The sequence below is a fragment of the Sus scrofa genome, chromosome 1 (genome assembly GCF_000003025.6).
Source record: "Sus scrofa isolate TJ Tabasco breed Duroc chromosome 1, Sscrofa11.1, whole genome shotgun sequence".
In the NCBI taxonomy this organism is placed as follows: domain Eukaryota; kingdom Metazoa; phylum Chordata; class Mammalia; order Artiodactyla; family Suidae; genus Sus; species Sus scrofa.
In genome coordinates, this window is record NC_010443.5 from 107094167 (window position 1) to 107214719 (window position 120553).

General features: G+C 49.0%; 3 protein-coding genes across 4 annotated transcripts; 1 reads left to right on the plus strand and 2 right to left on the minus strand.

The window, feature by feature from the left end:
* Window positions 1306–91318, minus strand: ANKDD1A (ankyrin repeat and death domain containing 1A). Of its 2 annotated transcripts, XM_013992888.2 has the most exons (21): window positions 90346–91318; window positions 74267–74355; window positions 59762–60429; window positions 56106–56203; window positions 47374–47673; window positions 46780–46844; window positions 44707–44804; window positions 41248–41351; window positions 38817–38915; window positions 33870–33968; window positions 28380–28484; window positions 27572–27670; window positions 20098–20196; window positions 19486–19584; window positions 16637–16735; window positions 10875–10973; window positions 9924–10022; window positions 8622–8717; window positions 5971–6175; window positions 3392–3523; window positions 1306–2106 (listed from the first exon to the last, which is right to left on the minus strand). In XM_013992888.2, exons 7-21 carry the CDS (start codon window positions 44738–44740, stop codon window positions 2045–2047), a joined length of 1530 nt encoding a protein of 509 aa, XP_013848342.1. In that variant the 5' UTR covers window positions 44741–44804; window positions 46780–46844; window positions 47374–47673; window positions 56106–56203; window positions 59762–60429; window positions 74267–74355; window positions 90346–91318; the 3' UTR covers window positions 1306–2044. The 2 variants fall into 2 exon arrangements, with proteins under 2 accessions (XP_013848342.1, XP_020949381.1); XM_021093722.1 differs by lacking the exons at window positions 1306–2106; window positions 3392–3523; window positions 46780–46844; ... (3 more) ...; window positions 74267–74355; window positions 90346–91318 and having other exon boundaries at window positions 5432–6175; window positions 44707–45346.
* Window positions 14361–15350, plus strand: LOC100737265 (small ubiquitin-related modifier 1-like). Its single transcript, XM_005659490.2, has 2 exons — window positions 14361–14624; window positions 14734–15350. The coding sequence occupies exons 1-2, from the start codon at window positions 14388–14390 to the stop codon at window positions 14800–14802; spliced, it is 306 nt and encodes a 101-aa protein (XP_005659547.1). The 5' UTR covers window positions 14361–14387; the 3' UTR covers window positions 14803–15350.
* PLEKHO2 (pleckstrin homology domain containing O2) lies at window positions 92118–115060 on the minus strand. The gene is made up of 6 exons (XM_013992891.2): window positions 114660–115060; window positions 108288–108437; window positions 103646–103762; window positions 99106–99210; window positions 97531–97629; window positions 92118–95090 (listed from the first exon to the last, which is right to left on the minus strand). The coding sequence occupies exons 1-6, from the start codon at window positions 114669–114671 to the stop codon at window positions 94074–94076; spliced, it is 1500 nt and encodes a 499-aa protein (XP_013848345.1). The 5' UTR covers window positions 114672–115060; the 3' UTR covers window positions 92118–94073.

Genomic DNA, 120553 nt, shown 5'->3' on the forward strand with positions numbered 1-120553 from the left:
CGGTATGAAATACCTTTCTCAGAAGCCACAGATGGAAGGGGAGGGTTCTCTGTCTCTACACAGCGCAGCAGAGGATGGGTGCCTCAGGGCAGGAGGCTGTGCTGTGGGCAGAATCCCACAAACTGTGAGGCCTCAGGCAAGACATACATACCTCTCAGATCATCAACCCAATGGGGCTGGTTTCAAAGCCTCTTTTTCTTTCTTTTCATAAGTTTTAGTTACAGTTTTTTTACGTATACTTTTTAAAAACAGTTTGAAAAAACCGAGCAGATAGTACAGCTTTCATAAACCCTTCTCACAGCATCATTTCCCTTATGCTCATGTGCGCCCATGTTAGTATAATGTTTGAGGGTTTATCTGGAGGATAAATTCCTAGATGGGGTAGCTAATGCCAAATTGCCTTTCAGAGAATCGTACTGTTATGAACTCTCACCAGCTGCGTGTGATAGCTGGAGCTTCTTTCAGCTCTAACAGTTTTTGTTCCATCTCCTTCCCAGAACTCAGGTCCAGTGAGTAACTTTGCGGGAAGTTTTCCTAAGACATGGGTTCCTAAACTGACTACATCCAACTGTGCCACATGCAGGAGAGCTCACGTTAGACAGAAACAGCTTTCAAGCAGAACTTCCAAGCTGTCCTGCTCAGATTTTCTTCACATGTGAACCTGTAAAGCTTCCAGAGTCACATTTCCCTAGAAGGACACTCTCCTCCTAGTGTGGCTGAGCCATGCAATCGCTTGTGCTTTCTGGGCACCTAATAGGCTATTTAAATTTCAAATTACAAACTCAGTTCTTCATTCCACTAGCCACATGTTAAATGTCCAGTAGCCACAGATGGCTAGCAGCAACCATCCTCGGTAACCACAGATCCACGGATCTGCAACACTCCCTTCATGTCACAGAAAGGTGGTCCAGACAGGTTATCCTTTGTGTGGGGCTAAAAATGGGAAGCATGACGACCAAATGCAAGGTGTGTTCCTGGACCAGATATTGGTCCAGAAAAAGGACATGAAAGGCTCAAATGACAAAATTTGAATAAGGTATGAAAATGAGTTAATAGTATCCTATCAGTGTTAATTTCCTGGTTATGCAAGTTTTGTTAATACATGGGGAAGCTGAGGGAAGAATATTCAGAAATTCTCTGTACTATTTCTTTTATTTATTTATTTTGTCTTTTTGCTATTTCTTTGGGCCGCACCCACAGCATATGGAGGTTGCCAGGCTAGGGGTTGAATCGAAGCTGTAGCCCCCGGCCTATGCCAGAGCCACAGCAACGCGGGATCCCAGCTGCATCTTTGACCTACCCACCACAGCTCACAGCAACGCCGGATCGTTAACCCACTGAGCAAGGGCAGGGACCGAACCCGAAACCTCATGGTTCCTAGTCGGATTCGTTAACCGCTGCGCCATGACGGGAACTCCTCTCTGTACTATTTCTGCAACTTTTTTGTTAAGTCTGAAATGATCTCAAAATTAAAAGTTTTAATCTTAAAAAAATATGTTTTTTAAAAAAGGGAAAAAATGAGAGTGCTTGCCTCTTGGAACCGTTGAAGCGCACCAACAAGCTGTGAATAGAAACAGCTATGGAGTAAGGACAGCATTCATAAGAGCCAGGGACTAAATTAAGGGTGGTCCCTTCTGTAAATGACGGATGGAGCCCTTCATCAGATTGGGAAGATAGGAATACTGAGTTTGACCCCTGACCTCACCACCTGATTAGCTGCTTATCCACGCTGAGCCCAGCTCCTCAGGGGACTGCCGTGAGGCTCCAATGAGATGCTGGAGATGAAAGTGTGCTGACAGCTGCAAAGGATCATACCTGGGAAGAAATTACCAGCCAAACCTGAGACAGACCGCTGAGCCAATCCTTGTGAAAAAGATTTCAAAGATTCACCTGATGGTCCTGCATGACTCTTAACTTCAGTGGAGGCAGATGGAGGTCTGTTTGCAGTGATTTTTTTTTTAAAGCCCTTAAATGGTGATCCTCCTTTGTTCAGTGGCCCCTACTCTGAGGTCCCATGTGGCTCCCGAAGATCCAGCCCCTCCAGTTACATGGCTGTGCACCTCCTTGGGGCGCTCAGGTCATCGCTGGCTTTCTTCCTGATGCTTTCTGCAAGAGAGAAGCATCCTATTGCCCCAGGTCACCTCAGAGCTACCTCACAGTGCTGGTTTGATGCTTTAATGGCCTGCCAACCTTTGCTTTAAAAGATACAACACCAATATTTAAGAACATGTTGGAAAGAGAACAAAGTCATCTCTAATCCCTCCCCTCTGAAATGCCCATTTTCCCACCTTGTGTGTGGCAGCTGGAGGAGACCCAACACACAGAGGACTTTCCTTTTGCCCCTCCCCTCAATAGCATGCTATCAACATTTTTCCTTGTTGCCAAGTGATGGATGTACCTTCATTACCATGGATGGCCTAGAATCCTGTCCTGTGGTTGTCCTGTAATGCACCTTGCTGATGTACGTTGCAGAGTTTAAAGCCCTTTTCATCACGAGCTAATTTTGTTTTTAATGCGGGATCAGTACTAAAATCTGTTATTCCACTTGCTGGGTGTTTCCACATGGTGCCCTGAATCCCAAATTTCCCCCCAAAATTTTGGGGATTGACAGACTCAAATAGGCTGTGACAGCCTCAGAAATTTTTTGTCTTTTTGTCTTTTTTTTTTTTTTTTTTTTTCGGTCTTTTTAGGGCGGCACCCACGGCACATGGAAGTTCCCAGGCTAGGGGTTGAATCAGAGCTGTAGCTGCCAGCCTACACCACAGCCACAGCAACGTCAGATCCAAATTGCATCTGTGACTTACATCATGGCTCACGGCAACACCAGATCCTTAACCCACTGAGCAAGGCCAGGGATTGAGCCCACAACTTCATGATTTCTAGTTGGATTCGTTTTTCCGCTGCGCCACAATGGGAACTCCAGCCTCAGAAATTTTATGTGACCAGATGTGACTGGTACAACTCATCTTATGCCAGTTCTGGCCCATAAGTCTTAATATTTGTGGGGGTGGGGGGGACCTCAGCAGGCTATTCCCATCTTATTCCAAACTGGAGAAAAACAAACAAAAACTCAGAGCAGTACAGAAAGCTGAAGAGAAAGAGATTGCAGCTTCAGTGGTTGGGGACTGTGAAGGTCATTGGCATCACCTTGGCCACCCTCATTGCACAGATGGGGAGACTGGGGCCAGGATACACTGGGTTGCTCAAGGCTCTGCCTGGGTTCCAGGAAAAGGCAGGGCTAGGACCAGCAATCTGGAAGTTTCAGAGCCAGCGCCATAGCACTGTGGTGAGCAGCCTTGGAGGGCCCTGCAACCTTCCAGCCGGGCCATGCAGCTCTAACCCTGGGGCGCTGCACTGCTGTCAGCAGGCCCCGGGCAGGGGATACTCTTACCAGCCAGGTCCCTCCTGCCAATGGCCACGAGGCCCTCGAATAGTGCTTTGCTGGAGTTTTCACCAGCCATGATCACGCCATGCAGCCAGATAAGCAGCATCCGGTGGCCGTGTTCCTGGTAGCTCTTGGTACCTGAGGACCATGAGGGGAGAAAGAGAGAGGAAGACGCCAACTTCTCCCACCTGCCTTACCAGAACCAGCTCTGTGCATGCCCCATACTGCCTCCTGAACACAGGCCCTTCTCAGAGCTCAGCCTGGAGACGGGGCAGGGCAGCAGGGGGAAGAAAGAAGGGGAGGAGAGAGAGGAGAAGCCTCAGATGCAGGGGGGTGGGGTTTTGTATCAGGGACACCTGGACTTCTCCAGCCCCAGGCTTTCTCTTGAGCATCCATGATGCATCCTGTTGGTGTCACTGGGAAGAGAGAAAGAACTGGCATTCACCATGGTGCCACGATGCATACAACTATACAGTCATCTCTCCTGCTGCTCATGCACGCTAGTGGTTCTGTCTCCAGCTTAGTGAGAGACAGAGCTGACCACGTTCTTTCCCCTTCACCAGTGGTCCTCAGCCAGAAGTGCTCCTTGGAAACACCTGGGAAGTTTTAGAAGACACTGACATCTGGATCCCTTCTCCCTCAAATTCCTAAATACTTGAGTCTGGGTGCAGTTTAGGCACCGAGCGGTGTTAAGGCTTCCCAGGTGATTGCAATGTTTGGAAAATAAATGCCCACACTCTTCAGTACCATCGGTGGAGGTAATTTGTTATTAAACTCTGTGACCAGGTTTTCTCTCCCAGCAGGGTACAGCCATCAGGTCCAGGTCCGTTGCCTACTATGTCCTCTAATGTTCTGGCCTCTATGGGCCCCTGGCAGGCACTTCCTCCCAGTGTTGCCCTTGAGATAGCACTTGATCCACTTGTTCACCAGCCCTTGTCCCCAGCCCATAACTTATCAGTGCTCCTTTATGTATATGAAATCCTCATCTGTAATAGAGTTTAATTTTGGTCTCCCCACTCTATTCCAATACCTGATTTGCTTGTGTCTATGTCAGGTGTCTCTCTGTGTTAATTATTTTAGTTTTCTTAGATTAAGTCTGTTTGAGTTATACCCACTTCATTTTTACCCCCCTAGTATTCATTTATCTATTTCCCTGTTTATTCTTTCAGGTGCACTGTAGAATCCTTGAGTCATGTTTCAAAACCTCCTATTTCTATCTGATTAAAATGGGATCAGGAGTTTCTGTTGTGGCTCAGCAGTAACAAATCTGACTAGTATCCATGAGGGTGTGGGTTCAATACCTGGCCTTGCTCAGTGGGTTAAGGATCTGGCATTGCTGTGAGCTGTGGTGTAGATTGCAGATGCACCTCAGATCCCAAGTTGCTATGGCTATGGCGTAGGCCAGCAGCTAGAGCTCCAATTCAAACCCTAGCCTGGGAACTTCCATATGCTGTACATGTGTGACCCTAAAAAGCAAAAATGAATTATTTATTTTAAAAATGGAATCAAAGTTTTAACATAATTTGGAGAACATCAATACCTACATGATACTTTTTCTAGCTGGAGATACAGAATGTCATTCCACCTACCAAGTCACCTTTTCCTACTTCAGCTACTTTTTATTGCCTTATTCATATCATTCACATTTCTTTTTAGAAACACATGCTATTGTAAATTTTAAAAATACCTCCATATATTCTGCCCACTTATGATGGTAGAGTGGAATACCATGTCATTTGAATACTTAATCATATTTAGCTGTTTCATTGAATTATTTTATTCTAAGACTCTTTCCATTGATTTTTCTGGACTTCTTATATATATAATTACAGCATCTGAAATTAATAAACCTCTCCTCTTGGAGTTCCCGCCGTGGCTCAGTGGTTAGCAAACCTGACTAGCATCCATGAGGACGTGGGTTCCATCCTGGTCTCACTCAGTGGGTTAAGGATCCATTGCTGCCGTAAGCTGTGGTGTAGGTCACAGATGTGGCTCGGATCCTGTGTTGCTGTGGCTCTGGTGTAGGCCAGCGGCTACAGCTCCAATTAGAGCCGTAGCCTGGGAACCTCCATACACCATGGTTATGGCCCTAAAAGACAAAAAAACAAACAAACAAACAAAAAAAAAAACCTTTTCTTTTCCAATATTTACGTTCTTAATTTCTAATACCAGGGTCAAAATTTCCAAGTAGACGTTAAATAATAGTGGCAATAGCAGCTCCTTGACCCACACGACAACAGTGACAATGCCGGATCCTTAAACTGATGAGCTACCAGGGAACTCTGCTCCTCCCCTTTTTATAGGGAGCAACATTAGTTTAGTGTATGAAGGATGGGTATCAGCTCAAGCTGATTCATGAAGAATGTGAAGGTCACAGGGCAGTGAGGAGGGAGGGGCAGGGAGCCCAGCCAGAGCAAAGACCCAGAGAGAGGAAGAGCGTGTGGTGTGTTGGAAATGGTGTGTGGCTGGATAAGGCTGGGCTGTGGGTGCACAGGCTTTTCCCCTGGAAGCACAGAAAACTGAACACACCCCACATGCCCCCACCCCTCCACTGATTGCTCTGGGACACCAAAGCAAGGTGGTACCTGTCCACTGTTGCTCCATGGCATAGACATGGGCCTCGGTGAACTCCCAGTGATACGCCAGCTTCTTCCACTCATGAGGCCGCAGGTACCTGGAGGCCAGCCGCCATAGCACAGAGCGGAGCTGCTGCATTTCCTGTCGATGGTCCTGCTTAAAGGTCAAGCTCTTCCCAGAGGGGTCACAGGGGTCCCTGTACGAGAGATGGTCCTGTGGGCAGATCCCAGAAGTGCAGCAGCCATGTGGGGGAAACCCCTGCCAGGCTCTCCCTCATAAGCCTCAACCTTGAACTGGCCTCATCAGAGGCCTGGGGCTTGGTGTCCACTACTCTGGTTTCTGACCCTATGTCTTGCTTTGAGTGCTGGAGCCTGAGCTGCTTACACTGTTTTTCCATCCAGAACTTTTCTCACCTTCCTGCCTCTTAACTCCATGGCCACAGTCAAAAGACCATCTTTGTGCCACCTCTTCCAGGAAGCTTTCCTAATTCCTTTCTTTGTGTTCTTGTAGCACAAAGAGTGGCATGATTCAAAGGCTGTGGCTGTGGCGAAAGCCAGGCAATCCAAGAATCAGGCCCTAACTAGACTTGCGGAATCCCAACAAGCAGAGAAGGGCAGGGTTAAAGAATTCTGTCTATGCAAAGCAGGTATAAAATGAGGTGACCAAAAAATCATGGAATAGCATAAGTTAAACCCACAAAAGCCTAAGTATGCCCCTCAAAAGGATGTGGATGTAGAATTCCAGTTATTAAAAAGCTCAGGTGAGTTCTGGCATCTGCAGTGCCTGAATCTTACATCCTGATGAAGAGTCTCTAGACAGTCACCTGGGAGGTGATGACCTGGCTCTCACCTGGAGTGGTAAAAACCATTTCCTTAAAGCCATAGTCTCAGCTGCATCTGTACATTAGATCATCTAGGAGCTTTAAGAACTACAGAAGCTTGGCCCTCACCCCTGAGACTCTGAGTAAACTGGTTTAGAGGTAAGAATGGGGATTTGTGATTCTAGCTGCACCACTGCCTTGGTGTTGAGAACTTTTAAGTCTGAGGTGGTTAATGGAGTCCCTGCTGTAGTGCAGTGGGTTAAGGATACAGTGTTGTCTCTGTTGCAGCATGGGTTTAATCCCCAGCCCAGAGCAAATGGGTTAAGGATCCTGTGTTGCCACAGCGGTAGTGTAGGTCATAACCGTGGCTTGAATTTGATCCCTGGCCTGGGAGCTTCCATTTGCCACAGGTGCAGCCAAAAAAAGAAAAAAAAATCAGATGTTTTTTAAAAAAATAAAAATAAAAGCCTGAGATGGTTTAAAATTAAGCATAAACATGAATAAATTCATCAAACCACTGTTATTAATATTTCAGAGTAATCTGTTGTATGTAACAGGGTTGTAAAGTTTACCAGAATCTAGCACATCAGTGAAAGAGAAACTCATAGGATTCCTATGGAAATTTATTATTGATTGATTGATTTTGGGGACAGCAATTTTTTTGAGAAGGATAAGAGAAGTTTACTCTTTGTAAGAAATATTGGAATGTTTATATTATTTGAGATTCATTTTAAAGGTTTAATTTACTGGATTTAATGGGATAACTTAAGAATTTAGGAAGCATTTAAAGTGCTTTAAGGAGCTCCCATCACAGCTCAGGGGAAATGAATCCGATACCTGGCCTCACTCAGCAGGTTAAGGATATGGCGTGGCTGTGAGCTGTGGTGTAAGTTGCAGACTCGGCTCAGATCTGGCATTGCTGTGGCTGTGATGTAAGTCGGCAGCTGCAGCTCCAGTTCAACCCCTGGCTGGGAACCTCCATATGCTGTGGGTACAGCCCTAAAAAAAATAATAATAATAAATAAATAAATAAATAAACTTTCTTGAAAGTGACTGTTAAAAATATACTAGTTGTATACATACAATAAAATTGTAAAAATAAATTTAAAAGTTTAAGGAAAACTAGGATTTAAAATTTGTAAAAAATTTAGTATTAATTTCTAAAACTGAAATAAATGCAAACATTTATTTTCTGTGTATGAAAACAACCTTTAGGAATTCCCTGGTGGTATAGTTGGTTAAGGATTCAGTATTGTCATTGCTGTGGCACAGGTTCAATTCCTGGTCCAGGAACTTCCACGTGCCATGGGCATGAAAAAACACACACACATACAAACAAAAACAACCCTTAAAGATCAAAAAACTCTCCACCCTTTTGCTGATACTGGGACTGCAAATGCATGACTTTACACATGCCACTCCTTTTTCCCAACTCCACAGCAGACATCACCAATCAATCCCAGCACACTTTCCTTCTGGGCTCAGAAAGTTGCCTGAATAGAATACCCTCAGCCACAATTCTAATCACCTAAAGATGACAACGAGCTGGAAGCAAGTTGCCACTTCTTTATTTGTACATGTATGCATCAAGTCATCAATAGTAGTGTCTACTAGGATCTCCACAATGGCATGGATCTCAGCCTTATTTCAGTGCGATTTGGGTGCTCAACCATCTCTGGATGCCCTCAAAGTACCCTAGTGTTAGCTAAGGCAGAGATTATCACACCCTTGGAAACTGAGGGGCCCCTGAATTGGTCAGGGCTGGGGTTCAAAACCAGCTCTACCTGGAGCCACCACTCCCTTTCCGACATGGAGAGACCAAGTGCAGGGTCTCAGTACCTTCTCCCATCTGTAGAAGCGATCAGCTTTTATGATCATGTCCACCAGGTTGATGTGGTTGCTGCGGGCAGCCACTGCTAGGGCGGTTTTTCCTTGCTGCAGGTAAGAAGGGAGAAGGGAAGCCAGAGTGTCTGTAAGAGGGGTGTAAGGTACTCTCTAGCACGGCCTCCAAACCCTCCTACCCAAAGAAAATGGCTTTCAACAGTCTACACTGGAGAGCAGGAAGGTTTTCTGGGCATAACTCCAGGTGCAGAAAAGTCACAGGTAGGAGTTCCCACCATGGCTCAGTGGTTAACAAACCCTACTGGCACCCATGAGGATGTGGGTTCAATCCCTGGTCTTGCTCAGTGGATTTAGGATCCAGTGTTGCCGTGGCTGTGATGTAGACCGGCAGCTACAGCTCTGATTCAACTCCTAGCCCGGGAACTTCCACATGCTGTGGATGTGGCCCTAAAAAACTAATTAATTAATTAAATAAATTAAAAAAGAAAAGTCACAGGTAGAATAAGGCAGCAATAATAATTCCAGCAACCACCTCTTGTTTTCCTTTAAAATAGGAAGGCTTAGAGCTTATGAAACTCAGCCTGCATAACTCAGCATCTGTGAGATAGATGTTACCAGTCCCATTTCTCAAATGAAACCAGAACCCAGAGAAGGGGCTTGGGCTCCTGTATCCTGTTTGCCGCCTCCCCTCAGGCTTTCAGTGCTTTGTTCCAGGCCTCCCACACAGTGCTGGCCTCAGCCACTCCAGGTGCCCTGGGGCCCAGCTCAAAGCAGAGAGCCCTTCCCGGGTCCAGCCTCAGAGCCTGTTCCCTGTCCCCACCTCTTTCCTACGCCATCCCAAGGCCTGGACCACGTGTGCAAGCATCCTTCCCCTCATGAGCCTGTGACCTCCTCAGCCTCACACCAAGTCTTCAGCTCTCCTCAAACCTCCAGCCACTTAAGGAGTGGGCTGCCCCAGAGACACCATGACCCTGGGAGGCTTCCCCCTCAGCCCTGTTTCCCACCTAGGGAGTTGTGGGTAGTGATGTGTTGTTCCTTTAGCTGCCCCCCTCCCCGCTCCCCAGCAGATGACTAAAGGAGCTCAAAGTCTGATGGCAGCCATGAAACAGAAGACAATGGTATCTCAGAGGAGGCCGGGGAAGGTGATGGAGGGGCAGGAAAGCTTCTTGGAAGAGGGTGCACTTGAGCTGACATGTAACAGATGGGAGGCCTTGAACACTCTGGAAGCAGGAGGCGTTTGCAGCAGGGTCTCTGGCAGAGAGGGAGCTTGAAAGGGAGGCTGGTTGTGAGCAGAGGTACCTTATCTCTCAGGTTTAAGTCAACCCCAGCGACGAGAAGCATCTCCGCTATGTCCTGCCTGGCGTGCTCGGCCGCAAGATGAAGGGGCGTCTGCTGCCTCTGGGGAAGAAGCCAAGGGGACAGGGGGAGGCGGGCAGAAAAGCATGTACAGAAGGCCTGTGGCTTAAAGCCAGGACAGGACCTGGGTGGGTACACTCTCCACTGGGCCTTAAGTATTTCTCTAAGAAGTTCTGAGGGAGAGTAAACTGGGGTCATCCTGCATATACATTTTGCACATGTATAACTTTCCATATATTATAAACTCCATAAACACCATTTTTAATTGCTCCATAAGAGGCTAGCTATGTCTATACCATAATTAGCCTAACTACTTCTTCTCTCTTAATAAGTATTTGGGCCATTTTTCAAATGAAAACTGACAGAGTGCATGAATATCTTAGTGCATGAGCTCTTAATATATTTCTTGAGGTTCAATTCTCAGATGTACAAATACTGATTGTTTTAAAGACACATGTTCTATTCTGTCAGGTTGCTGTTCACTGCTAATGGTTGTATGTAGGGACCCTGAGGACTGCATGATTGGAGGTAGACTGTAGGGACAGAGATTTAAAAGCCCTCCTGATTGATCACTACTTTAGAACTCAAAGGTCTCTTGTTACACAAGACTGTCCCAGTCACCCATGCCCTGGGAATTTTCCCTAAGGGAAAAAAAAATCAATGAAAGGAAAAGGTTGAATGTAGGAAGACATTTACTGCAGTATTCTATATTATCATGACAAAAACTTGGACAGACTCAAATATTCAAAATAGAGAACTAGTTGATAAAGTGATGCTACTTTCAACAAAGATTCAAATAGCTTTTCATAAGATGAAAAAGCAGTCCCTCAGCTATGGCCACACTAAGCCCTGCCAACCTGGGAGGGGGCCCAGATGGCCCCTGCAGTCACTTACATTGTCGGTGGCATCCAGGTCACTGCCAGCATCAATGAGGAGCTGCACCAGGATGGGGAAGTTGTGCCTCACAGCGAGGTGCACAGGAGAGGCGCCCTGCTGCATAGGGGAGATGCAGAGATCAGTGATGGCTTCCTCCCAGGACTGTCCTGCTGCAGGTTGGTGCTACAAGATGGGAGCTGGGAGGAGTATAGGTGGTACTTCTAAATTTAGACCTTCTCACTTCTCGGGTGGTATGAGTTGCCTGAGGCATTTACAGCCCAAAGCCTGAATCCCTGGGGCCCACAAAGATCCTCATAGTAGGAGGCGGCCTGAAACTCCAAAGTTGAGTTTGGGCATGTCAGGAATCCACTACATGACTTTGGGCACGTCATTGCCCTTCTCTGCTACTCTTCATTTCACAAGTGATTCTCGCTGAGGTCCCTTCTAGCAAGACCTTGAGATTCTCTGATATCTCATTTACTCCACACATGAACCTAGTATATAGAAATGGTATTCCTTTTTTCCCTCTTTTTCTTTTTAGGGCTGCACTTGTAGCATATGGAGTTTCCCAGGCTATGAGTTGAATCAGAGCTACAGCTGCCAGCCTATGCCAGAGCCACAGCAACGCCAGATATGAGCCACATCTTTGACCTACACCACAGCTCATCCTTAACCCACTGAGCGAGGCCAGGGATCGAACCCACAACCTCATGGTTCCTAGTTGGATTTGTTTCCGCTGCACCATGATGGGAACTCCAGAAATAGTATTCTTATTAGTACTTACATCTTACAAATGAGAATACCTAGTGATTTCATAAAACTTACACAACTCACCCTAGGGACACATTAACTTAATAGAGACCTTCCATTATTGAACTTTCTACTGCTAGTACTTAGGCAGGCGCCTGAGAACTATTTATGTATGAAATGAATGAGTGAGAGAGCCAGTCAGGATCAGAACAGAGGTCTCACTCCAAGCCCAACAGTCAGTCACCCAAGGCTGGAGGACTATATCCCCAGTGGTCCCCTGTGAGCCCTGACTATGTGACAAAGTAGAGACACTGCTGCACAGTATCCTTTTATCTAGGTGCTATGGTGACACACATAGAGTGGACAGTACAAGACCAGAAACATCAATGGCATAGATCTATACTTAATTGTGGAAAAACATCCTCATGTATTGAGTACTAAAAGGTTATAGAACAGAACACAAACACAAACAAACAAACAAACTAACAAACAAAAACCAACATTATTGCCATTACTAGCTTAGGCCAGAAAAAAAAAGTGTATGGATATTGGAAAAGAAGATTTAAATTATATAGGCAATGTGATTGTATATCTAGACATGTTAAAATAGCTATTCTACACCAACCAAAAAAGAACTCTAGCAAAATTAATGAACGGTCATATAAAAGAAAAAACTCCAAAGTCAACAGCACTCCTGTATTGAATGCCTATAAGAAATGACATATTTTAAAAAGAAATTCTATTCACAATGGTGGTCAAAATATATATAAAGTATCTGCAAATAGTGTAAGTGGAAATGGCTATTACAAAGGCAACTAAAAACCATAGACTATCACAGAGGGATATAAAATAAGATATAAAAAGTGGCAAGATATGTTCTTATTGAAAAAAATATTATAAGGCATTCCTGCCATGGCTCAGCAGAAACGAATCTGCCTAGTATCCATGAGCACGGAGGTTTGATTCCTGGCCTCACTTGGTGAATTAAACGATTCTGTGTTGAGATGAGCTGTGGTGTAGGTCACAGACTGGCTTGGATCTGGCGTTGCTATGGTTGTGGCGTAGGCCAGTGGCTACAGCTCTGATTCAACCCCTAGCCTGGGAACCTCCATATGCTGCAGGTACAGCCCTAAAAAGATAAAAAAGAAAAAGTATTACAAAGATGACCATTTTCTCTTAAAAATTATTTACAGGCTTAATGTAATCCCAATCCCAAATTGCAATATATGCCAAAATGTATTCTGAAACACACTTAGAAAAAAATTTAAAACCCAAGTAAAACTACCACAGAATTTCAAGTGTCTTCAGATCATTGCTATATAACTGTGAAATGAAAATCAGGCCAAAACAATAGAAATAAAAACAAATGGGACCTAATCAAACTTGCAAGCTTTTGCATAGCAAAGAAAACCATAATAAAGCTGAAAAGAGGAGTTCCCATCTCAGGGGTAATTAACCAGACTAGTATTCATGAGGATGCAAGTTTGATGCCTGGCCTTGCTCAGTTTGTTAACAATCTGGCATTGTTGTGAGCTGTGGTGTAGGTCACAGACACAGCTTGGATCCTGCATTGCTGTGGCGTAGGCTGGCAGCTGTAGCTCTGATTCAACCCCTAGCCAGAAATTTCCACAGGTGCAGCCCTAAAAAGCAAAAGAAAACAAAACACAAAAAGACAACCTACAGAATGAGAGAAAATAGTTGCAAATGATGCAACCAACAAGGGCTTAATCTCCAAAATATACAAACAACTCATATACAACTCAATAACAAACAAACAACCCAATTGAGAGTTAGGCAGAAGACCTAAATAGACATTTCTCCAACAAAGACATAGGGATGGCCAGCAGGCACATGAAAAGATGTTCAACATAATTCTCTAATTAATTATTAGAGAAATACAAATCAAAACTACAATGAGGGACCACCTCACACCAGTCAGAATGGCCATCATTAACAAGTCTACAAATAATAAATAATAAATGCTGGAGAAGGTGTGGAGAAAAGGGAACCCTCCTACACTGTTGGTGGGAATATAAGTTGGTACAACCACTATGGAAAATAGTTTGAAGATTCCTCAGAAAACTCAATATAGAACTATCATATGTTCTAGCAATCCCACTTCTGGGCATTTATTCAGACAAAACTATAATTCAAAAATATACATGCATCCCTATGTTCATTGCAGCACTATTCACAATAGCCAAGCCATAGAAGCAACCTAATGTCTACTGACAGATGAATAGATTAAGAAGATGTGGTACATATACACAATGGAATACTACTCAGCTGTAAAAAAGAATGAAATAATGCCATTTGCAGCACCATGGATGCAACTGGAGATTATCACAGTGAAGTAAGTCAGAAAGAGAAAGACAAATACTATATATCACTTATATGTGGAATCTAAAATAGGGCACAAACAAACCTATCTATAAAATTGAAAGAGACTCACAGACATAAGGAACAGATTTGTGGTTGCCAAGGGGGTGGAAGGAGGAAGTGAGATGGACTGGAAGTTTGGGGTAATCAGATGCAAACTATTACATTTAGAGTGGATAAACAATAAGGTCACAGGGAACTATATCCAATCTCCTGGGATGGACCATATGCATATATATGACGGAGCCACTTTTCTGCACAGCAAAAATTGGCACAACATTGTAAATCAACTATACTTTAATTCAAAAAAGAGATGTAGGGGGATTTGTAAACCCTGGAGCGAGGTTCTGCCTATCCAAGGCCGCTGCTGTGTGGAGACCCCGGGGTGAAGTCACCATCACCATGTCTGACCAGGAAGCAAAACCTTCAACTGAGGACTTGGGGGATAAGAGGAAAGGAGAGTACATTAAACTCAAAGTCATTGGACAGGATAGCAGTGAGATTCATTTCAAAGTGAAAATGACGACACATCTCAAGAAACTCAAAGAATCATACTGTCAAAGACAGGGCATTCCAATGAACTCACTCAGGTTTCTCTTTGAAGGTCAGAGAATTGCTGATAATCACACTCCAAAAGAAGTTGGCATAATCTCTGCAACACAGGCGATACTGAATATGTTTTAGTGACACCTCCTTCACTATCAATAAGAGATCATCTTTTTAGAAGAATAATAGGGCAGTGGGACAGCTGGGAATGGAGGAAGAAGATGTGACTGAAGTTTATCAGGAACAAACAGGGGGTCACTCAACGGTTTAGACATTCTTTTCATTTTTTTCTTTTCCCTTAATTCTTTTTTATTTTTAAAAAATAGTTCTTTTGTAATGTGGTGTTCAAAACAGAATTGAAAATTGGCACCCCACCTCTTTAAGACATCTGGTAATTTGAATTCTAGTGCCCATTATTCACTATTGTTTGTTTTCACTGAGCTGATTTTTGGTGATCAAACCTCAGCCCCCTTCATAGTGCCCTCTCCTTTTTAAAAATTACATGTGTGCACAGAGAGGCCACCTTTTCCAGGAATGCATTTGCAGGCTTGTGATAAATGGGATCAACTGATTTGAGTGTTCAACTGACTTTCCAACTGGCCCTGAAGTTCTAGCATGTGATTGCTTCACTCCTGGACCATGACTTTCAGTGGGAGATGGAAGTTTTTCAGAGAACTGAACTGTGGAAAAATGACCTTTCCTTAACTTGAAGCTACTTTTAATATTCGAGGGTCTGGACCAAAAGAAGAAGAGTATCAAGTTGGAGTCAAAAATGACAGAGATCGTGAGAATAATGACTAACTCCAAAGATGGCTTCACTGAAGAGAAAGCATTTTAAGGTGAAAGAGAAACCTTGTCAGAAGATCCCAGAAAAGTTCTAACTTTCATTAGCAGTTAAAAGTTATTCATGGAGTTCCCGTCGTGGCGCAGTGGTTAACGAATCCGACTAGGAACCATGAGGTTGTGGGTTCGGTCCCTGCCCTTGCTCAGTGGGTTAACGATCCGGCGTTGCCGTGAGCTGTGGTGTAGGTCGCAGACGCTGCTCGGATCCCGCGTTGCTGTGGCTCTGGCGTAGGCCGGTGGCTATAACTCTGATTCAACCCCTAGCCTGGGAACCTCCATATGCCGCGGGAGCGGCCCAAGAAATAGCAACAACAACAACAAAAGACAAAAAAAAAAAAAAAAAAAAAAAAAAAAAGTTATTCATGCAGAAGTGTATACAACAGAACACTGCTCTTTTTTATTTTATTTGTACTTTTTGGCCTGGGATATGGGTTTTAAATGGATGTTGTCTGTACCAGCTTCATTAAAATAAACAAAATATTTGTAAAAATAAAAATAAAAAGAGATGTAGGGAAAAAAATCAGGCCAAAAGAAGATCTGCCATGAGAGTGAGTGGGCAGACACTGGAAGCAGCCTCAAAAGCATGACTCAGATGAGCCTAGAAATACATCAGAGCTATAATGGTGGCTTTCCAGGAAGAGGCAGGCCATGGAGATAAAATAACCAAGGATGCTGAATGTGGCCTCTGTCGTCCTGGAAAGAGGTCTGGGGGAATGTGGTGGGAAAGGCGAGTGGCAAGAGAGTGAGTACTGCTTGTCATGGTTTTATATGTTATTTATAGAAACCAAAAGAACCAAGAAGAACAAAAGCTACCTGGTAAAAAGCCTTCCCACACTCCTCACCCATCTGCTCAGTTCTCCCCACTCCAATGGTAACATCTTAAAAAGCCATGGTACCATATCCCAATCAGAATCTTGACATTGATAATACCTACCATCTTACACACATCTGGACAGTTTCACTTGTAGTCACTTGTTTACATGTGTGTTCTGTGTAATGTTATCACACATGCAGGTTTGTGTATCCATGACATAGTCTTTACATAGTGACATAGTCATAGTTTGTGTATCCACTGCATACACACACAGTTCCATCTTCACAAGCATCCCTGGTGTGATCCTTTTATAACCACACTTTCCTCCCTCATCTGCTTTACCCCTCCATCACAAGTCCCCAGGAACCACTAATCTGTTCTCCATTTCTTTTTTGAGCAGTGAAGTCATGGGGACCCTGCTTAATCTCCCCCACTTCCAGCCACTTACATGATCAGCTACGCTGGTGCTGGCTCCTGCATGGATGAGGGCCCGGACCATGTCCTCGGAGCCACCTAGGACTGCGTAGTGGAGGCAGCTCTGCTTTTTCTAGAGGGAAACAGGCAAACAGGCAGCATCCTAAGGGGGGTTACAAAGCACTTTGGGATTCATTACTCCATTTGCCGCTCACAACCCCCCTGGGACTATTATCCCCATTAAACTCTGAGGAAGGAAAAATCAATGACTTGCCCAGGCCTGGTGACTAGCTCACTATGGCCTCAGGCTTTTTCTCACCTCCCATCAGACTCCAGAACATAGGCCAAAGACTGCACAGTTCCTTAGCCAGTAAAGATATACAGAGTATAGATTTTGGGGAGATGGTTTTCAAAGACAGGGTCCCTAAGATTTGCCTGTACAGAGCACATCCCACCCAGCATACACCGCCCAGCTGGAGTTGGTCTCAGTGTGTTCGCAGAGGAGGGCTTCATCCCAGATGGGCCTTCCTCTCAAGCAGGGCCCATAAGGTGATGAACAATCCCAGACTGCCTAGGACTGAAGGTTCCCTAGGGTGCAGAACTTTCCATTTTTGTTTTTGTTTTGGCCATGCATGAAGTTCCCAGTCCAGGGACTGAACTCAAGTTACAGCAGTAACCTGAGCCAGAGCCGTGAACACCAAGTCCTTACCACTAAGCCACCAGGGAACTCCTAGACTTTCCCTTTTAAAACCAGGACAATACGAGGCAGACCAGGATGTGCTGGTTACCCTCCCAAAGTCACAGCTGGGCAACCCATCCATACCCCAGTGAAATGCAACCACTTTGGTATGCCCCCTCTCATAGACCCTGCTGGTGACATTGCAAGGGGTGGGACTATTGTAATGGATCTGCCAGAAACCTCAAGACAAGGCTGGAGCACAAGGCCCAGTGAGGTGGTCAGCTCCAACCCACCAACAACCACCAGCTGGACTCGATCCCCCAAGTCTCTAAACTCCTGTGTTATGTGACGGCCATGTAGATGGCCATGGCATAACATGTCTTTGCCTTCTCCCAGTGCCTAGTGCTGGGCACAGAGGAAGGGGCTTGCTGACCAAGGAGCAACACCCTGCAGATGGAAGGACATAGCTGGGTGCCTGGGGCAACTACTTTCCCTCTCAGGTCATGGTGTCCCCCACCATGCCCCAGGAGAGTAGTTCCCACACCTTCCGGGGGAGTTCTATAAATTAAATGTTTTGTGGCTTATAACACATTATTCACATTTCAGAATTGATATTATTATTAAGATTGATTGAATTTCAGATTGATATTATTATTAAGTTTACATTTGCCATTTTGCTATTTATTTTCTGAATGTCTCCTGTCTTTTTGTTCTGTTTCCTCTTGACTGCCTTCTTTTTGCTAAATATTGTTTAGTATGCCATTTTATTTATTTATTTATTTTGCTCTTTAGGGCCACACCCATGATATATGGAGGTTCCCAGGCTAGGGGTCTAATCAGAGCTGTAGCTGCTGGCCTACGCCACAGCCACAGCAACGCAGGATCCGAGCCACATCTATGACCTACACCACAGCTCACGGCAACGCCGGATCCTTAACCCACTGAGCAAGGCCAGGGATCAAACCGACATCCTCGTGGATGCCAGTTGGATTCGTTAACCACTGAGCCATGATGGGAACTCCAGTTTCATGCCCTTTTTTTTTTTTTTTTTAACTATGCCATTTAAAAAAAACTTTTTGCTGGTACTTATATTATTCATTATTAATATTACTTTTGCTACATTATTGAAATTTAGAATAGAGAATTCCAGACCCTGAAGCCATTCAACCAGCCAAGAAAGAATATTTATCACTGATCTAAAAATAAAAATCTAAAAATTCTGCAGGTGCGGTCAAAAAAAATTTTTTTTAATGTAAAATAAATAAAAATAAAAAGCAAAACAAAAAGAAAGTCCACACCCCCTCTTTTCAAGAACACAGAGAATTTCTCATAGCTAACATACACAGTGAAGTGGTGGGGAAGAAAAGAGGCCTGTCCCAGAGTCACACCCAGGCTCTGATTGCTGGTGTGGTCATGCACAGGTGGGCCTTATGCTAGGACTCCCTCCCCACCGCCAACCCAGCAAGGAAGACATTTCAGGCCATGAGCTCTGGAGTCAAGGGAATAGGCTTCTCAGACTCAGCTTTGCCTCTTACCAGCTTGTGACCTGAGAAAGTCACCAAACCTCTCTCTTGTCTGTAAAATGGGGGAAATTTTCCTGAGGTAATAGTTATAAAAGGGCTTTGTAAACTGTCAAGTGCCCAACAGTAAGACACTAGTGGGTACTGAGCTTCTATTATGTCCTGGGCACTGTGCTAGGTATTTAGCCCTAAAACAGTATAAAAAAGTAACTATAGGGAATTCCCTTTGTGGCTCAGCAGTTAATGAACCCGAGTAGGATCCATGAGCATTCGGGTTCAATCCCTGGCCTCACTCACTGGGTTAAGGATCCGGCGTTGCCATGAGCTATGGTGCAGGTCGCAGACGCAGCTCAGATCCTGAGTTGCTGTTGCTATGGCTGTGGCAGGTAGCTATAGCTCCGATTCAACCCTTAGCCTGGGAACCTCTACATGCCACAGATGCGGCCCTAAATTAGCCAAAAAAAGTATACATCATCCCCAAAGTACAGTTGGGAAACAAGGCTCAGAGAGGTTAAGTAACTTGCCCCAGGACACAGAGCTCAGCATTAGAAAAGACACATCCAGATACTGTGCCTACCACCTCAGAGCCTCTGTTCACACACATTCAAGAATCACTGTGGCTGCTACTGCTGACAGGGTCACAGCAGCCCAGGGCACACGCCAGTCATGAGGAGGCCTGGTTACCTGGGTGAGGGCGTTCACGCTGCTCCCAGCCCCCAGGAGGAGCTGCACACAGTCGGGGTGGATCCCTTCAGCAGCTGCATGCAGAGCAGTCAGACCTTCCTGAAACAGAGCAGAGGTGTGAGGACGACAGGAGGCTGCGGCCAGAGCCCAGGGCAGGAGGACTCCACTCTCCCCCTTGCTAGGGCTCCAGGGCTCTCTGAGCTCTCCCCTGCCCTGGCCCTCAGGACAAGGATCTGGCTGTCTGTGTGCTCTGCACCTGATTCTCACTTCAAGGGGCAGATGATGCCTTCACTCCCTCCCCCACAGCTCTGCACGTGTTCTCCTCACCTTCAAAGCCACCTCACCCCTATTTTGCCTATACCTCCTACTCCAGGAAGCCATCCCTGGCCATCCTGGCCACAGTGACCTCTCCCTTCTTTGAACTCACACCGTGTGTACGACTTCTCAGAAATCCCTCTTGCTCATCTTTTCCTGGTGGACTGTGAGTCTGAGACCATGTGCTCGCTCCTGGTGTCAGGTCGCCTACCAGGGAAATATGACTGCACCAGGGCCCGCGGGCTCCTTGAAGGCAGGGAGCAAGCAGGTGTCATGCATCTCCAGGCAGAGACTCACCACGTTCTGCTCCTCCAGGTCCAGCCCTATGTCCACGAGTCGCTGCAGCACAGCCAGGTGGCCCCGGCCGGCAGCCAGGTGAAGGGCCGTGTTCCCCTCCTAAAGAGAGAATGGCTCTTGAGGGGTCGATGGGATCACAGACCCGAACAGGCCCTGGGGACCCACCGGTGCTGAGGTCCAGAAAGGGAAGAATGTCCAGGGTCACAGAGCAAGAATGTGATGAGCTACAGACCTACATACTGGTCCAATGCCACCCTGCTCTGAGAACTGTGCCCCAAACCATCAAAAACCCCGGGGCACTTTCAAGGGCCAAATTCAGGTCTCTCTTTTCTTACACTTGAAACAGACATACCACTTAAAACAAACAAACAAAAAACCCCTCCATTTTCCATGCTCCCATTCCAACCCAGGGACCTTGGATCCATCTCCTCCCCTGGCTCAGGCCACGGCCCCAGAGACTCTCCTTGCACTCAAGGTGTGCCCATCAGCTGCACACATGGCCCAGTCGCTCACCTCCTTTGTCTTTGCTCAAGATGTTAGCTTCTCATTGAATAGTACAGCTCACCCAGACCAAACTATTTAAAAACGTGAATCTGGAGTTCCCATTGTGGTGCAGGAGAAATGAATCCAATTAGCATCCACGTGGATGCGGGTTCAGTCCCTGGCCTCACTTAGTGGGTTAAGGATCTGGCATTGCTGTAAGCTGTGGTGTAGGTTGCAGACCCAGCTCGGATCTGGTGTTGCTGTGGCTGTGGCTGGCAGCTATAGCTCCAATTAGACCTCTAGCCTGGGAACTTCCATATCCATGAATGCAGCCCTAAAAAGCAAAAAAAAAAAAAAAAAAAAAGGCAAGAAAGAAGAAAAAAAAAATGTATCTGGGTTGCCAGGGGCTGGATGGAGGCACCACAGCACCATGGGGCACCAGTATTTAGGAGATTAATTTAAGAGATTAATTCTGAAACCCACAAATTTAAAAATTGCAACTTCTGTAATAGGGAGGATCATGTCCTTATTTCACTAATAAGAACATGAAGGAGGGAGTCCCCGTCGTGGCACAGTGGTTGACAAATCTGACTAGGAACCATGAGGTTGCAGGTTCGGTCCCTGCCCTTGCTCAGTGGGTTAACAATCTGGTATTGCCGTGAGCTGTGGTGTAGGTCGCAGACGCGGCTCGGATCCCGAGTTGCTGTGGCTGTGGCATAGGCCAGTGGATATAGCTCTGATTGGACCCCTAGCCTGGGAACCTCCATATGCCGCGGGAGCGGCCCAAGAAATAGCAAAAAGACAAAAAAAAAAAAAAAAAAAAAAAAGAACATGAAGGAGGTTAAGAAATCTCCTTAACAGTTGGCTGCTTGGCTGCTTAGGTAACTTATGTAACTATAACAGCTGGACAAGCTGTGAAAAGCCCAGATAAACCACCTAAGATTTCTCAGGACCAGGAAACAATGGCACAAGTTTCGTTCAGCAGGAATTTGAGATTGGATGTAGCTTTAACTTTCTGGAGGAAGAGAAGTATCAGTGAACTTGTAGCTTATTTGTTGTTTTGTTTTTGTTCTTGTTTTTTTGCCTTTTCTAGGGCTGCTTCCCTCGGCATATGGATGTTCCCAGGCTAAGGGTCAAATCGGAGCTGTAGCCAAGGGGCAACGCCACGGCCACAGCAACACCAGATCCAAGCCACGTCTGCGACCTACACCACAGCTCATGGCAACACCAGATCCTTAACCCATTAAGCAAGGCCAGGGACCGAACCCGAAACCTTATGTTTCCTAGTCAGATTCGTTAACCACTGCGCCACGATGTGAACTCCACTTGGAGCTTATTTGGTGAGCACGGAAGACCTTGGAGTTGCAGTAGATTGCCTTCCTGTGCTCACCAAGAGTTTACAGGAAGAAAAATATGTCTCACTTGGCTGCTGTGTAGACTTGCTGCCTCTAGTAAAGTCACTACTTAAAAGCAAATTAGAAGAATACATAATAGTTGGTTTAAAGTGGCTTCCAGCAGTCAGTAAAAGGTGGTGGTCAGAACTGTCATCTAAAACAGAAATTATAAAGGACAGAAATATTCAGATTTTAAAATAAGTAAGTGGGTTGTGGGAACAGGAAAAACATCTTACTTTGGTTCCAGGATATACTGGTAATGCAGCCAAGGATGTAAATGCTTATTTATTACAGCTGCATTGAGAACCTTCAGCTACTAAATAGCCTTTGGTCATTCAAAACATCCTTGGACATGCCCCAAAAATGTTTCATCTGAGAACAGTAAACTTTGGAAGGAATCAAAACCATTTTTTCCTTTAAAAAGCCACACAATGAAACCACTAATGAAATGCTAACAATCTACTTCACATTAAAGTGAAAAAATATCCAAAAGGAACAGCTTCAACTTCAATGAGGTGAAAGTACACTAAGAAGATTGTTCACCTTTGCTGCATTTGGGATTTATATGATTATTTGGTAACACTGTTTAAGAACTACTGGGCCTTTGTGTGTCTTTTTAGGGCCACACCTGCAGCATATGGAAATTCCCAGGCTTGGGGTCTAATCCAAGCTACAGCTGCCGGCCTACACCATGGCCACAGCAACACTGGATCCTCAATCCACTGAGCGAGGCCAGGGATTGAACCCACATCCTCATGGATACTAGTCAGGTTTGTTACTGCTAAGACACAAAGGAAAGTCCAACTATTGGATCTTAATGCAATCCTGCAAAAGAATATAATTTATACTAAAAAAAAATGTAAGATAGGACTTACTACCAGGAATCACAGACCAATCATCATTTTACTTTAAGATTGTGTTTTATAAGAAAATACTTGATGTGTGCAGCTACTATTTTCTTATGTTGAAAAGACTTTGGTGAAAGTTTAAACCATCAGAGCAAATAATCAATACTAAAAGTTTTTTGTTCATACTGAGATACTGTATATGCAAAATGCCTTAATTATTAATAAGCCAATGTGTATGATACTGATAACTGTTTTATAAAACTAAAAAAACCAGAGTCTCTGTCATGGCACAGCGAAAATGAATCCGACTAGGAACCATGAGGTTGCAGATTCGATCCTTGCTCAGTGGGTTAAGGATCCGGCACTGCTGAGAGCTGTGGTGTAGGTCACAGACGTGGCTCAGATCCTGCATTGCTGTGAGTGTGGCATAGGCTGGAAGCTGTAGCTGTGATTTGACCCCTAGCCTGGGAACCTCCATATGCCATGGGTGCAGCCCTAAAAAGCCAAAAAAAAACACAAAAAACAAAAAACAAAAAAACAAACCTAAAACCAACCATGCTTCTGGCATGATAAAATCATAGAATTAAATCAGGGGTTTCCATTAATGTAGAATGTTGTTAAAACTTTTTCCACACCATTCTTAAAACTTGAGAACATTTTTAGTAGCTCTGATTTTTTTTTCTAAAATCATTATGTGATGTATGTATGTGTTATTCCCATATGTAAGAAAAAGATGAACATGTATTTGTATGAATGCTTAACTGGAAGAGTCCATGGAATTGGCTAATTTATATTCACTTTTTACTGTATACAGATTTCTAGTATTTTCAGTTCTGTATCATTTAAGTTTTCTTTGAGTAAATTTACTAAATATTAAAAACATAAAAATATATAAATAACACAATTCTCACCTCCTGACCCCCTTATCCGGCTCTACGTTTCCTTTTTTCCCAAAGCACCGACTACCCAACACACTCTATAATCTGCTTGTGTACTATGCTTACTGTTTATTGTATGACTCTGTTTGCTGGAACAGAAGCACCTCCAGGGCAAGGAATTCTGTCCATCTTGTTCTCGGAAGATTCCCCAGGTGCCCAGAATAGAGCCTGGGGCACATGGCAGACATGCAATAGATATTTGTTCAATGAATAAATAATGTGCTGGAGAATCTAATATGTGTCTCCTGGAACTTGAGGGCCAGAGGACCGGGAGCGGCCTCACCCTTGAGAAGTCTAAAGGTGACGGTGACAGAGCCAAGAACAGTGGTTGCACTGGGGGACAAAGGGCACAGTGTTCTTAGTGTCAGAAGTAGCCCCGCCAACAGCAGCCTGCTGGGGCTTGTCCTTAAAGGACATGCTGCAGAGACAAAGGGAGGGTGAGGGGCCCCATTAAAGAGGAGGCGGCTGGATGGGTCCCCAGAAAAGGTATTTCCTTACAGAGGACACAGATGCAGGACTAGGATAAGGACCCTGGAAGAACCCACAAAAGCATCTAGAAGGGACGACTCAGCTTTGGCGATTTATCATGCCCAGAAGGCCACAGGAATATATCAAACTAAACCGGTCATGGAGGCCTCCTGGCTCAAGCACTTTCCTCCATGCTGCCTTGTCTCAGTACCTTCCCCAGGAAGGAATCAAGGCGCTCAACTTGGGCACAGATCTTTAAAGGGTGCAATGAGGATGTGAACATGTACCAAAGCCAAAGCAGTACTTAAAATAATTTAAAAACATACTCTGCCCCCCATGATACATCCACACACATAAACAACTATAAGTATCTTATGGGATCAAAGATGAAACATTTCCATTTCCATTATGATCACTGTCATATTATATTAATAAATAAAATCAGGTTTAAAAAAAAAACCCTCAACAGCTTTGTTCTACTCCTCTCCCATTCGCTCTGTGGTCAGCTCGCTGCTGTAAGGAGGGATCAGGCTGTGGGTGGTGCAGCCACAGCATGAAGTCTGTCTTCAAAGAGACAGGAAGGAAGTGGGTGAATTGTTGGGGAACTAGCATGTGCCCCCAGTCAGCAGGGCTATGGAGACAGGGCAGGGCTTTCCTCTCCCTCCTGGATTATAAGTATCAACATCTTGCCCTTTGAATTTGCAAGTGGCAGGAACCCCCTAACAGGGCCCTCACACTCTGCCTGGGCAGGGCAGGGGTCTGGGTGGAAGGAGGCCTTGGGCCTGGCCTCTTCCCACCACCTGTAGGGACATCCTCACCGCTGTGAGACTCTGTTGGCATCTCCTTGACATTTCCAGAGGAGCTAATCACTCTCTCTGGGCTCTCAAAGCCTCCCTACCATAGCACCTGCAATTGTCACCCATTCTAACAGGTCTGTCCTCCAAGGCAGGCTGGAGGGAGTCCTGGCAGGAGTCAGACCTTCAGCGGCCCAAAGCCTTGAAAAGCTTACTGGTCACTCGCCCCAAACAAAACTCAAAATGAAAATACTTAATGGGGCATGCAATTTTAAAAGCTTCTTTCTAAAATCTCTGATTGCTAGATTCTGGATAAGTTCACCAAAGCTGGACCTTTCTTGCTTTCTAGTTTTGGTGCTCCTGCTCTCCTGGGGACCTGAATATAACCATTTTTTTTTTTCTTTTGTCTTTTTAGGGCTGCAACCATGGCATATGGAAGTTCCCAGGCTAGGTGCCGAATTGGAGCTATAGCCACCAGCCTACACCACAGCCACAGCAATGCTGGATCCAAGCCATGTCTGTGACCTACAACTCAGTTCACAGCAACACCGGATCCTTAACCCACTGAGTGGGGTCAGGGATCGAACCCCCATCCTCATGGATACTAGTCAGGTTTGTTAACCCCTGAGCTACAATGGGAACTCCCTAATCTTTTTCCCCCCCGGATAGATGTGTCCTGTTTCTGCACCCAGCTCGACCTTTGTCTTATTATGTGACCTTAACTAAAATATCCCCCTCTCTGGGCCTCAGTTTCCACATCTGCAAAATGAGAAGGCTGAACTGGCCCATGATGAAGACATCTTCCAGCTCTAAGGTCCTGTGGTCCATCTGTCTGTGAGCCCTGTCACTAGCTCATAACAGAATTCCTTTTATCGTGGCCAAGCATTTTAATCAGAAAATTAACAATGGACCTCCTCCCTTGTTGGGAACACTGCTTAGAATTTGCTGTAACATATTTACCTAATGATTAACAATTAATGTAAGTCATTGGGAAGGTGGTCTCCTTGGGTCCCCATCCCTCACCCCTTCTCAGATTGGTGAAATCCTGCTTATAAATTCACCACCCTGAATGAACTGCTCTGTCCAAAGCACTCTCATCCTACTTTTGCCATACTCACAGTAGATTACTAAAACACAAAGAAAGCAAATAACCAACAGTGTGTGGCTACCATCCTTCTAACAGATATCCCTAATGGAATCACAGCCCCGCTCAAATCCACTGTAGACACCCAGTCAGATTTGCCATCCTGCCATCATTAATAAGTCTACGAATAACAAATTTTGTAGAGGGTGCAGAGAAAAGGGAACCCTCCTATACTGTTGGTGGGAATGTAAATTGGTACAACCACTATGGAAAACCACTATGGAGGTACCTCAGAAAATTCAATATAGAACTACCATATGACCCAGCAATCCCACTCCTGGGCATATACTGGGACAAAACTATAATTCAAAAAGATACATGCACCCATGTTCACAACAGCACTATTCACAATAGCCAGTCATGGAAACAACCTATATGTCTATTGATAAATGAATGGATTAAGAAAATGTGGTACATATATACAATGGAATACTACCCAGCCATAAGAAAGAACAAAATCATGCCATTTGCAGCAACATGGATGCAACTAGAGATTCTCATACTAAGTGAAGTCAGAAAGAGACAAATACTATATGATATCAATTATATGTGATCAAATATGGCGCAACTGAACCTACCTACAAAACAGAAACAGACTCAAAGACAAAAAGAGCCGACCTGTGGTTGCCAAGGAGCTGAGGGGGAGGGAGCAGGGTGGACTGGGAGTTTGGACTGTGGACTGCAATGTTGATGGCCACCACCCTCATGACATCATAGGTGACATCAATAATGGCACAGCAGAACACCCAGTTAATTAAGAACTGCAGAGAAAAATAATAAAAGGTTATTTGACAATCAATGGGGGAAAAAAAAAGATTTGATATCCTGGCTCCCCACATTGGATCACAGCTCTTTTTTTTTTTTCACCTTTTTAGGGCTGCACCCCACGGCATACAGAAGTTCCAGGCTAGGGGTCAAGTCAGAGCTGCAGCTGCCAGCCTATGCCACAGCCACAGCAATGTGGGATCCAAGCCCCATCTGTGACCTACACCTCAGCTCACGGCAATGTCAGATCCTTAACCAACTGAGCAAGGCCAGGGATGGATCAAACGTGCATTCTCAGGGATTCTAGTTGGGTTCGTTACCACTGAGTCACGACGGGAACTCCTGGATAACAGCTCTTTACTAGGATTGTGGCGTTGAATTTCTTGAATATCTTCAGTAAAAAAAAAAAAAAACCTGTGTCTTGGGCATCTTTGTGCTCTTCACCCATAGCATAGGGCTGGCCCACAGTGTGTGCTTGCAAAATGCCAGTTGCATAAACATCGGACACACGCTGGTCTTTGGGCCACCAGCCCTCTAGCATGCTAGAGTGGGAAGTAGGTACAGGAGAGCTGCCTGTGACTACCCTGGGGGTCAGGAACCCAGATCCTGGTCCCTCCCTTGGGACCTATGGTCACAGTACCTTGTCTTTGACACTGTGGTCACAGCCAGAGCCCACGAGGAAATCCAGAGCACCCAGCTGCCCATGCTCCACAGCCCGGTGAAACGCTGTCCTTCCCAGCTGGCCGGGGAGAAGAAAAGAGTGACTCTTCCTTGCCCTGCCCACCGGGCCCCAGTTTCTCCAATCACTCTGGGCTTGCTGTGCCCCAGACACTCTCCACTCCCCTTGGTCTATACACCCTGCCTGGAGAGCTCTGACCAACATCCTAACAAGACCCCACTTGGGAGGGGCCCTCCCCTACTGAAATCCTCAGGGGCGGTGGTGGTGGTGGGGGGCTCCCTGCAGGCCTGCTGAATAAAGGACCCATTCCTGAGGCTGGGGCTTGAGACCTCCACGAGGGCCCCCAACAACCTCTCCAGCCTTCACCTCCAAGATTCCAATCCATCCAAACTCACACTCAAAGAGGCCTTTTCCACCTCTAAAGCTCTAGCAACACTCTCTCCTCCAGTTGGAATGCCCCCGGCTTTCTAATCTTACCAACAAAATTTAGTTCCTTCACCAAATGTCACCTCCTCCAGGGAGCAGAAAGCAAGAGCTCCCCTCTCCAAACTGTCTAGTCTTATCAGAGTCTCTCTGAGGGAACTGATCACGGGCTGCCAGTGTCCTGTTCATTTGTGCCCCAAGGCCCCTTCTAGACCAGCAGCTTCTGAAGATGGGGTCCAGTCTATACCACCCATGGCTCAAAGGATGCACTCAAGGAGCATGCAGCAGAGGCTGCAGGAATCCCAAGCTCAACGAGAAGGACACACAGACTTGAAGCCACACTCACCTTATCAGCATGGTCCAGGGCCACGTCCTCCAGGTCCTCCATTATGAATGCCAGCACAGGCACGTGGCCTTTCAGAGCTGCACAGTGCAGTAAGGTCAGGCCATCCTGGAAACAAGCCCAGAGGGCTCCCTGCAGTCTGCGAAGGGAGGCCCTGCTCACATGCTGGCTAGCTCCCAAACGATGAGTGTTTAGGATCAGAGCAGCTTTCCAATTAAAACCACACTGAAAGCCCCTGGGACAACCGAAGCACCTACTTAGCCTCACAGGTGCTGGTGGGAGTCAGGATGCCAGAGTTCAAATCCTAGCTGTAGCATTTATCAGCTCTGTGGTCTTGGGCAAGTTACCTGTACTTCTCTGAGCCCCCATTTTCTCATAGGTCAAATTAGGATAACACAAGCATGCCTCATGTTATTTCGATTCGCTTTATTGAAGGTCTCTTGGCCCTGGAAGCTATACTTAAGCGAGGGAGGTTTGCAAATCCTATGTTTATAGCCCAGAGCTTTGATCTTGGCCTTGCATTATAGAGAGATGGTTTAGAGCACATTTTTCAAATAGATTGCAGTCATTAATGAGTCATAAAAATCAATAGAACAGTGTTCTACCTCTTGACAGTGGTTTGGGTTACAGAGGAGTAGCATTTGTCAAATCTCATTTGAGATTTGACAAATTTGAGATTTGTGAATTTCAGATTCACAAATTTAAGATTTGTGAATTTCCTTATATGTAAAGAATTTGAACTCTAGTTAATAACATGCCTATTGAAGGTTTGAGAGGGAAGCACACTGATGCCTGCAATTTATTCTGAAATGCATCCAAAATTTATAAAGAAGTCTTAAAAAACTCATCAGTAAGGGAGTTCCCGTCGTGGCGCAGTGGTTAACGAATCCGACTAGGAACGATGAGGTTGCGGGTTCGGTCCCTGCCCTTGCTCAGTGGGTTAACGACCCGATTCAACCTCTAGCCTGGGAACCTCCATATGCCGCGGGAGCGGCCCAAGAAATAGCAAAAAGACAAAAAAAACAAAAAAACAAAAAAACTCATCAATAAGAAAGTACCCCAATTAGGAGTTCCCATCCTGGCTCAGCGGAAGCGAATCTGACTAGCATCCATAAGAACACAGGTTCAAGCCTTGGCCTCGCTCAGTGGGTGAAGGATCTGGCATTGCCATGAGCTGTGGTGTAGGTCGCAGACGTGGCTTGGATCTGGCATTGCTGTGGCTGTGGCGTAGGCCAGGAGCTACAGCTCCAATCTGACCCCTTAGCCTGGGAACCTCCAAATGTCACAAGTGCAGCCCTTAAAAAAAAAAAAAATGACGCCAATTAAAAAGTCATTTGGACACCAAAGAAGATATACACATGCCAAATAAGCTCATGAAAAAAAAAAATATATATCTGACATCATTAGTCGTTATTGAAATGCAAATTAAAACCACAAAGAGTTTCTAACAATAGGGTATGGAAAAGGAAACCTGGCTGACACAACCTTAACCAAATGATCAAGGGTGATACTGTGATTTATAATAAGAAATATTTATTTGGGAGTTCCCATCATGGCTCAGGGGTTAACGAATGTGACCGCCTCCATGAGGACGCAGGTTCGATCCCTGGCCTTGCTCAGTGAACTGTGGTATAGATCACAGACTCGGATCGGATCTGGCGTTGCTGTGGCTGTGGTATAGGCCAGCAGTTAGAGCTCCGATTTGACCTCTAGCCTGGAACCTCCACAGGTGCGGCTCTAAAAAGTGAAACAAAAAAAAAAAGGAAAAAAAAAAGAAATATTTATTTGGTCTTTGTCCTGGTTCCTGGCACAGAGCTCCTAAAACTCTAGGAATCTTCAAAATGGTAAGAGTGACAAAGGTGTCTTTTATGAAGTTAATGAGGTGACAGGAAGCCCCTAGGTAACTAAGGATCCTGGCTGGTTGCCTGTGGAAACTACAGTGAGATCAGAGGGTTGGAACTTCCAGTCCCACCTCCCTATCTCTAGAGGAGAGGGGAGGAGCTGGAGGCTGAATCAATGACCAATGGCTGGGAGTTCCCATTACAGTTCAACAGGTTAAGAACCCGAGCAGTATCCATGAGGATGCAGGTTTGATCTCTGGCCTTGCTCAGTGGGTTAAGGATCTGGCATTGCCGAAAGCTGCGGTGTAGATCCCAGATATGTTGCTTCCATATGCTGCAAGTGTGGCTGTGAAAAATAATAATAATAATAATAATAATAATAAGACCAATGGCTAGGATTTAATCTACCAAGTCTATGTAATGAAGCCTCCATAAAAACCCAAAAGGCCAGGGCTCAGAGAACTTCCAAGTTGATGAATCTGAACATATCCATCTGCCAGACCCCAAAGCCCACAGGGACAGAAGCACCTGCATTCAGGACCTTGCCCTATGCTTCTCTTCATCCAGCCACTGCTGACTCACTAGGGCTTTGGGATTGGCATCTGAAGTGAAATGAAAAAAAAAAAAATTTTTTTTTTTTTTTTTTTTGTAATCTACAAATAGCAAATGCTGGAGAGGTTATGGAGAAAAAGGAATCCTCCTACACTGTTGGTAAGACTGTAACTGGTGCAGTCACTATGGAAAAGAGTATGGACATTCCTCAAAAAACTGAAGATAGATGATCCAGAAATCACACCTCTACATACACGTCCCTACAAAACTATAATTCAGCACTATTCACAAAAATCAAGACATAGAAACAATCTAAATGTCCATTTACAGGTGAATGGATAAAGAAGATACACACACAAACACACACACGAAGGAATATTACTTAGATGTTAAAAAGAATAAAATAGCATTTCCAACCCACACATGCTATAAAATTTGGTTGTGATGATTGTTGTAAAACAATAAAGGTAATTGAATAATTTTAAAATGCTATAGAAATAAATATATTGCATAAAAAAGAAATATACAACTAAAAAATAATAATAAAAAAATAAAAAGAATGAAATAATGCCATTTGCAGCAACATGGATGGACCTAAAGATTATCATACTAAGCAAAGTACATCAGACAGAGAAAAAAAAAATCATATGATATCATTTATATGTGGAATCTAAAAGATGACACAAATCAACCTATCTATGAAACAAAAACAAACTCACAGATATAGAGAACAGATTTGTGATTGCCAAGGGGGCTGGGAGTGGGGAAGAGAAGGACTGGAAATTTGGGATTAGCAGATTCTAACCATTGTATACAGGATGGATAAACCACAAGGTCCTACTGTAATAGCACAGGGAACTATATTCAACATCCTATGATAAGCCATAATGGAAAAGAACAAGAAAAGGAATATGTATGTATAACAGAGTCACTTTTCCGTACAACAGAAATTAACACAACATTGTAAATAAACTATACGTCAATAAAAGTAAAAGAAAAAGAAAAAACACACACATGGGAATTGGTGTTAGAATTGGATCACGACAATGTTACCAGTGACAAATCACAACGGTATCATATGCCCCTGATAAGAGGTGATGAGAAGAGCACTTGACCTCTGTGATCTTCTTTCCCAAATTCCATAACCCTAGTCTAATCATGAGAAAAACATCAGATAAACACAAACCGAAGGACATTCTACAAAACACTTGACCTGTCCTCTTCAAAAGGGGCGAGGTCACGAAAAACAGGACTGAGAAACTGTCACGAGATCACGCAACAGGCCCGCGCTACTCTTCACATTGAAAGAAGGAATCTGAGGAGTTCCCTGGTGGCTCAGTAGGTTAAGGAGCCAGCATGGTCACTGACATGGTACGGGTTTGACCTCTGGCCAGGGGAACTTCATTTTCATTCCCCCTGAAATGAAGCTAACCCTGTGATGGGCTCTGACCAGTAGAATGAGGTAGAAGTAATAGCTCATGAACCTTGCCTCTTCCTTCCTTCCTCCCTTCCTTTTTAGGGTACGCATGAGGCATATGAAGGTTCCCAGCCTAGGGGTTGAATAGGAGCTGCAGCTGCCGGCCGGCACCACAGCTACAACTATGGAGGATTCAAGCTGCATCTGCAACCTACTACGACCTATCAGATCCTTTACCCACTGAGCAAGGCCAGGGATCAAACCTGCATTCTCATGGTCACTATGCCGGGTTCTTATCCCACTGAGCCACAATGGGAACTCCACCTTGCACTTTCACTCTTGCTCTTTGGAAGTCCTGGGGCAGTCACATGAGGAAGTCTCCATGAATATCAGCCACCACTTGGATGAGCCGGCCACACCATCCCTGACATTCCCCCAGCCTGCAGAGGCCCCAGACATGCGCTGACTGTGTTCTCATAAGTGAACCCAGGCAAGGCCCCAGGAACTGACCAGCCACTGACATTATGAAAAAATAACATATCATTGTTACTTTAAGCCACTACATTTCAGGGTGGTTTGTTAGCAAAAAGAGAAAACTAACGCAGAGTGGATCTGCTTAACTAGGAGAGTCCACTACCCAGAGCCCTGCCTTCCGCACACACCGAAGACCTCATCTTCCTCATTCTAGAGCATTGAGGTTCATTCTGTCTTGACAGCAAATCTCACTGCAACAGCTATTAGATTCCCCAAGGCCACTGAGCCTCTGCAAGGCCAAGCCAGGTTCCCTAACATGCCAAGCCCCGAGCCAGGGACTTTACACGCAGTGCTGTATTTGTTTCTGCCACAGTTCGGAGCTGGGTACTAGCAGCCCATTTCCAAATGGGAAAACTGAGGCTCAGGGTGGTAAAGCTCACCCAAGGTCCCAGAGTTTGGTAAACGGTGCTTTGTTCCTTCCACCAGGCCACACTGACTCCAGGGAGACTGAAACCTGCGGAAGGGAGGAGCCCTCACCTCCTTCTCCTTTAATCCTCTGAGGGCTCGTTACTTGATTATTATTATTTATTTTGCTCTTTTAGGGCCGCACCTGCGGCATATGGAGGTTCCCTGGCTAAGGGTCCGATCAGAGCCACAGCTGCTGGCCTACACCACAGCCACAGCTACACAGGATCCGAGCCTCATATGCGACCCACACCACAGCTCACGGCAATGCAGCAGGATCCTCAACCCACTGATCAAGGCCAGGGATCAAACCTGCAACCTCATGCTTCCTAGTTGAATTCATCTCTGCTGCCCCACAACAGGAACTCCTGAGGGCACATTACTTTAACTCCTGTTTGTGACTAGAAGGCTGACCAGAGGGCTGGGGGCCATCCCAGCATCACAGAGTGGTAAAGGGTGAGGGGATCAGAAGAAAGGGGCTTTCAGTGTTGATGGAAGCGGCACCCTCAGGCCCTTCTCCCAGCCTCAGTGAAGCAGTGAGGGTCCCAGCTTCCCAGGGCTGATCTCAGGGGGTTCAGGACAAATCTCAGAGGGTCATGTCAATCTGGGGCAGGCAGAGACACATGTGGGGGGGAGGGGGACAGAGGGGGAAGCAATGGGGACAAGCAGCAGGGGTGGGCAGAGGGGGGCAGCCCTGTGCAGCTGGGGGCAGGGGGGAAAGTGGGCTGCCAGTTGAGGTCTTACCTTGTTCTCACAGTGGATCTTGGCCCCAGAGTTGACCAGGATCTGGAGGATCTGCAAGTGGCCGAACCAGGCAGACAGGAGAAGCGCGTTCATCCCAAACTGGGGGAGAGGACACAGGGCAGGAAGTGAGAGTAGGTGTGGCTGTGCCACCTGGGCCTGAGTCTGCACTGCAAAATCATGCAACCATAAAGGATCTTAAGTGCCACCTAGGCCAGAGAGCTCTGGGCTTTAGGAATTTAAAGTCCAGGAAATTACATTAAATAGAGGCTGATATACGGTTGGAAACTTTTTTTATCCAGTTTTATTGAAAAGTAATTTTTTTCTTTTTAGGGCCGCACCTGTGGCATATGGAAGTTCCTAGGCTAGGGGTCGAATCATAGCTGTAGCTGCTGGCCTACACCACAGCCACAGCAATGCAGGATCCAGGCTGCATCTGTGACCTACACCACAGCCCACAGCAACACTGGATCCTTAACCCACTGAGCAAGGCCAGGGATTGAGCCCTCATGGATACTAGTCAGGTTTGTAACCCCCTGAGCCACAACAGGAACCCTTACTGAGAAATAATTGATATACATCACTGTTTAAGTTTAAGGCATACAGCATAATGGTTTGATTTACGTATATTTTGAAATGATGAGAATAGGTTCAACTAGTATCCATCTTCTCACATAGCTACAATAAAAAGAAAAGAAAAAAGGAAAAAAAGATTTTCCCTCTGTGATGAGAACTCCAAGGATTTACTCTTGCAAAAACTGCAAACTTTTGTGAGGTTGCTTAACTTAAAACAGCTGCCAGGAGTTCGCTCTCTGGCATAATGGGATGGGCAGCATCTCCACAGCACCAGACGTGGGTTCGATCCCCAGCCAGGTACAGTGGGTTAAAGGATCCAGCACTGTTGCAGCTGTGCCATAGATTGCCTCTGTAGCTCAGATCTGATCCCTGGCCCCAGAACTCCAAACGGCCAAAAAACAAACTGACAAACAAAAACCAGCTGCCATCTGCTCTCACCACCAGTTCATAAAGTCGGACCACTTTAACACAAACAACTTGAAAGGAACCAATCTCTGAACATACTCTCCAAATATAGCTACATGAAACACACACTGCATTGTTCTTATTTTCTGATTTGCTAGGACTGGTGAAGACCTCATTTTGGACTAGTATTTGAGAATCAACTGAATCTCCTGAAGAACATGCTCCAGGAAGATGGCTTAAATCTGCACACACGCAGGGATGGCACCTCGCCAGGGCACAAGACAACCACCACACTGTCAAGCACTTCTCCCCACTGGAAATCCTTCCTCATGCTGTGATGAAATCTGCATCCCAGTGTTTTCCACCGTGCTTGCTCTTTGGAGCAACTGAAAGTACATCTAGGTCTTCTTGCGATGGCCGCCCAGCCCCTCTTTGCGGATCCTCTTTCTCAATACCTGCAAAGTGCTTCCGGGTCACCAGAGCCCCTTCACTGACCCCCACCTTGATGGGGTTCTGCATCTGAAGGCAGCCCTCGTCCCCATCCCTACCGAGTCTTTCCTTCTCTGTGAGGAGCACCCCCAGGCCTCCAAACTCACCTCCCAGGATGCACTGACAGCCAGCCACCCTCCGGAAATGGGTTTTGGCTATCGTTCCTTGGCTGTGGTGAGATCACCAGGGTCTGAGCAGAGCAGAGGCCTGGGAGATCATCACCACCTTTGGCCTAAAGGCTACACTGCCCTCCCTTGGTTTCAGGCATCCCTGAAGTGTATAAGATGGGTGTTCATAAACCAGAACAGATTTTCCCACAAAAACAGAGTGGGGCCCACAGTATGGCCTCGTACTGATGAGCCAGACAATCTCCCCATAAGCATAAGCAGCGGGGCTGCCGTGGGAGGAGAAACACAGAGCCCACTTCAGGAAGAGCCAAGGGATTAGTGTCCTCTGATCTGTCCCCATCCCCAGCGCGCTCCAAGCTGTCTACGGTCAGGGGCAGGGGCCAGAAGGACAGGGCTGGCCTCGTCCTGAATCAGCCTTAATCTCATAGTCTGGACCTCTGGGGAAAGAGTGCCCCACCCGAGCATCTGCACAGAACCCTAATCATAACTGCTTCCCCATTAGCTCTATGAAGAGCTCTTGTGCAGGTGCCAGGAAAAGGGGTCTTGGAGGTTGGCACCAGAATCCCTCTTAGGGACAGAACTGTGTTTGGGTAAAAGCTGCGACAAGTGGTTGGAATGAAAGGCGAAACCCAGAAAGAACCGACTAAGCATCATGGCGGGATTTGGCAGCAGGGAGGAGGGTGGTGCAAATTAAGAACAGCATTGAGGAGTTTCTGTCGTGGCTCAATGCAAACAAATCTGACTAGAATCCATGAGGATGCAGGTTTGATCCCTGGCCTAACTCAGTGGATTGAGGATCCAGCATTGCCATGAACTGTGGTGTAGGTCACAGATGCAGCTCAGATCTGGCATTGTTGTGGCTGTGGCACAGGCCAGTGGCTACAGCTCCCATTCAACCCCTAACCTGGGGAAAAACAAAAACAAAAACAAAAACAAACAGCACTGGAGTTTCCATCATGGTGAAGCAGAAACAAATCCGACCAGGAACCATGAGGTTGTGGGTTCGATCCCTGGCCTTGCTCAGTGGGTTAAGAACCCCTTGCTGCCATGAGCTGTGGTGTAGGTCACAGATGCAGCTCAGATCTGGTATTGCTGTGGCTGTGGCATAGGCCGGCAGCTGTAGCTCTAATTTGATCCCTAGCCTGGGAACCTCCATATACTGTGGGTGTGGCCCTAGAAAAGACAAAAAAAAAAAAAAAAGAGGGGAAAAAAAAAGGGACTACTTGCCAATTTCAAGAGGACAGTGAAAACTGATAGGGAACTAGATGTAAGAGCCAGGAGTAACCATATGAATTTAAGCCATTCTTCCTGAAACCATGGGGAAGGTGCTGGATCCACCAAAGCACTTCAAATGGGGATTGGAGTTGGCCCCAGCTAGAGCCAAAGAGGCCAAGTGACCTAGCACTGGCTCAAAGCTCAGCTTCTGGTAGAATATCAGTAAGCTGGCTGGACAAGGAAGGGAAAGAATAAACACAGGGGAGTTCCCTGGTGGTCTGGTGGTTAGGACTCAGCACTTTCACCAGTGCAGCTTGGGATCAATCCCTGGCCTGGGAACTCAGATCCCACATCAAGCTGCTGCGGCCAAAACAAAAACAAAAACAGACTTGTGGTTGCCTGATGGGAGGGGGAGGGAGTGGGAGGGATCGGAAGCTTGGGCTTATCAGACACAACCTAGAATAGATTTACAAGGAGATCCTGCTGAATAGCATTGAGAACTATGTCTAGATACTCATGTTGCAACAGAAGAAAGGGTGGGGGAAAAAACTGTAATTGCAATGTATACATCTAAGGATAACCTGACCCCTTGCTGTACAGTGGGAAAAATAAAATAAAATAAAATAAAATAAAATAAAATAAAAAACACAGGACAGAGTCCAGGGTAAGAAGTACACAGGAGCCTGGGAATGAAAAGAGTCAGTGCTCAGTGCTCATAGGAACAAGAGCCTCATGCCAGGGATAGGCCCTAGTTCCATGGTCTATTCAGGAGAGAGCCCTGTGGCTCCCCCAACAACAGGATTTGATTTCCCTTCTTCAATGTCTCCTCCTGCCAGCCTTTTTTTTTTTTTTTTTTTTTTTCCAGCTTTTTAGGGCCACAATGGCGGCATATGGAGGTTCTCAGGCTAGGGGTCCAATCGGGGCTGTAGCTGCCAGCCTACGCCACAGCCACAGCAACGCAGGATCCGAGCCACATCTATGACCTACACCACAGCTCACGGCAATGCCGGACCCTTAACCCACTGAGCAAGGCATGATTGAACTCACGTCCTCATGGATCCTAGTTGGGTTTGTTAACCACTGAGCCACAGGGGAACTCCCAGCCTTCTTATGTTTCAAAATGTCTTTATTGCTGTTTGCGAAGGAAACACCCTCCTTTGTGCTCCTAAAAGCACCCTCTCTTACTCTTGTCCCTCGCATCTTCTCTTCTCACTTAGCCCCTCAAGGGAGAAATAACAGGGCACAGTGGTGACAGTGGGGGTCTTTGTGGGCAAAGGGCTGATACAAGAAGTTCCAGTGGTTTCCTGGGGAATTCAGACTAAGGATCCCACAGGTTCTCCTTCCAGGGTCATCTCTAAATGAGGCCTAAGCAGGCGAAGGGAGGAGATGGGGTGAGGAAGTGGGCAGGGAGGTATGGCTGCTGCACTTACAGCCCTGACTTGCAATCAAGCCTCACTTTGTGGTGGGGCCTCAGAGCAAAAAGTCAGAACAAAGGAAAGTATTTCCATGGAAGCCAAGTCTCTGCAGGGAAGTTTTTAATTTTTAAAAAATAAAAAAATGTATCCCCGTCAAGTGTCATCAGATTCAAGCCATTGCCTAAGCCCACAGAGATAATTTTGTGGACCTTGTTTTTCCATGTTCTCTACTCAGTAATGTGCTGCCTGCCCATTTGTTAAGTAAGACTATGAGTTTTTATCCAAGCTGTTGGTTAGTGTATGCCGGGGCAGAGCCCTGTGGCATATCATGAGAGACCTCCCTCCTGAAGACTTTAATAGTGAGGCCTGTATCATCAATTCACCCAATGACAGGTTCTACAGCCTATCTCTCTCCCTGTTCACACAGCATCGCAAGGGACTGAAAAGGCTGAGAACTGAAAGGCCCTTGAAAATGAAGCTATCTCTATGACTGTGCAAGGAGAAAACGGGATCAGTGCAGTGTCTCTGACCCCTGAAGGCTGACTCTCTTCCCAACCTGCACCAGTGCGTCTGTGTATTAGCAACAACCTTGGCAATGACACCTGGCTCAGAGACCCAGAACGAGCTCCTGGATGGTCTGCCCCACCCTGAGACAGACAGGTAGACAGACATGCATGCACAGACATGCACAAACAGACATGCCTCCGTGAGGGAGCCCATACCGCATCCTCATCATCTACAGCAGCCTCGTGTTCCAGGAGTAGCCGCACAGCCTGCTCGTGCCCTGCGCCCGCAGCCCAGTGCAAGGCCACCCTGCCCACCTGCCAGGAGGAGGAGGAAACTTGTGAGGCACTGGCTGGCTGCCTGGCCTGCCTCCCACGCCCTTCCTACATCCTGGCCAGGAAAGCTGGTCTGCTGGGTGGAAGGGTTTTTGCTGGCTCTGATGACCAGCCAGCTAGGGTCATAGCCCTTCTCCGGCCCCCTCCTCTTCCAAGCTGCAGCAGCTGAAACAAACATGGTAAAACACCACCATGTCTAGATCCATCTGTCTCCCACCTAAAACTCTTCCCAGCTTCCCACTGCTCTTGGGTCAAACTCCTAACCCTGGGGCCTATGAGGCCCTGCACAGCCCAGCACTGCTTCTCAGAAATGCCAAACATCCTGCCTCCAAGTCTGTTCCTGCTGTCCCCTCTGCTGGGCAGTCACCTGGGTCTGAGGATTATTCTCCAAGTCCCTAAGGAATCCTGAGTGCCTCGCTTCTGTCCCCTCCTTGCTTCAGAAGATAGCTGAAGGGTCCTGACCCCACCCCCCATTTCATTGTCAGGCCACCTGGAAACTCACTACAGCCTCTGACCCTTAGCACATCTGAGCAGACCTGGAGGAGGCCAGCCTCCGATCCATGAACCCACTTCTCTCTACAGTTTTTGGCATGTGAAAGGGCAATGAGAGAAAATACTCATTTTCTACATGGTCCTCTCTAGGGACCAGCTGTCGCTTCCTTCCATCCATGCTGTCTCCTCTGCTGGAACAATGCCCTTCTTCACTGGTTCCTATAAAAATGCCACTTCCTTGGGAAGCCTTCTGGCCAGGCGGGTCCCGCCAGTCCCCAAATGCTCTCAAATGATGACAGTGGGAATGATTAGTTTGTGAGGGACTCTGTTTGTTTGTTTTTGTTTTTGTTTGTTTTTTGTTTGTTTTTTGTCTTTTTGCCTTTTCTAGGGCTGCACTCATGGCAAATGGAGATTCCCAGGCTAGGGGTCTAATCGGAGCTGTAGCCGCTGGCCTATGCCAGAGCCACAGCAACACCAGATCCGAGCCATGTCTGCAACCTACACCACAGCTCACGGCAATGCCAGATCCTTAACCTACTGAGCAAGGCCAGGGAGTGAACCCACAACCTCATGGTTCCTAGTCGGATTCGTTAACCACTGTGCCATGACAGGAACTCCTAGTTTGTGAGAGACTCCGTTTAATGTCTATCCTCCTGCACCAGACTACCAGCTCTAAGGGCAGGGACCACGTCTGCCATGGGTTCTACTGTCTCCAGCACCTAGCACAGTGCCAGCACAGAATAAGCCATTAATACTTACTGAATGAATGAACTGAATGTGGCATTAGCATCCTATTATTCTACAAGCCATACTTCCTTGTAAGTGCTTGTCCAAGAGTTGAGACCAAGGATCCAGTCACCAATAACGTGTTGTGTGACCTAAGGTGACTTGCTGCCCTCTCTGTGCCTGCCTGCAGCTATAAATAGGACTAATCCTTGCCCTCCTCAACTCTCCAGGGGTCATTGAGGACCAAGGAAACAAGTGAATGAGAGCTCTAAAAACCAAAACACACCAGACACATGCTTGAATTCCTGCTACTATCCCTGGGCCCCAGGCAGGCTCTAAAGACCCAGGTTGTATCCTTGTCATCTCAAACCAGACAGAGCAGTCTCTGCTGCAGTCAGGAATCCTCTCAGCCACTGCCTCCCACCCAGGCCCTCTCCTCTAAGATGCTCCTGATGGCTAGAAGCACCACAGCAGGGTGTGGTACCCAAACCTGTTCCCAGTGTCCCCACCAGAAGGAATGGCTTTTCCCTCTGCCCCCTTCTCTAGCAGGGCTGTGGACCACCTCACCTGTGCCCTTCCCTGAGGCTTGGTCAGCGGCCCTGGTCTGCCTTCCTGCCTGGTTTTGGAACCCCCCAAAGGCAGACCTGGGCGCACAGCAGTTTCACACACTCAGCGGGCACAGGAGGCCCTCGGAAGACTGAACTAAACTGCTGCCTCACACATGCCCAGCTTGTCTTGGTCCTGAACCCCTGGACTTCTGACCACAGGCACCACTCCATCTTTGTCTCTCCAGGTGTCTGCCCCTATCTGCCAGCCTCTGACTCCTGATCTTTGACACTTGCCCTCCTGATTCTAACCTATGTTTCTTGGGGGAGCCTTCTGGATGGTCACAGGGGTTAAGAGTTAGGATTGCTGGAATTGGCCCAAGGTTGGTCCGAATCCTGACCCTGACCTTGAGCTGCAGAGAACTTGAGACAAGAAGGACAGGGCCCCAAGTGAACACACGACAGCGTGCCTGCCTCCAGCTCCATGAACTTCCCCTCCTGGGTGGAGGCGACACCCTGGCACTATCCCCAGCCAGTGCCCCTTTACACACATGGTTTCTGGCCCTGAGGTTGACTCTCCTCCCGATCAGCTCCATGATCCTCCTGACGTGGTTCCGGCGGGCAGCCTCGTGGAGCTGCCTCTCCAGAGGAAGCACTAGGGGGACAAAAGGGGCACAGGATGAGCAGGGAACAGGCCCCTCCCTGGCCCTGAACATCTCCCAGGCAGGGGGTCTTCCCAGGTGGCTTTAGGGGATGTTTCTCCTTCCTCTTGATGCTGGGGACTTCCCCAGACAGTCTATTTCTTCTAAGGCACCTCACACCTGCATGACCAGGACCTGGCAGAACCCTGAAGCTGGGAGAGCGTGGGCAAGACTGTCCACAGAGCCAGGTGTGTGCCCCTCCCCGCTCAGAGGTGCCCCATCACCCAGTCCAGCTTTCCCAACTGCAGCTGCTTTTCGGCGGGGGTGGGGGGGCGTTGGGGGCAGATGACACCTGCGGCATGTAGAAGTTCCAGACCAGGGATCAGACCCATGCCACAGCAGTGACAATGCTGGATCCTTAACCCACTGAACTACCAGGGGACTCCTGCAATTCTTGAGCAAGGGAATGGAATGCATTCCCACTGGAGTCGACAACCACATTTTCCATGGCTCCAGCCAGTGAAGAAGGCTGCCAGGATTTACTGAACCACCCACTGCATCAGGTCCAGGTGAGACCAGAGGCAGGTGCACCGGCTTCTCTGTCCTTCTCCTTCCACCTCTTCTCTCCTCATCCCCAAATTCTAACCTGCTTTTGCCTCCTGGCTGTGGGGCCCACTCTGATTGCCCTCCCTATGGCCTCTTCTCTCCTCTCATCCTTGTCCCTGCACCTTCATCTCAGACAAGCCCATGGACATCGATGGGCTCAGAGGGTCGGTGCCAGGTCAGCTTTCTGAGTTGACCATGTCACTCAGCTCTAGTGACATGGTCCAGGGCTCATCTCATTGGACCACCATGCTGCTGCCATCCTGACTACTCTTAGCTGGATGAGAGGAAGTCTGGTCTCTTTGGCTGGACTGCAAGCTCCTTGGGGGCCCCGGCTACACTTGACTCTTGCTAACCCACCCACAGCTCAATAGTGCGCCCAAAGCTGAGCATAGAGAAGAATCCATAACACCCTGCTTCCACAAGTGACACTGAAAATCCCAAGATTATTGGATACTTGTCCGTCCTCCAGAAAGGCTTAGACACATTAGCACAGACAAATATTTACCGGCCCTTTGCACAGCCAATACAGGACATGTAATCTGAAGTTTTTTTGCTGCCAAGCCCATATCCTGCATGTTTGGTCCACTGCAAATGTCCAGATCCAGCCCCTTTGTGTCTCCAGGGACAGATGGCCAGTGTCTTGGCAGGGAAGGCTAGGTTGTTTAAAGTATCAGAGAGGCCTGTCATCAGTTTGTTTTTCCAGTTAAATTCCGCATGGTTTTCCAGACACAGGAGAGGCTTTGGAGCTTTCTGGGGCCTCATAGACACAACCTAAGGATCTCAGAGCCACCACCCTCTGGCTGGGCCACTTCCTGTCTCAGTGACTTAGGTTACTCAATTTTCCTGTACCACCATTGCCTCATTTGCAAATGGGGACATGAGCTGCCCTGCAGGGTTACTGTCATGATTAGATAGAAGGTGTGAAAAGCTCCTAGCCTGGTATCTGGCAAAAAATACCATCATCATCATCACTATTATTCCTCCAAAGCAAAGGGTCAGAGAATAAGTTTTGGCAGCCAAAGACCTGGGGGTGATGCGGCCTCCTTCATTCAGGGAAGCCAGCAAAGCCCTAAGCAAGGAAATACCCTCCTACCTGCCTCTTCACACTGCTTTTTTCCACAGCACCTCTCACCATTGGCATCTGCTATATTTACATATTTATTAGGCTTATTGTCTGCTTCCCCCAATATAAGTCCATGAAGGAAGAGATGAGTCCCATTTGTTAACTACTGTATCCCCAAATTCAGGCCCTTGTGCCTATCTGTTGAATGAGCAACTGACACACAAATCATGAAATTTCTTCAGGGCTTTGGAACTCTAAGATGTTGCCCCAGTTAAGACTCATTAGTTCCCTGGAAAACCAAACCACAAGCTCAGGTAAACGGCAGGAAAGAGGTTTATCAGGAGGTGGGGAAGCTTCATGTCAATTCTTCAGGGGAGAAGGGAAAACACTGCCTTCCAAATGTGATCCCCTCTCATAGCTCCACCCTTCCTCACCCTGAAGGCTCTGCTTTTCTTGTAATTAGGAGAGGGCCCTTCTGGAAGAATCCCTCTTAGATCTCAAACATCTCTGGGAAGCACTGTGTCCTGAGCTTGCTTTTCCTTAACCTCTTGGATGAAAACCACCATAATCCAGTTTGGGCAAAAGATCTAGCACTTCAGGGGTGAGCTTGGAGAAGCTGGGGTTTAAGTACCCACACTGCCACTTTCTAACAGCAGGAAACATCCCCCTTGGGGGTTTCAGTTCCTTGGGTTATAAAATCAGGATGGTGACAAAGGAATCTGTGGAGATCTTATTGGAAGACTAGGGGGCGTGGCCTGGATTGTGTTGACCAAAAACCAAGAGTCTGAATAAGAGCAAGCAGACCCTGCAGAGCAGGCAGGTGAAATCAAATCTAATCTCATCTCTTCCATCCACCTCAACCTATGCATCCTCTTTCTGGCCACATCAAACACACATTGCACGCTGGCCTCTGAGCCCTTGCCCATGCTGGGTCCTTTGCCCAGAATTTCTTCCTACATGTGCCAATGCTCCATTGCTGCACATTCTTGAAGGGGCTGCTCAAGTGATCCTCTGCCCCAAAGAGAACCCTGTACCCTCTGAAAGACTTAGCACCTGATAGAGCCGTCACTGGCACCCCCAACCCCAGTCAGGACACTGGCACAATCCTCTCCCCTTGCCAGGCAGTGCAGCCAAAGGCCCCCAAGCTGCCCAGCCTAGAGACCCCGGTAGTTGGCACACTGAGGTGCTCTCCTCTCCTCTGGGTCTCACTCTCAGCATCTGATATGGTCCTCACTCCCCAACCAGCACAACCTGGGAGAGCTGGGGCCTTCAGCATTTCTGCCACTTAAAGGCTGTGTGACCCTGGGCAACTTGTTTAATCACCCTCGGCCCCAGCGTTCTCTTCTGCAGAATGGAGCTAACAGAGGGTTCCACTCATTGGGTCACTGTGAAGATCAAATAATGTGCCTTTCCGGGCTCAGCCCAGCACACAAAGTAAGTACGAATAAAGGGTCGCACCACCATCCTATCTCTACCTAACGTCTTCTCCACAGAAGCTCCCCGTTCCAGGGTGGGGAGTGTCTCGGAGTCCCAGACAAGCAGCCAGTGTCCCTTTGGGCAGGTGCGCGTTCCTCGCAAAGAACCCCAAGACCGAAACGGCCATGCTGACTGCGTCAATCGCAGCCTTGGTCGCCAGAGCAGGGGTGGTGCGGGGCATCCTCTGCCTGCCTCTGTCTCCGCCCACGGGCCCGGGGACTCACGGCCATCGGTCTTCCACGCCAACTCCTCCTCCATGCGGCTGCTCCTCAGCCCCGTGCGCTTCTGCGGGTGCACGAGCCGCGCGTCCACCGGAAGGGGCCTGGGAAGCGAGGGAGCTGGAGCTGAGCAGGGAGTGGGGGCAAGGCTTCCAGGAGCGTCGGGGTTCGGGCGACAGCGGCTCCTCCAGAACCCTCGCCTCTCCTCGGCCCTTAAGTATGCTGCTTGCTCGGCTACTGCTGTCTCCGGCTCACCGCCCCCATCCCTGGCCCCTCCTCGGTCTCCCACTGCCCGGCGGGTCTGGGCCACTTGGGGCTCTGAGGGTCCCCCAGGACGTGTCTCCTCAGAGCAGTCCCTGCCTCCCGCACCCGGATGCAAACCTCCAGCAGGACTCCTGGTCTGGCGCCCCCAAGCGCTGAAAGTCGGACCCCCACTACTTGAGCGGGCATTTAGGAATACAAATCCTGGCAAGCCTGCAGGCGTTTGAAGCGATGGTGAGATGTGTTCATGATCAGAAAAATACAAGTTAGGGAGTTCCCCTCGTGGCTCAGCAGAGACTAATCTGACTAGTATCCATGAGGACTACAGATTGGATCCCTGGCCTCGCTCAGTGGGTTAAGGATCCGGTGTTGCCATGAGCTGTGGTATAGGTCGTAGAGGTGGCCGGGATCTGGCATTGCTGTGGCTATGGCTTAGGCCAGCAGCTACAGCTCTGATTTGGCCCCCAGCCGGGGAACTTCCATTAGGAAAGAAAAGGAAAGGGAAGGGGAAGGGGAAGGGGGAAAGGAAAAGCTAAAGTGACAATGAGGATTATTGAGTGGCACAATGAGTGGCAGAGAAGGTTAAGTGTCCAGCGTCCTCTCTGCGGTGGTTCTGGTCTCTGCGGAGTTAGGATTCCATCCCTGGCCCAGCCCAGTAGGTTAAAGATCCAGCATTGCTGCAGCTTCGGTATACAGGTGGCAGCTGCAGCTCAGGATGCAATTCCTGGCCCAGGAGCTTCTATGTGGGGGGAGGGGTGGGGGGAGGGAGAGAACAATGAGATATCACTTAAACCACCAATTAGGCTAGCAAAAATTAGGTAGTTTGGATAATGCCAAATGGTGGTGAGGAATGAGGAGTGTCATAGGCCAGGTGCCCTGCTGATGGGAGTAAAGTCGGGCAGCCATTCTGGAAAACAATCTGGCAGTAATGAGGGAATTAAATACGTGTGAACTAACTCTTACAGGCTCAAAAAGGAACACATAAGAGGATGTTGTTGCTGGGTTGATATTTTGTAGTTGCTGGGGATTGGAAGCAACCTAAGTGCCCACATAGGAGAGTGGATGGATGGGTAAAATATGGTACTACCTTGCAACTATAAATGCAAGGGACCAGGTGTATTCACTGCAACTTGGATAGAAACACCAAGTGCTGAGGGGAAAATGTGAAACAACCAAGTGAGACCTAAAAAACAAAACCAATTCAGATGCTTGCACACAAGACAGATTTGCAGACACATGCAAACCAAAAGATACACATTAAATAACCTATATGGGGGAGTGCCTGTTGTGGCGCAGCAGAAACGAATCCGACTAGGAACCATGAGGTTGCTGGTTCGATCCCTGGCTTGCTCAGTGAGTTAAAGAACCAGTGTTGCTCTGAAATGTGGTGTTGGTCACAGATGTGGCTTGGATCTGGCATTGCTGTGGCTGTGGTATAGGCCAGCAACTGTAGCTCTGATTCGACCCCTAGCCTGGGAAACTCCATATGCCGCAGGTGCAGCCTAAAAAGACAAAATTTAATAAATAAATAAATAAATAACCTATATTGGGAAAAAGAATGGATATATTTATATGTGTGTGGAAAATGGAGTAACTCAGTCTCAGCCTAGTTACTCAGCCTAGCCGCCATGTTGTTCCAGGAAGGACTGTTATCTAATCATAACTATGCCTGTGAATGTGCAGTAGAATTCAATGACCACCACCCCTTATGTAACGCCTTGGCAAATTGCAGGCTTTGTTCTGTACCAGTATAAAAGGCGGACAGGACTTTCTGCACCACCATCATTTGTGAAGCCATTAAGGGGATGTCTGACATACCCAAGGTGCCTCTGCTCTTCTTCAGATTGCCTGAATCCAGATTGAACCAGCCTTGTCTCGAGAGACTGCAATACATAAATATACCAGATTCACTCTGCTGTACACCTGAAACTAATACACTGTAAGTCCACTATACTCCAATAAAATTTTAAAATACAAATAAATGTTAAAATAAAATCAAATTTTTTTAAAGAAGCACATTAAACACATCAGAATGGGTAGCACTTCAGACACTGGAGGATATCCATGTCTTCTTCTCTTTGCCTTTTAGGCATTTACAGCCTCTTTCTATCTGGGGATAGTGGGGTCCCAACATCTCTACCCCAAGGCAAGAAGACATTACTGGTTCTTGGATCAGAGGAAATATCTTTCAGTCATTAGTGTAGTTCAGAAAGGCTTCCTGGAGCAAGAAGTACTTGGAATGGCCTTCAAAAAATAATATAATGATAATAGCTAAAAATTAATGAGCCCCATGTTAAGACTTTGTGTGGATTATCTCATTTTGTCCCCCAAGCCACCCTATGAAATGGACATTATTATCATCATATGATGGAGGGAGAGCTGAAGCACAAAGAGGGTAATAACTCTCCCTACCTCGCAGGGTAAGTGATGGAGCCAGGGTTCTAACCCAGGTGATCTGATTCAAGAGCCACAGCATGAGTATCTGGTAGGTGGACAGGACCTTGATGGAGTCAAAACTGCAGACAGCTGGTGGTAGGTCACTCTCCAAGCCCTGGGCTCCCAGGTGGAAGCAGAGATCCCAGGGAGCATAGGCTGGCACAGCTGCCCAGCTGCCATCCTTGATGTCCATGGCCCTGAGCAGCTTTATCACCTTCCTCCTGCATCCACTGCTGCCTGGAAACAGTCTATGTCTCCACACTTTCCCTGGGAAACCTGGAGGTGAGACCCAAGTGAGTCAACATTAGAGAAACTGTGGGATGTGAGTGACTGACAGAAGCCTGGCCATCCCCACAAGACCAGTCCCCCCACCCAGGCCAGGCCACACCCATCTGGTGCTTCAGGGTAAGCACAGAAGGTCCTATGGGCTTCTTCTAGGAGGCCTCCCCAGCCTTCAGTGCTCCCACAGTCTGGCCAGGGATATTTTTTTTTTTGTCTTTTTGTCTTTTTAGGGCTGCACCCATAGCACATGGAGGTTCCCAGGCTAGGGTCGAATCGGAGCTACAGCTGCCAGCCTACGCCACAGCCACAGCAACGTGGGATCTGAGCCTTGTCTGTGACCTGCATCACAGCTCACAGCAATGCTGGATCCTTAACCCACTGAGCGAGGCCAGGGATTGAACCTGCAATCTCATGGTTCCTAGTTGGGTTCATTAACCACTGAGCTACTATGGGAACTCCTAGCCAGGGATTTTTTTAATTCACTATCTCATTTAATCCTCACAATAATTCATCACCCCTATTTAATGGATGAAGGAAGAAAAGCTCAGAAAAGTCCAATAACTTGTTGAGGTCACAGCAGCAAATAAATAGTGGTAGAGGCTGAATTCGAACTCACTGCACCACACTGCCATTTCAGTCTAGACCAAATTGGCCCATTGTCCAATCCCTACCCATCCTTCAAGTTGAATTCCAAAGCACCAACCCCTACACTCCCAGCCTCCCAGGAGAGCTCCCTTGCAGATACTATAACTAGCTGGTGATCTAGGTGAGTCCCTTCACCTCTGTAGGTCTAGGTCTCCCCTCATCTGTAAAACCAATGGGTTGGAGGTAGGGTCTATGAGCCATCCAGCCCTGATGGTCCCTGGTTGGATAAGGCACTTGATCACTCAAGAAGGGTTAAGGGCCCCCAGCCCTGATGGCAGGTTTCTCCACGAGATGGCCCTCTTGGCATTTCTTTGTTCTTCATATATTGAGAAATTAGAGAGGGTTTTTTTGTTTTGTTTTACAAAATAGAACTGTGACTCATGTTTCACAATCTACCTAGTCGATTTCATGCTCCTTTGTTATTTGGGTGACATTCCGTTAGAAAGACAGAATCCCAGGCCCTACGCCAGACCGACTGAATCAGAACCTGCATTTCAACAAGATCTCTGGTGATTTCTGTGCCCATCGAAAGATGAGAACCACTGCTCTAAGCTGTCAACACCCCTTCATTTCAAGCAATCATTTTCAGGCTTTTATGCCTGTTTTCCCCAAGCAGGTCTAATTAATCTCCTTGAGCTGTCGTCATTTCCTGAGCACCAGCTGTGTACCAGCTACTGTGTCAGTCCTTTATCAGCATTATCTCATGTACGCTTCCAACCTCCCTGCCATGCTATTAACAACCTCATTTCCAGGGAGAAAACTGGAATGCACAGACAGTGAGTCACAGGCGCAAGGTCCCACGGCCAGTAAGTAGCCAATTCAAACCCAGCACATGTGTCTCCAAAGCCAGTGTCCTTGGGCCCTAAGCTAATACAGACACTGTCATTGAGGGCAGGGCTGGCTTATGTACACCCTCCTACCAGGGAATGGGCATGAGCCAGTTTCAGCACACAGTCCATGATGGCCCTTATCACTTCACAGTGGTGGGTATGTCCCTCTCGGAGCCCCCAGAGCTACTCACAGGAAGTCTGGGGGGCTTCGTTGGCATTCTGTCCTCAGAGAAGCCCAGGACTGCAGTGCACACTGCCTGCTCCTCTTTCTGAGATGCCCTGTCCTGGGCCTCTCAAGGGTACCCACACCCTGGGGAACACAGTGGGAGATGAGGGGCACAGGAAACTGCAATCAGAACTTCAATTTTACATGATGCCTGAAGAAGTGGGAAAAAAATGCATTTTTCTTAATACCACCATGTTTATATGAGCAGGATAGTAAGATGCAAAAATCCAGTGGGTCGCTTTGGACAAGGCCCCTGAGCTTTGGGTGTTTGCACTGTTCTACCTTTGGGGTATTTGGAGGGGGATATTTGGGGGAAGCCAAGTCTTGGCTCTGTTTTTCTCTTGTCCCTAAAAGGATGCAGAGCCCACTTTCCCACTGCATCTCCAGTCCCCACCTCACACAAAGCTGCCCCCCCAATACACACACACACACACACACACACACACACACACACACACACGTGTTCCAAGGTCATTCTCAAAGCTGACAGTATTCACACAAGCTGCCCCCATTCCTTTGGCATCAGGGACTGTAGGGTTGAGCAACAAAAAGGATATGTAATTCAGAGACAACCAGGACTGACAAGGATGGAGAGAGGGCCTGAGAGTGCAGAGCTGGGGCTTGGTGTGGGGGTGTGTGGGACAGCCTCAGGACCTGTTTGTGTGTGAGACAGAGGGAAGTGACTGGCCTTATCACTGATTAAAAATAATGAGGGGGAATTTCTGTCATAGGTCAGGGATAACAAACCCATCTAGGATCCATGAGTATGCAGGTTCAATCCCTGCCTTGATTAGTGGGTTGAAGATCTGGCGTTGCTGTGAGCTATGGTGTAGGTTGCAGATGTGGCTTGCGTCTTGCATTGCTATTGTTGTGGTGTAGGCCAGCAGCTGCAGCTCTGGTTCCACCCCTAGTCTGGGAACATCCATATGCTGCAAGTGCAGCCCTGAAAAGCAAAAAAATGAAAATTTAAAAATAATGAGGAAATATCAAAGTGAGGAAAAACAGATGGAAAACTTAGTTTGACTGTGGAAAAACAATGCCAATAATAGTTGTTTATGAGCTCTACATATCATTTTAGCCTTTTAACTTGGTAACCTAGTAATGATGCACACTATTTCAAATGTCTTCTTTTTTTAATTCTCGGAGAGGAAAAAAAACAATAAAATTAAACTTGTGAAAGCTCCTTCAGCAGAACGAAATTTCCTCTGTCCTGCTTCAGGGCCTTTGCACTAGCTATTCCCTTTTGCTTGGGCAATTCTTCCACACCCCCTTTCCATGGTTAGCACATCGTCATTTTTCAAGAATGACCTCAGTGCCAATTTTCCAGGGTTAATTTTGCCACCCCAACCCTCATTGTCCCTCTCACAGCAGCCTTTTCCTCCAGAAAGTGGTCATAATTTGTAATACTGGGACACAAATGCAACACTGAGACTACCTATTCCTACTCAGAGCCCATCGCCCTGTCATTTCATACTCAAAAGAAATGCTGGCCCGTTCCAAAGCCCTGAAAAACAATGCAAATGATACCGTCTTTGTCAACAGTTTATTTACGGCAAGTTCACTATAGGAATTATAATAATTTCACATGCTATTAGCCTATAGGATAATGTCTCTTAAGCTAATGAAGAAATAACATCCTTTAAATAAATGATAGATTAATTACACTAGTGTTCCAGGCAAAGGCAGGTGAAGAGACTAAAGTCCAAATACAGCTGAGGTGTACCCCAAATATAGCTGAGGTGTACCTTTGTCACCAGTTTTGGTTTCTCCAGAGAGAGAGCTTTGCCAATGGAGAGCTACATCCAGCTACCAACGCAAAAATAAAAGTAACCTGTTGCTAAAGCACGTTGCTAGGCAACTATGGTGTGTGTGTTGACTGGCAGGCAGATGTTCTAGGCTGCATGGTCTGTCACCATGGCCCATAGAGGAGTAGCCTTTACCACAGCAGGAGCTAAAGCTCCAGCGTCTTTGGAGAGCTAGATCAGCAAGGGGTGGCTTTCCCCAGCGGAAACTCTAGGTATTTATAGTCTAAATGTGCCTCTGCCATAGCTGCTACTCCACATTCTTATCTGTAAACCCCCATGGGGCCCCTCGGCAGCTGAGCTACTAAGTGTTTATCAACAGCAGCAGATGAAATGATGACATCCTGACACAGCTTACTTCACTCTCATATCAAAGCAACTTTACTTCTAAAGACAACGTTGGGGTTTTTGTTTAATTTTGTTTTGTCCATGACATAAATAGATAAAAACAACTGCACGTAAGTCATAAACTAGTTTGAAATCACCTCAAGCTAATACACGAGTGGCAAGGGATTCAGGGAAGCAAGGAATTCAGCAAAACTTCCTGCAAAGCTCATTTCAGGATTTCCTTCCCCCAAGGTCCATTCATTCCAGTAGGGCTCCCACTTCTCCTCTGCCTTTTCTCCTAACCAGACTCTTTGTAACACCCAAATGTCCTCTGCCCAGCCTCGTTTTTCATATAGAACAATTTTGCCTGCTCACCTCTCCTGCCGCCGGGATCTCTTCCACTGCCCCAGCATCCCTACAGAGTGCCGGCAAGTAGTCAGTCTCTCTCTTCAGAGGAGCTGTAAAGACTCATAGCTCAATACTTTTGAACATGCCATGTGCATATTTGTTCACTTGCTTGTTATCTACCTCCTCCACTTCCCTTTAAGCACTTTTGTTCACCATTAAATCACAGGGAGGGAGGGAGAGTGAGAAGGATGGTGGAGGGCAAGTCTCAATGGCACCGGACTCTCCCAAGTTGACAGGAGCCTTAATGTGAAGGCTCCAGAAGTTCCAGGTGCCCCAGGTAACACTTGGAAGGAGTTCAGAAACCCCTGGATCCTATTCCTATCTCTGACTTGGCTGGGTCTGGAGGCTGCTCCAAGTGGTAGCCTGTGACCACAGAACATCTCCCAGGCCCAAAGGACTGCTCAGAAGGGCCCCTGGGGGCCCAAGGTCTGGACTGCGAGGCTCCAGCTGGGGCAAAAGGATCAAGACAAAAAATGATGTTTTTTCTCCTAATATTTTTAGAAAAATTCAAACCTACACAAAAATGGAAAGAATAATGCCACATTTTAGTATTTTGCCATATTTATCTTACCTAAGAGATGTGAGTTTTGTTAAAAAAAAAAAAATTTACTATGGAAAATTCCAAATATACACCAAGATAGAATAAATAATATAATGAACCCCACATACCTATCATCCAGCTTCAATAATTAACAATCCATGGGAAAAAAGGGGAGAGGAGTCGAGTCCTCGTTGTGGTTCAGGGGGATAAGAATCCAACTACAGCGGCTCAGGTTGCTACAGAGGCATGAGTTCAACCCCCGGCCTGGCACAGGGGGTTAAAAGATCCAGCATTGATGCAGCTGCAGCATAGACTGCAACGGCAGCTCTGATTCAGTCCCTAACTGGGGAGCTTCCATCTGCTCTGGAGGGGTGGCCAAAAAAAACACCAAAAAAAAACAAACAAAAAAAGCCAATCCATGGCCAACTTCCTCCTCCTCTTGAATTATTTTGAAGCAAATTCATAGATATCATTGTATCCATAAATGTCAGTCTGTATCTCTCTGAGTCAAAACCTCATTTAAAAACATAACCAAAAGGAGTTCCCGTTGTGGCACATCAGAACCAAATCCGACTAGGAACCATGAGGTTACAGGTTCGATCCCTGGCCTTGCTCAGTGGGTTAAGGATCCCGTGTTGCTGTGAGCTGTGGTGTAGGTCGCAGATGCAGCTCGGATCCTATGTTGCTGCGGTTGTGGCGTAGGCCAGCAGCTGTAGCTCCGATTAGACCCCTAGCCTGGGAACCTCCATATGCCATGAGTTTGGCCCTAAAAAGCAAAGAAAAAGACATAATAAAAATAAAAACATAACCAAAATGCACACCTAAAAATTAACAGTAATTCCTTCACATAATCAACTACTTAGTGTTCAAACTTCCCCAATTGTCACGTGTGTATGTACTTGTACTACAGTGTATTTGAACCAGAATTCCAATAAGCTCTGCACATTGAATTTGGCTGATTTGTCTCTTAACATTTCACTCCTCTCTTTCTCTTCCTCTCTCTCTCTCCTTCCCTCCCTCCTTGTCACAATTTATTTATACTGTAGAGACTCCCACAGTCTATATTTTGCTGACGACTTCTCTTTGATGTCTTTTAACATGTTCTGCTGCCTCCCGTGTTTCCTATAAACTGGCAGATGATTCAAAAGGTTTAGAGTTTTGGAGAGGTTCCTTTCATAAATAGAAGTGGTGTGTATTTCCATCAGAAAGTACACAACGTCTTACCTCTTTTTGTGTGATGTTAGTAGCCAATGATGATTTCCTAAATCCACTTTTTATTTATTTTTTTTACTTGTTTTAGGGCCAAATATGTGGCATATGGAAGTTCCCAGGCTAGTGCAGCTGCTGGCCTATGCCACAGCCACAGCAACACAGGATCCAAGCCGTGCATCTGCAACCTACACCACAGCTCATGGCAACACCAGATTCTTTTTCTGGTTTTTTTTTTGGGGGGGGGGTTGCTTTTTAGGGCCGCACTTGCGGCGTATGGAGGTTCCTAGGCTAGGAGTCGAATTGGAGCTACAGCTGCCAGCCACAACCACAGCCACAGCAACAAGGGATCGGAGCTGCAACTGCAACCTACACCACAGCTCACAGCAATGCAGGATCTTTAACCCACTGAGCAAGGCCAGGGATCGAACCCGCAACCTCATGGATCCTAGTTGGGTTCGTTAACCACTGAGCCACAAAGGGAACTCCCTAAATCCACTTTTTAAACCAGTGTGATATTGTGATTTAGAATAAGAAACATACATTTGGTCTCTGACCCCAATCCTGGAACAGGGCTCCAAAACCCTCCAAAACTTGTACAGAGAGGAGGAGAGAAAGGTGACTTTTGTTATGTTAACCAGTGATTTGGGAAGCCTCTAGGTGACCTAGGATGGGGGCTGGTTGCCTGGGGAACAAATACTAATTAGACAGAACTTTCAGTCCTCTTTCACCCCCCACAACCCCAACCTCTGGGGAGGGGAGAGGGGTTGGAGGTTGAATCAGTCACCAATGATCAATTATTTATTCAATAATTCCTACATAATGAAGCCTCCATAAAAATCCAAAAGAAGGAGTTCAGAGAGCTTCCAGGTTGGTGAACAGGTGGCAATTCTGAGACAGCAATTCCCCAGAGTGGACACAGAAGCTCCACACCCTCCCCATACTTGCCCTGTGCACCCCTTCCCTCTGGCTGTTCCTGGGTTATATTCGTTCATAATAAATTGGTAAACATAGGGATTATAGGAGTTCCCAGTATGGCTGAGAGGGTTAAGGACCTGACATAGTCTCCATGAGGATGTGGGTTCGATCCCTGGCCTTGATCAGTGGGTCAGGGATGTAGCATGGTTGTGAGCTGTGGTGTAGGTCATGGATGTGGCTCAGATCCCACATTGCTGTGGCTGTGGTTGTAGGCCAGCAGCTGCAGCTCCAATTCAAACCCTAGCCTGGGAACTTCCCTATGCCTCAGGTGTGGCCCTAAAAAAAAAAAAAAACTTCTCAGTGGATAGAGCTAGGAAATATTTGCTCATTTGTTCATTTTCTGATCATTGCAAGTTCCAACTCATGACTGAGTATCAACTCAAATTAAAGACGACAGGGTTTTACCTAACATGATCAAAATTACATCTGTATTTTCTTTCTCTCATGTTGGAAATCCAACATAATTCCTCATTCACTTTACCCTGTAACCAACTCACAAGAGTTTTAGAATAATAATTTCAACACAATAACCAATAATATGATTCCTGAAAACTGTTTAAGTGTTTTTAAAGTTTGTCTCCTGGTTTGGTTATATCCCACTAGGGGCATACAGTCAGCCCTTGGTATCTGCAGGATCCACATCCATCCAGGAGTCCATCAACACCACATGGAAAATATTTGGGGAAAGGAATATGAATTTGCCACATACCAGCAACTAGTTACATAGCATTACATTGTATTAGGTACTATAAGTAATCTAGAAATAATTTAAGGTATATAGGAGGATATGCATAGGCTATATGCAAAACTTGCCACTCTATCTAAAGAACTTGAACATCTGCAGATTTTGGTATCAGGGGTCCTGGAACCAATCTGTCGCCAATACCAAGGGACAACTGTATAGTCACACTACTGTCACTTGGAATAGTTCCTCTCTGTGTGGTTATACTATCAACTCAACAGGCACAGGTTTATTTGTTTCATTTCGCTTTTTAAGAATAATCTTTTAAGGCGTTCCCTTCATGGCTCAGCGGTTAACGAACCTGACTAGGATCCATGCGGATGCAGGTTTGATCCTTGGCCTTGCTCAGTGGGTTAAGGATCTGGCATGGCTATGAGTTGTGGTGTAGGTCACAGATGTGGCTCAGATCCCAAGTTGCTGTGGCTGTGGTGTAGGCTAGCAGCTGTAGCTCCAATTCAACCCTAGCCTGGGACCTTCCATATGCCGTAAGTGGGGCCCTAAAAAGCAAAAGCAAAAAAAAAGAATAATTTTTTAAGAAAGATTTTTTTCTTCCAGGTTTATTGAGATATAATTGACACACAGTAGCACTGTATAAGTTTAAGGTATACAGCATAATGATGTGACTTGCATACATCATGAAATGATTACAATAAGTTTAGTGAACGTCCATCATCTCATACAGATACATTAAAAAAAAAAAAATAGCCAAGAGAGTTACCACTGTGGTGCAGGGGGTTAAGGATCTTGTATTGTCACTGCTGTGGCTCTGGTTACTGCTGTGGTGCAGGTTTGATCACTGCCAGGAATTTCCAGGTGCTATGGCCAAAAAAACAAATTAAAATTTTAAAGATGGAAAAAATTATTTTTTTCTTGTGATTAAAAACACTTAGGATTTACTCTCTTCTCAACTTTCATATATAAGGACAGCAGTGACTTCTTCGATTTTTTTTTATAGCCACACCCACAGCATATGAAGGTTTCCAGGCTAGGGGTTCAATAGGAGCTGAAATACAAACCCGACTAGCATCCATGAGGACGTGTGTTCAATCCCTGGCCTCGCCCAGTGGGTTAAGGATTTGGTGTTGCCGTGAGCTGTGGTGTAGGTCGCAGACGCAGCTCAGATCCTGCATTGCTGTGGCTGTGGCATAGGCTGGCAGCTGCAGCTCTGATTTGAACCCTAGCCTGGGAACCTCCATATGTTGAGGGAGTGGCCCTAAAAAAACAAAAAAAAAAAACAAAAAAAAAAAACTTCACTTTCCACCTTGTTCTCACTCTCCTTCACTCCATATCCAGCTTTTATTCCCAACTGATGACCCCAGCTGACCAACAGTGGCCCAGGTCACCACAGATGCTCAGCAGCAGACCCAGAGGAAACAGCTTCCCATAGACCTCCCACAGCTTCTCTGTGGTTCCATTTCAACAGCTGGACCAATCTGGTGTCTCAGATGGGCTAGCGAACTTCTCCGATGTTCTAACTCCCCTTCTGGTCACTGTCTTTCCCAGCTCCTTCCACAATTGTGCAAAGTGAATAACTATCATAAAGCCTCCATCCCAAAACCTCAAAGTGATTCTGCTCGCCAACTGAATCCTGACACAATAATCTTTTTTGTTGTTGCTTACCCTTTTATTGTTTAATTCAATCAATCATATATAGGTATACATATTTTTTCTTCCTTTCCTACAGTAGCATATTATACACACTTTTCTTACCTTGCCCTCTTTTAGTAACAGCTTTGTTGAGAAATGTTATATATTGTACAGTTCATTCATTTGAGTGTGCAATTCAATGGTTTTTAGTATTACTCGGAGTTGTGTAATCATCACCAGTAAATTTTAGAACATTTTCATCACCCCCCCAAAAAAAAACCCATACCTATAGCTCTCACTCCCCTCCCATCTTCCTATCCCCCCAGCAACCCCAGGCAACCACTAATCTACTTTGTGACTCTAGAGATTTGCCTGTGCTTGACACCCACCCTGCTTTGGTCATAGAACCACTCATCTCAGCCATCTCCCTGTGGTAGTATGAGCTCTTATTCGTTTTGCAGCCTCAGAGTCCTCTAGTGTGTGGCTTATTCAACCAGTTCCTGCTGATGGATATTTGTCCTGTTTTTGGTCTTTTGCTACTACAACAGAGTTGCAGTGAGTGGCCTCATACAAGGATCTTTCAGCATTTTTACCATCACATCTATAGGATCTATTCTTAGAAGTAGATTTCTTTTTTTTTTTTTTTTGTCTTTTTGCCATTTCTTGGGCCGCTCTCGCGGCATATGGAGGTTCCCAGGCTAGGGGTCGAATCGGAGCTGTAGCCACTGGCCTACGCCAGAGCCACAGCAACGCGGGATCCGAGCCGCGTCTGCAACCTACACCACAGCTCACGGCAACGCCGGATCTTTAACCCACTGAGCAAGGGCAGGGATCGAACCCGCAACCTCATGGTTCCTAGTCGGATTCGTTAACCACTGCGCCACCACGGGAACTCCAGAAGTAGATTTCTGGGTCAAAGATGTAGATTTCTAGATTTTGCTAGTTATTGCCACATGCCCTATGTAGGCTCTATACTGTTTCACACTCCCATCAGCAATGTATAAAACAGGTTAAGGATCCGGCATTGCTGCAGCTGGGGCTCGAATTTGATTCCACATGCTACTGGTGCAACCAAAAAAAAAAAACAAGGAAAAGAAAAGAAAAGAACTTCTTTCTTCGCAGCCTCCCCAAAAGAACTTGATGACAAACTTGGATATTTGCCAATCTGATAGGTGAGAAGTGCTAGCTCGGTGTAATTTTAATTCGCATCGCTATCATTATGGGCAAAGTTGGTTATCTTTATGTTTGAAAAAAACATTTTTTCAAGCAAAAAAAAAAAAAACTGTTCTTATCTCTAGTTCATTTTTATGATTGCTGGACTTAAGAGAATTTTTTTCTTCTTATGACCGCACCCGAGGCATATGGACGTTCCCAGGCTAGGGGTCAAATTGGAACTGCAGTTGCTAGCCTACATCACAGCCACAGCAATGAGGGATCTGAGCCACATCTGCAACCTACACCACAGCTCATGGCAACTTGAGATCCTTAACCCACTGAGCAAGGTCAGGGATCTAATCCACATCCTTATGGATACTAGCTGGGTTCATAACCTGCTGAGCCAAAAAGGGAACACCCCTTAAGAGAATTTTAAAACAACTTTTAAATAAGACTTATTTCTTATCTTAATAATGTTTGTTCATCGCTAGAGAAAATTTAAAATGCAGACAAGGATGGTAACCTAGTAGTTAAGGACTCAGTGTTTTTACTGCCATGGCTAGGGTTACTGCTGGGGCTAGGGTTCGATCCCTGGCCCAGGAACTTTGGTATGCTGTGGGCATAGCCAAAGGAAAAAAAAATACAGACAAGGGAAAAAAATACCCACAATTCATCTACCCAAAGATGCCACTGGCAATGACTTGCTATTTATATTATGTTAGCCCCTTTCTAATAAAAGAAAAAAGATGCACACACATGCACATAAGCACACACAGTGGTAAATTATTGGTTATCTTGTGCCAGTACTTGGTAGCCAGAGGTTGCACTGGTTTCCTCTCTACTTGGAGAATTAGCCCTGTGAGGGTGGAGAGGGTGGGAGTGTCTGGAAAAGGGAGGAAGAGAGTGATAGAAGGTCCTGGGCAAGTGGGGTCAGGAGTCACCAGTGTGCAGCCCCTGGAGAGGACCCTGCACTAAGTGTGCTGTTTGATTGCCAGTGGGAAGGAGCATGCTAACATTGCTCCCCCACGGCAGAAGGGTGGGTGGAGGAGCAGGAGCACAGGCACAGAACTGAGCTCCAGTCCAGTTCTAAACCGTCCAGCCCTGTGACCCTACACAAGTCTCTCTCTCTCTTCATAAGGAAATACGCATGGATGATCTTTTAGGTCTCTGCCCACAAAAGCATTATATTAAGAAGGGATGAACAATCCGTCAGAGGAAGAAATTCTGATTAACGACCAAAGGGAGAAAGGGATGGATATTTTTCAGGTGTCTGAGCGTCCCCTAAACTCACGAACCTTAGACTCCCACCCACACTTCCTGGCACTGTGTACGCAGGTCTACTGGAGTGAGTCCCAGCTCTGCGTCTGGGAAAATCACTACATCTCAATTTCTTCCTTCAATTTCTTCTTCTGTGGAGGAGACCTTTTCAGAGGGTCATTTGAAAATGCCTAGAGCAATCCCCCCAGGGGCACACAGTGAATGGTAATTGTTATCTTGCTCTCCTCGTGCCCCTTGGACTGTTCCATTGAGTCTTCTCACAACCCTACGATGCAAGTGCTAGCATATCTAAGCTCCATTTTACAGAGGAGATAAGTGAAGTTCAGAGAGGTTATGACTCGCCCAGAGACGCACCGCAAGCAGGAGAGAGTTCAAAGTGAAATCCAGCGGTTCTTCTCCAAGGGCGAGCTCTGCGGTCTCCAGAGCACGGGGTGTCTCACCCAGTGCTGCATTTCGGATGGGGCTGCAGCCGCCGATGAGGCCCGAGAACGGCTTTCGGGCCAGCGTCTACTGGGACACCCCAACTTTAGAGAGCAACTCTGTCGTCAGCAAGGAAAGTTACTTGAGGGAAACCCAGCGCATGCGATTACGCCGAGTACACCGCAGCGGAGGAGGCCCACAAGTGCATTATAGAGCGATTGGCGGAGGAGTTTGTCGAAGTTGCTCCTCCTCCCGGAACTCTGCCGGGAGTGGGCGGAGCCGGTTTGGCTCGACTGCAGTTCCTGTGGTCTACTCGCGGGGGAGCCAGAGCCAGTGAAGAACCGCAGGCGCTAAGTACCTAATTCTCTCAAGTGTGCACACAAGCAATCTGTACCCATCACTAGCAGGTCGAAGGGCAGAGGGCCTCCAGGAGAGACTGGAGGATACAGAGTGTTGCCTGACCTGAGGTTGGCTAAGTCCTCTGGTGAAGGAAGAGGCTTTCCCTGCTGGATCCTCCACTCTGTGCTTCCTGCTGCTCTGAGGCTTTCTGTAGAATTACCGGTGCAGGTCCTTGAACTCCAGGCTAAGGACCTGGGTGAGGGCTGGGTGAGGGAGAAAGAGTTGTGGAGGGGATGTTAGTAATGTGGGGTTAACTGCCAGGTTAATCCCCACTCCAAAGAACCCCCCCTACTTCGCCAAGAACCTCCCGAGGGCCTCAGGCCCTTCCAAACCTGAGGGGAAAGAGAGAATAACTTTATTCACACAATGTTTGGGAATTATCATTGATTCCTGTCATAGTAGTGCTTTTTTCAGGGCTGCACCTGCAGCATATGGAAGTTCCCAAGCTAGGGGGTCAAATCGGAGCTGCAGCTGCCTGCCTACCCACAGCCATGCTGGATCTGAGCTTCAGCTGCTACCCATACCACAGCTCAAGGCAACACCCTATCCATAACCCATGGAGCAAGGCCAGATGGAAACTGCATCCTCATGGAGACCAGTCGGGTTTGTTACTGCTGAGCCACAATGGGAACTCCAGTAAAATGCATTTAAAAAAAAATGTAAAATGGGAGTTCCCATTGTGGTGCAGTGGAAATGAATCTGTCGTGTATCCATGAGGATGAGGGTTCAATCCCTGGCCTCGCTCAGTGGGTTGAGGATGAGGATCCGGTGTTGCGGTGAGCTGTGGTGTAGGCTGCAGACACCACTCAGACCCTACATTGCTGTGGCTGTGGCATAGGCTGGCAGCTGTAGTTCCCATTCGACCCCTAGCCTGGGAACCTCCATATGCCATGGGTGCAGCCCTTAAAAGAAAGCAAAAATAAAAATAAATGTAGAATGGGGGGGATCCTCTGTGGCCCAGTGGGTTAAGGAGCCATTGTCCTAGCAGCTGTGGGAATTTCCAGAAAGCCAAATAAATAAATAAATAATATAAAAATAAAAAATGTAGAAGTCAAATGCTTAACCCTAAAGAACTTCTAAAGGCCTAATTTCTTTTTCTTTCTTCTTTTTTTTTTTTGCTTTTTAGGGCTGCATTTGCAGCATATGGAAGTTCCCAGGCTAGGAGTTCAATTGGAGCTGCAGCTGCCAGCCTATGCCACAGCCAGAGCAACACCAGATCCGAGCCACATCTGCCACCTACACCACAGTTCTCAGCAATGCCAGATCTTTAACCCATTGAGCAAGTCCAGAGATCAAACCCACATCCTCACATATACTTGTCTGGTTCATTTCTGCTGAGCCTTTAGGAACTCCTAAAGGCTTAATTTCTGAAAGAGGTGTCTGCCTATAAAAGGGATGGGGCAGGATGACCTGGCATTCCTGGGTTGGTAAGTGAGGCAGCTTCGTGTGGTCTGGGCCCCAGGGAAGGGGCAGGGGCTAGCCTGCTGTGAAGGCCCAGTCTACCTGGACAGTGGGATCCAGATCCTAGGCCTCTGTGTGGAGGCCGCCCAAAGCCTAGGGCTCTGCCAGCCCAGCCAGAGTGCCACAATATGTGAAGCAGGAGGCTGCAGGGAGAGATGAAGCACAGCAAAGAGAAAAGGAAAAGGCTCTTAAGAGGCTTGGAAGATGGAACTAGACAAGATCTTCATTCTCCAGGCCTCAGGTACCTCATCTAAAAGGTGATGCCAAGGGCTACTGTGAGAATACTACTTAATGCAAAGGCTAGGCAGGACACCTCCTCTGTGGAGGCTTCCCAGATTGCCCCAGATCCAAAATCCCGGGAATTCCCAGGGCCCATAGTCTAGCCTTTGTTGCTCGTCCTGGCCTCGATGGGGATAACTGTTTAAAGCTACTGTCCCCGATGACACTGCTATCCCCACTCCAAATCCTGCCAGTCTGTGAACTTTGAAAGGTATGCATGGTGAATTCATTCAAAAATGAGGCCTGATAATACCCTAAAAAATGATACCAAAGTTAATCTAAAAAAAATAAACATGTACAAACAGTAAAGTTATGGAAATGAAAGCAGTGGAGGGGGAAATGGGACCAGGTATTGAAAAAACTTGACAAGAGCTATCAGAAATATTTTCTTTTCTTTTTTTTTTTTTTGGCTACACCTGCAGCATATGGAAGTTCCCAGGCCAGGGACAGAACCCATGCCTAGCAGTGACTCTAGCCACCGCAATGACAATGTCAGGTCCCTAACTCACTGTGCCACAAAGGAACTCCCAATGATTTTTCATGTACATATACATTATGCTCAACAACTCCATCCCTAAGAATCTACACCACAGAAGTAACAGCAGTGAGAGGGCAGAGATAAATGTGCAAGGATGTCGGCTGCAGTATTATCTGTAACTATAGCAAAGAACTGGAACCCACCCAAGAGTCCATCAAGAGAGGATGGTGAAATAAATTGAGGTGCAGCCACACAATGCAATGCTAAGCAGCTGTAAAAAGAACTGAGTGGGTCTGTGGATGCTGAGGTAGGAAGACTTTCCAAAAGATAGCAAGATGCAGAATGGGAACTATAGGGTGAGTCCACTTTTTAAAAACATTCTCCCACCACTGCCTTCAAGCCTTGATTTATTGACTTTCCCTTCCCTGTCCCAGGCTGGCAATCCAGCACATCCTTTGCTATGTAGTCCCTTTAGGATATTAACAGTCTAGTCCAACCCAATTTAAATTCCAAACTCTTTACATCTTCAAAGTACATATGGCACAGATACATACCAGGCTTGTCCTTTTAACTCATTTGTCACAACAGCCATTTGAAATAGGTACTATGTTTACCATTCCCATTTTACAGATGAGGACATTGCGGTATAGAGAGAAATTAAACAATTTCCCCAGAGTCACACAGATGAATTGCAGAGTCAGAGTCTTTGATTCCAGAAGATAGTTGCAAACTCCAACTCCTAGCCCAGGAACTTCCATATGCCATGGGTGCAGCCCTGAAGGAAAAAAAAATGTGTTTTTTTCCTTATGAATTTTCTTTTTCATAAATATTTTCCTTATGAAAATACTTTGCCCATTTTAAAATTTGTTTGCCTTTTTTTTTTCATACTGATTTCTGAAATGTGATTAAGGAGATTAGCTCTTTATCTGACATTATGTGACAAATAGTTTTCCTGGTGCGTATGGCCTCTTTTTCTTGGTTGTGCCTGAGGAACGTGGAGGTTCCCCGGGCCAGGGATCAAACCCGCATCACTGGAGTTCCTATTGTGGCTCAGTGGTTAACAAATCCGACTAGGAACCATGAGGTTTCGGGTTCAATCCCTGGCCTTGCTCAGTGGGTTAAGGATCGGGCGTTGCTGTGAGCTGTGGTGTAGGTTGCAGACGCGGCTCGGATCCCGCATTGCTGTGTCTCTAGCGTAGGCCGGCGGCTACAGCTCCGATTAGACCCCTAGCCTGGGAAACTCCCTATGCCGTGGGAGGCGGCCCAAGAAATGGCAAAAAGACAAAAATTTAAAAAATAAAATAAAAATAAAAACCCACATCACAGCTGCTACCTGAGCCACTACAGTGACAATGCTGGATCCTTAACCTGCTGTACCACAAGGGAACTCCATACACTACAGCCTTTCACTTGGTTGTTGTTGTGTTTTTTGGTGTTTTATTTATTTATTTTTTTTTTTGCTTTTTTACTGCATATGGAAGTTCCCAGGCGAGGGTCAAATAGGAGCTGTAGCCACCGGCCTATGCCACAGCCACAGCAACGCCAGATCTGAGCTTTGTCTGCGACCTACACCACAGCTCATGGCAACTCCGGATCCTTAACCCACTGAGTGAGGCCAGGGATTGAACCCAAAACCTCATGGTTACTAGTCGGATTCATTTCTGCTGCACCATGACGGGATCTCATGATGTGGTTTTTTATAATTCTCTCCACTCAGGTTTTTCAATTTTTTTGCATGTTTGAATTATCAATCTTTTGAGACCTCTGGGTTTTGTGTGGAGCATTCCTTTCCTTTTTCAGAATTTTCCTGCTTGTTCCAAATGTTTATTTTTCCAGAAGAAGATTAATATCATTTTCCAAAGCTCATTCCCCAAACCTATTGGTGTTTGAATTGAAATAGCTTTCAGCTGACAGACCCCATAAAGAAAATGCACAACTTTACAGCTGGAGGGCAGGGCTTGAAGTCACCTTGTTTAGGGGTCCTCTCTTCTGTAGGACATTGAGGCTTTCTGAGGGGGTGGCAGTGCCATAGAGAGGAGGCCCCAGCACTCCAGGTACCTATCGAGAGGGCGCCCAAGAGCCCAGCAAGGCTGTCCCTGGGAACCTGAGGTCTGGCCACCAGAGGCCCACAACTCCTAGACTTCCACTGAAGGATAAACTCCTCCTTGAAGGAAACATTCCTTAGAGGCCTAGGAGTGGGGCCAGATGTGCCCTCAAAGAGCTGATTCACAAGGCAGGAGATTTCACAGAGTGGCGCCTTGTTCAGGAGACCAAGCACAGCAATGCCTTTGCCAAGGACAATCCTATGGTCTCAACATCACAGCCTTGGGGAGAGGCAGGAACACGTTCTGGGAACCACAGATACAGGAGGCTGCTCTGAGCACAGGCCTTTGGGATTGCCTTCCAACCTAGCCAGTTTCCACTGGCTTCTCTCTGATCTGAGCATTCTTCACCCACTCCTTCCCCAGGCAGGACCCAAAGGACCCAAAGACCTTCCTGCAGTTGCCCAGGAAGCCTGAGTAGGCATTCATTTTTTCAGGGATAATTTACTGATGCTTATGATGTACCAGTCAGTGTTCTTGAGATATGGTAGAGAATAAAAGAGATCAAAATTCCTGCCCTCCTAAAGCTTGGGATGAAATAACCAGAGTTATTTCATTGAAATGAATACATGAAATGAACAATGAAAATAACCAGAGTGAATATGTAAATATGCTGGGAGATAAGTACACTGGAAGAAAACAGCAAAGGAAGAAGACTTGGGGGCTGAGGCAGAGGAACTGAGACATTACTGGGGAACATCCATTTGCCCTCCAGCCTGGTTTAGCAACAGGGAGTCCATGCAGGGCTGGCATGAAGCAGGAGGAGGGGTTTATTCCCCTGGCTCCCTCCCTGTGGGGTCACAGCTCTGGCCAGGTGGCCTTCTCCTGGGAGGCTCTCTTTCCTGGTTCCTGCAGCCACTTCTTTCCCTTTCCCTCAGGCCTGGGAGTAGCAAAGGTGCCCCTTGCTCCTGGGCCTGGGCACAGCACTCTCCCTTGGGGTTTTCTTACATCCCATCCACACCTTTGCAAACAGTCTGGAATAATCCTAATTTGAGTGCTGCATTCTGCTGGAACACTGAGAAAAGTGCCAGTGAGCAGACTGAATATCAGGCCATGCAGACATCCTAGGGAAGAGAGTCCCGGGCAGAGGGAACTTCCCATGCAAAGGACTAGAGATAGGATGGTAGGCTTGATCTTTCCAAAGAAAGGCTGGAGTGGAGCTGAGTGGGGGGGTGGGGGGCGAGCAGCAGGAAATGGCATCAGAGTGAAATGTGTTGGGAAGGGGGGGACACTGGAGTGCTTCAAACTGAGGAGTTATGTATCTTTAGCACTATCACCCTGCTGTGTTGAGAACAGATTGCAGGGGCCACGAGCAGAAATAGGGAGGCTATGAGGGGCTGTTGCAGTATCCCGAGGGAGAGACAATGTCCTCGGGTGGCAGTGGGGAACGAAGGAGCCGACGGGGTTTGCTAAAAGATTGGATGTGGAGTGTGAGAGAAAGGAGGCAAAGGTGCATCTAGGTAGGGTTTGAGCCTGTTGGATGTAGCAGGGCTGCTGGGTTTCTTGTGGCTTCCCTGTGTCTACTCAGCCTGCCCTCATATACCATCCCTCATATCCAGCCCCTGGGGCTGGATGCTGCAGACTCATCTTTCCTCTGGCGGGCCCAGAGGTCTACCAGCCTTGGCCAAGAGAGATCCTTGAGTCAGCCATAGCCCCTCTGTTTGGGGCCATCTCTCTGCTGGTCCCTGGTTCAGGGTCAAGAGTGGATTAAGTCCCTGGGGCACTGGGGGGGAGGCTAAGCCAGGTCCCCGGAGGCAGCCCCAGGGAGCGAGCTGACTGTTGCCGTGTTGGTGACCTGCTTTCTGGGGCACCTGCAGACCCACTCTCTTCAACCTGGGTTCTGTGGGTCAGCCAGACTGAATGCGACCTGCTTCTTCTTCTACCACTGGCTCGGCCGGCTTCCTCTCGGGCTCCGGCACTCAGTGGGGGCATCTGAGGTGAGAGTAAAGATCCTGCTCAGGGGTGGCCCAGCCTCCTTCCTCAGGGCCCTGAGCCTTTGCCCTTCCTGCTGGCTGTGGATTTTCTGAATCCTGGCTTGGAGGGCCTCCTCCCACAGCATCCTGTGGGGTCCCTTGGCTGGACTCTCCCTGCCCCAGCCCCTGAAGTCAGCTGAGCACCTTCTGGGCCAGCGGGGCCTGGACTCCACTGATAACAGCACCACCATCCAGCACTTTCCCTGAGCCATTTTCTTTTTTTTTTTTTTTTTTTTTTTTTTTTTTTTTTTTTTTTTTTGTCTTTTTGCTATTTCTTGGGCCGCTTCCGCGGCATATGGAGGTTCCCAGGGGCTAGGGGTCCAATCGGAGCTGTAGTCTCCGGCCTACGCCTGAGCCACAGCAACGCGAGATCCGAGCCGCGTCTGCAACCTACACCACAGCTTACAGCAACACCGGATCCTTAACCCACTGAGCAAGGGCAGGGACCAAACCCGCAACCTCATGGTTCCTAGTCGGATTCGTTAACCACTGCGCCATGAAGGGAACTCCTCCCTGAGCCATTTTCATGCTGAACTCTCCATAGGCCTATCTTCACAGGCCTGCTGGAGGACAGAGGGATGTTTAGAAGAGTGGGTTCTGGGATACAAACTCTGCCACTCACATGCACATGACCTTGGAGAGTCACTTAACTTCTCCAGGCCTCCACTTTCTCAGCTGACCTCCTGGTGTCCCTCATGCATTGGTGGCCCTTGTAAGGACTTTCTGAATAAGTCACTGCTTGCAATATGCTTAACACAGTGCCTCACCCACAGTATGTGCTCAGGAAAAGTCAGCTCTTTAAGTCATCCCCATCTCTGGATGAAGAAACCAAGGTTCACAGAAGAATGGAATCTGTCCAAGGCCTCAGGGCTGGGCAATGGTGGAACCAGAGTCCCCTGTGCGCTCCCCCGCAGGTGTCCTCTTCCCTGCCTCTGTGAGGCCAGCATGGAGTCGGTGTCAGCCCACAAATGGAGAAGCCAGGAGCTTACTCTCTGAGCACCCTCAAGGGGCGGGGAGACTCCTGTCATAAAGGGACATACAAAGATCGCATAAACACAAGCCACCAAAGGGCTGCCCATTATGGAGTCAAAAGCCACAGCGCTCTGGGAACAGCGTCCCTCCCTACATAAAGGAACCAGGAACCTCCGTGGCTGGGCGACACCTGGGTTCCTGGTACCTGACTGGCTCATTGAATCATAAAGGTCACAAGAAATGGTAACTATACAATCTGAATTTTTAAATATAGTCCAAGTTTCAAACATTCTGTCCCACTGTTGAAGAAACCATCATGGGCCCCAAAGAATCCAGTATCATGGCACCTAAATGACCTCTCACGGTCAGATGGTTCACACAAATTCATCTTTTACTTGTCCTGAGCTTGACTTGAGGAAACAGGGTCCCCATTATTGCAGGCACACAGCTGCCAGCTGCCCCAGCTTTGTGGGTGTGTGCACGTCCACACAGATGCTACACCACGGGAGGCTATGCTCCCTCAGGGCAGCTTTGCAACCTCAGCATCTTGCTACAGATTGCCTTTCATATTGACTCCTGCCAGGACTTTTGGTTTTGGTTTCTGAGAGCAGAAATGAGTCCTGTCCTTTCCCTCTGCAGCCCTCCAGACTCTCCTTCCTCCCCCCAACCCAACCCCCGTGTCTCTGTCCTTCGTTTCCTTTCACACCCTGGTGGAACATGGCCCCCTGGTCCCTGACTCTGTGGGAAAGGGTGAGAGAAGAAGAGAGGGAGGGGAGAGAGAAATGGGGAGAGTTGCCAGAGACCTTACTCTATGTCCAGGGCAGGGAAGCCACTCACAGTTAAATTGTGCACCGCACAACTCTAGGGGGCAGAGTCACCTCAATGTCACCAAAACTGCATCTTCCTGCACTCTTCAGGAAGATGGCAGTTAAGTATCCTGAGGAAAGGCATCTGTCTGAAGTGCTCCAAGTGGGATGAAAGGGCTGAGTGCATTTTGGCTCTGACCTCCAAGAAGCCCCAAGCCACTCCCGGTCCCACAAGCCATCACACCCTCAGGCCCTGTACTCTAATCTACTTGTCCCTCATTGATCAACTTCGAAGCTGGGCTAGAGCCTCAGTGAGAGATTCTGGTTCAAAAGAAGCTGGCCAATCACCTCTAGGGCCATTTGTGGGACACCAAGTAAGTCTCTTCCTTTCTTCCTCTGCAATATGCAGAGTGGACAAAATGATCTCTAAGGGGTTCTGTAGATTTAACATCTGAGTCTGTGCTGAGGGTGCCTGAGAGGCAGATGAGTTACAGTTGGGTTTGGCCCCAGAGTCCCCTTTTCACTGAGGGAAGAAGGCTATTGTTCCTCTGACTGAAAGCAGGCCTTAGAATGGATCCTTTTTTGTTGAAAGATGATGGTGGAGGCCCCACAAGGTCAGCCAGAGGAGCCGTGTGACCTATGCAGGTCCCCTAACCTCTCTAAACCCGTTTCCTTCCCCATGAAATAAGGGTGATACCTTGCAGGTGGCTGTGAGCATTTACGGGGATATTATATGCAAAGGCACTAGCACAGAGGGGGTGCTCAGAGAAGGGCAGAGCAAGGGGGGCCTGAGGAACTCAGGGGGGCCAGGCGCCAAGGTTCTGATGGCAGCAAAGCAGCCCTGCAAGGCCCAGGCCTGCCGCTGCCTGAGCTCAGGCTCTAGGACAGGAAACCTACCTGGTTTCCTCTGGGCCTGACAGCACCCCCTGCCCTTCCTCCCGCTGGGCTCCCCTCCCCTCTGTGTGCATGACCACACTTCCGGGAGGATGCAGAGGGCCTGCACGGCGCTGCAGGAACCCCAAAGAGCCCAAAGCCTCTAACCTGGCATGGAAGGCCCTCCCCTAATGCCCCCACCGCCCCTGCCTCTCCCCAGCCACCTAGAGTTACCTGAGACCCCCCCCCCAAAACAAGTCCCGCACTGTCACACCTCCATGCCTTTGTCCATGCGGTATCCCTCTGCATCACATGCCCTCCCTTCTCCCTGCCCCCCAAGAGAGCTAAATCCTGCTCATTGTTTAGAGTCCGGCTCAAATCTCACCTTCTCTGGGAAGCCTTTCCCCGTCTTTCCAGTAAAGAAAATAACCACCCTTCCTGTTGGCTCCCTCAGCCCAGGACTCACAGGCAGCAGTGCTGAGGCGCTGAGTCAATCACATGCCCACGGAGCCTCCGCGCGCCTATCTATCAAATGGAGGCAAGTCCCCGAGGGGGAAGGTGTTGGAAGAATTCAAGGAGAAGGGCGACATACAGCCCCTAACCACACTGTGGACACACAATCGGCGCCCAATAAACCCTACATGAAACTTCAAGCCCAGCTGGGCAGCCCTGCAGAGGGTGGGAAGGATGTGTCAGGCATGTTTCCATCCTCTATTCCAGCTCTTTCCAATGGGTCCTCAGGTTCCCGCCCAGGGACGCTGATGGCCCACAGGTCATTGGAAGATCAGCAATGATTGACGGGCCCTGAACCCAGTGACTGACCTAGTTCTTCCTGGAGCGGTTGTCCACCCTGCTGCCTGCTTTGGCACATCCGCCTGGGAATGGCGGAAGGCAGGAGCCATGTGGGGGGATAGGACTGATTTTCACGGCAGCCTTGTCAGCTGTGTCGCCTGACTGCCCCACTGATGAGTCAGGTCTACTCCCCACCCTTCCCCTTCAGGAAGTGGCCCTGTCATAATCACAGTTGTGCTACATAAAAATAGCTTCAGTTCACAAATGCATGAGCACCCAGCCTTTCCACCAAGGGAAGAGGAAGGCCATTTCCCCACACGCATTCCCCACGGCCCCTCTTCAAAAGCGGGTCCTCTGAGGTGGGGTCTTGACACTTCTCAGTGGAAGGCTTCAGCAGCAGCTTCCTCATCAGCCCTGGTGCAGAAGGCTTTTTGTGGCTTTGCAATCAGCTTCTCACATTTTCTTATTTGTCCCTCACCCCAGAGATGTGGGGCAGAGCAGCTGCAGTTGTACCCATTTTGCAGGTGTGGAAACCCAGACGGAGGGAGGGGAGGTGACTTGCCCATCTCACACAGTGAGCTGATGGTAGAGCTGAGTTGTGGGCACCTGACTCCTGCCACAGGGTTCTTTCTGCCCTGGCACGTGCCTCCTGCTTGGATAATGCCATGGCCACAGCCAGGGCAAAGAGGAAAAGAGGAGGAGTGAAAGGCTGGTCAGAGCACAGCTTTGAGGAGCAAGACATTCATTTAGCAAACATTTCTCAAGCTCTTGCTACATGCTAGGCACCATGCTAGGCATTAGAGATGTGGTGGAGAGCAAGAAAGAGGCCCAATTCCTGCCCCCCTGGAGCTTATAGTTTAATGGAGTGATAGCTAACATTTACTGAACATGTTCTCTTTTTGGGGGGTGGGTGCGCCACCCATGGCAGTTCCTGGGCCAGGGATCGAACCCGTGCCACAGTAGGGACCTCAGCCACTGCAATGACAACTGTGGGATCCTTAACCCATTGCATCACACAGGAACTCCTGAACCTATTCTTTGTACTAGATGCTTTGCTAAACACTTATAGTGGAATAAATCATTTAATTCTCACCAATACCCCCATAAGGTAGCATATTAGATGTCTGCCATTCATGTTGGCCACCCAGCAGCTGAAACCCTTTCTATGTGTGCAGTATTTTTCACTCATGAGGAAGAGCCCAGTTGCCATTCCTGAGGCTAAGTATACCAGGTATTCCCTTTCCCAGCCTCCCTTACAGCTAAGGCAGGGCATGTGACCAGACTTGGCCAGTCAGCAGGACCACACCAGACCTGGTGTTGAAGCAGTAACTGTACAGATGCATCACTGGAAGTGAGGGCAGTAAAAACAGGAACCCCACCTGACTTTCCAGAGGCACCAGCAGCCATTTGTAGGGGCAGGTCCCTCATCCACCGTGGGTGGAGCCAGTGTCTCTGCCCTGTGGTTGTCCCTTCAGCTCTCCTTAGCTTGTAGAGAAAGGAAAAAATCCTGCCCTTCCTTCAGGGGGTGGTGATTGTGTCCCTCCTGCTTCCCTCACCCTGGAGAGGGTCGATGAGGTGGGCAAAAACTGGAAACAATAGGGAGTCTGGGTGGAGATGGCCTGAAGCTTTCCAGGCCAGTGTAACCTGGTAGTCTCAGAACCTCTGCCTGGTGACAGCATGATCCTCCCTTTCCCTTTCTGTTCTCAGGCTCTCTTCTCCCACCCACCCTACTCTCCATCCCACTATCTCAGGTCTGGTTCAATGCCCACGACCTCTGCCAGACACTTCCTTTCTCAGCTTCTCCTCCTTGTAGCCACTCACTACCATCCTTCATCCTAGAGTCAAAGCGAGCCTCTGGAACACAGGACTGATGGAGGCATAACCCTCCTGAAGCACCTGCCAGGACATCTGGCACCCAGATGCCTTTGTCTGGCACTCAGGAGTCTTCCAGTGCCATGTCAATTCTCCAGCCCCAACCCAGAGTTCTGACCATGCATCTCTCTGGTGACTTGCCCCCTGCTCCATTGCCACCATATCCTGCCCTGCCCCTTGCAGCTTCTTTTTTCCCCCTTACAGCTGCACCTGCAGCATATGGAAGTTCCCGGCCTAGGGGTTGAATCAGAGCTGCAGCTGCCAGCCTACACCACAGCCACAGCAACCTCTGTGACCTATGCCTCAACTTGCAGCAACACCAGATCCTTAACCCACTGATCGAGACCAAGGATGGAACCTGCATCTTCAAAGAGACTGTGATGTTGGGTTCTTAACCAGATCAGCCCCAATAGGAACTCCCCTTTGCACCTTCTTATACCACAAGCTGTTCCCTCACTACAAATGCCCTTCCCTGACCCCTCCAGGCTGCTAATAATAAAAATCTCATTCATTCTTAAGCATCATCAACCAGGTTCCCCTCAACACCACCTAGACTCCAGTAATATTGTTTCCTTTATTTTGTCCGTGAGAAGTTCTGTGACATTTTCTGCCTGGATTAGAGGCTTTGACATGAAGAAAGGCATGCCTGTGAGACCGGGAACCTGGGCTCTTGGTCAAACAGACCTGGGTTCTAATCTAGGCTTTACCATTTACATGTTGGGCTAGTGTGGACAAGTAGGTTAACCTCTCTTAGGTTCTTTAGCCTCACTGGCACATTTGGTGGTTTCCCTCTAAGTCGACCCTGTGGATTATGAGCAGCCCCTCCAGGCCCAGGACTAATGGGCATCAGCTATGGACCCAGCCTGAGGCCCAGAGGCCTTTGCTACCCAGTAAAGCCTGGTCTGATCCCCTTGTCTCAACTCCACCCCCCCCAACTCCACCTTCCATTACAGAAATGTAAGGCAGGTCACAGAGGACCAAATAGGAGCCCCTGATTGGGCATTTCCTGGCACCTCGAGAGAAGTGCACAGGTGTGTCTCATCTGTCTGCCTAAATGCCAGCAAGTACCAGCAAGTGGTTTTGTGTGTGTGCACGCAGCTATATACAAACCTGGGGGGTATGAGAGTATGTATGTGGGGGCATATGTGCTTCTGTGTGTGTGTGTGTGTGTGTGTGTGTATAGCACCTGTGGTTCTCAACTCAGAGCGAAAAAGCCCACGCTTCCTGTTAAAAATCAAATGGAGCATTTTTTATAGAAGCCCTAAAACTCCCTGAGAGGGTCATTGAGTCTTGGGGAGGAGAGGTGTGAAGGCAGGGCAGGAAGGATGAGAGCAGAGGGCAGGACTCTGCTGCCAAGTTATTGCATGACCCTAAACAACACCTCTCTGGGCCTCAGTTTCCTTTTTTTTTTTTTTATCTTTTTAGGGCTGCACCCTCGGCATACGGAGGTTCCCAGGTCAGGAGTTGAATTGGAGCTGCAGCTGCCAACCTACACCACAGCCACAGCAACACTGGATCCGAGCCGTGTCTGTGACCTACACCACAGCTCATGGCAATGCTGGATCTTTGACCCACTAAGGAAAGTCAGGGATCGAACCCGCATCCTCATGGATACTAGTCAGGTTAGTTAACCACTGAGCCATGACAGGAACTCCAGTTTCTCTTTCTGTAGAAGCAAGATGAAGAATTTAAACTAGGTGATCTCTGAATACTCCCACCCTCATTTTTGGGAGACAGACTAGTATTTAGAGGACACTCTTCACATTGAGTAATAAAGTAAAAATAAAAAATGGAGGACTCTCTTCAGAGGGAGACACCACGCACAGTCTGATATCCCACCAGGGATGCCCCTGACCTCACAATGACCTAAGTCTTCCCAGACCATCCTTGGAAACACCTAGACTCTTCCCTGTGGTTGATGGGGAAGGGGACAAGGAGGATTTTGGTGGGGGAGGGGAAATAGCTTTGAGGCACAGTCGCCCACCCTCATCAGCAACTTCCTCTCCACTCCTATCACCACTCTGCTCAGTTCCCACATCCTCAACCAGAAGAGAAACAGATCAGTTCCTCAGTAGGAAAGGGCAGGAGTCCCTGCCCCTTCCACACGCCACATCCGCTGTGGGTGGGGGAGGGTACATGGAGGAGAGGCAGGCCAAGCCCTGCTCCCGCATTTTACAGAGGGGGCATGTGCAGAGAGGGCCAGTGTCTTGCTCAAGGCACACAGTGAGTCTATGACAGTGCCAGGATGCACCCAGCTTCTCACAAGCCTTTTCATGTCATCAGCCCCTCCATGGAGCAGGGTCCCTAGGTCTCACTTCCACTGAGGTGAAACACAAAAGCCAGAGCTGACATTGCAGCATGTGCCCTTGGGATAGGTGTCAGGAAGCACTTCCCCTGAGATTCTCCAGGACAGGTGCCAAGGAAACACTCACCTCTTTCTGGACACAGGTAGAGATGGAATGTGTGGCTCCTCATGCTTACAGAGAGGGCTGGAGAGACCAGGCTTTCTGCCGGAGTTATCCTGCAAAGAATTGGGGGAGGGGGTGGGATTCTAAGTGGAGGAGGAAACTTACCGTCACTTAGTTCCATGCTCAGGACAGCTGTAGAAGGGAGGATCTCCATTTTATAGGTGAGGAAACTGAAGCCCAGAGAGGTTAAGTGGCTTTCTCCAGCTCACGCAGCTGAGACCTAGGGTATGACCACCAAATCTTTTTCTTTCCACTAGTTTCCCAAAACAGACCACAAGATGAATTTTTTTTTCTTTTTTTTGTTTTTTAGGGCTGCACTCGCAGCATATGGAGTTTCCCAGGCTAGAGGTCAGACTGGAGCTACAGCTGCCAGCCTACACCACAGCCACAGCAATGCCAGATCCGAGCCGCCTCTGTGACCTACACCACAGCTCACGACAACTCCTGATCCTTAACACTGAGTGAGGCCAGGGATGGAACCCAAAGCCTCATTGTTCCTAGTCAGATTCATTTCCACTGCGCCACAAAGGGAACTCAAAATGAATTTTTAAACATAATCCACAGTGAGTTTAGATGATACTGAGTAAATTGTTTGGGGGATTTCTTTTGACTGTGCCCACGGCATGTGGAACGTCCCCTGCCCAGAGACTGAATCTGTGCCACAGCAGCAAGCTGAGCTGCTGCGGTGACAACACCGGATCCTTAACCTGCTGTGCCACAAGAGAACTCCTTGGGGATTTTCCTTAAACAATATATTGATCCAAATATAGATCAGGAAAACATAAATCGAACTTGTTAATTCACAAATATTATTGCTTGGGACTAGGCTCAGCTCTGAAAGGAGTTGAAAAATATTAAATGGATAATCGTTTAGGTAGCAAAACTCTGAAAAGTAATGCACGAATGGCTGAAGCTTTAGAAACAGTCCTTGACACCTCTTGGTCAGAGGCAATGAGTGTGGGCCTCTGCTGGCAAACACCAGGGTGACTCATGGGTACGTGCTCCCACCCCATGCTGTCACCCGTCCAGTCCTGGCCGTGCAGCTCAGGCTCCCGGTCGTGTATGTGGAGGAGGCAGTGCATCTGAGGTCATGCCAGCCAGGGGATGTGAGATGGAGGAGCTCACGCTGAGTTGCTGGCCTCTGGGGAGGGAAGCAGGCAGGAGGAAGGACAGCCTGAGGACGCTCACAAGCCTGAGCTGCATCACTGGGGCACCCAGAGTCAGTCTAAGGATGCCTCTTCCTTTCTTGGTTTTAGCTCCGCATTTTGGGTCCTGGTTCCCACTCTTCTCTTTCTCTACCCGTTTCAGCCTTGCTCATTATCCGAGGAGCCATCCAGGAAGGAGGGAGACTCTGGGCCTCCTCACAGAGGCAACTCCACTCCTGCACCCTCTCCCATGGTTCTCCAGGCCCGGCCTAGAAGCCAATTCCAAGCAGCTGAGCATCAGGCCTGGCAACTTGCTGGACCCAGGGGACTGCGGGAGGATGCAGAGCCGCACAAGGGCCTGGCCAGCAGACTCTGCAGTCTGGAGTCAATCCCACAGGGATTGGCCATCAGGGAAGTTCAGTGTGCTCCAAAGGCCAACACGAGGAACATCTGGTTAGCATTCTTCTTATGGTGGGGGTGGGGATGGGCCCCATCTTCCTTCAGCCTCCCCACTACACCAGCCCTTGGGTTGGCCCAGCCTGCCTTAATGACTCACAGCCCATTTACTCACTAGGATTTGAATCCTGAACAATCAGGATCATACTCATCAATAAACATTTTTCAGGGGGAGTTTCCCCCCAAAGCTCTGGGCCAAGTGCTCATCACATAGGATTTTATTGAATCTTCACAACACCGAAAGTTGATCCTGATAATATCTCCACTTAACGGGGGATAAACTGAGTCTCAGAGAAGTGAAACTGTCTTGCCCAAGGTCAGACCTAAGTGAGGGAAGAGCCAGGATTCGATCTGACTCTGAACCTGTGCTATTTCCCCAGGTAGGGAGAGCTCACTACTGAAGGAGAAGGTCAGTCTTTCAACCTAACTCCATCCCCGACTTCAATACCAAGACCACTGAGAATAGTCATCCTTGAGGCGTTTTCAGCCACCTATATCTTAGCGTGAGTGAGCAGATGATCATTGTGACCTTGTACCATAAATGTTTTCTCATTTAGCATTTTATTTAGTCCATGCTAAAAACAGCAGATATTGTACCCTCAAACCATGTACAGAAATAAACTCGAAACAGCTTAAAGACTTAAACATAAGATGTGACACCTTAAAACTCCTAGAAGAGAACACAGACAAAACATTCTCTGACATAAACTACACAAATGTTTTCTTAGAGCAGTCTCCCAAAGCAACAGAAATAAAAACAAAAATAAATAAATGGGACCTAATCAAACATACAAGCTTCTGCACAGCAAAAGAAACCATTAAAAAAAAAAAACAAAACCTGAAAATACAACTTACAGAATGGGAGAAAAATGCTTGCAAATAATGCAACCAATAAAGGCTTAATCTCCAAAATGTACAAACAACTCAACAAAAAAAAAACCCCAAAGAATCCAATAGAAAAACAGGCAGAAGACCTAAATAGACATTTCTCCAAAGAAGACATACAGATGGCCAATAGGCACATGAAAATATGCTAATTTATTAGAGAAAAGCAAATCAAAGTGGTACAATGAGGTACCACTTCACGCCCATCGGAATGGCCATCAGTAATAAGTCTAAAAGTAAATGCTGGAGGGAGTTCCTGTCTTGGCTCTGTGGTTAATGAACCCAACTAGTATCCATGAGGATGCAGGTTCAGTCCCTGGCCTCACTCAGTGGGTTAAGGATCCAGCATTGCCGAGAGCTATGATGTAGGTCGCAGACGTGGCTCAGATCCTGTGTTGCTGTGGCTGTGGCGTAGGCCAGCAGGTACAGCTCCGATTGGACCCCTAGCCTGGGAACCTCCATATGCTGCGGGTGCGATCCTAGAAAAGACAAAAAGATTAAAAAATAAAAAACAAATGCTGGAGAGGGAGTAGAGAAAAGGGAATACTGCTAACTGTTGGTGGAAATGTAAGTTGGTACAACCACTATGGAAAATGGAATGGAGGTTTCTCAGGAAACTAAAAATAGAATTACCATGTGACCTAGCAATCCTGATCCTGGGCTTTATATCCAGACAAAACTATAATTCAAAAAGACACATGCACCCGTATGTTCACTGCAGCACTATTCACAATAGCCAAGACATGGAAACAACCTAAATGCCAACCAGAGATGAATGGATTAAGAAGATGTGGTGCATATATACAATGGAATACTACTTAGCTAGAAAAAATGAAATAATGCCATTTACAGCAACAAGAATACAACTAGAGATTATCATACTAAGTGAAGTAAGTCAGAAAGAGAAAGACAAATACCATATGCTATTACGTATGTGGAATCTAAAACATGGCACCAATGAACCTATCTACCAAACAGAAACAGACTCACAGACATAAAGAACAGACTTGTGGTAGCCAAGGGGGAAGGAGAGGGAGTGAGATGGACCAGGAGTTTGGGGTTAGTAGAGGCAAACTATTACATTTAGGATGGATAAGCAATGAGGTCCTACTGTATATAGCATGGGGAATGATGTCCAGTCTCCTGGGACAGACCATGATGGAAAATAATATTTTTTAAAGAATATGTATATATCTGTATATTTATATAGATATATATATGTATGACTGAGTCACTTTGCTATACAGCAGAAATTGGCACAACATTGCAAATCAACTATACTTTAATAAAAAGAATTTAAAGGAAAAAAAAAGAGCAGATATCATTATGACCCTTTTACAACTGAGGAACACAAGATTCAGGGAAGGGTGTTGACAGTGCCCACAATGCCCTGGCCAGCCCTGCAACCAGCCCTTCTGTTGTGTGGGCTACTCCATCCACTCCCCAGGTCCTCTCTCTCAAGACCTTTCTCCCAGAGCACATTTTGTGAGGAGCCAGGATCCGAGAGAGAGAGAGAGTGATGAGGGAGAGAAGTGGGCTATAAGGAGAAAACAGAAACAATCTGGACGCTCACCACCCATCTTAATTTTGACCATCCTTGGTGGGCTTCCAGGGCTGCATGCAGGAATGTAAGTGGAATGTGTAAGCAAGACAGCTGTCCTGTGTCTGTGTCCTGCGTTCTGTGTCTCCCCAACAGTGTGTCACCACAAGACCAGCCACAAGACCTCCATTCTTAATCATTCATCTTAAGACACTACCTAATTATGGTGAGTACACATATATATGAAGAAAAACATGCAGATGACTCAAGGTGGTTTTTCAGTTACATTAAACAATGCCAATGCCTGTTTGGGGAGATATGTCTCTGTGAATAGGCTGTCAGAAGTGTTCACCTGGAGGGCTGTGGATTGCTCACCATCCAGTGATAGGGAGGAGTTGAATTTCACTCAATTAAGTAAAAATAATCAGATCAGCATTCAACTTTCTGATATAACTAGAAAATAGTCTTTAAAAAGAAAAATCAGGATCCAGGAGTTCCCATTGTGGCTCAGCAGAAACAAATCTGACTAGTATCCATGAGGACTGCAAGTTCAATCCCTTGCCTTGCTCAGTGGGTTAAGGATCCAGCATTGCCGTGAGCTGTGGTGTAGTTCGCAGACGCAGCTAGGATCTAGCGTTGCTCTGTCTCTGGCGTAGGCTGGTGGCTACAGCCCTGATTTGACTCCTAGCCTGGGAACCTCCATATGCTGTGAGTGCAGCCCTAAAAAGACAAAAAAATAAAAAATAAAAAAATCAGGATCCTTCCAAAATACTGCTGGGCAGGCTTAGACCAGGGGCTCATATGCAACCTTGTGTGAGTCTGTGCCATAGCACCCGTCCCCCTACCCCCGTGTCATCTGGTTCTTAAATGCATAAAGTAATACAGTTGGCCTACAAAGGAAACAAACTATATAGCAAAATGTAGTTATCAAACTTTTTTCTTTTTGCTTTTTCTTTTAGGGCCACACCCACGGCATATGGAGGTTCCCAGGTTAGGGGCCCAATTGGTGCTGTAGCCACCGGCCTACGCCAGAGCCACAGCAGCTCAGGATCCGAGCCATGTCTGCAACCTACACCACAGCTCACGGCAACACTGGATCCTTAACCCACTGAGCGAGGCCAGATATTGAACCTGCATCCTCATGCATCCTAGTCAGATTCGTTTCGGCTTTGCCACAGCGGGAACTCCTCAAACATTTTTAATAAGGGGATTTTTTTTTTTTGATGTAGTAATAGACGGTGCTTCTTATGTAAAGTGTGAAATAGCAAGGTCTAGCAACAGGCCTAATAACTACTGTAGTGTTGGACAGTTATCCCTATTTTGAAAAATCTGCAAAAAAACTGTAATGTGATTTGAAAATATATGTAATTCTATCAGTGACACCACTACAGGTCCCGCTAGTACTGCCGTGGTTTGTTGCCACATCATTGAAGGAAAAAAAAAATTTCAGGTAGAAGTCAGTAGAAAGTAAAGATGTATTTTTTTGCCAAATTTTCAGACTCCTGAAAGCAATCCTTCAATCTCTAGGAACCCCTCAGACCCCGGATTAAGTACTCCTGGTCCAGAGATTGAATCTGAAGTGCAGCGACCTGAGATGCTGCAGTCTGATCCTTAACCCACTGAGCCATGGTGGGAACTCCAACTCCTGGTCTAGTTCTCTCTTTAATAGCACATACATGTAATTGTATCAAAGGTAGTTTTCAAAATCTGATAAAATCTAAAAATAAAGTGCCTGACAGGTAGGCAGTTCTCGGAAAGTGAGAATTTCTGTGTCTGGGGCCTGGAGCTCCTGCTAAGGTTACTCTGCTCATTCTTCTTAGGAAAATGAGGTTACCCACAAAGCAGAGCTCCCAGGGCCATACGAAGGCGCTATGTGCCCCAGATGCCCACAGGCCACTTGGCACTGAGCCAGGCTTATTCCACCAGAGGGGCCTTTGTGCCCCTCCTCACACTGATGCCAGTTGGCAAGACAAGAATAAAGTTGGGTCTGGGAATATTTTGACTGGCCCTTGACTCCGGGAGGGACACAGCTTCACAACCAACTCTGGGGAGCCCCAGCCTCTGAGGCACCCTGAGGCCTCCCTTACCTGGGGCCCGAACTGTCTGCATCCTGGGAATCCCCAGGAAGCCCTTAGGTGCCTGTTTCCCCTCTTAACTCATTGTGGTCACATGAGGAACATAGTCACAAGCCACTGTGACTAGGTCAGTGCTGACAGGCTCACAAGACACTTGGCTGGGAATCAGGCTGAAGAGAGTGGCAGCCAAGCTGCAAGGCCGTCAGAACCCAGAGAGCAGAGGCTCACTCCAGGCCCTCAGGCTCACTGGCAGCTCCAGCTCCCTCCCCAGAGCTCATGCGACTCCTCCTTTGTGGCGCATCCCCACGGCCAGGCCACCCTTCCCTCTATCCAAGTTGTGAGTGCCCTGGGGAGCACGCCATTCCCTCTAGCCAAGGTCTGCCATCCAATGCCCCCTACTCCAGAACCTTCTCCCCTCAGCCCTTCCACTTTCCTATCAACACCCACCTGTTCAGTGTCCCACTAGCCTTGGCTCAAAGGCGACTTGCAGTTACCTGAGGTACATGGAATTTGGAGTTAAAGACCTGCATTCGGGAGTTCCTGTTGTGGCTCAGCGGGTTACAAACCTGACTAGTAACCATGAGGATGTGGGTTTGATCCCTGGCCTCACTCAGCGGGTTAAGGATTGGCCCTTTCTAACGAGCTGTGGTATAGGTCACAGATGTGGCTCGGATCCCATATTGCTGTGGCTGTGGCATAGACCAGCAGCTGCAGCTCCAGCTCTGATTTGACACATAGCCTGGGAACTTTCATTTGTCACAAGTGTGGCCCTTAAAAAAAAAAAAGGACCTGCATTCAAGTATTGGCTCGTTATGATGTCCTGTCCCTCTCCAAGCCTTGTTCAATATCCTCATCCATTACATGATGTGTTTAAACTTGCTTCCCTATTTTTCACAGCTGTTATGAGGATGAAAAGCATTTTTACTTTTCTGTTTGTTTGCTTTTTTTTTTTTTTAGGGCCACACTCACAGCATATGGAGGTTGCCTCTAATCAGAGCCACAGCTGCTGGCCTACACCACAGCCACAACAGCACAGGATCTGAGCCATGTCTGTGACCTACACCACAGCTCACAGCAATGCTGGATCCTTAATCCACAGAGCTAGGCCAGGGATCAAACCCACAACCTCATGGTTCCTGGTCAGATTTGTTTCCGCTGCACCACGACAGGAACCCTGAAAAACATTTTTAGATGTGAAATTATTTCATAATCTGTAAAGCATTTTCATAGCTATAATATGGGACTCATCATGGCTGACAAGTTGTCTGATGCATTTCAATTACCAGGGTTCTTCTAGAGAAATGGCAGTGGTGATATTTCAGGAGGGGTGCAGATAGATCCATGTAACTAGAGGGCCCTGCTGCATGTTCCCACCCCCTCCCCTAAATCATATCCCAAGTCAGACAGGCCCTTGTAGGCAGAGTCTGGTTTTGGATCTGAGTGGGAGTTCAAAAGTCTCCATAAATGACCCCCTTAAATCCAGCACGGGAAATTGACCAAGTAGGTGCTGGGGGCGATGCACATTTACTTCTGCTTTAGATATGATTCACCCAGTTTGTTGAGCCAAGAGGAGCAGGAAGGATGGCGAATCGGACTCTGAGGAGGAAAGCCAGAGAGGTGCTCCACTGCAGCAGCCGAGCCTGAGGCTCACAGGAGGGCATGTTCAAACCATTTGTTAGCTTGGGGTCCTGGAGGGTGACTGGTTGGGGATCATGCAAGTTTAGCAGCAGAAGGCCCAGGTTCCAGACCCTGCTCTATTGCACCCAAACTGTGTGCCCGTGAGCAGGTCATTAGTTATCTCTGGGCCCACATGGCCTGTCTGTATAAGGCCTGTGATAACCTCCAACTCAGTAGAGTCTTCTGGGGATTCCTGTGTGCACTTGGCAAGACACAGAAATGCCTACAGTTGGGTGCAGGGTGAAGTGCCCACCCACCCCACGTCCTGGGGTGCCAGCCCTCACGCCGCCACCCAGCACAGCATTTGTGCCTTCCATGTGTCCATCTCCTCATTTCGCTGATTCCCTCAGGAGATGGAGGTGCCTTCTCATCTTATGCTCATGGTGCAGGCCACCTGGTATATGTTCACAATGAACCTATAATTATTATTCCAGAACTCAAGTTGCAGCAGGGCCCAAAGCCCAGGAAGGCCCCTTCCCCTTGTGAGGCCTGGATCACACGTCTACATGTGTATTGTTTCCAGATATTTCACTTAGCTTTCCCCTCCATGGTCACAGAAAACTTCAGCCCCAGTCGGCAGTTGCCCCAACATCTGGAAATGTTTCATCAATGCCCTCTCTCCTTCTTTCGGGCTAGTCTGCTTCAGATCCCAGCTCTGCTGCTTACTAGCCATAAGCTTGGGCAAGTCACTTAACCACTGATTTCCTCCTTTGGGAATAATAATTCAACTTGCTGCTAGGTAGATGTTTATTCAGCTCAACAAGAAAAAGTCAAATTATTTTCTAAAGTGGTTCTGCCTATGTATACTCCCAGTAGCTGCGTTTAAGAGAGTTCATTGTCCAAGAGATTTCATTGTCCATATTCTCTTCTACTTTGCTTTTTTTTTTTTTTTTTGTCTTTTTGTCTTTTCTAGGGCCGCTTCGGCAGCATATGGAGATTCCCAGGCTAGGGGTCTAATCAGAGCAGTAGCCACCGGCCTACACCAGAGCCAGAGCAACGCGGGATCTGAGCCGCATCTGCAACCTACACCACAGCTCACCTCAACGGAGGATCCTTAACCCGCTGAGCAAAGCCAGGGATTGAACCGGAAACCACATGGTTCCTAGTCAGATTCGTTAACAACTGTGCCATGACGGGAATTCCTTCTCTTCTACGTTTGTACAGTCAGACTTTGGCCAGCTGAATGAATGTAACATGGTATTCATCATGGTGTGTATTTGCATTTCCCTGAATGCTAATGAGGTTGAGTGCATCTTCATGTTTATTAGTTATATTTTCCCTTCAGTGAAAAGTCTATTCATAGCTTTTGTTCATTTTCTATTATATTGTTTTGTTTTGTTTTGATCTTTTTGTATTTTCTAGGGCCACTCCTATAGCATATGGAGGTTCCCAGGCTAGGGGTCTAATTGGAGCTGTAGCCGCCAGCCTCTGCTTCTGCTACCTACACCACAGCTCACGGCAACATCGGATCCTTAACCCACTGAGCAAGGCCAGGGATTGAACCTGCAACCTCATGGTTCCTAGTCAGATTCGTTAACCACTGAGCCACAACAGGAACTCCTATTATATTGTTTATCTTCTTGCTAATTGATTTGTAAGAATTCCCTTTTTTCCTATATATTTTAATTTTTAATTTTTATTATTTTCCTATATATTCTTAATACTAATCCTTTGTTATATAAAATAATCTTCTCTCAGTTCATGGGCTTCTCTTTCATTTTGTTCAGAGTCTCTCTTGAGGAGCATCAGTTCTTATTTGAATGAAGTAGCATATCCAAAAGATATTCACCAAATTTTTTTCTAAAGGTTTTGATGTTTAACTTTTACATTCTGGATCCATTGAGAGGATTTTTTGTTTTTGTTTTGTTTTTGTTTTTTGGCCATGCCTGTGGCACACAGAAGTTCTATGTCAGGGACTGAATCCACCCCACAGTAGCAACCTGAGCCACAGCACTGACAACACCGGATCCTTACCCCTTTAGGCTGCCAGGGAACTCCTAGCATTGATTTTTTGTGTATGGTATAAGATGGAGTTTTTAGCTTTTCCACGAGGATAATTGAATTTTGTAGCTCCATTTGTGGAACAGTCCTGAAACTAACATGTTTTTTTTTCCCTTGGAGCCAGTCTCAACAGCTCTTGAGGGGGACAGGAAAGGAGGGCCCAGCTAAGGTCTGACTGACACAGAATTTCCTCTACACCTGACAAGGACTTTCCAAGGAGGTCACATCCAAGGAGGCTACAGACTTGAAAGAAGCCAGGCTGCAGCTTTCCCCGAGCAGCCTCTGCCTACATCTGATTCAGCATTAACCATTTCATTAAAGATGTAACATGCGCATATGGCAAATAATAATAATAATTCAAATGATTCTCAAAAGTATCAAATGAAAAGTTAAATTCTTCAGAATCACTCTGCAAAGCTTATCACTTTGGTAGTGAGTGATTTTCAGTTTCTTGTGAATTCTCTCCCTGACTCCCAATAATATGCTTGCTGCATCTATTTCTTGACTTAGTAGCTCTAGAAAGACTCCATTTTCTGTTGAAAAAGTTAGTTTCCTTACATCTACCCCATCTCTCTTCCCATTCTCAATATTTGATTTTTTAAAAATGAATGCTAAACGCTATGCCAACTCCTGCAGCTGTGCCACAGCTGTACTTCAGGAAGCCCAGCCTTGTGAGGTTGCTCTCCCCACCCCAGCTGGCCAGAGATTGTCAGACAGGACACTTCCCATCACGCTGCTTCCTGATTCCAGCCATTAGCGCTGAGTCTTTTGGTGTCTGGGGCTCTTCCCAACAATGGTGCAAATGAAAGGACTGGGCCTGTTTCCTGAGTGGGGGAGGAGAGCCCTGGGAGAAGGCAGGAGAAGAACGTTGCATGTGAATCCAGGCTTGTTGATGCCCACCGCAGGCTCCCTCTGTGACCTTGGACAAGTCCCTTCCCTGTCTTGCCATCTGTAAAATGCAGGTTACTGAGATCCCTCTCACTGGGAACTTCTTGGGTGGTGGCTGTGGGAAGACCTTCTGATAAAGGGCAGAAAAAGCTCTCCTGAAAGACGGTATGCTACTACAATGACGACAAGAACAGCTGCTGATTCCTAAAGGGGAAGGGGGTTGGAGGACAAGCACTGTGCAAACAGTTCACATGTATGACCTTATTTAATGCTCATAACTCTCAGGCGGGCATTATTCTCTTCATTTGACAGATGAAGAAACTGAGAGGTTAGGCAACTTGTCAGAGGTCACAGGGCCAGAAGGTCTGTGCCACCAATCCAGTCTACCACCTAACCCTTTTGAAGAAACTGGTTATTTAGAAATGCTGAAAAACTCTGTGCCTCCAGAAACATGTTACAAGGCAGGCACTAATCCTTCCTGAGCTCACAGACACCCTGCCTCCCAGTCCACTGCAGGGACTGACCCTGGCCCGGGCCCAACAGGTGATTCTAGGACCGGGAGGCATTTTCACAGCCAGAGAAAAGTGGAGGGCTGTTTGGCCTGGGGAGACCTTTGCTCACCCACAGCAGGAACTCCAGGCAGTTCAGAATGGCCTGGAGGCTATTTCTCTCTCTAACCCTCCAGCCAGAGGCAGAGCTGTGCATATACCCCCATCCGCAGACAGGCATACTCTTGGCCACATCACGTCCTGGGGACTCTGGGGATCCACAGGCCCAAGCCCAGCATGGCCTGGCACTGGCCACAGCTGGGCAGGCCTGCTTCCCTTCAGACTCAAGGCCACAGGCAGGGAAGGAAATGAAGGTGGGAGGGGCCCAGAAACGCTGACTTGGCTGGAAGGCTGCCTGGGAGGGAGAAAGCACAGAAAGGCCTTTTGCCCAGAGCTGTGGGCAAAGCCAGTAAAGTCACCCTGGCATCTCTGCAGATTCTGAGCCACAAGAGCCTCACCTGGGCCACTCAGCCATGACTTGTGGCCAGGAGGCTGGGGGAAGGATCCTGTTGGGGTCACACTGCTTTTTCCCTCACCAGCAGCCAGGGTCAGAGGGTGGCTGCTGCTGGGCAGAGACACCCATAGCTTAAACAAGCCCCTTCCCTGAGAGTGTAACCTGGGAATTTGCACTTAGCCCAACATCAAAAAATGAATAAAATGAAGAGACACAAGTGAAACAAACAAAGCCTCTTGCTGTTTGTAAGAGGGCAGAAGCCCCTCCAAGCTGGGACAAATCTGACAGAACCCCTGAGCCTAGATCTGAGCTCCTGAATCCCTGTGATTAGTGGCCTGCCAGGGACAGGTGTCTTGCAGGCCCACGAGTGACTTGTCCACTGACTCTGCACACTCTGCTGGTTGCAGCAACAGGACTATAAATTGTCCATCTAGGTCAGCACCACTGACATCTTGGGCCAGATGTAGTGGGGGCTACCCTGTGCATTGCAGTATGTTTAGAAGCATTCCTGGACTCTGAACTCCAGGAGCACCCCTCTCAGTTGTAACAAACAAAAATACCTCCAGACTTTGCCGCATGTCCTCTGGAGAGCCACATGTTCCCCAGTTGAGAACCACTGCTCTAGATCCATTCTTCACTTCTTTGGTAATAAGACTTGATTTTCAGCTGGCACATAGTCACCAGGATCAAAGACTAAGGAGCAAGTCCACTCTTGCAGCTAAACGTGCCCACGTGGCTAAGATCTGGCCAAGGAAAGGTAGCAGAAGTGCAACCGCCAGGCGTGTGTCCTCATGACCTCTTCACTATTCCCACTGGTTAGAATGCAAGCATGGTGACCCTAGCCGAGTCACTCATGGGTCATAAAGTGGGTATCAAGTGCTCAGAAGGGAGAACACGTGATAAATGGGAAAGAGGCCAGATCGTGGATGACCATGGAGCTGCTGTGGGAGATATGGACTCTACCACTGGACTTAGAGAAATGAACTTGAGTCACTGCTATCTTGACTATCTCTCCCAGAGCCAATTTTAGCCTCTGATGAACTCTCATGACACCACAGCCTCTTGTCAGTCATGGTCAAATCTAATCCTAAATAACATATAAGATGCAACTCAGCCATACTTGTGGCTTGAACTATCTACCATTGATATGTCTGCTACCTTCAGATTTGCCCCAGCCCAGTTCTGGCAGTTCACAGGACTACTCCACACAGTTGCCATCCTCTCCCCAACCCGCCTCTCCCCCAGTGATCCCCAGCTCAGGAAAGGCCAGCGCCATACACCCAGCACCCTGTGAGGCATCTCTGACTCCCCTCCCCCAACTCCATCTCTCTCACATCCATGAGACTCCAAATCCCTCATTCTGCCTCCAAAAAAGAATCTATTCCTTGGGAGTTCCCTGGTAGCTCAGCAGGTTAAGGATCTGGTATTGTTACTACTTGGCACAGGTTTGATCCCTGGCCCCAGAACTTCCACATGCTGAGAACACAGCTCCCTCCAAAAAATCTGTTTCTTCACTCCACCTCCAATGTCAGTGTTCCAGTTCAGGCCCTCAGCGTTCCACACCTGGCCCATGGTAACCACCTCCTAACTGGCCTCCCTGCCTCCAGTCTCCACCCCACAGCCTGTCCCTGCCCTCTTGAAAACCCTCCCATGACTCCCTTTGGTCTCTAGGACAAAGTCAAAGCTTTCTGGGGGGACAATATGAGCCCCTGACTTCTGCCACCTCATTTCTCAGCCCTCCAGCCCTCCCTCAGCACGTCCTCCTGCAGAATTTGCCCCAGTCCCAGTAACACACTGTGTTTCTGTTTTTGCACACATTGTTCCCCCTCTCAAATTCTCTCCCCAAATCCTACTAAGTAAACTCTTACTCCTACTTCAAGGCCCACATAAAGGTCACCTTCTCCATCAGGCCTTGATTACCTCAGCAAAAGCAACCTGCTGATCTTGCCTCTATACTGCTGCAGAACTTGCCCTTCTAACTCCAAGCTGGATCCCACTTCATTCCCTGAGTTGGAGTATCTGTCTCATTCTATCGTGCTTGGAATCCACAGTACCTGCTGTAATATTGGCACAGGGTAGGCGTTCAAAACAATACTGTTATGTCTTCACTGAGCCCTTACTCTGTGCAAGGCCCTGAGCTAGATGCTTTATCAAAATTTTCTCATTTTATCTTCAGAATCACTCTGCTGGTAGAGATGAGACGGAGACACAGAGGCTGAGCAGCTGCTTAGAGTGCACAGCTGTGTCAAAGACTGATGCTCCATCTGCCACACCTGGTTCTCCCTTAGAATCTGGCCTCACCCCACTGCCACCCCAGATGGTCTCCAGGGAAGCACCAATCCCCAGAGCTAACCAGACCTGGGTGTGGAAAAAGCCTTTGTCCTTTTATTCAACTAATGGGTTGGGATTTCTTGAAAAGGAACTTTAAATAGGAAACCAAAGAAAAAGCACCGCAAAATTTATATATACGTGTGTGTGTGTGTGTGTGTGTGTGTGTGTGTGTATTTTTTTAAACACAACAGATGGGCAAGTTCAGGTCCTCTCTTCGAGCTGTTATTTCCTCCTAAAATCAGCAGGAGGGACTAGATGGGCCCAAAGATCCTTATCAGTCCTGATATCCTGTGATGCTATGATTAGTTTCTCAGATGAACAGTGGGCTGGTGGCTTCGTTAGTGAGGGCAGGACGGTAGGGACACAGCTATGGAAGGAGGAGAGAAGGGTCTGCTGCGAGCCGACCAGCCCCCACTCAGGCCCTGTCCCCTCTACAACTTTTTAGAAGTCCCAAGAGACTTGCCCAGGAGCCTCGTCCTGCCTCCTCACTGGCCCTTGGATAGCCCCAACCAGTCTGAGGGACTGGGGCTAGTGAGGCCTAGAGCTTGGAGTCCAGGCTGCATGCTTCCTACAGGGCCTTCAAGGGTCCTGTCCCCTCTCTTGGTCTCTTTGTGCATTTCCCTCCACAAGCCACCCCCGGCTCCAACCTCTCAGGCCCTGGCTCCTCCTCCCCACTCCGGCCAGTGGGACCCTCTGGAAAGCCCCACTCAGAGCCAACACAGGAAGGGGAGAGGGGAGGACCGTGGGCGAGTTCCTGCGGAGGCTCAGGCGCTCAGCTATAGCCTTGGAGCCTGTCACTTCCCTTCCCCCACCCACCCAGCTGGGAGACTGAGCAGTTTCATCACAGCTGAGCTGTTGTCCTTATAAGGGAAGGGACTCCCCAGTCTCTCCCTTGGGCCCCAGCTGGCTGGTAGAGAACCAGGCCAGACTTGGGGTGTCCTTCAGGGGCCAGGAAACGTGGGGATGCCCCCGGCCCCAAGTTGCTAGATGTGCCGTGGGCTGAACAGCCACCTGAAGTCACAGACCCTCCAAAGAAGAAACAGGAAATAATCACAGCTCCAGGCCAGGAATCCCAATATTAAAGCGTGTTCTCCTAGGCAAGTTGTTTAAGCCTCAGTTTCCTAACCTGTAAATGGAATAAACAGAAAAATATATCTTCCTCATGAGACCACTGTGGTGGTAATGACAGACCAGAACAGGCCTGCCACATAGTAGGTGCTCTGTGAAGCCAGGCTGCTAGAGTTTATTATCCCCATTTCCTATGAGGCAGGCCATGGACTGAGGGTTCCATAACAATCCTATGATGAAGGGAGAATAAGCCCATTTGACAGACAGGAAAACTGAGGCATATTTTGCCTAAAGTCACTTGTTCATGGCTGGGATTTGAATCCAGATATGTCTGCCTCCAAATCAAACATCTTGTATTTCCTGCTTATGCCTGGCTACTTCCTCCAGGAATTGTGTTCCTTAATAAAATTATGACAACAGGGAGGAATTTCCACCACCACCTGTCTATCCTCTGTATCTCCTCACAGAGCCGCCTCATGACATCACAGCAACCTCTGCTTAAGTGAGTTTGTGAGGTCTTTTCTGAAGCCCTGTCTCATATCTCTGACGTGTCTCACGTCAGGGACATGAGAATAAGGGACAGTAGGAAGGCAGGAAGACAGGACTCAGAGGAGGGCACAAAATATGGTGGCTCCAAAAAAACACAGGGAGCTACCAGGGCCCAGGCTCAGGTGGAGGCAGAGGGAGGGGCAATCCAGATGTCCCCTCCCCCTACACACCCCTCCTTCTCTGTCCTGGGTTCAGCCTGAAAGCGGCCACCCTGTGCTTTGCAAACCCCCACAGGACTTCAGGCCACTGCTGCACAGGCCTCCAGCCCCCAGGGCCAGAAGGAAAGAAAGTTACCACATCCTTCCTCAGTCTTGCAGCTGGCTGGCCAGTGACACCTTCCCAGCAGCCACTCCCTTCAGGGCGGCCCTCAGGAGGGGACCTCGTTCCTTGGCCCTGTCAATCAATAAAAGGACTTTTCTTCCTTACCTTGGTTCCTCCTCACAGATAAAGTGAAATGATTCACCTGGGGTCCCCCAGCTTCCACAGGCCACTCCTCGGCATGGCAGCCACACGTCAGGCCAGTGGCAGAGGAATTCAGGAGGCACATGAAGGTCATAGAACCGTCAATAAGCCCTGGGTCAGGTGCTTCCTGTTGTGTCCAATGTTCCTCCTCCTCACAGACAAGGGAGGGAGCTGGCCTTCGGGGGAGCACAGCAGTGCTTTCCCACATTGGGAGCTGGGAGCTGAGATCTACTGAGGTGTTTTGGTGGGACTTGACAACTTCCCAGCAGTTTGACTTGACTTGGCAGCTTGACCTGGCCCTGGGGCTTCCAAAGAGCGATCAGCAAAGCTCTGGGGTCCTACTGAGATATATTAGGGGTGCCACGGGCATAAGACAGGGCCCAGGCTGACCCCAACCAGGACAGAGCTCCAAGGTCAAAAATGACAGCTGAAATCATTTTGAACCATCATAGGAAACACCTTTTCAGGCAAGATTCACTCATGGAGACTAGATTCAAGGGGAAATTTTGATGAGGTGCAACATATTTGTACAAGGCCTTTAAATATCACCCAGATTGCTCATTAGTTACAAGAGAAAAATATGTAACTATTCAGTAGAAAAATCAGGCACCTTGACTGGGTGATCAAAATTATCACTAGTGAGAGGCAGATGGAGGCTGTGTCTCTAGATGAGATGCCCTGAGAAGGATCTAGTATCACCTCTGCAGTTCTTTGGCTGAGACAACATAACCTCAATCTAATTATGAGGAAACCACAGACAAAAACCAAATGAGGAATATTCTATTAAAAACCTGGGGAGGGGGTTCCCGTCGCGGATCAGTGGAAACAAGTCTGACTAGCATCCATGAGGGTGTAGGTTCAATCCCTGACCTCATTCAGTGGGTTAAGGATCCTGGGATTGCAGTGAGCTGTGGTGTAGATTGCAGACCCGACAGATCCTGTGTTGCTATGGCTCTGGCATAGGCCTGTGGCTACAGCTCTGATTTGACTCCTAGCCTGGGAACCTCCATTTGCCATGGGTGCAGCCCTAAAAAGACAAAAAAAAAAAAAAAAAGCTGGGGAGGACTGCATACTTCAAAAATATCCACATCATGAAAGGTAACAGCTGTGGAAACATTTCAGATTAAAGGAGACTTAGAGACATGTATGCAATATCCATCCCTACCCTGGGAGTAACATATGATTAAAGGATATTAATGGGTCTAATGACAAAATCAGCATTGAATTTACTGAAGTTGATAACTGTACTATGATTAATGAGAGAATATGCTTATTTTTAGGAAATACACACTGAAGTATTTAGGGGGAAGGGGCCATGATAACTAACTCTCCAAAGACATGAAAAAAAAAAAAAAGGAAAAAACAACCTTATGTATATATTACAGAGAGAAGGTGCTCAAAAGATAAGCCAAAGGGTCAATCTGAGCAGAGTACATGGGTCTTCTTTGGACTATACTTATTCTTGAAACTTTTCTCTATGTTTGAAATTATTTCCAAATAAAGTTTTTAAAAACTGAAAAGCACTGTCACCTAGAACATTTAGCCCCCAGGCTATAGAAACACGAACATGGGGAGGGTGAGACTGGAGGGCCTGGCTGAGTTTAGCGAACACAGAGCACTGTGGGAGGGGAGGCAGTTTAAAGGACTGGTGATGCCCTGATCAACCACCACCTACCCTCTGCTTCAGTGAAGCCATGGAGCTGGTCCCCATACCAACAAACAGGCTTGCAGCAGAGTTCTGTAAGAAGGGATTTATTGCCAAACCTCAAGAAAGGCGCTTATAAGCAGAAAACATGGAATGCCATACTCCTCAAGGAGACAGCCAAGTAGCCCCTACTATTCCAGAACTTCCTCCCCTCCCCTGGAACCTGGCTTCCCCTCCTTGGGTGCAGTCTGCCAAGGTATGGGATCCCCATAGGAACAAATGGCATTAGGCCACCGAGATGATCCTAGAGAAACTTGCTCAGTCTAGTCACTTATAAGGGGAGGTAATTGAGCCTCTAGTCCCTGGACAGATGACTTGGCTAAAGCCCCAGCCAAGCTGCTGGTGAGGGAAGGCTATTTCCCCAAGGAAGATTGCAGGGGGGGGCCATGTGACTGTGGGCACGTGGTGACATTCTTGCTCTCCTACTGGAAACAGACGGAGAGACAGGCATACTGTGGCAAAGAAGCTTAGTCTGTTCAAGGGATGTGGTTTGGGGAGGCCAGTGGGGTATCACAAGCCATGATACTGCTGCTTCCCCCGACCCCTGCCTGGTACAAAGGGGACTCCTACCTCTCCTGATCCCAACCCACTACCCTCAAGAACCAACTAGAAACAGAATAAAGAAGGCAGTGACCTGCACCAACAGGCCTCATTGGGCACGACTGGTGGCTGAGGGTAGGGCAGTGGGCAGGAAGGCCAGAGCATGCAGCCATGACCCTCCCCCTCAGTAAACGAAAGTGCATTTGCAGAAACCCCCTGAGCAGACCTGTCAGAAGCTGTTCCTACTCCCACAGGCCCCAGGGACGGTGGCAGTGGCCCTCTGGGCCTCTGCACCTATAGTCTCTGAGCTCAGTTCAGCTGCTGCAGCGGGATTGAGACCCAATGTGCTCCTGGAGCCAGAGATGATGGGAGGAGGGGCTAGGGAGAGGCCCAGGGTGCAGGCATGGGCCAGGAAGGAGAAAACACTCCTTCCTCAAGGCAGGAGGAGTAGTCCCTGGGGAACCTGAGCCGGAGGGGTAGGGAAAAAGGGGAGAAGGAAGCAGTTTCAGACCCCGACACACTCCCAAGGGCATTCGAAGAAATGACTGGGATACTGGACCTATGTGGGGCTAGAAGGAACCACAGAGACCCAGATGTAAATCCCATCCAGGAGGCAAAGAAGCTGGGGCAGCTTCTCTTCTGAAGGTTGACATGTGAATTACAGGCAGGATTTTCTGATGTCGCCACTGGGCTAACCTTGTACAGGAACGTGCAAGGCTGGACACAAGCAGGTCCAGGGGCAGAGACTAGACTAGGACACCCTTTGAGCTCCTCCTCCACCCTGGAGTCCTCCGGTCATGGCTCACCAGAGGCAAAGGCCTGCAGAATAGGAAATAGGCTTGGGGAGGGGCCACACAGCTAATGGCTTTCTCAGGCAGATGTTCCCCACCTGTCTTCAGAGGTCCTAGCTAGGTTCTAGGTCTCACTCAGCTGGAGGAACCTAGACTACAGACTCAGGCCTCAGTGGCTACTCTGAATAGGTGGGTGGGGAGGGTGGGTTATGGCTTGAAGCTGCCTCTGCCATGAGGCTCTCTGCCTGGGAACATCTGGACGTGGAGGCTGCAGGGGGGGGCTCAGCTGTGCTCTATTCAGAAGTCAGGAATGTAAACTATTGAGGGTGGGAAGCAGAGATGATGCCACCCCCAGAAACCCCAAGTGCCGTGCCAAGGCCCTGGGGCTGTTCGGAACAACCACGCAAGCAGAGGACCTGAGTGTGTGCTCCCAGCCCAAGCCCAGAGCACAAGGCCAGGCCAGACAGCACCTGGGTGGCACCTGGCACCACTAGCCAGGTTGGCAGGAAGGATCCCAGGAGTCTCCGCAGGTCCTGGCCAAACCCCAACCTGCCTGGTGACCCTTCTACAGCCTGAACGGAAGCACATTTCTCGGCAGGGCTGGGCTCTAACGGACTGAGCTGGCCAGGAAGGGCCATGCCCTGGCCTGGCAGAACCTAGGGTGCACTTCTCCTATAGAGGGTCACCAGCTCCTTCCGCTTCTCCTGGAGCCCAGGTGCTTCCTGGCTCAGCTCTCCCAGATCTCTGATCTCCTGCAGGACCTGGGTGGCCTGCCTCAGCTGCTCCACAGCTTGGCTGAGCAATGTCTCGGCGTTCACCGGGGCTGGCTCATTGCCCAGCACCTTGTTCAACAGTTTCTCCGTCTGTTCCGAGGCCACCTTCACCTCCAGCTGGGCCCGATACAGTCGCTCCCCAGGCTGCCGAGGACGTCGGGGACCTTCCCCAAGCAGGTCCCCCAGGGAGGAGCAGCGGGGATGGAACTGAGGTCGTGGGTCCCCGGGAGGCAGTGCTATGGATGTTGATGAATCCTTTGGGGGAGTTCCTGGGGTGTCTGTGGCCTGGGATGGCTTGACGGGCTCAGGACTGTCATCCACACCATTCACTGAGACCTGTGCTGGGCCTGGGGCCAAGGTGTCAGAGGCCCCAGGACTCTGGGCTGGCCCCGAAGCCTCCATGCCACTCATGGAGGCTCTCAGTTTCTCTGATAAGATCTTGGGTGGGGGGGCGGGGGGCTTCCCACCCTCCTTGGGCACAGCCTTGGATGTCTCAGAACCGGGTACCTGGACCAGTCCTACACTCTCAGGATTAGGGGGCTCCTCAGGGCTGGGGTTCTCCCAGCTCACCTTCAGTTTGTCAGGCAGAACCCTGTTGGGGGGCTGCTCAGAGCCACTGTCCTCCCCGGTTAGGGTCTCTGAGTCCTCTCGGCTTTCAGGGTGGGCCTCGGAGCTTGCTGGGACAGGGGTTGGGGCTCTCTCCCCAACAGGGGTCTCCACTCTATCACCAAGACTGGTTGTCTCTGGCATTGGAGAAGGCTTGGTAGGAGGCATGGGGGGCTGGAACGTCTCCCGGGGCTGGACTGCAGTGACATCGTTGCTGGGGGCAAACACTGGCGGCCCGCTGTCGGGAACATCGAGGTCCAGGCGCGAAAGCCCGTCAGATGCTGCATTGGCTACCTGGGGGGTGGAGGGGGGCAGGATATGGGAGTCAACGTGGATGATCAGTTATTGGAACAGTATGCCCCCTACAAAGTCACTCAAGCCCTCCCACCCTGGCTGCCAAAGCCCCTGGTCCCCTACTCTCCATGTCCTCTGCCCTGGCTTCCAAGGCCACCAGTTAGAAGCCAAAGTAATTCTCTGATGAATCCTCTCCTCTCTCTCACTCCCGTAGAATTCCTGGTTTTGGAATCACCGACCGGGAAGGCAGAGCCAGGGTGTCCTCTTGGTGACCCAGCCTGGCTTCCTTCAGCCTGTATAACAGTCCACTCTTTTCTGAGGGGCAACTGTCCAGGTCTGGGTGTCAAGGGACATGGTTCCAGGCCTGTTTGGAACCCCTACCTGGCTATATGGCCTTGGAAGGGTCCCTTCTCTGCAACCACCCACCCACAGTCCCCACAGCCAGTAGGCAACAAGGTCAGAACTCAAATTTGGGTCTCCTGTATCACCCAGAAATTACTCGCCCTGGAGACCTCTGTCCCGTCTGCCAGCCCCAGTCAGCCAGAGCTCTCCAGCCTTGCCTGCCAGCTGCTCAGCAGCCAGTGCCCACTCTCCTCAGGCTGTCACACATGGCCCCAGACCATAGCTGACTGCCAGAGAACAGCTGCGCCCAGCAGGCAGCTGTCCCCACCTGGCCCCAGGGGCCCACACGATCACCCAGCAGGCCCACCATCATGGGGACAGCTCCCAGGAAGCCTAGCCTCAGAGAAACTGGAGCAGGACTGGGCAGGAGGCTGCTCCCAAGGTCCCTTGAGGTCCCTCACTCCCTTTTACACACACACACACACACACACACACACACACACACACACACACACATGAGTGACCCGACCTACACATGCATTCAGTCGCTGGACACAAGTCCCTCCCGGAATTCTTCTCAGAGGGTCCCCCCTCCAGGGCTGGCCCTCCCCAACACCTCCTAGGCCTCCTCCCTCAGACATTCCTTTCCTCTCCGGCTACTTTGGTTGCTCCCTTTGCAGGCTTTTCCCCCTCAGCTGACAGAAAGGAACAGACTGCCTCATCTCAAAAAAAAAAAAAAAAAAAGGCAAGTTTTCTTGTGGTGCAGGATCTGGCACTGTCACTGCAGCAGCTTGGGTCAGTCATTGCTCTGGCATGGGTTCGATCCCTGGCCCACAGGAACATCCATATGCTGTGGGCGTGGCCAAATAAAGAAAAAAAGAAAACCACCCAACGACCTTGGCCCCTTTCTGTCTCTATCCTCCCCATTATGGTCTTCTTCCCTCCAGAATCCCTGCTCTGCACTCCATGACAGCCCTAAGCTGCCTCCTGAGAAAATGTGCTGTAAACGTCACCATCTGCCTCTTTCCTGGGTCCTGCCTGGTGACTTGCGACTGCCAACCTGGCTGATGACCCCCAGTCCTGCACCCTTCTCTCTGGATGTGCTTCCTCTTCGGGGCTCCCCCTCCCCAAAGGTAGCATTAGCTGAGATTCTTTCCTGGCCTCCAAAACCTGCCCGGACCATCTACCCTCATCAGTAACACTGGTCTGAAGAAGGGCTCCTCCCTTCCCCCTGCTCCTTGCCCATAGTGTCTCCTAAATACCCTGTGCCCAGGGCCTCTGTTCACCTGGTCTTCAGCCTTGGGGGCACTCCTGACAGCCCTCCCTCTTTGTCCAGTTCACCTCCTTGACCCCTGGATTCAATTGCAAGCTCAGGTGGCCCTTGCTTCCCAGTGTCTCTCCCACTGACCTCTCCCTTTTCACCCCTTCCTGGTGCCTGGAGGTCCCACCTCTCCCTCTATTTCCTGGCCCCCTGCCCTTTCCTCCGCCAACTTGACTCATCCTCTGGAACACGCCTTCTCTTCTATCCTGCCCCTGGCTCCTGCTTTCAAGACCTCCACCATTTCCTCCCCCGACCAGGCACCCCTTGAACTCCCCTGCCCTGTGCCTCAGGCTCACGCTGCTCCCTCCATCCGGGACCCCCCTCACTCCAGGTCCACTCACTGAAACCCCATTCTTCAAGGCTCAAGTGCCTGTGGGTCCCCTGTGGCCCCTCCTGCTCAGCCTCCCAGAGTCACCCTCTGTACAGAAACTAGACACAGCGCTGCCTGGAGCAGTCAGAGGACAGTCTCTTCTCCAGCTGGAAGCTCAGCTCTGAGAGGCGGGGACCAACCCCAGGCTCAGCTCCCCTCAGGCAGCAGCTCAGGCCAAGGCCAGTGGGTGGCCTCAGCAAGGCGAGAAGGCACACCTGCTCCCTGAGCATACGCACCTCCACGCTGACACCTTGCACACGCACCTCCACGCTGACACCTTGCACAGCCCTCAGGAAGCTCAATGCCAAGAGTCCTCAGGACAAAGGTGGCCTCAAGCTGCACCCTAAGGAGCTGCAGTCCCAGATGGCTGGCCCCCAACCTGTGGCCAAGCTGGGGCAAGGCCTTACCTCCTTCAGGTGGACTCTTGTAGGGGGCCGGCGCCGCTGGCCCCCACGCACGCGGTCCCGTGTCACGTGCTCCAGGGCACAGCTCTTGTCCACCTTCACCTGGGAAGGAGAGGGAACACGTCAGTCCCCACCAGGCCTACAGAAGAGGAGGAAGTGCCCAGGTACTAGCCTGACTCAGGGGTAGGATCTGCACCTGCATCCTCCCTGTGCCAAGTGCCCCATGCCGTCTCCCTCTTTGAGGCATCTCCCTGTCTCTACATGGCCTTTGTCATCTCTCTGCAGTCTGAGCCCTCCCTCCTCTGCACTGCCCTCTTTGTCCCAGTCTTCCTGCCCAAATGTGGGCAATCAGCCCTCACCCCTCAGTCTACTACAACACAGAAGCAGCCCTGTAGCTGCTTTTGTGCTTAGGTGGGGAGCAGGGAGAAGACAGTCCATGATCACCTAGTACCTGGCTTCCAGAAAAGGACTGTCCTGGCCTCAGTCACTCCCCAGGACCCCTGGGGATAGCCGGGGCGGGGCAGGGGGCGGGTAGCGAGCGCGGGCCCTCTACCCCTCTGGGTGGAGGCGTCTGGAGGGCGGCATCTGCCATCTGAGGGTAAGGATTGGGGGTGGGGAGTAGCCTGGAAGTCACAGTACGAGTGACATGGGAAACATCCACATCCTGGAGCAGCCTGATCCTATGACAGGGGTGGGCTAAGATTCTTCTGCCCCTCAGTGAGGCTCAGGGCTCAGGCCCACCTAGGGGTCATTGCAGTGGAGGAGCCAAGGCCCAGCCCATGCTCCTGTGGCCTCCAACACACACAGGACAGTCCACCACCCCTCTTGTATGAAATGAGGACAACTTCCCCAGCCAGTGAAGGACTCAGCATGACACAGTCACAAAAGACATGACCTAGGAGCCTTGGCTACAAGTCAGGGGACTTGGGTTTAAGAGGGAACTTGCTTGAGAGAGTTTGCTCCCCTTAGGTCTCAGTCTTTTGTGATCCGACGGGTCACTTTAAGTGGCCCCCAGGTTCATTTTAGCTCAAACAGCTACAAATCTGTGATGTCAAAGACAAACCTTCCCTAGGAGATCTGGCCCCGTGGGACACCCTGCCTGCCCAAAGTCCGGTCATGGCCCTGTTGCTGTCACCACCTTAGCAGAGGGAGCTGGGTGGCCACTGCAGACAGATAAGGAGGCCCAGGGCTAGAGTCAGCCAGGCTCGGACTTCACAGCTCCAATGAAAAGTGAGCTGTCAGGCTCTCAGCTCCTCCCTAGACCGCTCTGGCCTGAGCCCACCTGCTGTGTCTGGCTGGAGCTGGGATGGACAGTATGCATGGCTTCAACCCGTTAAATGTTACCCCGTGACTTGCCCAAGTTTTAACTTAAAATAGGTTACCCACTTTCCTCACACCTCAGTTTCCTCATCCGTAATATGGGAACAGAAGCATCTACTTTGAGGGGCGCTGTGAGGATTAGATGAGGTAACCAAAGCAGATGCCCCAGTGTCTGTAGCAGTGACATAATCAGAGGGCTGTCTGGGATGAGATCACACATGGGGGAAGGGGCCCAGAGCATCCACAGGACCGTCGCACCTCATCAAAAGCCTTGTTCTTGCCTCGGTTGATCCCTTCATTGAGGGCTTTGATCCAGGATTCCTTCTCCTCCCCACTGGGTGCCTGGAACTTGATGTCGCTGACCTACAGAGGACATGGGTAGGGTGGACAGAAGATATTTAAAAGGGTTCACATTTGGGGGCTTAAGGAAGCTTCTCACCCCAGACTGAAGTCTGCCCTCGAACATCCGGTCAGGAGCAAACCAAAAGGACCCCCACACCAGGTCTGACACTGTGGCTTCAGAGCAAGGGAAGGGACAGATCCAGCAGAGAAGGGGCCCTCACCATGCATACAGCTGCCAGAGATTTGGATTTGAATCAGCTTGGCCCTGTGGAAAGGGCCTAGATCTGGTCTCACTCCACGTGACTCCCCCCGACCAGGTGCCTGACCTTTGAACCTCAGTTTTCCCTATAAAGTTGGAGTAGTCCCCGTCTACGCCCACACCAGACTGTGTACAGCAGGGGTGACAGGTGATGGGTATCCACGGGTGAAGGCCCGCTGGAACCAGGGCCGTCTGCAGCTGCCCAGCGGTCCCCACACCCAGTTCTAGCCGAGTGAAAAAGTCCCAAGGTCTCCTTTCTGGCCTGGAATTATAGACTTAGAGAAAGGGCACTAGGGGTCAATTCCAGCCCCCTCATCATATAAGTGAGGAAGCAGAGGCTCATCAGATGGGATGGGACTAGGCCAAGGTGGCCTGAAGTAATCCCATGACTCGAATTCATGCCCCATCCCATCCATCCTTTGGGTCCCATCCCACCTCAGGCAGGCGCTCCCAGCTCCTACATTAGAATAAAAAGGCAGCTCAGAGAGGCCTCTGCCTTCCAGGCCCCGAGGTCAGACCAGAAATGTTGGAAGGAGTGAGGCCAAACAAAGAGAGGAGCCGCCCTGCATGGTGGACACAGCAGTAGGGCCTCGAGCTGACAGAGCAGCACTCACTGCCGACCCGCCCTGCGCTCAGGGAGCTGTGAGGATCAGTGATGTACTCAAAGTGTTGAATGTGGAAGTGGGCACAGAAAGGGTGCTCAGTCATAGGAATTACCACCATTTCTCTCCTTCTGGACAAGAGTCCTAGTTTTCTCATCTGGAAAAAGGGATGACACCGCTTACCACAAAGCAAGGCTAAGGGAATTAAACAAAACTAAAGCCAGGGCCTGGCATATAGGGGGTCTTTAGTAAAGAGTTACTGAATGAATAGCTAATCAATGAATGAACTGGCCTAAGGTTCTCATTTTGGAGCCGCTGCCCAATCCCTGACCTCAAGATGCCCTAGTTCTTTGTCCGGCGGGTGGCCAGCTGCCCATCCCCACCCGTGTGTCAGGTTGCGCCTTCACTCCTGCCTCTCTTCCAGTTACATAACACACAGCCTGCCTGGCCCCCTCAGCATCCTCATTATATAACTTCCTCCTGGCCGCCGCTGCCTTCTCCTCATACGGGGCCCTGGGTCCCACCCACCTGCCCACACCAGGCACAGCCAAATACTCATTTGCATGACCAGGGTAAATTTGATCCTGGCAGCAGATCAGCAGCTAAGTTGGAAATCCCAGGGCCCCTTGGCAACTGCCTCAGCCCAGCCATGAGGGCTGCTGGGGGCTCAGGAAGGGACAGCGCTGCATCTGGGCTCTGCAAGAGCCCACCCAACCCTGTGATAAGGGCTGCAAGTAAGGCGGCCCAGGGCAGCCCATCCTCACAGCCGCTTGCAGGTCCTGAGTTGATGGGGCTCCTGCCTGGTGCAGAACTTAGCATCCCAGAGAGCCTGAGTGACATACATTTAAACCTGGCAACAGAGGCGGCAAGGGAGGGGCAGAGAAAGGGCACTGGCCTGGGAGGCAAGATCATGAAATTCTAGTCCCACCAACGTGCAATGAGGCCTGCATGGGTCTTTTTACCATTTGGGGCCTCAAAGGGACAAGAACAGAACCACCGGACCAAACCCAAACTGTGGCCCTTCCCCACAGGCCAGGCCAGCAAGGCAGGCTTGAGGGGAGGGTGTCAGCCTATAGGCTCCCCTAGGAGAGGGAATTTGAGGTTAAATAGGGCCAGTCCTAGAGCTCTCGTCATGGCTCATGAGAAATGAATCTGACTAGTATCCATGAGGACATAGGTTCGATGCCTGGCCTCAGTCAGTGGGTTAAGGATCTGGCATTGCTGTGTCTGTGGCATAAGCCAGAGGCTGCAGCCCCAATTCAACCCTAGCCTGGGAACCTCCATATGCTGTGGGTGCAGGCCTAAAAAATAAATAAATAAATATGGCCAGACCCACCTAAAGGAACCCTGTAATCCAGGCTGAATGAGCCACATCCCACATAGGTGGTTAGCATAGGGACAGAAGACCAAGGAGTTGCTCCTCTTGCCCCACCCCTATGTTTTGAAGAGCCACAGGCTGTGCAGGTCCCTGCCCAACCCCTCCAAGAAGCCCCAAGGGTACAGGCCCCAGTAGGAGTTTAGAAGCTAACAGGACTGGCCACAAAGAAGGCCCGAATGGCTGGGAAAGGGGGGAGGACAAAATGGCAGAGAGGAAAGAAATGGGAGGGGGAGAGAGGAGGCAGGAAAGAGGAAAGGGCCAAGCTGGCCAAAACCAGCAGGGCCGCAAGGCCCAGCAGAGGCCACCCTGCTTCCTGGCATCATCTGCCTGTGACCTCATGGCAGGGGCGTGGGGATGGGGAGGCAGGAGGGAGAGGGGCATGCAAGACACTGGAGTCTTTGTTTATTTGATTAGAAGGGAAAAAAAGGCGGCCTCAGGACCAGACAGCGGGGTCATGTGACCCTCCGGTCAGCCTGCGGCCTCAATGAGGACAGACTACCCAAGGCGATAGGAAAGGCGGTTGAGAGAGAGGATGCAGGGGAGAGGGGAAGGCAGTGCTCTGGGCTGTTCACCATCTGACCTCTGGATGAGTTCCCGGGGCACCAGGGGTTGGGGGCCTTGAGCTGGAATCAGGGTGTGCTGTGCTCCCACTGCCCTGCAGCCCCCACCAATCACTCCATAGGCCCATCTCCCCAAAGGATCGCCTTGTTCCTAGAGTCACCCAGAGCCAACCTGAACTCTTGGCATGACTCGGGGATGAAAGGGAGGGTGTTGGCAAAAGCAGCTGGGAATGCAGCTGCACAAACAGGACTCTTGGAAGGTGATGTCCCACCCTGAGCAGGCCCGACCTGCTAGCCCACCACCAGCTGATTCTCAGAATAGGGAAAAGAGGCCCACAGATCAGCATTGGCAGAGGACAGAGAAGCAAGGCCTCCTCTGCCCCACACCCACATAAGCTCACTAAGAGACACACAGAGACCCAGACGGCCCCTCAGCCAGCGAACACACTCACCTGCACATAAAGCAGTGCACACACGCAGACCTTCACGCACAGCACACTCTATATGCCTCTAAACACACACTCAAACGCTGTGCCACTCAGAGCAGAAATGGGTCTCCAGGACAAGTTGGGGCCTCCAGGGCCTGAAAGACCAAAATGTGGCTCTCCCATTCCTCACAGAGCCCTAAGCAGCAGATGTCAAATGAAACCTGCCCCTACCCTGAGAACACCCCAGCCCCAGCCCCAGCCCCAGCTCCAAGTCGCTTCCTTGCCCTCACGCACTAACAGAGGGTTAGTGGGTACAGCTTCATGATGTCCTCCAGGGCCCACAGAGGACTGAGTTCCTGGCCCCTAAAGCTGGGGAAGAAACAGAATGGCCTCGGGCAAGCCCAGACTATGCTGGCTCCCCAACCCCCAGCCTCTGTGACTCAGCCCTGCTCTGTGAGGCTCCACATGATGTGCAGAGGTTGGGGCCAGGCGTGGCCCAGCTGCAGATGGGCGAGAGCTGGCGAGAGGCACTGGACAAGCCAGCCTCCAATCTGAACTCCCTCCTGACATCTGCGAAGCTCCGCCATGTGTCAACATCCACCCGGACTCCCTGGCAGAGATGCGAGGTGCAAAAAGCGGACTTCATCTGCACACACAGCATGTCCCAGGGAAAGAATGTCTCAGGCAAGAGACTTCCTCCAGCTCAGCCAAGAAAGGACAGTGCGAGGGGAGGACAGCTGGGGGGCTGAGGGTGCAAGCACTGAGTCCAGGATGGAGGGGAGGAAGAGTGGTCCCCCCTGGGGAGGCCTGGGATGAGGGGAGGGTGTGGCCGCCTGACGACGTCAGAGTGTTAGGGGCCTGGTAGGGTGAGGGCCTCATCCCAGCTTTCTTGCCTCAGCCCTGGGGAGAAGGCCAAGGGCCCCACTGCTCAAAGGCTACTTTCCAGCTACAGCCTGGGAAGGAGGCCCCAGGGCCTGGAAGGGAGCAAAGCTCTCAGCAGAGCCCTAAATACACCTCCTATCAACCAGGGGCTGAGGGGACTCCAAGACAAAAACAAGCCAAAGATCCAAACCACGATGGCCCCCAGGTCTAAGTCTCAGCCACATTCAACAGAGAATGAGCAGGCTGCATCCAGGGGCCCAGACTGTCTCAGAGAGCCTTCCATGGGTGACCTTCTCCAGCAGATCCTATCCTGGACAGAAGTCAGCCAGGAGGGGGCCTGGCCATACCTTGTTCCCTGGGGACCGCAGCAGGATAAAGCGGTGTTTCCTCTTGAGAAGGGCACGAAGGTCCTGGCACTTTTCATAGCTGCCCAGCTCCACTGTCTCCACACACTTCTGCTCGTCCTAGAGAGGGAGGCAGAGGGGACACGGTGAGAGTTAGATGCACCCAGACCCTCAAACATCAGACCCTGATCCCACTCAGAGAGGGCACCACTTGGCCAGTGGGGGACCTCAGGCTGCCAAGCAACCACCAAGATGAGGCATTCAGACCCTGGCAAGTAGATGGCACTCAGTCCATACTGGTTGGAGGGATGCCTTTAAGCCACACCAACCATACGAGAAATGGGGCTCACAGCCCAAAGGTGGGTAGCAGGGCTGACTCAAACATGCCTAAGGTTAAAGGAGAAAACAGGGGAAGCTGGAGAGGCTTAGGAAAGTGTCCCTGGGGGTCCATGCAGACACAGAGGCCAGGCGGAGATCTGTGGAAGAAGTGGCCTGGGAAAAACAGCAAGTTGTCACAAAATGAGGGGAGAAAAAGGCTTTCCAGGCAGAGCCACAGAGGGAAGTGTGAATAAGGCTCACTTGGGGCTACATGTGCCTTCACCACAGTGATCCTGAGTTGACTTCCCTACTTGGCATCTTCTTTCGCTGACCCTTGGCTTGAATGAGAGGCCACTCCCTGTGGCCTGCACGGTGAAGAGGGCAAGGGCTCCTTCAAGAGCCCTGCCCAAGCCTGCCATCCTGAGGCTGCATCACTAGTAGGACTGGTGGCCAGGACAGTGGCCAGCCTCCTCTCGGCCACCTCTGGATGCTGGCTGGGCTGCCTTCCTGCCCGCCAGCCCTAGCCCTTGAGTATTCTCTCCTCGTGGGCTCTACCCACCAGGTGCCTCGCCAGCAAGCTGCCTGGGACACGCTCCTTTCTCCATGGTGGTCAGTTGATTCCTCTTCCAGGGGACACCCATCTGGAACAGCTTCCTGGGTGTGGCACACTCTCACCCTGGAGACTGCAGGGAAGTAGATGCAGGAGACTGGCCAACGAGTTGAGCAAACTCCTGCTGTTGGACATCGCGCAGAGCCAGCTGGAGCATCCAGCCAGGGACTGCCTCAAGGCTCAGTTTTGGGTGGACAATCTGGGAGGCAGTGACTGGATTAATTTGCAGAGGAACTGCCCCTATTTCCATCCATGGTAATCCAAATATACTAGGAAACCCTGACACTTAGCAAGCACTTTTGCATCCCTGATTCTCCTGAACCTCTCAAACACTCCCAAATCCTAGAACCCTGGTATTTGAATCATTTATAGAGAAAGAGGTGAAGTAAACAGACCCAAATACAAGGGGCGAGGCCAGACTCAAACCCACATCCTTTGACTCCCAGGCCAGAGCTTTTTCTAGCATAACACACTCCTGCCAGTCAGAGCCAGAGGTTAGACAGTGCCCTAGCAGTAGGCTGCTTTGCACAGTGGTCCTCTAGGTGTGGTACCTGGGCCAGCAGCATCAGCATTACCTGAGAACTTAGCAGAAATGCAAATTCTCAAACCCCATCCCTACCGAATCATATTCTTGAGGGAACGGGCCTGGCAATCTCAATTTTAACAAGTCCTTCAGGTGACTGTCACTTATGCATCAGTTTGTGAACCTCTGTTCTACACTGGGCTTTAAAAACCCCAATGCCCAGGCACTGTCCCAGACCAATCACATCAGGACCCCTGGGGGTAGAGCCCAGACCTGAGTATTTTTCAAAGCAGATGTTTATAGCTAAGTGGGTAACCACTGACCTACTCTCTCTTCAGCCCTTCAGGGGAAGGGGAACAGGTGGTCACTGTGGCCTGATCTTTCCCATCCAGATTTAATCAGGTGTCTTTTCCTATTTTTGCCTCTATGCAACTCTTTCCAACCCCGAGTCTCTAGGCCCTAACCACCTGCATGAACCCAAGCATGAGCCTGAGCCTCGGTGCTCTCCCTATCCTGAGCTTCCCCATCAAAGGGCACCACTGCAGGGATCCTACCAGGTGCTAGGGACACCGTGTCATGGGGCAGAAAGGCTCTAACTCCCCGCCAATCCGTCTTTCTCTACCCTTTGCAAGTACATCTGCTCTCCTGTCTGTTCCCCCTACTGTGTCTTACAAAGGGCAGCCTTCGAAAGGCAGGGACATAGGGAAAGTTTGCTGAACTGAATGCCTGACTCGGAGCGAGACACCCTTTCCCGGAAAGAGTGGCTCACCCACCCCATGCGTGCTGGCCTCGCCCAACTGGGCAGCTGCCGGCAGGAACGTAACTTCCTCCATCTGGAAACAGACAGTCCACCTCTACCACCCAGCTCCCCATGGCTGCCTGACCTGGGTCTCCTCTCAACCTGAAACGCTGAATCATCTGGCCCTTCAGCAGCTCAGACAAATCGGATAAACCAGCAGGCACTGGGTGGGGGCAGCATTTTTGGAGTGTCAGCCTCAGGGACAGCAAAGGAACAGCCAAGAGTCACTAGTACTCGCCTAGTTCCTTACATCAGAAAGAGGAATTGAACTAATAAGCATTTCTCAATTCCTTCTCTTGCGCCAAGTTCCCCCGCCCCCGAGTGCTAAGTTCTTGTAACCGCCTTGAGGTTTTTAATAGTGATTTCTTTTTTTTTTTTTTAAAGCGTGATTTAGACTTTTCATGTTTAGGGGATGTGAAATCCTCCCTGCTTCCCAAACGTGGCCAGATGTAGAAAGGTGGCCCACGACAAGTCTGGCACTGACAGGCTGACAGCTGGGGGCGCCTGTCACTCAACTCCTACGGCAGCTAGGACTGGAGGAAACTGCGACAACCCCCTTTATTTATAAAAATAGCCCCCCTGCTGCCGCCACAGCACATCCTAATTTGGTGACAGCAGCAGTAGAGAACATCTGGGGGGCTGTCTGCACCATTCACCCCCTCCTTGGCCTCCTTCAGCTGCTTCTCTGACACCTCAATTCCACAAGCCTGGTGATTCAGGCAGCAGTAGAGGTGAGGTGCTTTTCAAAGGCAGAACCTCTCTTTTTTTTTTTTTTTTTTTGCTTTTTAAGGCCACACCCACGTCATATGGAGGCTCCCAGGCTAAGGATCTAATTGACCCAGCAGCCGCCAGCCTACCCCACAGCCACAGCAATGCCAGATCTGAGCCGCAACTGCAACCTACACGACAGCTCATGAGTGGGGCTGGGGATTGAACCTGCATCCTCATGGATGCTAGTCAGGTTTGTTACTGCTGAGCCATGGTGGAAACTAAAAAGGCAGTTTCTTTAAACACCCACACCTGGTTGCCCAACCTTTCTTGGTCTGGGACAATTATGAATTTGCTAATCCAGCCTGAGGCATGCTGGGCGAGGCTGATAGGGAACAGGCAAGATCTCCCTTTCTCTGCCTTCCCCCCCACCGCCCCAATGGCCAGTGCTTCCCCAAGTACTCCATCTGTCAAAGGCAGACAGCAATGGCCCATTTACAGTGGACCGGCCCTCACACGGCCTCGACCCTAGAACACAAACAGCATCTCCAAGTAAGGGCCGTCTTTCCACCTCGGGTCTTTACCTAGGACTACTGATAATTGACATACAACTTCCACATCCTGGGTTGTCCAAGTTCGAAGCCTGCTGAAATGACTAGGGCACAAGACCGAAGTGGGAAGATGTGAGGACTGTGAGAGGCACAAGGACGATGGAAGTGGCCACTGGCAGCCTGATGTTAAAGGAGAGAGCAAAGCTGAAAAGGGCAGTCTGGCGATATGGAACAGTCTGCTAATCAGTGACTCTGAGCCACCGAGGAAAGACGGCTATTTAGGCCAGCAGCTTATGCTGATGAAGGCAGAGGAGAGCCTACATATTTTAGAGGATTCCCACCACAAATAAGTTTTGGAGTTTTCTTCTGGCATAGCTGGGTGGAGAGAGCCCCAGCTTTGGTTCTTCATTCCCGGAGATGTTTTTGTTTGTTCGTTTGTTCATTTTATATAATGATTTTTATTTTTTTCATTACAGCTAGTTTACAGTGTTCTGTCAATTTTCTACTGTACGGCATGGTGACCCAGTTACATGTACATGTATAGATTCTTTTTTCTCACATCATCATGCTCCATCATAAGTGACTAGATAGTTTCCAGTGCTACACAGCAAGATCTCATTGCTTCATTCCTGGAGATGTTGAACAGGATTTGGCCACCCTGAGCGTCAGAGTCCTTCTCTGTTAGAATGTGACATGATGACTGCGCTTATGGGACCATCGTGAGCATCATCTGAGAAGTATGATGTAAGACTTCCAAACACCCATGAACAGTAAGTATTACTTCTACTATCATTACTGAGTGGAGCAGGCTTCAGTTTTCTGGAACCTTCACATAGGTGGAACCTAGGCCCTGGGATGGGGAGTTGCAGTGTAGGTAGACAGCTGAGGAGACACAGATCCTGCTGCACATACACTTCAAAGAGGCCCTCATCCAGGAGCCCTAGACTCACATCTAGAGTATCGTCCCCATACTGCACAGAGCCAGAGAAGACCAAGCAATCACCCAAGATGGCACAGCAGGTCAAAATTGGAACAGGTCTTCCAGTTCTGGTTCTGTGATCCTCTGCTGGCCTGGGCTGCCCCCACTCTGCTCCCTTCCCCGGCACCCCCAAATTCAGGACCAGTCAGGGCCTTACCTCATTCTCGTAGACCAGCAGCTGGGCCTGGCAGAGGAGCAGATAGCGGTCTTTCCAGAGCCCCAGGAAGCCCCCGCTGCTCTTTTTGATCCAGCCAGCCTTATCCGCTGTTTGCGCTCCCCGAGGCTTCTCGCTCGCCTCCTTCACACCCTGTAACACAGTATTGGGACACGCCATGAGGCCACCCGAGGGATGTGTCTCTCTGCTAGAGACCTATTGATATCACCCTGTGGGAGCTTCCCCACAACCCCTGAGGCAGATATTCTTAATCCAACATCAGGAATAATAGTAATAACAGCAGCCACCTTACACCGAGCCACTGGTATTACCTTTTACACATCGTCTCATTTAACCCATGCAACCACCCTCCCAGGCAGAAGTGTCATTATCCAGCAGACTGAAGCTTCAAGAAGGGAGATGACATGCCAGAGTCACACCGCTGGAGGGACAGAGCCAGCATTCCAGTTGGGTCTCTGCCTCCCTCCACCATTCTGCCTCTGGTCTGTTCATTCAAGCACATCAATACATGTTGTACTGAGCACCTGCAATGTCACAGGTGCTGGAGAGGCAGAGAGGAATAAAAATAACGTATCTCTACCCTCAGAGTGCTGGCGACGCGGGGAAGGAGGAGCTGAACAAATAAACACCAGACATGAACATGTTAACAAGTGTGAAATGCTACGAAGGAAACAGTGAAGGGGGAGTGAAGAGGAGGGAGAAAGGATGGGGGGGACCTGGTTCAGACCAAAGTGGCCCAAGAAATCCTCCCAGGGTAAAGGACATCCAAGTGGGATCAGAAGGTGGGAGGAGGCAGGCAGGCAGAGTGGTAATCTCCCTCTTTCCCCCTACCCTTCTAGAGCCCACTCTGCAGCCCCAAAGCAGGAGCCTCCACTGCTCTCCTTGCTGCCCCAGGCCAGGATGTTAGGGCAGCCACCCCCACTGGTAAGGGCTCCAAGGACGCTGCCTTTGACCCCAGGCAGGTACCGGAGATAAACTCAAGCCCTTCTCTAGGACATGGCAGCCACCCTAGGGCCTCCAGGCTAGTCACTGACACCTTGTGCCTCTTGATTACCTGCTTGGGTAGCTGGGTGCCAGGTATATACCTACCAGATAGGGTCAAATTCACCTGTAGTCCCCGGAACCCAACACTGTTCCTTTACAAATAAAGGGTGCTCAAGAATATCTGTGGGAGTTCGCATCGTGGCTCAGTGGTTAACAAACCCAACTAGGATCCATGAGGATGCAGGTTTGATCCCTCAGTGGGTTGAGGATCTGGCATTGCCGTGAGCTGTGGTGTTGGTCAAAGACGTGGCTCGGATCCCGCATTGCTGAGGCTATGGCAGAGGGCAACAGATACAGTTCCAACTGAACCCCCAGCCTGGGAACCTCCATATGCTGTGGGTGCAGCCCTAAAAAAAAAAAAAAGAAAAAAGAGTATCTGTGAAATGAAAATAAAAATACACCCAGTTTGTTAACCACTTTGCTTCAGTGACTGGTACCCACAGTGATGAGTTTGAAGGGGAAGGTAGAGGAGAGGGGGTTAAGAGCATGTCAGAATCTAGAGGATGCTAGAAGGAAACTAGCACTGACTAATTTTGACGAGTTTATAATTTACATAAAGCTCAAAAAGGGGCTCCAGTTAAAAGGAGCATACCTCTCCCCAGGGATACCCTGTGGCCACAGCAGCCTTTGGAAGGACAAGCCCAGACAGGGGTGTGGTAAGCTGTCAGGTGCTGGGCAGGGGTCAGCCTCCCTGCTCTCCATTATGGCAGGGAATTCCCAGTCTGGTTCCCACCATGGCCTCCGCCCCCTCTGCACCCTCTGGTGGTCGGTCAGGAGTCTGAGCTTTGGAGGCCAGGTCATGCACTAGATCTCACTAAGCCTCAGTTTCTTCACCTGTGAAATGACAATATTAACAGAAGTTGCAAGGATTATAACTCCACGAGGGCAAAGGATTTTTCTTTTGTTTACTGCTGTATCCCCAGGGCCTAGACTGTGTCTAGCACACAGTAGGTGCTCAATAAATATTTGCTGCTGAATAAAAAGATATGGCGTATAAAGCAGTCCCTAGGATACCGTAAACCTAGTAAATGGTGGCAGTCACTATTATTACCATCGTTGTCACTGCCATCCCCTCTGGCTCTCAGGGATCCTCTCCCAAGGCCTGGCTCAGAATTCAGGACAGGCCTTTCTGGGCTTAGGTGCTGGGCCGCAATGCCCCAGAAGCTCCAGGAATGAGAGGCGCCCCCTCAGGGTCTGTCCCTAACTTGTGGATGGCAAGAGAAATGGGGAAGTGGGATGGTTCCAAATGGTCTTCCCAGATGGATGAATGAGGAAGTGGGAGGCTTGCCTACAGGCCAGTTAGGAGCCACCCTGACCAGGGGAAAAGGGGACCTAAGGGCCCTCTGACAAGAAGGGGAGGCTCTAGCATCCTACCTTCACCCCATATTCCCTCCTAGCATCACCAGAGACCCTGTGTTCAGCCCCATGAGCTGTGTGACCCACAGGGGCCTCATCCCCTCCAAAACACCTGCAAGCGGGTCCAGGCCCAGAGCTGGAAGGGAAGGAGTGGGAAACGGGAAACTCCACCCCGACGTCTGACAAGTCACACCCCTCCCTTAGCAACTACAGCAGCTGGCCACCTAGGCCTGCAGGCTCTAGGTTTCCGTTAAACAAGACTGTGGAGTGTGCTGCCCTGATCTCCCACTGCTGAGCTCCACGCTTGCCTCCTGTTTTCAGAGGTCCAACCACGACCCCAGGGGATCCACACCCCTCTCTGAACACCCTCCACTGTGACGTTCCCTTGCTTGCCGCACCCACAGCCAGAGATGGGGGAAACTCCCTGCCCGTTGGAAGGAAGCTCCTAGGTTGCAAGGCTGTGCCCTGACCACCGTCCTCTCCAGGTGGAGCAGAGCAGTGCTCAGTGCGTATCGGGACTGGATTAGCTAGAGAAGCCAGTCCAGAGCCTTAGGGGATGGGGGTTCCGGGATGAGACTGAGGAGAGAAGGCACCATGGGATGGGGGGAGGGACAACTGACAGGACGGAGATGGCATGAACCAAAGCCCAGGTGAGGGTCTCCTTGAAAGCAATCAGCCACAGCAAAGGCCAAGAGAAATCAGGCCTGGCTGGAGGTCAGAGTCCTGCTTGCCTACCACCCTCTACCCAGCCCCTCTCCCTGCCCCTCAGACACTTTCCCACCAGGGGGCCAGCTATGCCCCAGTAAGTTTTAATAAGCAGCCCCTCCTCTTGGCAGGGCTCACAGGAGAGGTTTTGTCCTGCTCAGCCCAGTTTCTCGGCCTCCTCTCCTCTTATTGACCAGCTGACCACTGTTCTTCCTGTTTCGCCCTCTCCTCTCCCACCCATCCTCACTCAGGCCCTCCCTGCTCCCTGTCAGCAGCTCCTGAGGCACCCCTGGACACCAGCTTGGCTCTGCTTTGCCTGAGATGACAGGATCTCTGGGACATGCATTAAAAAAAAAAAAGGATGAAGATGTCAAGTCACCCCAACCCTGTGCACAGAAAGAGCATGTGGAAAGCCACAAAACAGGCCATGACAGAGAGACAGACAGAGACCAGTGGAGGAGAACTTGTTGGTACCTCAACTGGCACGGAGCTTAGGATGACAGCCTTTGCCCTTTGACTAAACCCCATGATGCTCTGACCAAACTCTGCCAAGAACCCACCATGTCAGAGCCCTGTGATGGGGTAATCAGACAGAGGAGACACAGGTTCTGCCCTGGGGAACTTCCAGTCTGATGGGGGCAATACAGACCCTACAGAAGGGAGGTCCCCAGTCTGGGGGTTGGGTGGGCATCCCCTGCTTGAGAGGATCCCAGCCCACTGGGATGGTTCTGGCACCTGAACAGACAGATACCTCGGTCTTAGCTCACTGATAGGTAAGTGCTTGGGGTTAGTTTGGGAAGGCCTTGCAGAAGGAAGGGTTTCGGGAGGAGAGAAAGAGACACATATCTTGGCCTAGAGGAGAAGGAAAGGAAGGCACAAAGGGTATCAAAGGCTCTACACTCTCAACCCTTCACTCCAGGGTGAGAAAGCACAGGCCAGAAAGGCCCAGAGGTTAGCTCAAGGTCACAAAACCAGGGCTGTAACAGTACATTGCCCTGTTTCTCTCTACATGGGTAAGGGCAAAGGAGGAGCCTGGTGCCACTGGAGGCCAAGCCAGGGAAAGGCAGGACTGAGAGGAAGGGGGCAGAGCCCCAGGGTGGAGACAGGAAAGCCTGAGTCCGGGATTTTCAACCTCAGTCCGGTGCAACGATACCTCACACTGCCCGCTGCAGGTTTCAAAGCTTCTGCACACATATCATTGCATTTCTGGATGGCCCACCCCCCTTTATTTTGCAGGTGGGGAAGCTGAGGCCCTGAGAACACAAATAGACAGATGCTCAGTCCCAGACACACATTTCTTCACCAAACCCCAGCCTGATGGGGACTCCCAACCCACTGCACAGAGGAAGTCACTAAGCATGAGGGGGGCTTGACACAAGGGGGCCTGGGGAAGAAGTTCAAAGAAAGCTAGGAGGAGGACTGGAAGTAGCTATTTGGGAGTGAGGTGATGAGGCCAGTCTGGGGTCATGGGGTAGAGCAGGTGACTAAGGTCTAAGAGGTGTTTTAGAGAAATGAGGATGGGCACTGAGGCCTGGAGAAGAAAAGAGGAAGCGATGGACAGAAGAAATGGGAAGAAAAGAGTCAGGGATGCCAAAGGGGAGGGAGAGGATAGGGAGCCCAACAAGGAAGGTCAGGCCATGCAGGGAGATGATGGGCAAGACCTCAGATTGCCCAGCTATGTGGGGAGATTTTGGCATCTGGGAGTCCGTAAGTGGCGATGTTAGAGACTCAGGACCAGAAGGAGTGCAGACTCTGGGCTGACCACGAGACAAACTATCAGCCCAGGACGCCACAGGAGAACTTCCCTTAATTGGGGGCCAGAGCAGATTAGGAGATGGAGTAATCCTGTCCCACATCCTCTGGGAGAAGGGGAGGGGCCATAGCCAGACGGTCCAGGCCTCACAACAGAGGAGGGAAGTGGCAGGGGACCCCACCTCTGTCAGCAAGAAACCACGGCAAATCATAGTGGCTGGACCATGCCCCCTATTTCCACCCTCTCTGAGAGAAGGGGCTACAATCAGGACACGGGGAGGAGGTCAGTCAGGCCCTATAGTTTATAGAAGAGGAAATGCAGGCTTAGAGGGGAAGTGACTTATCTACCATCCCACAGAAATGTGGGGCTCGGCCTGGAGAGAACTTGGACAGATAGGCTCGCTGCTCCTGGGCAGTGGTCCCCGGAAGCAGAGAGATGAGCACTGCTGGGGACATAGGCAGCCTGGTACCCAGGTGGCCAGGCAGGGTTGGCCCAAGAGTGAAGCCTTCATCTTTCCTCTCCACCCACCTAAGCAAAGACATATCCCCTTCCCTTGTCCTGGGAAGGGCAGAAGCTGAGACACCCGTCACCCCGTCACCCCGTCACCCCATCACCCTGTCACCCCTCCCCCACCTCCCGCAAGAGGACCAGATGCAAAATCCTGTGACCCTCCCTAATTTATTCATTCCACAGTCACACAAGAAGTGCTGGCAAAGTGCGTGGATAAGGGAGCTACTGAAATAACTGATTCTGCAAGTAAAGGGCAGGGGTCACAGAGTGCCTGACCCCACCCTAGGCCAAGAAGATCCTGAGAGGGAAGCTCAAGGGACACTTGCTGGTCCAGCTGCCCAGCTGCTCCAGGGAGTCAGCCTTCCAGGCATTCAGGGGAGGCAGGGGCAGGGATCAGTCCCTACAAGGGCCTGACACCCCAGCAGGAGAGAAGCTAGACTCAGAGGGGAAAGGGGACTCAGGGACTTAAACAGAGGAGAAAAATATACAACTTCTCCAGTCTTCCGGCCAATAGACACAGTCACAGCCTCAAGGCTCCTTGAGACAGGGACTTTAGAACCCACAGACCCACCACAAGCACACACACACAGTGTGCCCCTTCAGGATCCAACAGAGGAGGGCACAAGGAGTCAACAGTAACCAGGGTTCGAGCCCAGCAACCCAGGCCACTTTTAGCAAGTCATCAAACAGACCAGAGCCTCAGTCTCCCCGTCAATCCAATGGGAGCAACAACCACCACCATGCCCACAGATGGTGAGAGAAGACAGAGATAATGAAGGAGGACAAGTCTAGGATCGCTACTCCAGCGCCTGCCTCTTTTCATCTGCCCAGGCTCCGTCTGCGGAGTGAGGGTGGGGATGGGTGGTGGTGTCCGGAGAGCCACGGGAGAGGGACTGGCTGGAACAAGGGCCTGAGACAGGGACCCCAACCACCGCGAGGGTCTCAAAGATCCCAGGCCAGGCCCCTCCACCTGGCCCGGCCCTCACCTCCTCTTCCATGACTAGTCGGCTGAGGTCCGGCCGCTCGGCCGCTCACTCCCGGCGCTGCACAGGATCCGCCACCTTCATCCACGGCCCGCCGGGCGGCGGCTCTGCGCGTTCTGTCCTGAGGGCTGCCGGGGCCCAAGAAACTTCGGGGGGGCGGGGCCGAGGGCGGGGAGAGGCTTCCGGGGCCCGGAGGCCCGGGTCTGGGGCGGGAAACGGGGCCGGGGCCGGGATGAGGGAGGAGCCTGGGCGGGGCGGGGCAGGGACTTGGGGGACTGGATGGAGGAACCGAAGCCAGAGGAAGAGGCGGGGGCACCGGGCGGAGAGAAGTCCCCCCCTACCCGCAGAGGGAGAGGGACTGGAAGAGTATAAAGGGTGCGGGAGAGCGGCAGGGGGAGGGGGAGGGGGCTTCCGGCCTTAGGCGGAGGCGAGGGAAGCGGGCGGGGTCCGAGGGCGGGGCCAGGGTGGGGCAGGACCCCGGGAGCACCGAAGGTGTTGGCGGCTTGCGCCTTTGAGGTCTCCTGACCAATTGGGCTGGGGTTGCCGGACTGGACCGAGCTGCCCTGGGCAGCCCAAGAAACAAGGGCATCAAGAGACTCCTTTCCTCCCTGACGCTGGGACAGTGGCCACGACCCGGTCCTCTTCTCCCTGGAACCTCTTGTCAGGGCGGCGCCTGGAGCTCGAATTCCGTCCGGAGAGAATCCGGAGAATAGTATAACGGGAAGACCTAGGGCTCAGAGTCTGAACTCCGGGGCCCCTTTCGGGTAGGTCTTCCTCTGGCTCTCAGGGGTCCGTCCCTGAGGGCAGTGTTCTGCGCTCTTTGGGTCTTGCTCAGAGCTGACCTCCTCTCTGGCTCCTGTATCTGAAGGCACTACCCCCACCCCCCTCCAGCAGTGAATCTTGCAGTCTTGACAGCCTTGCTGGGGGGTGAAGTATATGGACCAGATAATGGTGTTAGTTATACCTTGTGCCCTCATTTTACACTTACCAGAAACAGAGGTCCAGAAAGAGACAGTGACTGGCTAGAGCCCAGCCTTCAGCGCCGTCCTGTCCCTCCCCACACACACACAGTCCCACCTCTTCCCCCTTAGCTCCTTGGGTCAACCCTGCCCCATGCCTCAGCAGAAAGAATTAAGTGCATGCAGAATCAATGGTGACCTCCTTTGGCTCTGGCTGTCATAGCAGCAGCTATGCTAGTTGACCCAGCTCCCCTTTCATTGCCTTCTGAGGGCCCTTAGGTTCCCAAGTCACTTCTAGCCAGCATGGAAAAGGGCAGTCTGGAGCTCCAGGGCCATGGAGAAAGAAGATGGGATCCTGCTTTTTCTTCAAACCTGAGCCTGAATCCCTTTAATCTAAAGGAATGAAGAGGAGTTCTTGTCGTGGCGCAGCAGAAACAAATCCAACCAGGAACCATGAGGTTGTGGGTTCAATCCCTGGCCTCGCTCAGTGGGTTAAGGATCTGGCTTTGCCATGAGCTGGGTGTAGGTGGCAGGTGCGGCTCGGATCCAGGGCTGCTGTGGCTTCAGCGTAGGCTGGCAGCTGTAGCTCCGATTGGTCCCCTAGCCTGGAAACTTCCATATGCTGCAGGTGCAGCCCAAATAAAGAAAGAAATAAAGGGATGAAGAAAATCCAGCTTGAGGAACTTGAGAAAGTTATTATACATGGCAACAACCTCCTGCAGCCACCACATGGTTTTACTACCTCAGTCTGCAGAGCTGTGCAGACATTTTAATCCTTGCCTGAGGACTCAGAAAATCCCATATCTGGAAAATCAGATTCCACCTTCTGGAGACCAGAGACCCCAGGGAATGCATGTTGTACAGAAGCAATTCATAATAGAGTTGGGGTGAGGTCAGCTGTGTCACTTTGGAGAGTGAGCCACTGGTAACCACTTGGGTCTCAGTTTCCCCACCCCGCCCATGCTAGCTTTCTGGTTACTACCTCCACACCACACACATTCTTTCAACACAAAGATTTTATTTTCCGTGATTATTCGTCAGGTCTTACACTAACAGCTGGAAGATAACGGCAGAACCCAGAGTCCCTGCCCACTATGTAAACAGAGAAAAACCATGTGTTAAATGCGTGGGTATGAATATGGAAAGGGCATCAAAAACAGAACAGAGGGACAAAACAGAGGGGACTGTGTGAGCAATGGCATGGAGGCAGGAAACCATAGTTGGGGGGAGGGGGGTGGAGAGAGAGAGAGAAAGAGATGCCAGGCTGGAGAGAAGCAGACAGGGCTCAGGGTAGAGCAGACCTGGAAAGCTGTGCTGAGGACACTACATTTTAAATTCAAGGCAGTGAGAAGTCACTGGAAGTTCTGGGCTGTGGAAGGGATTGAATTTGTGTCTGTTTTGCTTTCTCATATGTGCCTTTTTTTTTTTTTCTTTTTTTTGTCTTTTCTAGGGCCGCATCCACGGCATATGGATGTTCCCAAGCTAGGGGTCTAATTGCCAGAACCATGGCAACACAGGATCCAAGCCTCGGCTGCGACCTACATTACAGCTCGCGGCAACGACAGATCCTTAACCCACTGAGCGAGGCCAGGGATCAAACCCGAAACCTCATGGTTCCTAGATGGATTCATTAACCACTGAGCCATGACGGGAACTCCCATATATGCCTTTTAATCAACAAAGTTTATTAAGTGTCTCTTAAGTGGGGTGCTTTCTAGTACTTCACCCTGACATTTATCTCTTCACTTGAAAGATCATAGGGCACCTCTGTTATCTGCTCACTTTACTAAACTCTTCATATGTATTTCATTTAATCCTCACAGAAGTACATACCCATACATGAAACAGATATAATTCTTATCCTTATTTTACAGATCATGAATCCAAGGCTTGGACCTGTTTAAAGTCACTTAACTGTTAAGTGGTGCCCCAAGGATTCAAACCTTGCCTGACTCCAGAGTCTGTGCCCTTTACTAAATGATGTGTTTGGGCAGCATTGTATAACCAGGCCACTCAAAGGCCCAGGCCTGCTATGGAGAGCTGATGAACCTGTAGGAGGGTGAACAAGTCCAGTGTTGGAGTACACAGTGGATAGTGAGAGCTGGTTCCCAGAGGGACTGAAGTGACTAAGTCGTATTCTAGCAGGGTTAGATGGCTGGGGTCAAACAGGGAGCAATGGAAATTTAGGAAGTGGGAACATTTTACAACACCCCAACTTGTTACGGAAACTGTAGGCAGATTTCTGTGGTCATGCATGTGATGTTGGTCCAGAGTTCAGAAAGATGCCACCAAGGAGGTAGCAGGAGCTAGGCCCCTAAGGGCTTTGAATGCTGACTTGAGAGACTTGAAATTCCTCCTGCAAGTAGCTGGGGGCCACTGAAGCATTGAAGCAGGGCCTGACATGATTTTCATTTTAAAACTTAATTTTCATAACTGCTGTGTGAAGAATGGTAACAAGGCAAGAGAGACATGGAGACCATTGTGTAGGAGATTATTACAGAAATCTAGGCTGGAGCTGATGGAGCCTGAACCAGGCCAGCGGTTGTAAGGACGGTAGGGGCAGTTTCAAGATAGTAGAGAAAGAGGCATCAGGACTTGGAGAGAACAGTTTCATTATTCATTGATAAATATCCATTCAATAAATATCTCTTGAGAGGCTACCATGTCTCAGGCATTGTTCTAAACACAGGGTACAAAGTCATAAACATGACCGGCATGATCTCTGCCCTCTTGAAGCCAGAAGAGAAAAAGATGATGGGCAAATAAACAAATCACCATGATAACAGCATGTGATAAGCTCTCTAAAGGAAATAAACGAGCCATAAAATAGTAACTGGGGAGCCCATTTTAGATACCATACGAATGGTGTGGGGAGGTTTTTCCACAGAGTGGGCATTTCAGCTGAGACCTGAAATATGAGAAAGAGACAGCCCTGCCCCCCCAAAAGAGGTAGGGTAAAAGGCTGACGGTATTTCATGCAGAAGAAAGAGCAAATGCAAAGACCCTGGCATAGAAAGGAGAAGGAGGAGGCAGCTGATGTGACAGAAGCCTCGTGAGTAAAGAAAGTGGTAGACTTGAGGTCACAGCAGAAGCAAGGGAAGGTGTTGGCCTAAAGCTATGGTAAGGACTGTGCATTTTATTCTAAAAGGAATAGACTAGGGAGGCATTGAGAGCTTTTAACTAGAGCAGCAGCAAAATCTGATTTACGTGTTTGAAAAGATCTCCCCTGCTGCTGTTTGGAGAAAGGTTTGCAGGGGAGCTAAAGTGGAATCTAGGAATCCAGTGAGATTATGAGACTACTGCTATAATCCAGGGGAGGGCTGACAGGCTGCTAGCTCTAAGGTGTGAGGTGGGCAGGGAGAGAAGTGATAGATTCAAAGTACATTTTGATAACTTATAATGGAAAAATTTGAAAAAGGACATGACATATATCTCTATATATGACATGCAGCAGTTTTTATTGAAGTATAGTTGATTTACAATGTTGTGTTAGTTTTCAGTGTACAGCAAAGTGATTCCATTTTATATATATGTATTCTTTTTCACTTTTTTTTTTTTTTTTTGCTTTTTAGGGCTGCACCTCAGCATATGGAGGTTCATGGGCTGGGGTCTAATCAGAGCTACAGCTGCCGGCCTACACCACAGCCCCACAGCCACGGCAACACCAGATCTGAGCTGCATCTGTGACCTACACCACAGCTCATGGCAACACCGGATCCTTAACCCACTGATCGAACCTGCAACCTCATGATTCCTAGTTGGATTCGTTTCTGCTGCGCCGCGCCAGGAATTCCTCACATTATTTTTCATTATAGGTTATTATAAGATATTAAATATAATTCCCTGTACTATACAGTAGGCCCTTGTTGTTTATTTTATATATAGCAGTTTGTATCTGCTAACCCCAAACACCTAATTTATCTGTCCCTCCTTTTCCCTTTAGTAACTGTTTGTTTTCTATGTCTGTGAGTCTATTTTTTGTTTTGTAAATAAACTTTTTTTTTTTTTTTTTTTTTGCTTTTTCCATATGCCACACCTGCTAGGGGTCCAATAGGAGCTATAGCTGCCGGCCTACACCACAGCCACTGCCATTTGGGATCTGAGCAGTGCCTGCAAACTACACCACAGCTCACAGCAATGCTGGATCCCCAACCCACTGAGCGAGGCCAGGGATTGAACCCTCATCTTCATGGCAAATAGTCAGATTCATTTCCACTGCACCACAATGGGAACTCCTTCATTTGTGTCATATTTAGATTCCACATATAAGTGACATCATATGGTATTTGTCATTGTCTTTCTGATACTTTACTTAGTATGATTGTATCTAGGTCCATTCATGTTGTTGCAATATTATTTCATTCCTTTTTATGGCTGAGTAGTATTCCATTATATATATGGAAGATATATATCTTCTTAATCCATTCACTTATTGGTGGATGTTTAGATTGCTTCTATGTCTTGGCTATTGTAAATAGTCCTGCAATGAACATTGAGGTGCATGTATTTTTTTCAAATTGAAGTTTTCTCTGGACATATACCCAGGAGGGGGATTGCTGGATCATATGACACCTTTATTTTCCGTTATTTAAGGAACCTCCATACTGTTCTCCATAGTGGCTGCACCAATTCGCATTCCCATCAATAGTGTAGGAAAGTGTCATTTTCTCCACACCCTCTCCAGCATTTATTGTTTGTGGACTTTTTAATTATGGCCACTCGGACTAGTGTAAGGTGGTATCTCATTGTGGATTTGAGTTGCATTTCTCTGATAATTAGTGGTGTTGAGCATTGTTTCATGTACCTATTGGCCATCTGTATGTCTTCTTTGGAGAAATGTCTACTTAAATCTTCTGCCCATTTTTTGACTGAGTTGTTTGGTTTTTTTGGTATTGAGTTGTATGAACTGTTTGTGTATTTTGAAAATTAAGCCCTTGT

What these genes read in the sequence shown, in the direction of transcription:
- LOC100737265 (XM_005659490.2), top strand. Translation starts at nt 14,388, where the DNA reads ATGTCTGACCAGGAAGCAAAACCTTCAACTGAGGACTTGGGGGATAAG. An exon ending in ATAATCACACTCCAAAAGAA is followed by an intron (nt 14,625 to 14,733) that starts GTTGGCATAATC and finishes GCAGTGGGACAG; the next exon opens with CTGGGAATGGAGGAAGAAGA.
- ANKDD1A (XM_021093722.1), bottom strand. Translation starts at nt 44,740, where the DNA reads ATGGAGGAGGAGTTGGCGTGGAAGACCGATGGCC. An exon ending in CCCTGGACCATGCTGATAAG is followed by an intron (nt 27,671 to 28,379) that starts GTGAGTGTGGCT and finishes CTCCCCGGCCAG; the next exon opens with CTGGGAAGGACAGCGTTTCA. An exon ending in GCGTGAACGCCCTCACCCAG is followed by an intron (nt 16,736 to 19,485) that starts GTAACCAGGCCT and finishes GTTTCCCTCTAG; the next exon opens with AAAAAGCAGAGCTGCCTCCA.
- PLEKHO2 (XM_013992891.2), bottom strand. An exon ending in AGAACAAGGCTTTTGATGAG is followed by an intron (nt 97,630 to 99,105) that starts GTGCGACGGTCC and finishes TCTCCTTCCCAG; the next exon opens with GTGAAGGTGGACAAGAGCTG. An exon ending in CAAGAGTCCACCTGAAGGAG is followed by an intron (nt 95,091 to 97,530) that starts GTAAGGCCTTGC and finishes TCCACCCCCCAG; the next exon opens with GTAGCCAATGCAGCATCTGA.